This window comes from Perna viridis, chromosome 2 (assembly GCF_037379345.1).
Source record: "Perna viridis isolate PV_CMFRI_1.1 ecotype Kerala chromosome 2, ASM3737934v1, whole genome shotgun sequence".
NCBI classification, from domain to species: domain Eukaryota; kingdom Metazoa; phylum Mollusca; class Bivalvia; order Mytilida; family Mytilidae; genus Perna; species Perna viridis.
The window spans coordinates 8479737-8605848 of record NC_142446.1 but is presented as its reverse complement, the minus strand read 5'-3'; the positions used below and the strand labels follow the sequence as shown (position 1 = coordinate 8605848).

General features: G+C 32.8%; 3 protein-coding genes across 4 annotated transcripts; 1 reads left to right on the top strand and 2 right to left on the bottom strand.

The window, feature by feature from the left end:
• Positions 1-17933: 17933 nt before the first annotated feature.
• On the bottom strand, positions 17934-26426 carry LOC148623535 (uncharacterized). Of its 2 annotated transcripts, XM_088565405.1 has the most exons (4): positions 26192-26425; positions 22005-22265; positions 21549-21574; positions 17934-19228 (listed from the first exon to the last, which is right to left on the bottom strand). In XM_088565405.1, exons 1-4 carry the CDS (start codon positions 26310-26312, stop codon positions 19226-19228), a joined length of 411 nt encoding a protein of 136 aa, XP_088421531.1. In that variant the 5' UTR covers positions 26313-26425; the 3' UTR covers positions 17934-19225. The 2 variants fall into 2 exon arrangements, with proteins under 2 accessions (XP_088421531.1, XP_088421530.1); XM_088565404.1 differs by lacking the exon at positions 21549-21574 and having other exon boundaries at positions 26192-26426.
• Positions 26427-31924: 5498 nt separating this feature from the next.
• LOC148623534 (uncharacterized) lies at positions 31925-88218 on the bottom strand. Its single transcript, XM_088565402.1, has 20 exons — positions 88094-88218; positions 78285-80490; positions 77338-77507; positions 70577-70718; positions 68169-68230; positions 65375-65867; positions 60126-60222; positions 54792-54933; positions 54548-54635; positions 52249-52310; positions 51424-51503; positions 48029-48158; positions 47363-47435; positions 45277-45350; positions 44495-44678; positions 42144-42236; positions 40950-41001; positions 39299-39448; positions 37392-37482; positions 31925-35022 (listed from the first exon to the last, which is right to left on the bottom strand). The coding sequence occupies exons 2-20, from the start codon at positions 80425-80427 to the stop codon at positions 34990-34992; spliced, it is 4359 nt and encodes a 1452-aa protein (XP_088421528.1). The 5' UTR covers positions 80428-80490; positions 88094-88218; the 3' UTR covers positions 31925-34989.
• Positions 88219-99890: 11672 nt separating this feature from the next.
• On the top strand, positions 99891-122308 carry LOC148623533 (uncharacterized). The gene is made up of 7 exons (XM_088565401.1): positions 99891-101480; positions 101864-101986; positions 105212-105644; positions 109824-110066; positions 111347-111489; positions 114406-114485; positions 121281-122308. Exons 1-6 carry the CDS (start codon positions 100079-100081, stop codon positions 114459-114461), a joined length of 2400 nt encoding a protein of 799 aa, XP_088421527.1. The 5' UTR covers positions 99891-100078; the 3' UTR covers positions 114462-114485; positions 121281-122308.
• The last annotated feature ends 3804 nt before the right edge of the window (positions 122309-126112 follow it).

The window sequence follows — 126112 nt, the reverse complement described above, 5'->3', positions numbered from 1 at the left end:
TTTTTAGTGGAGTCCGAGTTGCTCATTTGCTTTTGTTACTTTGTGTATATGGTTTTAGTTACTTTGTGTTTTTTGTTGTGCATGTCTGTTTCCGTATCTGGTCTTTGTCCCTGGATTGCATTCTTTTGATTACCGCTATAACCTTGGTTCCATTGATTACTCTTTGCCCATCTCCTCGGTCAGATCAAATCAGTATTAATATCTACTTAGAGTAAACAATACAACGCTCGGTTTTATTAACCAGCTGTGTTAAATAGTATATTATTCAAGAAGACTAGGTTAAAACTACAAATTACAAATTCAATAATTGAATATCTAAATAAATGTTTAGCATTTTCAATTAAATAGAATATTAGTTTAAGGCACCTCCGCTTTAGTTTTTCTATATGGTTATTATTAGAAATGTCATTTCTTGCAGGGGCGTAGCTGCCTATACGCAAATACGCAGTTGCGTACTTTCGGAAAAAGTAACAAAAATAAAAACACACATTTTAAAGATGAAAAAAAGGTTATTTATCACATATGCATACCATGAACGTTGTATAGGCTCTGAAAAACTGGCTCCAAAATCGTTAAAATTCAGGAGTTTCCCTCAGGGCTTTGCCTTGCCGGACTCACTGGGGGCCTTGAGCGACCCCCCCCCCCCAAGACCCCTCGCCGTAATTTTGCGAATAACTAAAACAGGCCTAGCTGCGTCCCTGTCTTGTATGTTTGGATGTGTGTATTGTGTCATAATCATTTATTGTAAATATGTTGGAACGAATAAATATTTATTTGAAAGTATTATTTATTGGTATATTTAAGTCCTTGCACAAATGCACACTATAGACTATACCCTTCATTTCCAAATTCAATTTGTACATTTCATTGTCACAATTTTATGATACAGAATAACAGTGACGATAATGAAAGAGTAATCAAGGGAGCCAAGGTTATAACGGTAATCAAAAGAATGTAATCCAGGGGCAAAGACCAGACAAGAAAACAGACATGCACAACAAAGAACATAAAGTAACTAAAATCATACATACAAAGTAACAAAAGCAAATGAGCAACTCGGACTCCACTGAAAACTGGGAGCATGGGCCAGGTGCACCGGTAGGGTAAGCGTCCTCTGCTTTTCTAGAAACAAAATGTTATTTTTGAAAATGTTAATTCAAATAATAGAATCACAACAGACGAGATTGTCAAGGCAATACGAGATGCCAAAAATAACAAATCACCAGGTGGTGACAAAATTATTAACGAATATATCTTTTCCTCATTTGGCACTCGGGACATTTTCAAAATACTGTTTATTATGATTTTCGATACTGATTTTGTTCCTAAATCCTGGCTCACAGGTATTACTATACCCATATACATAAATTAAGAAAGGTGATAAACTAGAGCCTAAAAATTATTGACCAGTTTCATTGTTTTCGTGTCTTGGTATTTTTTTTTTACATCGACACTGAATTTAATTTATAGGTTTAACTCGTATCTCAGAGAGAATGATATTATGCACGAACTCTAAGCTGGTTTTAGAAGTGGATACTCAACAAACGATCACATATATTCTTTGTATGCTTTGTTTGAATTATTACGTTTGAAGAAGAAAAAAATATTTATTTATTTTGAAAAAGTGTTCAACTTCGTCCAATAGAAATTCGCAATTTTTTTAAGCTCGTTGAAAATAATATAAAAGGAAAATTTTTACGTATCATTCAAAATATGTACGACGATATAAAGTCATATATACGATGTAATAATGAATTCTGGAATAATTTGGTGTGAATTGGTATAAGACAGGGCGAAAATCTATCGCCTCCACTTTTCTCATTATACTTGAATGAACTGCAGTCCTTTTTAGAACAGCAAAATATTACGGGTATTCATTCAGTAAGTTCTGATGCTGAAAGCGAATTTTCAATGTATATAAAAATATTCTTTTGTTATATGCTGACGATGCTATGTTGTTAGCAAAATTTGATTGTGACTTAGAACTTATGCTTGATTGTTTGAAAGTTATTGTGACCAATGGAAGGTTAGAAGAAATGTAAACAAGACCAAGATATTATTATTTTCAAGAGGTAGAATAAGAATAGAATAATAATATAAATTTTACTTGAAAGAATTAGAAGTAGTAAAAGATATTGTCTATTGAATGTCAGTTAGATATGTTTGATAAAGCTGTTTTGCCTACATTATTATATGGTCCTGAAATTTGGGGCTTTGAGGATTTGGAACTTTTAGAGAAGGTCCATCAGGGTTTTTATCAAATTATCTTAAACTGAAGTTGTCAACACAAAGCAATATTGTTTATGTTGAATTAGGAAGATATCCAATTATTCTGACAGTTCAAATAAGAATGATTAAGTTTTGGTGTCGTATAGTAAATGGTGACTAGAATAAAATTTCTATCATATTTACGAGTATCTCTTTGTATATTCAAATGACTATGGCTTTGAGAATAAGTAGATTTCATTTATAAAGAACATTTTTTATCATTGTGGCCTATCAAATGTTTGAAGATCACAAAATTTTTGTCATCCTCTTTGGAGAGAAAAGTGCATTTTTCAACGTTTGAAAGATCAGTTTATTCAAACTTGAATGGCAACAGGCATATTTATTTTGCCAAAACTATTTGTTATGTCGTTTGTATAAATCTAAGTTTTGTTTAAAAAATATTTGGTAGAATTACCTACATGCAGTTATGTGATGCAATATCTTTGGAAATTTAGATGTGGGTGCTACCAACTGAGACAGGGAGATGGCAAGATATTCCCAGATAAGATCGTTTTTGTACACTATGTATCTCACATGATATTGGTGATGAGTACCATTATGTTATGATTAGTTAATTTTTCGAAAAAGATAGAAAACAATTCTTACCATGTTATTGCCATTCAAACGCAAATACTTTGAAATTTTCAGTAATAAAAAAAAACCTGCATCGTACTTATTCTATATACATTAGGTAATGTAACATTTAAATATTCTGTGTCTTTTTACTGTACAAACTATTTTTAATAACGGCGGACATGTTTTTCCACGGATCAACTTCTATGCAGGATACTCTAAGGAACATTCGTACTAAGTTTGGTTCCAATTGGTCCTGTAGTATTAGAGAAGATTTTTGAAAGAAATAACATTAAAAATAGCACAAAAAACGTTGAAAAAGGGCAAATACTGTGTACATAATTGAAAGAATAGATAAGGGAATGGTCGGTTACAGTCCGTAACTTTGGCAGATCTTGTAAATGTACACATACAACACTGAATAGTCCTCGGGTGACAAGTCGTAGATTCCATCGGAATTGCACGAGAGATTAATGTTCAGAGCTATAGTGGTATCGTCCATGCTGTGCAAGAGAGTAATAAAGAGAACCAAGGATCCATCGGAAATCAAAAGAATGTTATCCAGGGACAAAGCAAGTACAGACATACATAACAAAGAGCATAAAATAACCAAAATAACACATACAAAGTAACAAAAGTAAATGAGCAACTCAGACTCCACTAAAACTTTATAGCATTACACTAGATTCAATGGGTCCGATGTTCACTATTTCGCATGTGTTATAACAGCAAATATTGCACTTATACTATCTATATAAAGTTTTCTGATATATGAGGATCGACTGCTTCGTTCTATATACCAGTCGACCCCATATATCAGAAAACCTCATATTGATAGTATAAGTGCATTATTTGTTGTTAAAACAGATGATTTCATATTTTTTTACAAAAAAAAACAAAACAAAACAAAACAAAAAAAAAAAAAAAAAAAAAAAGGAAAACAATTTTTAAAAATCTAGACTCAAAGTACCTGTGGTAAGTCCTTGAGAAAATGAGCCCTCCCGACATTTCATTAAAAATCAGTGTACAAGTCCCTGGGAATGTGAGCCTCCCGATATTTCTTTAAAAAAAGCAACACTCTCAAGCTTATATGCCTGTGTCAAGGCAGAGATCTAAACTCTTCCGCACTAATTGATCTTCCGCTTTGGAATTTTCTCCCGATTTTTTCCACAGGCGTTTGGGGCATGAGTCTATGGGCTGGGAGGGTCCACGGTGCACTCCTCCAATCACCAACTGCATAATAATTTTTAGCTACCTTTATATCTCCCATTTACGAATCAATTCAAAGAATATTCTCGGATTCTTTTTCAATATAAGCCTATCTTTGTACCCCACTGGTAAAAAAAGAGTCAAGATTTTTAGGACTCAATTATACACCTTGGGACAACAAATAGGAATAAACTAAAAAATATCGATAAATTCATGTAGCCCAATGTCCAAGCTTTCCAATGATATCACAAAAATTTGGGTAACACTTACGGTTTTTGAGTTATATGTATAGTAAATACCCCGACCCCACAGAAAAAAATCGCTTCACTTAGATATCGTTGGTAAAGGAAGAAAACTATCGACAAAGCTATACGACAGACGCGATGACTTCTTATTCCGTATTGTCAACTTTCCTTTTATCTGTGGCAACAACCCCTCCGCAGCACCTGCGTATGGAGCTCATACGTTATGCCAGACTTTGCCGTAGCTACGCGGACTTTTTGTACCGTGCTAGATTTCTTACAAATATGCTTCTAGAACAAGTTTGTGTTAATTATTACAAGATGGAAGCCATCACTACAGATGTTTTGCGGTTGTCATCATGAATAACTAATCATTATTTTGTCCACTTTACATATGCAAATTTATGTTTCAGGTATCAGTCATCCTCAAGATATTAAAGGTAGAAAGATGTTGATTCTCATTTATATCAGTCATTGATACTCACACTACTTAAAAACACTTGTAACTCATCAACATGCCAACTTTAGAGTGCTTATTAGAAGGATGCAATTGCAAATCCCAGGACCTAAATGAATCATTTGCTACATCCCTAACCGCTGCCCTTCACATCCATGACAGAACTGCCCATCAACCTCAGGCCCAATCGGCAACACCCAAATTTAAGCCGGTTGGACCCATCCAGTATAGCCGATGGATGTGAACTAGATCAGGCAGTGGGAAATGTATAAAGTAGGAATAGCAATCGCAGAAAATGTCCTGCCCACTACCCTATTTTATTGCTGCGATGCTGATTTTGTACAGACATCATGCGTGCCTTCAGGTTAATGTTGCCAGGATGAAACAGGCAGATATTCTAAATGCAATAGAAAGACTGGCTATCAAAGATAAGAGTACATTAGTGCAAAGCATCAAATTGAAATTTCATGGAAAGAGCCATTATTTGCAGGGATGCACTCACCTCTCTTGGGATTATCCATGCAGACTTTCCAAGTGTTACATTTGGAGTAACTTCAAACATTACTGATGCTACGGAGAATTCAGACGTTACATGCTCCTGCCCACGACGAGAACCCACACCACCTTCCCTTCCTATCACTTCACCTCCGGGTTTAAAGGCCAAAGAGGACAATGTGGATGCATTGAGAGAATGGCTTCTTGATAACCATGATGCTTTAACATTTAATGTCAGTGAACATCCACCTCTCCTACTCATGGAGTATGAGCCCATCCAACTCCATATTGATCCTAATGCCAAACCAGTGGCAGTAAACAAGCCAGCCGCGGTTCCAATCCACTGACAGGATTAGTCTATGCTAAACTGGAGAAGGATGTTCGAATTGGTGCCCGGAAAAAGTCAGTCAAAACATACATACAACTTGGTGTTCTAGGATGGTAGTAACAAGCAAGGTTGGTGGCACACCAAGGCGGACGATAGACTGGCGACCACTTAATTACACTCTGTACACCAGACCCATCATGTTCCAAGCATCTTTCACCTTGTTTACAGGATCCCCCAAGGTACGAAAAAACGGTAACAAATGCCTGGAATGGATATCACTCAGTAACTGTTAGGGAAGAGGATTGCCACTTTACGGCTTTCATTACCCCTGGAGCCGTTACAGGTACAAATTTGCTCCATATGGATTCATGACCAGTGTTGATGTCTACAACCAACGATTTGATGATGTAACGTCAGATTTCAAAGACAAGGTGAAATGTGTAGATGACAGATGTATGTGGGCAAAATCCACTGAAGAAGCATTATTTCAAACATGTGAATGGCTAGATGTGTGTGCTCGCAATGGAATTACTCTGAATCCAAAGTAGCTCCAATTTGCTCAACGAAGATATTACTGATTTTCCAGGGCTCACAATCACTTCAATCGACGTACGACCAAATACAAAATTTCTAGATGCCATTGGCAGCTTCCCAACACCAACTGATATCACTGACGCAAGAGCTTCGTTTGGGCTTATAAACCAGGGGGATATGCATTCGCCATGACAAAAACAGATGACAGAGCAATCAAATGAACCAGGATTCTAGCGGAAAGCAAAAGAATGTTATCCAGGGACCAAAGACCAGACATGAAAAACAGACAAACACAACAAAGAACATAAAGTAACTAAAATAATACATAAAAAGTAACAAAAGTAACTGAGCAATTCGGACTCCACTAAAAATACGGACTACATCAAAACAGGCTACTAAGACAACTCTAATGCCTAAACGATTAGTTGAGGACGAGCTGAATGATAACAGCAAAAACATGACTGAACCGGCAAAGACCCAGATACCACGAGCACTTGCCTGCTTTCCATACAATATAGCTGGGAAAATATGTGCTAAAGCCGCCATACAGACATAATCGGTACAACAGGACAGATTCAGATCATGTTGAAAATGAACAATAGTTTTGACAGAATTACCTATGGATGTACTTTAATTAATTGTGACTATTAGTGTGAATAGTGAAAAGTGATTTAGAACATTCCATAGAGATGGATTTTGTTTTTTTTTTTTCAACAGGCTTTTTATTAGTTCCCCCCAAAAAACTTGTTCCCATGGGAACTAATAATTATTTTGTCCGCTGTATCATATGCACATTTATGAATCAAGTATCGGTCATCCTTGAAGATATTAAAGATAAAAAGATGTTGATTCTCATTTAATAAACCCGTGGATCATTACGGTGTATCCATCTGTACCATAACAACCGATTTGTCCACCGTGTCGTAGATTTTTCTTTCGTCTATCATGGACTTGACTCGAATCTTGGTTCCCTTGATTACTCTTTCATTGTCAAAACCTCTAGAGTAATTATGCTTCAGTAAAAACTGATTGTTTGGTATTTCTGTTCAGTACTATCATAATTGATACTTCTGGGGTTTTTTGATGACACGTAGCGACTTTCGTAGTCCGAGTTTATCCAAAAGTTCTATAAATACAAGTTATTGCACTTCGTAGACGTCTCAAATTTGGTATCATTCGAAAGATAATTATTTTTCTACACCATGAAACCAAGAAAAGCCTAAATTTCTTGTAAGAATTTTCCTAGAAAATTAAAAATATTATCCCTACCCTAGAAAACTGATCTCAGTATGAGACAAAATGTTCTTTGAGAGCATACCTACAATGTAAATCTCATTTTTTTTGGCATTCATAATAAAGACATTGATGTATCCAATATATTAGCTGAATTAAAGCGCTTAGTTTTTCGTTTTAATTACAATTGTAAAAATGGGAATTTTCAGAATTTCAGATTTGTTTTCTGTTTCGTCCGTTTTGGTCATTTATTTTAAAATGCAGTTGTTCAAACAACCATTTATATGATACAGTCCATTAATAGTGTTTTAGCTTTCAAATGAGCCTAAGTAATAAATATTTGAACTGGTTCACCTCCGTTTAATGAAAAACATGAACCAAAATGCTATTTTTTTAGCATATCAACGATGTAAAAAAGACAAGTTTGGCACCTATTTTTTAAATATCGATGTAACAGACATATCTTTTCATTTTAGCTACTTAATTAATTATCAGTGTTAAGGTGACAATTACCTTATCTTAAAAGGAAGAATTTTCTTTCATTTCAACTGTAATTGTTTTTGTTTATTTGTTTTTTATTTCTTCAAAAACTGTACTTTCAACATAAGAAATATTTATATAGCTTCTTAGCTTTCTAATGAGCCAGGATAATAAACACTTGAACTACATCAAGGCCGTTTAGGTGAAAGAAAGGTACACATACCCCGCTAAAGTTCGTGCTGACGTTTTTAAATGTTCTGGTGGAATTCCACGCGTGCAACGACGCGATTATTTTTGCTCTTACTAGAGTGGACTTAAACCGTTAGGCCCTTGATTCAAATTTCCATCAATCAGATCGCTTAAAAATGTAGAACCCAATTGATTTTTTAACATCGGTAAGCACAACCAAGGATGGAGTTAAGCTTCCTGCAAATGTTAATACGGTCATGCGAAAAGAAATTTTACACATATTTTATTTGTGAGAAATGAAGACCACCTTTAAATTTGATATACAATTGACAAAAGAATTTGTTGAAGTCTAAGAACGCGTACCTAGTTACATGAATTTGTATCTAAGCTTTTTTGGTAATGGCTATTGGTATGAATTCTGTATTTATTGCTGATAGGTCCATTAGCAGGCCATTCACGTTGATACTTGTATCTATTTTATTTAATATATTACTTGACAAATGTAGATTTGTGCAATTCCTAAATATATCCAAGAACTAAGTTATCTATTTTAATTTGTGAATAGTCTGCCAATTGACCTTTAGTTTCATAATATGCAGATAATACTTTAAGTTAATTCATAAACGAAATTCAATATGATACCACCAAACACAAATTAGTGTGCAAGATTGTTGATTAGTTTCAATTAAGATTTTTGATACAAGTAACAATATAAAATGTGAAAAGGAGGTAAATTTGAATAAACAGTTCTTTTTTGAGGAACTAAAATAATCGAAATGGTTAACTTCATATAAGAATATCAAAACACAAAGAAAAACGATAAAAAAGACAAAAACAGTAGGAGCAATCAAAACTTTGTATCGTCGCAACCATAAACAACGAGTTCTAGAATATAACTAGAACACACACGCGAATTCTGACATCATCCTCCAATTTACAAAAAGAAGGGTGACCCAGGTGGTTTCCGCGGTATAACTCTTGTTTCTTCAGTCGATAAACTATTTACTGCAATTTTTAACCCTAGACTTTCACGCTTTGCGGATTATTTAGAATTTACACACGTGTGGACACAGACTGGTATTGTCCGAGGATCAAGTATGGACATAGAGTGGTAATGCCCAACGAGCAAATTTGAACATACATACGTTTTGTCTTGAAAGAGTAACCAATGGAACCAAGATTCTAGTGATAATCAAAGGAAAGTAATCCAGAGACAAAGAAGAGATATGGAAAACAGACAACAATGAACATAAAGTAACTAAAATAATACATACAAAGTAACAAAAGTAAATGAGAAACTCGGAGACCACTTAAAACTGCATGACCTAGGTGTACCGGTATGATGAACGTCTTTATATCGTCCAAAAACTCCATTTACTGAAATCAATAATTGAATTATGCACATGTTTATAAATATATTTCAGCATGTGTTACTAAATATCCACTGATATCAATAAATGTGGAACAAATTCCAATGCCAAATGACTTGCCACAACCACAAAACATGTCATATACATATTCTTCCTTGAAGGTGTACTTGCATGGATGTGTTGAACTTGCTATGTCATGTTAATAATTTTAAAATGGTAAGGGTCATAAACTAAAAAATTAAACAGGAGCAATCATTAGTAGTTGTTAGTAAAATCTTATCAAAACTTCATAACAATTGATCAACCATAACCATAAAGTAATCGCATGAAAATCAAGTAAATATGGACGACGACGACACGGACGCCTTTGACGATGACGTCGCTGTCAGCACTATTTTCAACCTTAGGACCAAAATTAGTAGTGTATGATTTGCTAAGAATTAACATCTATGACGTCTTTGTTTTTACATTAGTCCTAGTTAAACAGTTCTCGGGCAAAGGAGAATAAAACTGCATAATGGAAAAATTTCCCTCTTACAGTCATGTACTTGTTCGAAAAACATTCGAAATTCTTATGAAACAACAATACATTACCGGTATATAAAAGACTTAAAGGCTAAAACCATCGGCACTGGCTCACAATTAACACTTCAAAACCAATATTTCAACTAAATCTTTTATCAAACAATTTTATCTAATTCTAAATAGTCACAAACATTTGCAGCATGAAAAATGTTTCCTTAGACAAAAACTGTATACATGTACTTGTTTTGCAGCTGTATAAAATATATCAAGAGGCACTGCCACTATTATTTTGTTTCAGAACCAACATAACGTGTATCATAAACTTTTATTTAGAATCTTCATTTGTATATTTCTAGACAATTGATGTAAGATGTTGGAATTCCGTTCTTTCATACCCCAAGCCAAGTCAGGAAAAAGCTTGCCAGGCAATCTCTAGCACTACTGGAATAATAAATAGACCAAACGTTTAGGCCTACAAAAATGTCTCCGGTCACCCTACTGACCCCCCTTCAGACCCCGTACTCATAAGTTTTTACTTAAAATTTCGAAGAAAAAAATAACATAAAAATTCTGCCGATTGTCTTTCAGGAAAAAAAGAAGAAAATTGAAAACACACCTACCATGAGTGTGCTCTTGGTCGAGGGTAATCCTTTTTTGGAATTCGGTACTTGAGATATGTTTTTATTTTACCACCTCTGTCAAAACAAAAAATTACACGTGCGCCGAATCCCAAAAGGGATTAGGCTGTGGACTAAGTCTATTACATGTTTAGTCTTTGCATATTTGGTTTTGTATCTTTATGAATTATTTAATTTTAAAAATATCAAATGAAAATAAAAATTCCTACCTACCGACCCTACAAAATTTTAGAATAGTGCTCGGAATATAACATTATTCTTTCAGCTTTGGAAATTTCTCATCAATTGACTGGCATGCACCAATATCTGTCTTACATGCACTGGAAAGTGTTGCTTTTATCCCCAAAAAGTATTTTGCTGGGTCAAAGATTCAGCAAATGCTGCTGTACGCTGTACAACACTGTATTGACATTAAATCTCGTCATAATGCATTAATTTTAACCTTGATAACCTTGGTTCCCTTGATTACTCTTTTAATGAATTTAATGAATGTACGTGGTCACATGACTACTACACAATGACCCACATTCACGGGTTTGACTATGCCCAGGAACTGTGTAACTACTTTGATACTTTACACCGTCCCTGTGAGATTCCAAACGATAGCCAAGGACGGTAAGGAACTCCACAGTCCGTCATGTATTACACATACGAGTGCAAACCGGGTCCTCCAGTATTGAGTATATATGTTTGCACGAAAACGAAAATTAAACCAAGCATAGGAACAGTCAGCTGATTGTCAGCGTCACTCATATCGTGCAAATGATTGGCTAACTTTGTGTTACGAACGATTTTTTGGGGATTTTAGTGGTTTATATCCACAAAGACACTCGAATTATCTCCTAGAAGTAACGATGTTCTAGCTTTATAATGCACGAAATGAAGGGTGTAACGGATATTCGGAAAGTGCTATCATTTTCAACTTAATTGTTATAGTGTTATTTAACCAGGTGTAGAAGCGGGGTCCCGTAAAGGGTACTCGACATTAGATAATACATTTTATCTCCATATTCTTCTTGATATATATATATCTTACTCTTGGCAAAACAAATATATTGTACATTTATTTGTTTAAAAAAAAAAGCGTTTGATACTGTTCTGCGATTAGGTCTGTGGCAAAAAAATGTTAAAAAACAATATCACGGGGAAGTTACTCAACGTTACCTACAATATGTATGATAATGTAAATTAAATTTGGGGTGAATGTTTCAGGGTTTTTCTCATGTGATTTTGGTGTTCAACAAGGAATAAATTTACCACCTCTCTTATTTGCTATCTTCCTCTCTGATCTAGAGGTCTGTCTTTCAGCGAACAACATACCTGGTCTTCAAACAGTGTCACAAGAATACTGAGAGGTATACATTTTGTATTTATAATCCTGTATGCTGACGATACTACTAGACTAGCAGAGTCAAACACTGCATTACAGAATGCATTAAGTGTTTTCGAAAATTATTGTAATGTGTGGAAATTAAGGGTAAATGTTAAGAAAACAAACCCCCTCAATTTTCTCCAAACGTAAGTGTAACAATAGATATAATTTTAGTTTATTCGGTTCAGATATTGATATTGTCTCCCGTTATTCTTATCTAGAATTACTATTTAACTACAATGGCTGCTTCACGTTGGCAAAGAAAAAAATATTTGAACAAGCTCAAAAAGCATTGTACGCTCTTTACAAAAAGATAGAAAAAACTACAATCCCTATCGATTTGCAATTCAAGTTATTTGACATTTTTATTATATTCTTGTGAAATATGGGGATACAAAAATTTAGCTGAAGCTGTCATTGAGAAAATACATCTACAATTCTTAAAACGTATTTTTGGTGATCGAACCACTACTCCATCAGTAATGGTTTACGGAGAGACTGTTCGATTTTCTCTTGAAATAAAAGTTATATTGAGAATTTTAAATTTCTGGGTGAACACGTTAAAAAATGAAGACAAACTGTGTCATAAATTATCAAATTATTATATTCTTTGCACCAAACTGGACCAATTCGCTCAAAATGGATATATTTTGTCAAATCATTGCTACATGATATTGGTCTCAGTTTTGTATGGAATAGCCAATATGTTATAGCTAAAAATGATATAAAATCAAATGTCAAACAATTATTATGTGATCAATTTGTACAAAAAAATGACATAGTGATGCCGATCAAATCTCTAGAGGTCAATTATATCTATCATTCAAAGTGAATTTTGGAATTGAAAAATATCTGGTAAAACTAAAAAGGGATAGAAGATTATTCATTTGTAAATTACGCACATCGAAACTAAAATTTTCTATGGAGACAGGTCGCTTGATTAGAATTCCTCGCGATGAACATATGTTTCATCTCTGTGAATCTAGAGCTATTCTGGTGACGAATTTCATTATATATGTGTATGTCAGAATCCAAAAATTTCTAACAAAAATCAGGCGATTCAGACTTATGTACATTCCAAACTACTATTTACAAAACCCTATTGAAAACAAACTTAAGGATTTATTGACTTTTTTTTAATGTCAGAGTTCGGAATAATCGGGCAATTTTTCTTCAAAAGATATCTAAATTACTTTAAAACTATTTTTGTTAAGGATATCCACCAGATATGAACTATATCCCTTCATCGCTTTACCATGTGTTGATTGATCCATAATGAACATGTGACTATTAAAATACTCATTTGCCGTTTATATGTATTTTTTTGTATTTATTTACGAACGTTCGAATATTAGCCCAAAATGTGACCAAAACTGCCAATACAATACCAAATACAAAAGTGCGCCAATACTGGATTTAGTTGTCCAACACGACTTTGACGCGTCCTATACGTCATATTGGACTAGTTAGTCAATAAAGGTATAATTGTGTAAGATTTTCCATATTGGCTGAGTCATTGGTCCTCGGCTAGAAATATTGGATTTCGGCCACGCCTCAGTCCAATATGGCAAGCCTCGGACCAATAACTAAGCCAATATGGAAAAACTCACGCAATAATACTATAGTATTGAGTATCGTTCATCTAACCCAGTTCACTAACGCTTTGTATATGTTATCGTCTGCCTCCTGTGCAGCATGTACTGTTTGAGTGTAAGTAAAAACCTTGAAAATCTTGAATATCAGGCTAACATTTCCAGTCATTATAGGTAGGAATGGTGAATTTAGGCTAACAATTCCATATAAATTCATATATCAGGTAACCATGTTCTATATGTAGTGTAATACCCCAACATTGCAAAAATCAGAATTTCAAATGAAACTTCTGTGCATAATTGTCCTGTCTTTCCATCTTTGACTCATAAATACATGTAGTTAGGATAACAATTTTTCGGCCCGGTAAAAAATTGTTCGGCCCGACAGAAGCTGTCAGTGTGTCTGACCAAATGTCAGACATAGGTTCAAAGTATTTCGCACAGACTGCTATGACGTTGCGTACGTTGATGGTGTCACATTCGACTGAACCGGAGCTTGTTACGAAAACTTAAATGTTGCTATTAGAATGTGGAGTTATCAAAGGCAATATAGATATTAAAATGTTCGAAAATGGTTGTTGTTTTAGGATTATAATAATAAATCTTTAAAAGATCCCATTAATTGCGGAGGGAAAGCAATATTCGATCGCAAGAACGTCCATTTTCATATGTGGACGGGTAACATTAAGAAATGCTTGCTTACCATTTCACCAATATATCTAAGTTGTTTCTTGGCGTATTTTGATAAAATAAACTTTTTTGGGAAGAGCAGTTTGTGCTGCAGACGATGTCATATTTTTCATGACGTAATGATCAGATCAAAGCGTATTACAATATCACAAATATCTCCCCTTTGATGTGGACATTGTAAAAATGGAAAGAAATCGATTTGAAGACAAAATGTTAGACATTTTTTTAAAGTTATGCGAACAGCATTTTTAATCGGGACTTTTATTAACTATATTGACAATTTATTACATAACCCCAATGAAAATATATATAAAATATTCAATCAGTCTTTTTGTTAAAAGCCTTTTTGTCCGTATTTCAATTACGTCACAAATCTTAATTTTTTCGACGTTGGCCATTGGCTACTTTCTTGCTTACCGTTGTAAAATATAACAACGAATAGTATTTTTACCAAAATATATTCACGTTTAAAGGACTGTATAAATATTCATAATATCATATGAATTCTAAAAAATATTTGTTTTATTGTCTAATAGTAGATAAATACGCACGTATGTTGTGATGTCACGTTGTCTTTTTTCCGACGTTTTCTACACGTTGCGTGCTACCCGGTCTTTATCAAAAGCTCTTTTCGTTAGCTTTGAGTGAACTAATAACTATGAAATTTTAAGTTTAACATGTATATATGCTGCAGATAATATATCCTAAAAATAATGGTACTTGGTTGAACATGTATCTTAGCGCAGCATTTTGTCTGTGTGTAACCAAAATGTCACAACATCTAAAATTTGTATATTTTGTTTATTCACGCGTACACCATGCGAAATTCGAATTGTTCAAAAAGGGAAATGGTGTTGAGTCGATTTCTTCATATACTTAAAAATGTATCGATTCTCCTCTATGCTTTAATCATTTCATTTTTTCTTTGGCTTAACAAATGGGTTATACATATAATGTAAAACCGTATCGAACAAAAATGTCACAAAGCGTATTTGTGACGTTTCCAAAGTAACGTTCTGTCTTGCGACGTAAAAACTTTAAAGGTCAATTTTAAAAACAATGAAAAGTATTGAAAAGTTACGACATGCTAGATTGAATTAATACAACTATGTATGTAATGAATTAAAAAAAAAACGATTTTAGCGAATCTGATAAAATAATGAAAGAAAAGTTGAAAAGAAAACAGGAAAAAGAAAGCCCCATCCGCGCACCCCTGTCTGTTCATATGCAATGATGCCCTGGTGAAATCGGGGTCAGCGTGTCTGTATCGAAGTATTCTGAAACATGTAGACACGCGCTTGCACATTTGCTAGTGAAATATTGTAAAATCAATGTATTTCATGACCGTCTTAATTACCTCTTGACAATTATTTTAGCTATAAGATATAATAAGCTGCACAAATATTGAAAAATGTTTTTTTTAATTTTTTTTTCAAATCGGACCAAAAAAAAAAAAAAATTTGGTGTGGCCTTTTTGACCCCTCATAACTCGAAATCCGTAAGAGATATCCGAAATCTGATTGAAAAATGCAGACAGGATTATTAATGAGGAATCCAATGCAATAAAAAGTTTCGAAAAAAAGTTATGAAAATGTTGCCCAACTTTGACCCCCTATAACTTGAAAACGGTCCAAAAAACATAAAATCTGGGGTACATTTGTTTACCCGAATTAAATAAAGAACACATTAAAAATCGAATAATTAAAATCGAAAAAACAATCTACGCGGGTTTTAATAAAACATGTATTTTTACCCTTTGTTGGCCCCTTTTTCTAAAGTGGCAAGGGCAACAAAATCCAAATTAAATAGGAATCTTCTTAGCTGTTGGTAAAATCATATCAACATTTCAGAACAATTCGTCAACTACAACTTATTATAAGTTATCGCACGGAAACGAAGTGTCCCCAGACGACGACGACGACGACGACGACGTCGCCACCGACCACGACGACTGCGCCATGACGTTATACGACCGCAAGTTTTTTTCGTCGTATAATTAAAACGGGAGATTTCGCTCTCATATTCTCAAAGAATGATCTTTGCCAAGGTTTTGTTTTCTCGAAATGTTTAGCAATGTTTTATGTTCAGCAACAGACCTTAGAATTCCGAAACGAGTACATGTATTCGGAAATTTCAATATACAATGTACATCTACATTAGAGATATAAAACCAAATAGGAAAGAAATAAAATCAATGTATACGCTTCCACAATTTGATTTCCGGGGGGGGGGTTTATTGGGCTTTTTGTTTTAGTGAGGGTGTTTTACTTTTTTTAGTGCATCACGAAATATATTTTCATAATTCCTAACTTTTTTTCTCATAGGATAAAATTTCCTTTAAATCATTTACCATATCAGGATGTAATCTGATCATTTCAGTTGACCAAAACGTACGAAAAATAATATCGAATCGGATAATTAAATAATAAAACATGTCGTGTGTGTTATTTTATGTAAAAAAATTAAATAAGCACACTTCTTTTTACACGTAACAATGATAGAACGATGTACATCGCAATACAAAAAAAAAAAGACGTCGAAATTTTGCCGATTTCGACGTTACCAAATATGACACCAACACCGTACGCTACGTCTATATGCACAACAAGCGGCGGAATATGCTACATTCCCCGCATGATCTTTAATGAACATTACTGTATTTTTTTCCGGAAAATTTTGCATTTACCTCGTGGAAGCCCTTATTGTGCATGCTCAAAAATTAAGATGAAAATGCTTATTATTCTGTACTTATTCTGACTGACTGTTTTTTACTTTTAAAATTTGTAACATGCAAGGCAAGTATTCATTTCTGTAAATGTATTGCCTCCTGTGTCAAAAAAAAATCGTTTGTACCACTACTGCTTTTAAGGACCCGTTGAAATTGTACGCTACCATTTCCTGTATCAATTTTAATAAATCAGGAGGTAGTACCATCATAAATCTATGAATGTCTTGTTAACAGTCATTTTCCAAAGACAAGTCTGCATACCTGTTAACGGAATCAAAAGTTCGTACGTTACATAATGTACTACTCCAAGCGTCCAATTTTTTGTAATGAACATAACTGTAAATGTTTTGGGAAAAACTGCATTTAACTCGCTGAATTCCTTATTGTGCATGCTCCATAAATGAGATGAAAAAGCTTATTGTAATTTTGTACTTATTCTGACTTGGATATTGCTTTTAAAATGTGTACCATACAAGGCGAGTATTATTTTCTTGTAAATGTACGACTTCCAATAGAAAAACCAGTTCTTGGGACCAGTAGAAATCGTATGCTACAATTCCTGTATCAGTTTTGACAAATCAGTTGGTATAGTAGCGATTTTGAAGGTATTTTCTGTGATTTTCTGAAGTATTTTGGTTATTTCTTGTACAGAATATATCCTGACGCCTTTATTTTCTTTTTTTCTCCCAAAATAACCCAAACGGAATAATCATAAGCGCGGATAACAACTGCGACTATGCATGGTATCTATAGCACACAAAGGCATGATGATTGATTTATCACGGAAGGGAGAAAAGCGACACACAAATGGAGGTTTTTTTTTATTATTAAAATGTATAGATATGAGAACAATGTTGCATCTCACATCAATAGGAACAAACCTTTTCCTAAAGTTTTATGAGGTTTTGAAGTTCTAGTTCGAAGTACAAAAAACTCTCGTCATTGGGTAAATTTTAAAGCATAGTTGTAAATGGCGAGGCACAGATAAACTATTTGAAACTGAACTTGTATTGACTGTCAAATATATTTATTATACTAATAGTGCAAATACCGTTAGTACAAAAAGATAATGCCTGGTAAAATGATTAACACTTTTATATTTATGAATAACGATACAGCTACGTCTAAAAATGTAAATATTTACAAAATGACAGGTTGAAAGACCTTACTAAACAAACAATAATATAAATTTATGGCTCTAAAGAGCATGTATCCTCCTCTTTGATAAATCAGAAATCATATGGCTACATGATTTAATTATGTGGAACCACCAAATATTCCTTTGAAGTCGTCCTTGTTTGCATTACTTTGCCAAAATGTATGGATGCAGCAATATTCTCGTCCCTAAACTGTTTCAACGACAACCAAGAGTAGCTGTAGCCACCTGCTGAACCACCTGAGCCACACAAAATATAGATTGTTTATAGCAGGTATTGAGGCCAACAACCATAAAAGTATCTGTGGTTTCTGAGGAGAATGAACAATTAAACCCTTAAAAAACCTAAAGCAGCCATTTGTTTGAACCAAATGAACATAACCTATAGATTATCCCTGTCCCATTTTCTTAATTGTATAAACATAGATATACATATTATGTACGCAAAAATGGTGTTTCTCCAAAGGGTCTCAATGGCAACTTTTAAAGGCCACAGTCCCCCCTTTCCACTAAAACTTATGCTTGCTTGTAGAGGGCACTGATGACAATCTTATCAAATTAAAAAAAAAATTGGTTTCAAAGTGTTGATTTAAATATTTAGTTCTGAGAAACTTATTATTAAAAACTAATTGGTTAATCAGATGACCATCTTGTTCAATCAAGCAAATCTTGTTAATTCTAGTTTTTTCTATATAATCAACTAAACTTTTCCAGCATATGGGACAGGAGCTGGATCTGACTATCAACTTCAGCAATATTGAGCTACAAATCTTAAAAATCTCTGTTACACATACTTCCGAGTGTTTGAAGTACATAGGATTACAACAATAAATCATAAATCATAAAATGCAGAATGCTAATGGAGAAAACTGGTAAGTCATTTTAATTGACAGAGTATGTTGACATTTTAAAATATTTATTTATTCATGATAATTACTTTGTTAAAGTGTGTCACTATCATTTGCATGTGTAAAACAACCATCACATATTGGTAGAAGTTGTATTCACTTGAGAATTACTGAACACTTAATAGGATTACAAAAATAAGGTAAATATACAGAAAACAAAATGAAGATTGACCAAGTCCATCCAAAAGTTTTATGTGAAATGCTTCCTAACACAACCATTCTCTCCTGTAGATTGGTCTCACTGAAAAATATATACCAACATATTATAATACATATACAAGTTTTAAGAGAGCGGAATGTCTGTACACTCTGGTAAGAGAATGATTGATTATATAATTAAGATGATACATAAAACAAATATTTATAATTGCAATTGATAATAGATACATTTGGCATTAGCGAATTGGATTAATAATATTCTATACAGCAGAAATTAAAAAAGAAATAAACAAATTTTGAAAACTTCATTTCAAATTTCATGAAAATATGAAGAAGGCTGCTTGTTTATTAAACATGTTTATATGATTTAAGGCTTTGCCTATGAGGGACGAAATTATTTGTACCCTATTGACATATAATCATTCTGAATCATTCATGTTCCAAAGCATTTACATATAAGTATATAGGAAAAACAGGAGGCTCTTAAAGAACCTGAATGGCTCACAAGACAAACCATACTCTATTAAGTAAAGGTATCATGCTTTGTTACCATGTCTGACAAAAAATTGCTGTAAAAGAGCATATATTGATGGGTGTTGTAAATTCAAAAGAGTACTTAACGTACTGTAAAATGTTAGAAATGCCTTCAAAATCTTTTTAGAACCTCTGGAAAAAATTTGGGCAGAGGACCCCTATGCCCTGTTATTCCACCAGGTCTGACGGGGCATTAGCCCAGTATACATTTGCTGAAAAAGAACATAAACTGAAGTTAAACCATGGCTATCCAAAATTTTCATCATCACCATTGACATCAGGGAGACCATGTTTACTATATAAACCAATTATCATTGAAAACAAAGCAAGCCGGAAAATGGCCGCCAAGAACAATCTTTCATCATCACCATTAAACTTAAAAGACTTAGTTTCCTAAAGATGGAACCTGAGCAACTGGTAAGAATGGTTGCATAATGGCAGTCTAAAAAAATAACTTCAACACTGCCAGTCAACTCAAAATATCATGTTTGTCTTGTGGGTAGCTTTCATTTTCATTATTCTTCTATAGTTGAGCAAAAAAAAGCATTTTGACCCCTATGTTCTGCTTTAAATAATGACGGTCAAGTTTTTTGACTAATGAAAAATTTTTAATTATCAGTTTGTGGAGGAAACCCTAAAAAGATATGCAAACATTTATCAATTTTTTTTGCAATTGGTTTCAGAGAGTTGTACACGTTAAAACGACAAAAAAAATCTGTTTTAGGGGCCATAAATCAGGCAACAAATCATTTTGAAAATTACGGCAAAAGTCCGTCTTCTGATGGTAAACAATATTACTCCAATCAGAATTTTGCTATATTCAACAGTTTTGGAATTATTTGCAAAAAACTGTATTTCGACCCCTTTGTTCTATTCTTAGTAACAGCAGCCATATTTTTTTCATCAATCAAAAATCCAAACAGTCATTTTGTACAGGATACCCTAAAAACAGTAATACCAAATTTCATTTCATTAAATTGTGTACAGTAGATTCTGAGAATATTTTAGAAAGTAAAAACATCAAAAACAGCAAAAAACATCGAAAAAGGGCAATAACTCCAACATGGGTCTACAGATTTTCAGCAAAATTTGACCTTTGACCGCAGATAGATCTCATCATGCCGAACACTTTTATCCAATGTCCGAATTTGTTTAAACCTAATAGTTTTGGAGATATATGCAAAAGTTTGCTGTGTGACCCTTATGCTCTATTTTAAGAAATGATGGCCATGTTTTTTCGGCAATCAAAAATCAAACAGTCATTATTTTCAGAATACCCTAAAAACAGTAATATCAACTTTCACTGAATTCTATACAGCAGTTTCTAGAAGAGAAGACTTTTGAAAGTATTAACATCAAAAAGTGTCCAAAAAGAGCAATAACTCAAATATGGGTCTACAGATTGTCACCAAAATTACATCACACATAGATCTCATCATGGTGAACACTTTTACCCCAGTCAGAACTTGGTTAAACCTAACAGTTTTGGCGATACATGCAAAAAAAATGCTGTCTGACCACTATGTTCTATTTTTAGTTATGGCGGCCACATTTTTAAACAGATAAAAAATCCAAACGATCATTTTATGCAGGATACCCTAAAGAACAATCCTTATAAGTTTCATCCAAATCCATACAGTAGTTTCAGAGGAGAAGATGTTTGAAGAATTGATAACGACGACAGACGCCAAGTGATGGCAATGGCTAACATGGGCTATGGCCAGGTGAGCAAGAAATGACTTGAAGATATGAAGCATTGCCTCTTTGTCCTTTACAATTAGACAAATTACCATAATGGAATGATGAAAGAACATGCTAATACTATTATTTGTTTTTAACAAAAATATGTTAATAACTTCAACACTTACTGTTACTTTCTGAGGATTTTTTTGCACTGAAATGAACAAACAAAAATGAAAGATAAATATAAACTAGATAACCACAGGTTTCTAGATGCCAGGGTTGCTCACCTTCACTTCATATTAAGTAGACTCAAACAGAATACATGTATCTGAATAAGTAATGACAAAAAAAAATCAACAATTCAAGTTGCAAAATTGGGAAAACATTTTTTTTGCATGAAATATTGTTATTGCACAATTTAATTACCAGGGGTTTACCCTCAAAATTATTCTTGACTAGCTTCACCCTTACCCCCCCACCCCCCCCCAAAAAAAAAAAAAAAAAAAAAAAAAAACACCAAACCCTGAAATCCTGGATCTGTTCCTGATTTGTTGTATCTACCCACAAAACAAAAAAATATTTTCTTCAGGCTGTTAATGATTCCGAGTTGCTGTGTCTACTGGTATATAGATTTTACTCACATTTAACAGTAAAAAAATCTGAGATTTTTTTATTTGAAGTAGTGTCGGCTTGTATTGCATCAATGTCCATTTCATTAATAAAAACTGGCACTGAAGGTTCCTCGGGAGTAACCTTAGGCGTCACAAGATGTCCTGTTTTGTCCAAACACATTTGTCTATTCATATTCTGGTTAGGTACAAATGCACAGTTTTCATTGGCATCCATAACAACATCCTCAAGCTGCTTTCGCGCCCCAGTGAAGAGCAAATTTTTTGTCTTCTCTACAAAAACAAAAAACAAAAAAAACTAACAAACTTATGAAAATTATACATTTTTCAAATGTTTTGACAATCTATAACTTATAAAACTATGAGCAATGCTCACTAAATTGATGACCTTTTAAACATTTTGAAAGGATTTAAAAATTTTTGTTAACTCATTGAATTAAGGTTATCAGTTGGGTGAATTAGTAGTTACACAAAAAAAGGGTATTATTACATGTTTGCCAAAATGGAACAAGCCATGTCATTTTTTTAAGAACTGGTGCCCAATATCATTATTAAATACAGTGTATAAAATTGGGTCAGCTGCAATTGCTTATAAGTTTAAAACGGTGCTTGATAGTATCATTGATTAAGATCAGACTGGTTTCATTAGTGGGAGATATATTGGCAAAAATGTTACTCATTTATGATATTATGTAATACACTGAAGAACATAATATACCTGGATTATTACTTCTGATTGATTTTGAAAAAGCATTTGATTCTTTATCTTGGAATTTCTTAATAAATGTTCATCATCTTTTTAATTTTGGTGAATCCATCATAAACTGGGTTAAAGTTTTTTATCACAACATTATTAGTGCTGTTATTCAGGGTGGTAATTTGTCAGAATTCTTTATTATTAGCCATCGTTGTCGACAACTTGTCAAGAGGATCCTGTATCACCATATCTTTTCATTATTTGTGCAGAGATACTTGCACTAAAGATTCGAGAAAATGATGACATTCTTGGTATTAAGATTACTAGGGTAGAGCATAAGCTATCACAGTTTGCAGATAACACGTCTATGATTTTAGATCGCAATGAAAAGTCACTGCAAGAATCACTTTTACAACTGGATTGGTTTGCTAGTGTATCCGGGCTAAATATCAACTATTCTAAAACACAATTGATATGGATAGGTAGCAAGAAATATAGTAGTGATATCTTATGTTCCAATAGAGATCTTTCCTCAGGTGTGACAAGTTTTAAACTTCTTGGCATACATTTTGATGTAGACCTTGATAGAATAATTAAGGTTAATTATGATGAGAAACTTATTCAGGTTAAAAATATTATGAAACAATGGTATAGAAGAAATCTTACTGTAATTGGAAGAATAACTGTAGTAAAAACACTTGTTATACTTGTATTGAACCATCTGATTGTCTCTCTGCCAAATCCTTCAAAAACCATGATTTCTCAAATCTTAATGATATTATTGTATGAAATTGTGTAGAACTCACATACTCATAGAGTTAAGCAAGATGTTTTGGTCAAGGATCTTCATCAGGGGGGACTCAAGATGCTAGATATTAATTCCTTTATTCCAGCTCTGAAGTCAACATGAATTAGAAAAATTTTCCAGAGAGATAACAAATAGAGTAATATTATTTTATCAGATGTTCACAGAAGTAAATTCTTCAGTTGTGGAACTGGATATGTAAAACAAATATAAGATAAAACAATTTGTTTTGGAAAGATGTGTTCAAATCAAGGAAAATGATTGTCAAGAAAGAAAAAAGAAGTGACTGTGAACATTTTTTATCCAGTCCAATATGGTTAAATGATAGTATAAAGATTGGGAACAAATGAGTTTTTAATCAGCAATGGTTTGACCATGATATTAGAAATGATATATTTAATCAGCATTGGTTCGACCATGGTATTAGATATATTTAATCAGCATTGGCTTGGCCACGGTATTAGATATGATATATTTAATCAGCATTGGTTTGAACATGGTATTACATATGTAAATGATATTTTTGATGATGATGGTTCTTTTTTGTCTTTTGAACTACAACAATACTATAATATTGATATGAACTTTTTATACTATTTGAATGTTATTACAGCTGTCAGAGCTGCTGGAAAATGTTATGACAGCTTTTCAAACAGACTTAGTTGCCCTTTTATACCATCTCATGTTCAGATATTCATAAAGAAATATAAAGGTTCTAATGATATGTATAAAGTATTAGTAAACAATAACATTGTTCCTACTGGACAAAAAAAGTGGTGTGAACTCTTAAATTTACAAGATATTTCAAGGTATAATATCTTTCAACTACCCTTTTAAGTCACTAGAAATACTAAGTTGCAGTGCTTACAATAGACCCTCATATTTCAGCGACAAACAGATTTTTACATATCAAGATTGTTGATAGCCCTTTTTGTGTTTTTTTTTGTGCAGAAGAAGATGAAACAATAGAACATATATTATGGAGTTGTGAACATACTCAAAACTTGTTACAAGAAATTGACAACTAGTTTTTATCTGGTGATACAAGTTTGCCTCGAAATAAATGTACTTAAATTTTTGGAGATGTCTCTAAACTTCAAAAGGGAGATCCAGTTAATTTGATTTTTCTTTATATAAAACAATATATTTACAACAGCAGATGTTTTTCTAAAGATCTCTCTACACAAGCTTTCATTGAGAAACTGCAGTGTATGTATGAACTTGTAAGAATCACTGCTGTAAGAACAAAACAACAACAAAAATTTTATATTCTACGGAATCCATATAAAACATTACTGACATGATCATAGTTAATGTAAATATAATAAGGAATTGTGTATACAGCTAGATTTTTATTCACTAGAATATTTGTATTTTAACAGGATTCAAAATATAATTTAATATAATAAAGAAAAAAGGGAAGGATTGTAGGGTCAGAGGAAATTGGAGAGATGAAAGTAACTTTTGTTGAAAAAAAATCTGAAGATCTGGCCGGGGATTGCGGGCTGCATTAAGCCCCCAAGCAGGGTCCATGTACGCAGCCCTGGTGGAAGCCCAGGGGGCAAAGCCCCAGAAAATCCAGATTCAGGTTTTTTAATCCATTTTTGGCAAGACCTAAGTATGGTTTACAGTATTTTGCATTTATCTGAAAAAAATGCAAACTACTGACTTTATCTTATATTTACACAATTCATAATTGTCAAATCAAATCAAGGAACTTGGAGAAAGCAAGACAAAAATCTATCTCACATGAAGTTTGTCCTTTTTCTCTAATATTTTCATTTTAAATGTTTGTTCCTTGTAACTTTTCTTTCAGATAGGTTGTTGACCCACAAGGAACAATTTCAACTGGTTCCTTTATACGAATAACCCCATCGCCACCAAGATAACAACTTCCATTTTTAAACCAGTCCAGACAGGTTCACGATTCAGTCATTACCAGACTACAATAAGGGTATCCACTATGGAACCAGTTTACAATGTTTACAAAAGCCATATAGGAATGTTCAAATAAAATATGCCGAGAATCATCCAGAAAATGAGTCGATCTTACTGAAATAATCATCACATTCAGACCTGACCTCCACCCCACCCCCCCCCCCCCAAATTTTTCTCAAAGAATTTACACTGATCTCAAAATTGACCAAAATCACCCCAAAAAAGCGGAAATCCACGGATTCACAGAAAAATTTCATCACTGAAATTCGGACTAGATGAAACTGAAAGAGTAATCAAGGGAACCAAGGTTATAGTGTTAATCAATAGAATGCAATCCAGAGACAAAACCCAGACATGGAAAACAGACATGCACAACAAAGAACACAATGTGACTAAAATCCTACACACAAAGCAACAGATGCAACTGAGCCACTCAGACTCCACTAAAAACTGGGAGCATGGACCAAGTGCACCACTAAGGTAAGTGTCCTCTGCTTTTAAGAAACACCTGCAGAGTTGCTCATAAAAAGTCAAGTCCTGGGTAGACGAAAGAGGAAAGGAAAACTATGACACAAACAAATCAGTTTTCAATAGAATTCTAGTAGTAGTACTAGTAACCAGTAATAGTAAATGTGTTCCCTATTTTGGTTGGAGAATGAACTGTATACATGTAGACATAAAGAGTGACATTGATTCAAAGTACACTAGTATAAAAAGGGTGTTATTTAGAGGATTTATATATAGTATATGATCAAGTACCATAAACTGCCTTCATATTTTTGTCCCCGTCACCTCCTAACATATTTATTTCACGCACTCCAATGTGCGTTTTGAGTTGTAATGGAGATGCATCTCCGAATGGGTTCGGTCTCTTCGGCATTCGAAGCGCTTTTTACACTGAAAGCCCGACTAGTATATATAGTTCAAACTCTGCTAACTCCTTTGGCGTTGAATAACCTGGTATTTCTATTGTTGATTTTAACAAGGAACCAGTATTGAAAGTCAACTCGTACCAAATTTCTTACGTTCCATCTCCAAATAAGTTATTCCTGACCACATGTGTTCTCCCGGTTTTTAGTGGGTTTCCTGCATTTCCTTTTTCCTGCATGTACTCTTTATTTTTTGTATTGTATGATTCGTCCTTTGTGTTCCCGGTGTTGTTTTGTCCATGGATTTTCCGTCGTTTGTACCTTTGGTCTGATCTTCATTCACATTTCCTATTCATGTCCTATTCTGTTTTGAGAAAATAAGTTTATTTCATTTGCACTCTATTTTATATGAAAGTGTCTCATAAGCAAAATAATAATACTGTCAAATGTTTCTATAAATGTGTAACGCTATAAAATTATATTGAGGTATAATAATCAAAGTCAAAGTCAAATAGTTTATTAGGATAGCCCACAGGCACTTGGAACACGGATGGTTTCGCCACCCCCCTTTTTTCGAGAACCAATATTTCCGTCCGATTCGTAAATTTGATTAAAATTCGTATTGTTATTTTCAATGAATTGGCCCAGAAACTGGCAAAACTAGACATTGCCCGTAAAAGAACTCATACCCCAAAACCTGTTGAACCCCAGGCTGTGCATTTGTGGAATTTGACACGATTTTTGTGGGGGTGGGGTGAGTAGACTAAGCACTTATCTGCCATTGTACAGTAAAATAATAGAAAGACATGCATTCAATACTTTTTATGAATATTTATCAACTATTTAATAAATCACCAATTGTCAGTCTGGTTTCATACAGAAGCACTCACGTGAAACTGTTTTAAACAGTTTGATATTGGCTTAAAAATATAGATGAAAGGAAGTTAACAGGTGTTTTATTTATAGACCTGAGTAAAGCGTTTGATAAGGTTAATCATATTGTAATGTATTACTATAGATGTTCCTCAAGGATCTACCATTGGACCCTTGTTTTTTTTTATATTAAAACATCGTCAGTGAACCTGGGTGTTTTTTGTTGATTGAACGGCAATGATAAAAAAAATCAGTGTGATTTCAAAGTCTTGTTTTTACAAGATCAGAAATATCAGTCGAACCCGACCTTATATTACAGCATATGCCATAAAGACACTTGTTTGTTCTTAAGTGTCATCTCGTTTGGATTACGGGAATGCATTACTATATATGGACTTCATGGAAATGCAACCCAACGATTACAGATTTCCAAAAAACACCGCCACATAGTCAATCACAAGACGGAAGAAAAATGAACAGGTTAGTCCAATCTTAAAATCACATCATAGGCTGCCAATAACTTTTCGGTGCAAAGACAATGTATTACGTTATGTGTTTAAAACTCTAAAATAGGAAGCACCCGTGTATTTGCAAGAACTTGTCAACATCTACAAGCCAACCAGAACTTTTAGGTCAGAAAACAATATCCTTCTAGTCAAACCAACATTGCGAACAAAAACACACGGAGAGAGACGGTTTGATAGAGCGGCTATCGTTTTGTGAAATGACTTGCCGAAAGAACTACGAAACATCAAATCTCTGAATGCTTTCAAGAAAAAAAAAACATGAAAACTTATTTATTCATACAGGCTTTTCCCACATAGTTGACATACTAATGTATTTTTTTTTCTAACTTCTATGTATGATTTTTATATTATGATTCCTTGATTTTTAACATTTCTTAAGTTAATCACTATTTTTTTTTCATAAGTTGAACTTTTAATTTTTATACTTCATATATATCTATTTTAAAGAGTTAATTTTTTGTCGATTTTTTAATGTTTTTATGCTATTGATATTTAGACTTTGAGATTTTTTTTATATAATTGATATATATGTTTTTGCATCTTTTCTTTGTTCTTTTTTATACTTGCATTGTAAATCGCTTAGAATAATATTTTAGATGAGGGCTATAAAAGCACTGTAAAATAATAATAATAATAATAAAAATAATAATAATAACAATAACAATAATAATAATATTAACTATAAATAGAGCTCTTACACTCTGGAGTGACGGGCACTTTAAAATGAAATGTATTCAGTCCTCTGGTGCTGTTTTACAAATCGGACAAATCAGCGTTACATCGTACTGATTAAATCTCGGATCATTGTCCTGCAAGACGGACATTGGTTCTGAGCCTGCATGTTTCCAGATTGAGTGGACTGATCCTTTTTTTCAAATTTGAAACATTGACATATTTAAGAGAGGATTTGGTTCGGAAGTCCGTTTTTGACTTATTCCCCCATTACGTTTTAATTACATCATAAACAGATCTTTTCCATGTAATTTTGCCAATGGGGTTTTGTAAGAGTTCTGACGGAGAGAGTAGACCAAATAAAGTAAGGATCTCCTTTACTAGTACAAACCAACCATTCAGTTTATGCAACCATCGCCCGTGATGGAACATACGGAGTTTCGAGCTACAGACAGATCCTTTCTGCAGCTGCTTCCGAAGTTCAAAACTTTGATACATTGTCACTGGGAATTCCAAGATGGGTAGCAGAATTTATGGAGGGTGATACACTCTGTTAGTACGTGAAAGAACTATGAGCTTTAGGTTGTTGTTGTAGAATAGTTAATTTGGATGCACTTATGGTGCATTTCTCTGCATTGGTTTAATTGTCCTGTACATTAAGCATCGATTGGAACTGATGCAGACAATTTGAGACTAGAGTTATATCATCGGCTACCGTTGACGTGCCACATAATATAGAGCCAATGTATGAACCAAGTCCTTTGCTGACATATGTATCAAGAAGTGGATTAATGAAAATTGTGTACGCTGAGGGCAACCACACTCCGCCTTGGCGGACACCCCGGATTTCCCAGTCTTTGCCAGTAATTCCAGCGAGATATGCCTTTCTTAGAAGAGAACTGTGTTAAACTCCCCGTCGAGGAAACCAATATAAAGAGAACTATGATTGACATGTCTTTTGCTTCAGCTAAAAACTCAGGGACAAGAAGTGCAGCCATAGATTGAGAGACGCCAGATGTGAACCTTCGCTGTCTAACAGTTTTGAGCAGAGTGCATCGTTTCTTCATTCGCCGATAAGTGGAGTTTTTCGGTGACTTTCCCTAGAAGGCTTGTGTCAATTATTTTTCTATAGCTGTTTGGGTCTGCAAGAGGCATTCCTTTGTTCTTGTACACAGAAGGAACGATTCCAGTAGGTCTAGTAATTTACCAGAGTCCGACAATGTCTCTGTATTTCGACTTATCAACCTTTTTCCTCTGAATTTCGAAGTGACTAAAACTGGTTCTACATATATATATAACCTCGAGGTCTGCACTTTATTTACAAAGTACTGGATCATGCTAGGATGTGTTTCCGGTTCTAGACTACTTCATAGTATATAGTCAATTTGTGTACGATTCACTTCATTTGGATGATGATGCGAATTTTAAAACACCCAACTCCAAACAGAAATCAGTTCATTTTTTGTGGATACTAATAAAAATAACGTGGTTTGTAAAACATTCAGATAAAAAAAACCAAACAAAACAGGAACTGAATACATTGAACTGGAACTACAGGATCTATTTTAATAATCGAATCATTTGCTAATGAGAAAATCTTTATACGAGGGAATGGTATACAAAATGATTGTCTGAAAAACAGTCACCACATTTCATAAGAATTAATTTCACTACTGCCCGTTTCCATCTTCGCGAACTTGTATATCAACCGCATTAGCACTAAGCACCATTTTGTTGTTGACAATACAATAACAGAATATTATTGCAAATTAACTTTAAACATAAATTTCTGACAATATGCACACGTCCATATGTTAATCTAATACTCCATTGACTTTTATTACGATCCTGTAATTCGTTAAGGAGGAGTTAGGGACAACGCATCAAACCAGAATTTGCTGAAAAACGCCCATAACTGAAAGTCCTGACAGTATGCACATCTCCATGTGGTTATATAACACCTCGCAAAGTTTCATAACAATGCTGCAGGCTGCTTAGAAAATAGTTGCGGACAGGTAGGCAGACGGACGGACAGTATGAAACCTATATGCCCCAAACTTCGTTTGCGGACGGTACAAATACGAATTTTATTATTAAGAAATCAGACGGAAATATTGGTTCTCGAGACCATCTGTGCCCCAAGTGACTGGTTTTTAAGCATAACAACAATCAGTTTTCATTGTTTTTCATGCAGTAAAATAATGAAAATTAACTGCATTTGCAACATTTTTTGCTCTCAACCGTTTTAGACTAATTCATCAATCATATTAAAGGCAACACGTTTTTTTTTTTTTTAATAAAATCGTTATTAAAATCAAATTGATTTCAAACCAGGAAATGGTTATGTTTCTGTGAGTTGTTATAACTAAAAAGATAAAAATAACGATGTTTGTAAAACATTCAGACAAAAAAAAAAACAGTTACAAAACAGGAACTGAATACTTTAAACTGGAACTACAGGATTTATTTCAATAATCAAATCATTTGCTAATCAGAAAACCTTTGAAAGAGGGAATGGTATACAAAACGATTGTCTGAAAAACGGTCACATTTCATAAGAATTAATTTCACTACTGCCCGTGAACTTATTTATCAACCGTATTACCGATAAGATCGGGTTTACGCTGTCAGTTACCAGTTTAAGTTGCCCATCCTTAGTATAATTATCTCACAATTTATACTATAGTGATACGGTTCGAATCAAAGATGTTCTTACAGGCTAAAAACCACTAATTCCACTTTCCATAGGCTTCTATGCTAATTTCACAATATTCAATGGCTTCTCTGGACTTTACCTTAACTTTAACCTGCAGAGGACTATATATCAGCATGATTGTACATATGTCAGCTCACAATCCTCAGAATGGCATGTGGGGTTAGCAGACTTGCAGTGCAGTACTAGTCACTGGAAGTGAAGGGTCTATAAATAGCATGGGAAATCCCAGTGTTTTCACAAGATAGGGGTATATTTAAAAATCATTATGGAGATTAGGCTTCACATCACAAGAAGCAAAATGCACCTATAAAATGTACAGAAATGTTTTTCCTTTCAGAAACTGTTTAAATTTTTTAAATAAGATGAGAACTTTTTTCACAGCACTATGAGGAACAGGGGTAATTTCTGCGTAGGACTATTTTTGCCTACGTTCCAAATGCTCATTGGTTGAATCGGTGGTCTGTAACCTACAAGGAGATAATATCCGTATCCAGTGTGCATTGACCCGTGACTGAAATCGTGTAAATATGGTCGTGTGGGCTCCATATAAGGTAATTATATACCTTTCCTGAATCAATCACTATTAGGTATTCTTGGTTTGTAGCATAATCAAAAATTGCATTTTTCTGTACTTTTACTGTCTTTGCAAAAGTATGCTCTTGTCGAGCAAAGCATTTCTCTTTTATTTTATACATAGAACAGTTAAATTGTTACTTGTTGTTTAAGTATCATCTCTTTGAAGATTTACTTTAATGGTTTTCACTACTTCTGGCGTATACAGACGTATTTCCCATTTACACGGAACTTTTTTAATAATAAACCACTATAACAACAGTAAAAATGCAATAGTTTTATTGATGTAACTTCTCATAAAATTATTTCCTCTGTAAAAATATGTAAAATGTCAACAAAATATTGAATGAACAAAACACTGCTTAAATGTTAAGCATGGAATGGTAATAATTATAAAACTGTTCCATGTAAGCAATGGAATGAATAGAAACTCTCCTTTCAAAACATATACAAGCTACAAAAAGAAACCCAAATATCATGAAATTGCTATTAAAAATGACATTTGGCCAAACCCATGACAGAAAGGGTGAAATGTCACAGAAAGAAGTTGGACAGTCAATTAAATGAAGAAAACACAGTTTAAACTGTTCATTTTTGTGATTTTTTTTGTCTTATGAAGTCAAAATAAAATCTTTTTTTTTGTCTTTTGTCCATTTACTTATCAGAACATGCTCCTTATAAGTTGAACAAAAAAAGTGGCAACACACCTTTTCATGAGATTGGTGGCAAAAAGTACATTACGAACTGCATGTATGAAATATTCAAGTATAAGATTTTTGAAATCTGGGTATTTTTTTGACTAGTGTATAAATAAGTTATCATAGGAAAAAAATAAGCAGTGGAAATACACTTGGAAATGTCAAATGAAAAATACAGAATATGATTTAAAAAAAAAAGAAAAAAGAAACTTTGCTTGTAAAACTGACAGTACAAAATATTTGACGAACAAAATATCAATTTGAGATGCTTAATGTAATAAATGTAACAAGGGAACATGTTTAATTCAATTCAGTTTTAAGGTGCAGAATCTTTTTGCAAAATTTTATCAAGATCTGCAATTTTGTATTCTAGTCAGCTCATAAATCCAAGTATTGACAACAACTTGGACAACAGCCTCATACCATTAAACAACTTCAAAATTTTGCTGTAGTACAAAAAGTATTACTCCCCAAAATTGAGAAATAAAGTAAAATACCTCCAGTAACAGATTTGATAGTCACAGGGCCACCATAACATAAAGGATGAAAATATCTGATAGTATCAGATCTGCAACATAATTGCTAAATTTATTGTACCTGTTCATCCAAAACATAGGAATAGAAATGGCATTTCTCAAATTCTTACAAAAAGAAGAAACCACTCTGTATTTTAATTGGTCTATATATACCAAAAGAAGGAAGCACTCTGTATTTTAGTTGGTCTATATACATGTATACCAAAAGGGTCAACTACCCTAGATAAGCAGTTTTATCCAAATATAATCTAAATTTGTCATGACTTTTAGGTCTTAAAAATTTATGGCCTGTGACTTGTATTATTCATAAATATCACTTGTCTTAGACTAGATAATTAAAAGACAGTACCAATTTAACATGAAAATACTACTTATCCTGTAGAACAAAGTGATTAAATTAAATTACAGCACAAGTAAAATATCATGTCTCACACAAAAGTTTATTTAGAATTTCATTAGTTTTTATAAGTACATGTAGTTTGATGTGTAACCTACAATACTGAGAAAATAACTACAATCTATGTTGATAAAGAACTTTGTAAAAAAAGGTCTGCTACCACAGTATTAGTACATGACTAGATCTAATTCTACAATGGATTTCATTAGAACTAATATCATTAGTTGACAATAAAATTATCTCATTAGAACTGACATGCTACCTTGTCTTATATAACAACTGACAGAAAGTGTATTTCAAACAAATGATTTCATTAAAATGGACTTATTAAACCACTTATTTGATATTGCTAGAACTGACATTATGAATTGCCCAATCATAAAACTCCACTAGAAGTAACATTGCCCAGGCATACAAAAAAAATAACTTAACCAGAACTGACATCCTGTTATAACCAATCATAATTCCACTAAAACTGACATGATGTATTGCCTAATCATATAACTTAATTAGAACTGACATCGTGTTATGACCAATCATAACTCCACTAAAACTGACATGATGTATTGCCTGATCACATTACTGAACTAGAACTGATGTCCTATTATGACCAATGCTTCGTTTTAATGCAACACAATGTGTAGTTTACAAGTACATAGATTTAAAAAGTAATGGTGATATGTAGAACATTTTAAAGAAATATATGGCAGAACACATAAACATATTGCCTTTGGTTAAATGCTGGATTTGAACTTTGACTAAAGATCAAATTAACTCATAAAAAAATGTAAAAATAAAAATGACAAACCATTGCTGAATGTTCATTGGATAAATTCTATTTTATCTGCCATTTGGATAAAGTGCAGGCACATGTACACATATCTGTTGATTTAATTTCCATGTATCTGTCCTCCATTGGATACAAGCCATAATACAAAATCCTTTATCAAAAATATTTTTAAAGGTATTGTTAGAGTGTGAAAATGGAGAGAGAGACAGACAGAAAGACAGAAGGAGAGCAGTACTGTTTAGAAAGATGAGCGTATGAATATCATTCATTTGAATTTGGATCCTATGATTTTAAATAAATTATATTATGTCAAATATTTAAGACAAAAGTAACGTAAAGAAATCTTATTTCATTTTTACTTATATATTAAATATGTAACTGTAGCCTGAGATTCAGATGTAAAATGCTTTTGTGAAAATAAAAAAAAAAAAATATCCAAGCAAAAAAATATATCCCAATGAAGAGAAATTGTAGCACATATATCTGACTGACAACCTTTGTCTGTAAATCACAATTTCTTTGATATCAGCAAAAATACAGGGATAATATGTTAACTGGGGCACATAGTGATGGCATTGTATTAGCTGACTTTAATTTTCAGGTTAACAAGCCTACACTCACTTGCTATAAAAATGCAAAACAAAAAACTAATAAATATAACAAAATCAACATAACAATTAAATGCATGAAGTTTCACAGAAGACAATTAATCCCAACAATATCAAGCTGTCACCATTAGATATCCTACCATAACATTCATAGATGAAGGAATACATTATATGTAAATTTCCTATTAAACCACTTATGATATTGCAAATTCAGACCCTGTTTAATCAGACAAAAATGGCAAGCAACTTTGCTGGTAATCTTTAGTTGAGACAGAATAAGCTCCCTTTTATCATCACTTCACAACATTCCCTTGTTGGCTAATTTATCTTTCTGCAAAAAAATACAATTAAATGTTAAACATCATTACATATTATATTACTTATGTTTTCACTAAAGCAAGGCCCAACTCATGAATAGATAATTCTATTTTTAGATTGTTCAGGACTGCAGGCATATAAATATGTTCAATAAATGCATAGAAAAACTGTGAACATGCTCACCAAGAGAATACCTCCTAATTTAAATGGACTGAAATGTTAAACCATTTAGTTCAATTACCCCCTTTAGTATCTTTTAACAGCAATTATATTCCCTCATGCATATCAATCCCCTGGGTGGTTTAGGAGAAAATGCACTCACCAAGTTTTAACATGTAATACCATAAAATGGATTATCTTCCTTTTGAGTCCTCCAAAAGTAATTATATTCATTCATATACATCTACATATTATGCCAAACCTTCAAGCTGTCATTGAAATCCATCGAGCCATTTGTGTGGAGTTGTGTTTAAAAGAAACATGGACAGACCAAGGAATGGATGAACAGTCAGATAGGATAATCCCTAAACTTTGTTTGCACATGAATAAACAACAATTCACCAGATTATATGTTCTAACATTTTTACATATATAGTTGGTATTGTCCCATGCTTTATGGTGATTTTTTTTTCATCTTAATTTAATTTAGTTTACTTTGGATGATTTTCCAAAATTTCCACACTTTTTACTTTATGTACATCATGTTACTAAGTTGAATTGAATGATATTGTTCAAGTGTAAATTGTTTTTGATGGGACCCCTTTGTGACTTGTATTGGGGAGCTGCATTATTGTAACTATACTATTATTGGATTACACTCACTAGCAATATAATGGGTGCCGCTGACAGAGCAGGACATGCTTAACCTTACAGAGCACCTTAAGCTTTAGTTTTTTGTGTTACAATTTGTTCTCCTTACCTTCAGGTTTTATATGTTATCTTTTTTATTTGGTTAACTACATTTTGTATTAGATAGTCTATGTTCTTTGAAGTATTTGAATTATTCAATTGTGGGTGCTTTGATATTTTTTGCTGATGGAAATTGCTGAGAGGGTTTTTGAATTATTGCCTGAAATTGCAAATCATCCCATTGTCATACAAATAAAGTCTCATAACTCAAAAAAAGTAAAATCAGAAAGTTATACAAAAATTAAAAGGGAGCTCTAAACAAAAGAAAAAAATACATTTAATTAAAGTTTCATAAAAAATTGATGAAAGGCTTTTTGAGTTATTAAGTAAAAACAAGTAAATCCCTTCATTTTATGATTAATAGTCCCATAACTAAAGATAAATCAAATTCTTCCGGATGAATATAAATTCAGAGACTATCAAAACAAGATAATTAATCAAAGAGCTGTTAGCACTTATTTTTATTCTAGTGAAAAACTATAATCATATATTTGCATTTCTCATATTATTTAGAACTGTTTTTCCTATTATGTATAAACTGAATATCAATCAATACTACTGATTCTGAAATACAAACTGTAATCGAAAGTAAAACTATCCAACTTCACACAAATTTACAAATTTTATTCAGTTTCACCTTTTTCCCAATTTTTTAAACCTGTTCAAATGCTAATTTGCAATCACATTAAATACTATTTCAACAGAGTATTATCCTACACTGTATTTATACTAAAATGGAACCAATTTCAGCTAAAAAAAATAATTTCTTAGATCAATATAAGAAATTTCAAAACTATTCACTTTATATCAATTTTAATTTTCCCGCCAATTTTACTTGTTAAAATCATTGCTCTTCACTTCTGTTTATTCATCATAATATATTAATGATTAGATGGAGATTGTGACTAATAATTGTGTTAAATGGAGCATGCTTAGCACATTTAATGCTTCTTGACACATTACTGCAAGAACTTAATTCCCTACATGCAAATTTATTACTAAGCATCTTTCAAGGCCAAAAAGGAATTCCTCAAATCTTCATTTGAAGACTAATCTTAATTTTATTTGCAGAAAAAATAGAATAATATAGAGCTGAATAATTACCAGAAAAATATTTACAGGTTATAAAGAATGTGTTGAATGATATAAAAAAAAATTACACTTGGACTATATTTTTGTGTAGTTTTCAGAAACAGTAGGAAAGTTCCAGGCATGAGTTGGCAACATAAGGTATTTTGATCCAAAAGGATAAAAAAACCATAAAGTAATGAAACCAAATGAAACCAATTAGAATATTGATATCTGTACAAACTGCAAGATGCACAACAAGATGCCTCATGTAATAATTTACCGTAAGCATTTTATCTCAATATTCTACAGTATTCAGTGGAGTTTGTTCTATAATTGTTGTTACTAATATAATCATAGTTATTATTACATTATTGAATAATAAGCCAAGTAATTAACACTTACAAGACCACCTCGAGTCCGAGTACGTGTGTTTAATAAAGCTGCTTTCTTACTCTCCTGTAATTGTTTTAACCTCTTTTCAGCTTCCTGAAGCCTGATTAAAAAATAAAAGAATGTAAAGGAATCTTAAGTGTTACAGAACTACATTAACTAGAGGCTTTAAAGAGCCTGAATCGCTCATCTGACTCAATAAGCAACATTCTATTTTTGTAAAAGCGGTCATGTTTTTTCTTGGATAAAAATTACTAACATTCATACCTACGGAACAATCATATCAATGTTCATTAAATTCTGTCCAGTAGTTTCTGAGTTTTGGAGATATATGCAAACTTCTGTTTGACCCCTATGTTCTATTTTTAGTAATGTAGCCAGGTTTTCTGATAGATCAAAAATCCCTAAATCAGTTCTACGCAGAACACCCTAAGGAACATTAATACTAAGTTTTGTTCAATTTGGTTCAGTAGTGTCAGAAGAGAAAGATTATTAAAAGTAATTACATTAAAATGACGAAAAATTGTCAAAAAAGGGCAATAACTCCAACATGGTATAACAGATTTACATAAAAATTTGACCACAGATAGATTTCATCATGCTGAAACCTTTTACCCTCTATCAGAATTTGGCTAATTTGACATAACGGTTGTGGAGGTATATGTGAAAAACTTCTGTCTGACCCCTATGTTTTATTTTCAGTAATGGCAGCCATGTTTCTGACATATAAAAAATCCAAGTGTTCAAGGACTCCACATACCCGTCACCTGAAGGCGAGTGCAATTTCGTTGTGGGTAAGTTGATTTTTATGCAAAGGCGAATTTGCATTCATAAAGTCAAAAACAATGGCATGCTTTACCAGCAGTTTTTTTTTACAAGGTACAAAGGGGGATTGGTTTATTTGGTGATTTCTAAATACTCCTAAAATTTGTTTGCAAAAGAATATAAAATAGAAAAAAACTATGATCAATGCTCACTAAATAGGGTTTGTAAGTTTTGTTTTCCTTATCGGAATTTTCAGTGTAGAACATATTGAAATCCAAACACTGATCTGCATTTTACTGCTTACTTCCCAGATCTCGAAACCCTGCATTACAATGCAAAATCTTCCATTGACTGCTTTTCTTAATAATTTTATCATGTATAAATATATATTTGTCATTTTCATTAGTACATTTTTTTGTATTTTTACACAGAAAGAAGTTTTACTTTAAATACTGAACTCAACGCTTGGTATATGACAAAGTTTCCATGATAATGAATGGTAGATTAGGACCCATTCTCTTGAAACCACAAAGTAACGTATAAAGACCTCCATATCCTACTGATAACCCCCATTATCCCATTTTAAACATGCACCTTTTCACTTCCTTTGGACTAAATAAGAGGGTGTATTATGAAATTAGTATGTGATAAAGATTCTATGTAAGTAGCCTTAAATTACATTCAGTTGCGTAGAATGAGTTATGGATGAGAGATGGGCCCCACCCCTATATTCATAAACGACAAAGTCCATTTTTTTGCTATGTGAAACCCTCAAGTTGATTTGGATTTAAATCTAAAATAGGAGGTGCATAATGGAAATATGTAGTACAAATTTTATGAAAGTTTAATTCAATTCTATTCAGCAATGTCAGATGAGTAACAGAAAAGAGATTGGTCCCCCATGTCCCCATTTCAATAAATGACATAGTCAATGTTTTGCTATGTGAAACCCCCAAATTATTCAGATCAAAATCCAAAATAGAAGATTCATGTATATATCAATCAGAACTTCATTCATGATACCATGATATAAAAACAGCATGATACTATGATATGACTGATTTTTTTTTATTTTGAGATTGTATAAAAAAAAACATTTGTACAACAAATTAAGAAAACAAATAATATTTAAATAACAAGCAAATTACACTTACTTAATTTTGAGAACTTTTTGTTGTTCCTTTTTCCACATTTGTTTGAAGTCACCACAGAATGATGACCATAAAGAGAAGAAGTATTCAGGAGTCACCACTTTGTCACCAACTTTTGGTTTTACACAAAAGTAAATCACAATTTCCTCGAACCTACAAAACAAAGAGTACCGAGTAAAATTAACCAGTATCAAGTATTAACAGAAGTAAATTTGGTAAAATCTGAAATATGCACACTAAGAAATCCCCAGTATAATGGTTCACTTAGCATGACTGACCATCACTGGGTCAAAATTAGAAATTTTGTCAACAGAATATTAAAAAATATAGTATTCTAACAAAGTCATCTTCCCATGAAGTGTTTATTACCAGTGCATTTCAATGAAATTATAACCCATTTTACAAAATAAAATGCTTTATTGAGCGCATCATGATATAACCATAGTTAGGGCAAGTGTGGACACAATATTAGTTTTTGACACTTACCATTCATTATGGACACAACAACTAGTTTGTTCACAATATTAAACAAAATTTGAAATTCAAACAAAAATTTTTGAAAATCGGACAAAAAAGTACGAAAGTTGTTTTGTAGGGGTGTGGCCCTTTTGACCCCTTATACCTCGAAAAAAGCCATAAGAGATATCCGAAATCTGATTGTGAAAAACATGTATAGATTTTCATGAGGAATCCAATAATTTTTTTGTTTTAAATTGGACAACTAAAATAAGAAAGTATATTTTTTTTTTTTTAGGGGGGGGGGGGTGGCGGGGGGTGATGGGGGGTTGGTGGGGGTGGACTCTTTGTCCCCTTACACTGGTAACTTGAAAATGGTCCAAAAAAAAAAAAAGCATCAAATCTGCAAATAAACTTGTTTACCAGACCTATTTTTACCCTTTTTGGGCCCTTATTCTAAAACAGTAGTGGCCACAATCTTCAAATTAAAAAGATACCTTCATTTAATAGTAAGTAAATTCATATCAAATTTTCAATACAACCACAACCAAAGTTATTGCACAAAAATAAAGTGTCTACGGATAACAAAGATGACATGCCAAAATACAATCACAAATGTTTTGTGCTCGTATACTAATTATTTCTTAAATCTGATGGTATAAACAGTGGAATAACAATGGGTTATCACTGACCATGTTTAATCTATTTCCTAGTTCTTATACAGAGCTAAAAGTACCAAATATGATAATCATGTGTAAATTGAAACATATAAGTTAATCATATCACACTCAATTCAAATGCTAATCATATGCTGTAATCCATATGATTCTCATGCATGGAAACATTTGGCTGTGGAGAGACTTAATTAGAATATAATGGTTATAATGAACAGAAGTTGAAATCGCATGATAATATCTAAACATTTGATCTCAATTATGAATTTACAATTTTCACAGTAAAACAAAGTTTGAATTATTCCATAATAAGCTGAAATTTGGTGTAGGTTAAAAAAGTCTTCTTTTATTGCCTTTCACTTTATCTGATACCAATTATATAGATTCTCCTAAGGACTGTTTTTTTTTGTCAATATCCATATAATATATATAATATATAATGATGGTGTAAGAATTGGTAACTGTATCCCATCCTAAATTGGTTAAAGAGGAGAAAACACTGTATAATTAATATCCAAACTTACATTTCTTTGGATTCTTTAATAGAATCTTCTTGTTCTTGTAAATCATGTTTGCCTGTTGACACAAAACCAAATCATAAGTAAACAAGGTCTTTTTTAAGTAACAATCTTCAAGATGTAAAAAAAAACAACCTTTCTTAATGTATTCAGGTAAATAACTTTCACATGCATTAAAAATCTTTATAACCTATATCTACCTATATAAATCAACTACAACATACAATCTGATTACAGACAAGTACTCAGGCTTTACGTGAAGTATGGCTGCATCTAGATAATTAAAATTTTATATGCATTTTTTGTTTTAGAATATTAAAATCTTAATTTTGTTTTTTCAATGCATTTTTACCAATAGTGCAAAGGGTGTAAAAAGAAATGTTTTTAGATGATCCCAATGTATTAAAGATGAGCTATTTTCATGTTGACATACATGACAGGCGAATGAGTGGACATGGACATTAAAATTCAGGTCAGATTTTTATTTAAGTCTACCTTACAATTAATGTTCTAATATCAAGGTGTGCCATGGCTTAATACAGTTTTTCTATATGCAAAGGTTTATCTGTAGTAAGATGGAATGTTTTGGTGAAATTGAGTCCATATTTGTCAAAATGTAATCATGAACCTGAAACTGCACAATGTACCCTGATGAATCTTTATATGAAGGTTAGGCGTCATATGTAAGTGACTAAAGAAAGACAGTTGCCGTTGGATGCCTGCAAGGGGGGAATTAGTTGAACTTCTCATACACACCACTCCTACTACACCATTCAATGGTTTTAAGAAAAAAAAAAATCTGTGAGCAAATGGCTTACCCCTTTTTCAATCATGACATAAGGAAAATAAACAATTCTTCAGTAAATAGGAAGTTGTCAAATTTTTCCAAAAACAGATCCAATCATATGACATACCAACAGAAAGAATGTGATAAAAATGTCAAGCTCTGTGATGAGTAGTCATTGAGAAAAGTATTATGGAAAAACATGTTATGAACCGACAAGGGTAAACAGTATACTCCTTCAGAGTGGGGGTATAATTAAATAAAAGTAATATGGCATCATATCAGATTTACATTATAGCACATAAAGGAGAGTAACTATTGTCAAATACCTTCAAGGAAACATATAGTGGAACTGGAGTGGGGTGTCCTTTTTCTGAGCTTGAACTAACCACAGCATTTAAGCAGTTTATACAAACCTTTATCAAAAAAATCCTCCATGACAGCTTTGAAGGGTTGAAGGTCATCTTCATGGGCATGTTTTATCACCTTTTGTGATCTCTTGTGGGCAGCTAGAAAACAAATAATAAAAGATTTAATGAAAGCATCTACTAGTAAGTAATATAAAGTACTGTAAATAAACTATTATACACATATTGTCTAAGGGTGATATGCCTAAGTAATACAAGAGGTCGATACACACCTAAGATGCAGTAAATATCAAGCATTTTTTAGGGGGTAGAGCTAGAAAGGAATCGACCAATATAACACATAATGCTTACCCAATAGAAATTTGTGATTTTTATGTGAAGTATAATATTGATATTTATTATTGAATACATAATGACAGAGTCATCTAAAAAAGAGAGGTGCCAAGGAATTGTTCACCTAGGTCTAAGATGCATACAACTACCATAGAAATGAAAGTTTGTTAGGCAAGTTCAATTTTGATCAAAATGAAACAGTGTTGTAGCTTGGATTATATTATTCACCAGGTGCAAATTTAGACTTGTTGGGAATCAGTCTTTTCAGTCAGCATGTTAATTTATCTGCCTAAGGTATAAACAATTTAAACACCAAATTCTACAATAATGAACATATTTTTTTATTCTTATATTTTGTCTTATTCCTTACAACTAATTCTTAATTGAGAAATGAATTAATATCATTTTAATGGGCATTTCACATTTCATATGTCCCATAGAGAATCACCATACAAGTAATTCCAAACACGCTTTGGTGTTTTCAGCGTGAAAATAAACTTTGAAATGATGATGGGCAATAGGCTATTGCAAAAAATATATCATGCTAATTGCCCAAGGGTGGTATAGAAGGTGGCGAGGGCACCACTGGATTTCATAGGACATCTTTAATCCAGATGAACTATTAATTCATAATATGGCTTTTTATCTAGTATTTATAGCGAAATTGTATATTTTGTGAAAAGCCACAATTACAATAAGCACTCATGTTGTTAAAATGTTTGAGTTGACAGTTGTTCCTATGAGAACATGATTATTTTTTTGTCCAGTTTGACAGACAGGTGTTCCTATGAGAACAGACGAGTGCTGGTCAGTTGTTTCTTTATTTACACAAAGGAAAGGTTTTTATGAGGGCTTCTAAATAAAAAAAAAGAGAAGCTACTAGCAAAGTTCTTTGTTTTCAGTTTCTGTTATAGATGATGTATTATCTCTGCTCCCTTATTTTTAAACTGTACAATTTACAACTACAAAAATCAAACCTAGTCTTCCTTTATAATATGGCACCTTGTGGTAAAATTTATTAGAGATCTATACACTTATATTCTGAAAATCAAATGTCTTCAGACAACGACAATAACACATGATACCATTATACGAATGCAATTTTTTTGCAGTCAGCTAAAAATGGAATACAAAAAATAAAGACACCTGAAGAAACTAGAAAAACTGTGAGAAGAACTCACAAAGGATATACCCCTCCACCCACATATTTTCATGCTGACTTGAGTCACTGAGGCATTAACATTTTAATGTCATGGTGAAAGCACATTCAAGGTCAGCATCATGTGATATGGTATGAAAAATAAAAACCTAATAATTTTAACTTAAGTTCAAAAGTAAAGGATATTTTTATATCATGAATAAAGGCTGACACATTGATTTATGGAGATTCATCCACACACCGAAAATGGAAAGCCTTCATCAAAAGACAAAAAAGTTGTGTCCCAGACATGAAATGTCCCAAATATGGTATGACTATGTTGAAGTAAGAAGAAGGTATGGCCCTGGTATGAATCAGCACAGACTGATTCCTATACACCCCAATGAACTTGAGTGTCTCCTGGTAATACACCCATGTGCCAAATATGGTATGAATAATGAAAATCCAAATATTTTAACTTGAGTTAAAGATCAAGACCATTTAAAGGTCAATAATGTACCTGACACATTGTCTAATGGTAATTCATCCACATACCCAAAATGGAAAGCCTATATCAAAAAGACAAAAAAGTTGTGTCTGGACACAAATCCATGTTAAAACACACCTTGAGATCGAGGGTCAAGGTTATATAGAGGTCATGAATGTACACAACATATTGTCTCATGGTGATACGCATGTGCTAAATATGGTATGCCTATTTTGAAGAACTAAGAAGTTATGGCCCGGACACAAATCTGCAAAAACAAACAGACAGACAGACAGAGTAATTCCTCCATAACCCCCTGAACTGTGTTCAAAGGGGTATAATTAGAAATAATTAATACATCTTTTTTTTGTACACAAAAGTAACTAATTGTAAAAGAATCTATTTTGTTATATCCATGCAGGGAGATATGATAAAACTTACCATCAAATTCTTTTCTAGTTTTTTTCAGTTCTTTATTTATATCATCAAAGTTAACGAGCATGGCTTGTGAGATATCGCTAGGATCTGGGAGAGGTAACATGGCTTTATCTGACCCTGCATTGTCATACTCAAACTTCATTATATATGTTGATACAACAAACTGCAGTAAACTCGATCTGTTGTCCTATAAAAAAAAACAACATGAGTGAAGTAAAATCCTTAATATAAGTGTTTAAACTAAAATTTTAACCTGTGAGTCTTGTGGGAATCTATTCAATATCAGTCACAAAATTATTTCTTTTTAATGTTTTAGTTACTAAAATCATTAAAATGCTTCATGAAGTGCAGCTGGATATGACAGTGTGTTACCCTGAACAGTTTATGCATATAAGAACACTTTATTAAACAATTACATGGAAAATAATTTAAAAGTTGGCACAAAATAAGTTTCTTACAATTTTGACACAATGATTATTTCAAGTATATGGAATGTTCATTTTAATTTGCATCTAATTTGTCAAGAAAATAACCTGTGGGCATTAATGTAATAAAAAATACATCATTTTGTTATCATAACAGATAAGTACAAACCCCAAAAAGTTGGAAATTCAGTGTTTTAATTGCAAACATTCTTCTAGTCATAATATCTTAAACTAACAAACCAGTCGATGCATATATTCATGTATTTTAATGAATGGTATGAGAGATGTTTTTACTAATGACTATATATTTAACACTCTGTCATATATTCAGATGATAATGTTAAAATTATTACAGCCTACCTTTGTTTTAACATCTTTTAACCTTGGAAGAATACTGATATCAAATCCATCAGCTTGTCCTCGACTTCTGTTGCCTGAAACAAGCTTATCTTTGTTCATTATGTTTCACAAGTATTCAAAATAAAAGAGACATTTTTTTATCATTAAGTTGGACCAGTACACCTTACATATCAATAAATGAACCAGAAAATGTTCCACATCATTGATTGGACCAGAACATGTTACACATCACTGATTGGACCAGAACAAAATCACACATAATTGATTGGACCAGAACATGTTACACATAATTGTTAGGACATGACCATGTTACACATTATTGATTGGACCAGAACATAATCACACATCACTGATTGGACCAGAACATGTTACACATCATTGATGGGACCAGAACATGTTACACATCACTGATTGGACATGTACATAATCACACATCATTGATTGGACCAGAAAATTTTACACATCACTGGTTGGACCTGTATATAATCACACATCATTAATTAGACCAGAACATGTTACACATCAAAGATTGAATGCCAGTGCTTCACGTCCAAAATGTGTGATTTGTCAACACTGTAAGATGACAATGAAACATCAACAAGAGGCTCCCTGAATTGCTCACCTGGTTGAATTTTGTCTTTCAAGGGCAGTTAATTTAAATAGTTTTCAAAATATTAGCTGAAAACGGTAAAAAAAACTGTCATTTTTCCCCTTTTCAAGGACAATAGCTCTTACAAGGAATCGTCTGACAACTTTTTCCTCTAAAGAATTTTGTAGTCAAAATAATAAGGATCATTTCAGCTATTGAAAGAATTTGGCTAACCCTAACGGTTTTGGGGATAAATGTGAAAAACTACTGTTTTATTTTTAGTAACAGTGGCCATGTTTTTTGATGGATCAAAAATCCCCACATCAGTTCCATGCAGGATACCCCAAGGAACATTCATACCAAGTTTGTTCCAATTGGTTAGGTAGTGTCAGAGAAGATTTCTGAAAGAAATAACAAAAAAATAGCAAAAAGTGTTTCTTGAATAAGGGCAATAACTCCAACATGGCTTAACGGATTAAAATGAAAATTTGAGCACAGATAGATCTCATCATGCTGAACATTTTTACCCCCAGCTAAATATAACGGTTTTGGAGATATACGCGAAAAACTACTGTCTGACTCCTATGTTTTATTTTTAGTAACGGCAGCCATGTTTTTTTCACAGATCAAAAATCACCACATCAGTTCTATGCAGGATATCCCAAGGAACATTCCTACCAATTTTGGTTCCAATTGGTCGTGTAGTGTCAGAGGAGAATGTTATTTGAAAGAAATAAAATAAAAAATAGCAAAAAATGTTGAAAAAGGGCAGTAACTACAACATGGCCTAATGGATTAAAATGAAAATTTGACCGCAGATCGATCTCATCATGCTGAACACTTTTACCCCCCCCCCCTCAATCAGAATTTAGTTAAACCTAACAGTTTTGGAGAAATATATGTGAAAAACTACTGTTTGACCCCTACATTCTATTTTTAGTGACAGTGGCCATGTTTTTCGGCAGATCAAAAATCCCCACATCAGTTCTACGCAGGATACCCCAAGAAACATTCATACCAAGTTTAATTCAAAAAGGTCAAGTAGTGTTAGAGGAGAAGAGTTTTGAAAAATTGTTAATGACAACGACGATGGACAACAATGATGACGGACGCCAATAGCTCACATGGCCTTTGGCCAGGTGAGCTAAAAATGAAACATTTCATTCAAAATGAATATGTCAAGCCTTACAATAAAAGTTAATTCTTATAATTACATTTCATATGTTTCTCTTATTTTATTTCTATTTTGTTTTAGCTATAAAAAGAAATTAGGCAATACACAGTGATCAATAAAAGTAGTCCACTTAAAATTGTGGGTGTGGCCTATATAAATAGCAAGAAGATGTGTTTCATCAACTTTCAAACGAAACATCATATGTAAAGCTGTTTATCCAATAAGATTATTGTATTAAAATGATATGCACAGCAAATGTAATTAGAAAACATTCAAACAATCCTGTCCTGGAAACATGAACTAAGTTCTACTGATTATTTTACCTCCATTCATATAGTTGCCAACAGCTAGCACTAACCCTAATACGTCCTTTACACCTTTACCATTCATCAATAGCTGCAAATAGAATGCTCAGATATAACGAAACAGTAAAATCCATAGCTTCTGCACCATATGCATTCATATCTTGTATGTAATTTTTTTGGTGGTCAAGTTCAATAATATTTCATTACCCAGGAAATGTTACTAGAGAGTATTGTTATTGGTTGAGTGTTTATATAATTAAAGTTTATTAGTAGAATGTATGGCTGTAGCCAGTCATCAGTTCAAATGAACATACAATAAATATCCATTCCATTTTAATTCTTACTTCATGTTCACAACAGACCACAGTAAACATTGTTTATAAAAGTATGAATTACATAATATAGCAACACCATAATCATCATCACATGGAATATAATGGAATACAATAACTTACATCAGAGTAAATGATTTATCATACAACTTTCCTTTCAATTTATAGATGTACTGTATCTTACAACAGTGGTTATTTGTATTATAACTTACATCAGTGGATATTTGTATTATAACTTACATCAGTAGTCATTTGTATTATAACTTACATCAGTGGATATTTGTATTATAACTTACATCAGTAGTCATTTGTATTATAACTTACATCAGTGGATATTTGTATTATAACTTACATCAGTAGTCATTTTTAGATTATTCAGTTTGTTCTCTATCACAGATATGCTTTCTTGAAAAGATTCTTGGAACAAAAAACAAAACATTCTCTCTGCAAAGTCAGGAATCACAGTCAAATCATATAAAAATCTGAAAATAACAAACCAATACATTACATCACCAAAGTCAAAATCAACACATTAACTTTACATTTGAAATAAATAAAAAGGCATTACTTTCAAGGGTCCTTGGTGATTATATTGAATGGATATCAAGTTATGAGCACTTTGGTACATCTTATTGTTTTACACTCATCATCCCACTAAAATAAAAAAAATTATTGTGCACTTTTTTACTTTCATCAATGGCAATAACTCTAACAAGGAGTCATCCTGAATACTTGTCTCACTTACTACTTCCAAGTCAAATGGCCATACCCTCTTTGTAGTACCAATAAAACACACTGAACCTAGATCTATGAATTGTAAATGCTTCTTCTGTGTGAATATTGATCAAAAGTAGATAAAATAAAGTTGAGAATGTGTACTTAATATTAACATTAGTATACTAATTACAATTGGATTTTACCACAAAAATGTATAAAAATTGTTTTCATGTGTGAAAAATTTGCCTTCATGCTGTCAGTTAAGGTATAACTATGGATTTTCAGTATTATCTATTCAAGTAAATTTTGTAAAAGACTTCTACGATCATTGTACCATTAGTATAAGGATTTTGAAAAGCATTTTTTTTCAAGTTTTACAATGGTACATCATTTGTCTTGGAAATTCACAGGAACATTTTAAAAATTACTGTCTTAACATGTAAAGTAATGGAACCGTTAGAAGTGGTTAGTGAGACTACTGTTGACTAAGTCAGGATGATGTGCCATACAATTAACTAAGTCAGGATGATGTGCCATACAGTTTACTAAGTCCTGATGATGTGTCATTCAGTTAACTAAGTCCTGATGATGTGCCATTCAGTTAACTAAGTCCTGATGTTGTACCATACAGTTTAATAAGTCCTGATGTTGTACCATACAGTTTAATAAGTCCTGATGATGTACCATACAGTTAACTAAGTCCTGATGATGTGTCATTCAGTTAACTAAGTCCTGATGATGTGTCATTCAGTTAACTAAGTCCTGATGATGTGTCATTCAGTTAACTAAGTCCTGATGATGTACCATACAGTTTAATAAGTCCTGATGTTGTACCATACAGTTAACTAAGTCCTGATGTTGTACCATACAGTTAACTAAGTCCTGATGATGTGTCATACAGTTAACTAAGTCCTGATGATGTGTCATTCAGTTAACTAAGTCCTGATGTTGTACCATACAGTTTAATAAGTCCTGATGTTGTACCATACAGTTTAATAAGTCCTGATGTTGTACCATACAGTTTAATAAGTCCTGATGTTGTACCATACAGTTTAATAAGTCCTGATGTTGTGCCATACAGTTAACTAAGTCCTGATGATGTGTCATTCAGTTAACTAAGTCCTGATGATGTGTCATTCAGTTAACTAAGTCCTGATGTTGTACCATACAGTTTAATAAGTCCTGATGTTGTACCATACAGTTTAATAAGTCCTGATGATGTACCATACAGTTTAATAAGTCCTGATGTTGTACCATACAGTTAACTAAGTCCTGATGTTGTACCATACAGTTTAATAAGTCCTGATGTTGTACCATACAGTTTAATAAGTCCTGATGTTGTGCCATACAGTTAACTAAGTCCTGATGATGTACCATACAGTTTAATAAGTCCTGATGTTGTACCATACAGTTTAATAAGTCCTGATGTTGTACCATACAGTTTAATAAGTCCTGATGTTGTACCATACAGTTAACTAAGTCTGATGTTGTACCATACAGTTTAATAAGTCCTGATGTTGTACCATACAGTTTAATAAGTCCTGATGTTGTGCCATACAGTTTAATAAGTCCTGATGTTGTACAATACAGTTTAATAAGTCCTGATGTTGTACCATACAGTTTAATAAGTCCTGATGTTGTACCATACAGTTTAATAAGTCCTGATGTTGTACCATACAGTTAACTAAGTCTGATGTTGTACCATACAGTTTAATAAGTCCTGATGTTGTACCATATAGTTTAATAAGTCCTGATGTTGTACCATACAGTTAACTAAGTCTGATGTTGTACCATACAGTTTAATAAGTCCTGATGTTGTACCATACAGTTTAATAAGTCCTGATGTTGTACCATACAGTTTAATAAGTCCTGATGTTGTACCATACAGTTTAATAAGTCCTGATGTTGTACCATACAGTTAACTAAGTCCTGATGTTGTACCATACAGTTTAATAAGTCCTGATGTTGTACCATACAGTTTAATAAGTCCTGATGTTGTACCATACAGTTTAATAAGTCCTGATGTTGTGCCATACAGTTTAATAAGTCCTGATGTTGTACCATACAGTTTAATAAGTCCTGATGTTGTGTCATTCAGTTAACTAAGTCCTGATGTTGTACCATACAGTTTAATAAGTCCTGATGTTGTACCATACAGTTAACTAAGTCCTGATGATGTGTCATTCAGTTAACTAAGTCCTGATGTTGTGTCATTCAGTTAACTAAGTCCTGATGATGTGTCATTCAGTTAACTAAGTCCTGATGTTGTGCCATACAGTTAACTAAGTCCTGATGATGTACCATACAGTTTACTAAGTCCTGATGTTGTGCCATACAGTTTACTAAGTCCTGATGTTGTGTCATTCAGTTAACTAAGTCCTGATGATGTGTCATTCAGTTAACTAAGTCCTGATGTTGTGTCATTCAGTTAACTAAGTCCTGATGTTGTGTCATTCAGTTAACTAAGTCCTGATGTTGTGTCATTCAGTTAACTAAGTCCTGATGTTGTACCATACAGTTAACTAAGTCCTGATGTTGTGTCATTCAGTTAACTAAGTCCTGATGTTGTGTCATTCAGTTAACTAAGTCCTGATGTTGTACCATACAGTTTACTAAGTCCTGATGTTGTGTCATTCAGTTAACTAAGTCCTGATGATGTACCATACAGTTAACTAAGTCCTGATGTTGTACCATACAGTTTAATAAGTCCTGATGTTGTGTCATTCAGTTAACTAAGTCCTGATGATGTACCATACAGTTTACTAAGTCCTGATGATGTGTCATTCAGTTAACTAAGTCCTGATGATGTGTCATTCAGTTAACTAAGTCCTGATGTTGTGTCATTCAGTTAACTAAGTCCTGATGATGTACCATACAGTTTACTAAGTCCTGATGATGTGTCATTCAGTTAACTAAGTCCTGATGATGTACCATACAGTTAACTAAGTCCTGATGTTGTACCATACAGTAAACTAAGTTTTGATGAGTTATAAAACTAATTTTACTTGATTTTACTTTTTTTTAACTTACTGATCAGGTTTATCTAATGGAACACCAGGGTTCTGATCTAAATGTTTCTTTATCTTTTTCATTTCATCTTCATCAGCTCTCTAGCAAAATAATACAAAGAAATGACACATAACACAATCATAAACATGTCCTTTAAGCCCAGTTGCTGCAGCATTTGTAAAGCATCAGAGCATTACCATGTCTATTCCAGAGCTGCTCTGGTGGTGTAATATCTGTTTTGCCAGATTTGTTTTATACTTGTCTTTATTATGGATCAGATTAGTGTTTGGTCATTTTGCTGTTACCCTTTTTTACAAGTAATAAAATTTTTCAAAACCAAAATTTTGGACAATGTTCATATCTCAACAAGAAAAGGTTTCATGGAAATCCATTGAGTAATACCAAAGGTATAGCTTGCAATACTATTGCAAGCAGACATAAAGGCCAAAACAAGCATTATCTTTAACGAACAAGATAGCTGACACAGTTAAATTTGTTCTTTTTTAAGTTTCTACATTTCTTTCAAAATAACACGACACACAATTTCAAAATTTCGATACAGTTTTTTTGAACGCCACTAAGTTAGCAGTATTTGGCCAATCAGGAAACATAATTGTGATCAGGTGATTTCAGATTTCCATAGAAGAGCATCCTTAAGGTCAAAGGGTAAAAAGCGACACTATACCGACTGTGTCAGAAAAAGGAATTTTTTAATATGTATTAAACAAGGAGTTGTGGTCAGTGTCATGTCATACCATGAGACAGACTGAAACATACTTAGTCCCAAAACTTTGTTTGTGGAGACAAGGTTAGATTACTAAGACACTAATGAAAAATCATACTTACATTATCATAAATAGCTTTCAGCTTTTCCATCTCAACTTGTGAGGTGTCTAAATTCATGATTGCTAAATAATAATAAAAAAAAATCATCTAGAATTAATCAACAAATAAAACAAGTTGAATTTTAAAAGAGATCACTGAACTTGATAATTGATACAAAAAAACAAAAAACAAAAAACAAAAAAACAAAACAAAACAAAAAACAAAAAACAAAAACAAAAACAAAAATTTAAAATAAAATGCTTCACAAGTTGCAGCTTGATACTACTGCAGAGATTGAACACTCACAGTGTGGATTGATACATCTTTGAATTTTGATTTTGATTAGACACTTGATTTAACAGAAACAAAGCTCCATTCTTGTCCCTAAATCCTAAATGCAGGCCTTCTACGAATAATTTGTCAAAAAGGGCTATTCAAAGGGAAACCTTTCTTAAAAAATATGGCAATATATGGCAGTTTATGCCCAAAATACCATGAAATTGATTATCATGGTTATAGTATGGCGTATTTGCTATGAGAAATAGTGCTGTGCAGGTAAGTCATCAAAGAGTAATCAAGGGAATCAAGATTCTAGTGGAAATGAAAACAATGTAATCCAAGGACCAAGACCAGACATGAAAAACAGACAAACACAGCAAAAAACATAAAGCAACTAAAAATAATACATAAAAAGTAACAAAAGTAAATGAGCAACTTGGACTCCACTAAAAACTGGGATCATGGACCAGGTGCACTGGTAGGGTAAGCCTCCTCTGCTTTTCTAGAAACACCTGCCAAGTTGCTCATAAAAAGTCCAGGGTAGACGAAAGAGGAACGAAGAACTTCATTTCTTGGTGGTTTCAGCAAAAACAGTTTGATTACTGTGTGACCAATGAATTTTTAATTATAGGGATAATATAGGGAAAAGAGCTGTTTTGAGCAAAAATATAGAGGATACTGGGCTGTACCAAAAAGATTGAGATTTCATAGGAAGTACATGGTTGTTTGAAGGCCAGATACCGGTATGTATTCATAGAACATGGATTCTTCCATCATCCTTAAAATACAAAGGAATATCAACTAGAGGCATCAAGGGGCCTGATATGCTCATCTTGTTCATTGTTTGCCTTTCAAGGGCAATAACTCTAACAAGGAATCGTCCAACAACTTTGACCAGGACTTTTGAATACCTTATTGGAAAAAAATCATTACATCAATTAAAAGTCTTTTTTTTTATCGAGATAAAGGCTAAAAGCTACAAGAATTATCATTGTTTGCCTTTCAAGAGCAATTACTCTACCAGGATGCCTTCCTACAACTTCCACCCAATGGAAACTTTTGTATGCCTTATCATAAGGATCATTTCATCAATTGAAAGTTTTTTTTTTATCAAATACGATTTTCAAGACATTGTATAAAAATATAGCATTAATAGAACATTGATACCTGCCATGTAATAGGGAAAAAAAGAAGGATGGCAAAATGTTAAAAATGGCCTAACTCAAAAACTACATTTTTTGACAAGTTTAAAGACACTGCCCAGCCAACAACATCAGATGCAAAGCAATGGCAATAGCTCATCTGGTTTTGGGCCAGGTGAGCTAAAAATGAGGTGGATGGAGCACTGAATTCACCCAAAATACAATAAATAAAGCTACCTATGAATTTTCAATTAAAACTTCATATCATTCCCATGAAGGGTTAACATAATGGAATGTAAATTTATTAAACCCTTAATAGTTAAAAAAAATATGCTTCAGTTGGGAAGCAGATAAGCCACCAAGCCAAAAAGTTTACACACTTTGTACAACCTAAACAAGCTTAAGCTGTATTAAAAAAACCATTCCCCTGTAGGCTTGTAGAGATTTACGAAGTAAGTTTATATACTCTAAATAAGCAATTAAAATATTATGACAAACAAGAAGTGGATGCCTGACCAAGTAAGAACACATTGTACAACATAAAAAGCTTAAGTTACATTCCTACATTTCAAATTGATCCAATGAAGGATTGTCATGTAAATTCATGAAATCTGAACAAAGCAACAAGAATCATTACTGCAAAAAGCAAGTTAATGGGTGACAAAAATGAAAGAAAAAAACAGCTTAAACATGATACAACCAAATCACTTCCATGAAGAGTTGCCTAAATCTACGCAAGAAACACATAGGACAGACATACAAGCAACAATATAAATGAACAGCAACATAATCCTCCTAAAAGTATGGCATAATAAAAATATACTATTTTTTTGCTTTTTATACTGCAGTTCTATGTACAATTCCTAATCTAATCCTCAGCTGTACCACAAGTAACTTACCCTGTTCAATGACATAGAAATCCAGTCTCAAACTGGACAATAATATACCAATGGCCTGAGATCTCTTTGGTTCTATTACTTTGGCAAACTGCAAAATAAAATATCAACCTCATATTCCCTTGATGACAATTAAAGGGGTTTGTACTATATATACTGTACATTATGTAGTTGTAATATCTTAGTATATATCACTGAAACTAGTGAAGTACTAGCCAAAAAAAAGACCAAGGAATTTAAAGTCTACCTGCTTTGGGGGAGATTTATTCTTGGAAAGCCTGGATTTTCTTGTGTTCTCTATTGGGACTTTTGAGAATAATTCATCGACATCATCAAAGTTAATTCTGGCCTCATCAATTTCTTCCCAAACCAGTCTGGCATTCAAGTACCTGTGAAGTACACAAAGGACAACATCAGTATAAAACATGTCAAAGGTTTGTGTCCGTATCAGCGATCAACAGATACTGTATGTATAACTGTGTACAATAAATCATATGTACTAGTATGGCCATGGTTGTTTAGTGTTCCTTTTGTCCCCACTTCCTGTTGTCTCAAAACTCTTAAAGTCTTAAAACACTTTTTCAAATGCCTATTCTTCCTTACATTCATTTAATGTTCAATCAATTCTAGGAGCAAATTTTGTTGTTGAAATGTCTACAAATGAAGTAATAGCCACAAAGAAAAATGAAAGTGTACATATTTGGACAAAGTCATACTTTAACAACTACAAAACAGGTACACTTTCATTTTTGCCATGCAGCCATTACAAACACCAAAGAAATTAATGAAATTAAAATCTTAGTTTGATGAAAATTAACTGTGTAGTTGGTATGTACAAATAGTTTCAGAAATTAAAAAAATTAGCAAAAACATAACTGATTGTACACTGAGTCCTTGTACAATCCTGTAGGTTGGAGATGCATACCGAAATTCATATTATTCCTATAAAACAGTTTCAAAATTCCCATGGCATGTAAAACAGGTCGATTCACTAACTGGTTACAGGCCTAATATTTTGTGGAAAATCAACTCTCTGTAGTGTCATATTGGGAAATTTTATAGTTAAAACTTGAAATACTGTGAGCCAGCTAACTAGAGAATACCCTCTGCTTCAAATAAAGTTATATATATAACTCATAAGTTCAATTATCTTCCTTTGAATTCCTCCAAAAGTAATTATATTACTTCAATCACATCTGCATTTGATGTCCAACCTTCCTATAAAATGTCATAAAATTCCCTTGAGTGGACAGAAAGATGGCCGTACAGACAGACAGAGCCAATGATTCCCATATACCTACCAAATCTGTTTGTTGGGGGGGGGGTTATAATAATACTTGAATCCTAACAAACAGAAATTAGCTGTTGCCCTATCTTTGAAATAAAATAATTTGTTTGGCAACTATTTGGCTAAATTTCCTAACTTTCTTTAATTTTTGTCATCAGTTTTTGTGCAACCATCCATTAAACCCTTGTTTCCAATCAACCAACAATACTCAAATTACAGCACGAAAACCAACACAAGACAACAACACAGATGACAATGACAGCGCCATACCAATATATGACCGCAAATTTTTTGTGGATGTATAAAAATTATAATATTCTGAAGCACGGGTAGACACTGTTAGAACCAGCAGATGAAAAAACCCATAATTTGAATTTTTCATTCATTTCAAAGTTAAACTTTGCCATCTCTTACACCTCAAATGGACTATTTTGAGTTCAAAATTTCTGCTTTCAGGATGCTTTCATGGCTCACTTTTTACCCCATAATCTCAAGAATGGTTAATGACAGATCTAGAGTAAATATGCTAGCATACTTCTTAGAGCCCTTGAAAAGAGGAACAATTCATAAAAAAAAATTCTTGAAAAAGATGAGGAATTTTAAGAATACAGTCTTTCAAAAAATGATGGTTTTGGTTCCTTTGACCCTACGTTACTAAAAATAGTGAGGAATATTCCAATACTGTTTGAAAAATACATGTGAAGATTTCAACTAGGAGTCAAATATAGAAAAAAAATTAAAATCAGACCAGAATTAAAACAAGAGGCTTCCAGGAGCTTGAATCGCTCACCTGATTAAATTTTGTCTTTCAAGGGCAATAAATTAAACAAGGAGTTGTCGGACAATTTTGACTCAAGAAGACTTTAGTAGAACTTATCATAAGGATAACTTTTTTGTTTGAATGTTTCCTTCTATCTATTATAGTTTTCAAAATATTGGCTGAATACTGTAAAAAAAAAAAAAAACCCAGTCATTTTTTATCTTTCAATGGCAATAACTCTTACAAGGAGTCGTCTGACAACTTTGATCCATTGGAGACTTTTGTAGGCCTTATACTAAAAATCATTTCAGCAATTGAAAGAATTTTGCTAAACCTAACAGTTTTGGAGATATAATATGCAAAAAACTACTGTCTGTCTGTTGTGTTTTAGTAAAGGCAGCCTCGTTTTTTGACAGATCAAACATTCCTACAACAGTTCTACGCCGGACACCCCAAGGAACATTCATACCAAGTTTGGTTCAAATTGGTCACGTTGTGTCAGAGGAGAAGACTTTTGAAAGAAATAACATTAAAAATAGCAAAAAAAAGAAGAAAAAGGCAACAACTCCAACATGGCTTAAGAATATTTGACCACAGATAGATCTCATCACGCTAAACACTTTTACTTCACCTCAGAATTTGGCTTAACCTAATGGTTAAGGAAATATATGCAAAAAACTACTGTATGACCCCTATCTTCTATTTTTAGTAATGAAGGCCCATTTTTTTTAATGGATGAAAAATCCCCACGACAATTCTATGCTGGATACCCCAAAGAACATTCATAACAAGCTTGGTTCCAATTGGTCAAGTAGTGTCAGAGAGAGGATTTTTGAAAGAAATAACATTAAAAACAGCAAAAAAACATCACAGAGCCCAACTGATTAGGGGTATTACTTCTACTTGCGTCTAGCAAGGCAATAGCTCACTCAGGTGAACTAATTAATATCAGTATTTCATAGAGATCCATACATTTCATCTCAAGTCCAGAAACCATTTAAATTTAAATTTTGGTCTTTTCTGACACTTAGGGCTACAATACCAAAAAAATAATCTCATTCTGATGAGCGATATTGTATATCACTGTCCCAAAATCAGAATATTTTTGTTTAAACCTCTGTTAAGATCTTTCTTGGGCCTCCGTAATTCCCAGATGATTTCAGGCCCACATGGCCCAATACCTCTAATGAACTTTGACCTGAGTCAGATGAAAAAGTCGTAATAGACAGACACTAAATTCCAACAGGTACTTGGATGTTGTGCAAGAATATCAGTCACATTTATTACTCCGAGTGAAGTGTATTAAAGACTTTAAAATCTTTGGAATGCTAGACAAAAAGATGGATTAAATAAAATAAATATTCAAAAGAATTATTTAAGATATAAAACAAATGCAAGTTTCAAAGAATATTTTGATGCTTTGGAGGACATTTAGGTATTACCTCAGGGTTTAGAGATAATCAGAAAAATGAATTCCAACATTCTGTATGTGGTAGGGAATCTTGAAGCCATAACACCAGAATCAATCCCAACATTTCCTATGTGGTAGGGAACCCTGAGGCCATAACCCCAAGTATCAAAGTCAACATTCCCCATGTGATAGGGAACATTGAGGCCATAACCCAAAGAACCAATCCCAACATTCCCTATGTGGTAGGGAACCTTGAGGCCATAACCCCAAGTATCAATGCCAACATTCCCCATGTGATAGGGAACCTTTAGGCCATAACCCAAAGAACCATTCCCAACATTCCCTTTGTGGTAGGGAACCTTGAGGCCATAACCCCAAGAATCAATCCCAACATTCCCAATGAGGTAGGGAACTTTAAGGCCTTAACCCCAAGAATCAATCCCAACATTCCCCATGTTGTGCTGAACCTTAAGGCCATAACCCAAAGAATCAATCCCAACACTACCCATGTTGTGCTGAACCTTGAGGCCATAACCCCAAGATTCAATCCAAACATTTCCAATGTAGTAGTGAACTTGAAGCCATAACCCAAGAATCAATCCTAACATTCACTGTGCATGGTGCAGAACCTTGAGACCAAAACCCCAATAACCAATCCAAACATTCTGTATGTGGTAGGGAACCTTGAGACCATAACCCCAAGAACCAATCTAAACATTCCCCATGTGGTGTGACCCCTTGAGACCAAAGCCATAAGAATCAATCTGAACATTCTGTATGTGGTAGGGAACTTGAGGCCATTACCCTAAGAATCAATCCCAGTATTCCCTATGTGGTGCGGAACCTTGCAGCCATTACCCTAAGAATCAATCCCAAAATTCCCCATGTGGTGCGGAACCTTGAGGGCATAGCCCCAAGAATCAATCCCAACATTCGCTGTGCATGGTAGGTAATCTGAAGACCATAACCAAAAAGAACCAATCCCAACATTCCCCATGTGGTAGGGAACTTGAGGCCATAACCAAAAGAATCAATTCCAACATTCTCTATGTGGTAGGGAACTTTTGAGGCCATAACCCCAAAAATCAATCCCAACATTCCCTATGCATGAAGTAATGATCAGACAGAAGCAAACTCTATATTTGTTACAATGTTGCTACACATAGCCATATGCCCCTAATTCAAGTGCAAAAGTCCAATAACTCCTGTGGAATTTATCTAATCAAAATGGCAGTATGACATGATCAATCACAAATGGTGAATGATGACTTAAAATCCTACAAAATTTGAACAAAATCCATTAAGCAGTTCCCTAGGAGTTGCATTCACAAATGTTCCTATAGTGTAACATACACAAATTCAACAAAGTCCTATATCTCCTTTAAAATTTGTCAAATCATAATGTCGGTGCAATATGATCAACTACATATGGTGACTAATAACCCAATGAAATTTGAACAAAATCTGCTGAGTGTTTTTGAGGAGTAGCCCACCAGAAGTGTATGGACAAATACACGGACACCGGTATTTCCATGTTCCGATGTCAATTTGAGGTTTCAAACTAAAAGATTTACCTGTAAATATATCATATATATAATGTATATTATCATACAATATCATCAAGACATCAAATTTAACTGAATTCAGGATGTTTGTCCTGTCCATTCTACTCCACACTGTAAAGACAATATGGAATAAAACTGGATCAGTCAAAGGAAAATCTGTTATCAGATCTTAACAAGGCAGTAACTGGTATATGAAAGAAATTCTGAATAAAGAAATTCTGGGATAAATAAAAATTGTGTCAAGCTAATCTGACTATTTTGAAGCAGGTAGAAATAAATATATTGATATTTTGAGCAATGTTCATGAACTGTTCTTCTCCTGCTATCATATTTTCTAAATAAATATGCGAAACTTGTTCAAGACAGGTTTTTTTCAGCAATCTTTTGAGCAAGGGCATCATTAAACTTGTTACCTGTTTCCCATTTTTGACATTGCTCATAACTGAAAAGGTAACCAGGAGATGATATTATGCAGTGGAGGAATAAAGCTTCATGTTATTCGACACCCTTTATTTGTAGAAAGCTTAGTTGCAGGATAAATATGTAAGGCTACTTACTCTTTGTGTTTCGGAGATTTGATATCATTGACAACTATTCTGTTCCAAAACAGTGGTTTCATTGGAGACTTCGTGTTGATTACTGGTTTTAATGAACCTATAATAAAGTAAGTGGTAGTATTAATAATTTGAAAAATAGGACATTGTATGGAAATTAATGTAGAGGGAAAAAAACAGAAATGCACATCAAAATCATATAATTGGGGGATGGTAACAAATTTGATGAGCATTGTCTTTTCAGCTTACTCTGAAACTTGATCTGTATTTTATAGTTTTTAACAACAGAGTCAAGTTGACGAAAAATTCCTTGATCAAGTTATCAACTGGAGAAAAGACATACTGATGGGCACATATCTGTCAGTTAAAACAGAACATTTCACCATGCCACCAAATGTGGCAGAGTTTAAAATACAAATCTATGACTTTCGAAAACACTCGTTATTTCATAAGATTAATGGGATATCACCAATCCCTGCTAATATTTTTTTAACCATCACTTAATAAAAAATTTAAAGAACTTATGATTGAAAAACCAATGGTCCCTTCAGTTTTATCTTAAAATCATTATCTTTACATGGTTGTTTTTGCAATGATGATACATTCAGAGATATGACACACAGATCAACAATTATCATAACAATGAGTTAAAGCTCTTACTCCAGTAAACAGGAGGTTGATATGTAACAAATAAACACATACAGTATAGTAGACCATGACAAAACTGCATACTAAATTTCAACACATTTATATTCAGTGCAACCCTCAAGTTGGATTGTGATCCCCTGCATGTATTAAACAGCCCGTTATATTCCTTTCTGCACATCCACATATGGTGCCAAAAATTCCTTAATTTTTCATCAAAATCTCTTAAGTGGTTTAGAAAGGTCTTGTTTACAGGTTTTCAAAAAATCTTCCTTTGGAATCATGTGACAATAACTTTATCATGTACATGATATAAAGCCTTATTTTCCTATAAAATTTGTTCAAAATCCATTCAGTGATGAGGGAAGAGATGTGTTACTGTTAAAGTACATTAATTCCTGGATATCAATTTTTGTGGTCTAGGGAAGAAACACTAGTTCTTGTATTCTTGAATTTGTGGTTTTGTGGTTTCAGTACAAACATAAGTGGGATTCTCCATTTCAATGGGAACCAAATTTAAAAAAAAAAACAAGAAAATTGGTACCCCATGAACAAGAGTACTTTCACAGTAAGTGTTACAAGAAATGAGGACATGTACAGATGGTTAGACAGACAAGGTGATTCCTACGTACCCCCTCCACAAAAATTAAAAAATAAATAAATCTCAAGACACTATTAGATTCAGCTTATTCACAAACCCCAAGCATTTAAGAAATCAATTTTAGATACACAAAGTTTACTTTTTGGCTTTTATTTAGACCAACTAATAAACAAAGCCTAAAATCAAAATTAATTGTATGGTTTCACATATCAAGGAACCCAAACAGTTCAATTTTAAACATTTTTTAAGAAAATGTTTGTTTTTGGTCCCTACGTCTCTGAATTGCTCACCTGGTTTAAGTTTGTCTTTCAAGGGCAATAAATTTAATAAGTTGCCCAACAATTTTGAATCAAGAAGACTTTGGTAGGACTTGTCATAAGGATCATTTCAGTAAATTGAAAGTTTTTTTCTCTGTGCTAGTTTTCAAGATATTGGCTGAAAACTGTAAAAAAAATAATGTTATTTTTTTATCTTTCAAGGGCAATAACTCTTACAAGGAGTTGTCTGACAACTTTGATCCCTGAAGATTTTTGAATGCCTTATAATAAGGATCATTTCAGTAATTGAAATAATTTGGCAAAATGGTTTTGGAGATATATGCAAAAAACTACTGTACGATCCCTATGTTCTATTTTTAGTAATGGTGGCCATGTTTTTTGACAGATCAAAAATACCCATACCAGTTTTATGCAAGATATCACAAGAAACATTCATACCAAGTTTGGTTCCAATTGGTCAAGTAGTGTCACAGGAGAAGATTTTTGAAAGAAATAGCAATGAAAATAGCAAAAAAACGTTGAAAAAGGCAACAACTCCAACATGGCTTAACAAATTAAAATGAAAATTTTATCACAGCTGAACACTTTTACCCGATGTCAAAATTTGGCTAAGCCTAACAGTTTTGAGATATATGTGAAAAACTACTGTCTGACCCTTATCTTCTATTTTTACAAACAGCGCCCATGTTTTTTGACAGATAAAAAAATTGGTTCCAATTGGTCAAATAGTGTCAGAGGAGAAGTGTTTAGAAAAATTGATAATGACGACAAAGGACACCGAGTGAAAGCAATAGCTCACATGGCCTTCGGCCAGGTCAGCTAAAAAAGGTGAAAATTATTCCTAACTTTCCTGTTAAGGCATTGTACCCTGTGATTCATTTTCACAGACATCCATTCACTTAAACTTAAATCATTGCTTGGACACCAAAGTCTACAGATGACTGCAATAGTGACAAGGATGACGAAATGATAAAAAAATACCAAAATAACAATATAAGACAGTCAACGAAAATTCTTGACGTATAAAATAGTAAAATATTATTTGTGAACATAATCATATAGGTGAGTTGTGCATAATTAATCAATAACTTATGAAAATTTAAAGCACTTCAAACTATGTGCAACAAGAAACACTGGTGACGTTATGTATTTACTGCATGCTGTAGTAAATGTCCACAAGACATTAGGGACTGCAGGCAGTAGTAATGGCCCGCGCAAAATCCCCAGTATTCCACCATCAAGTTCTCCATCTATAAAAACAATTTATGTTCCTGAACATAAATTTTGCACTCTTTAAAAAAAACTGAAGGAATTCCTTATTAAGATTTTGTCACAAGGCAAAAATGTGATTAATATTTGTTTGCAATAGCAAGATAGTTTCTGATATCTAAAATATTGTAATACAACTTTTTAATATAACAAGAGGCTCCCAGGAGCCTGAATCACTCACCTGGTCAAAGTTTGTCTTTCAAGAGCAATAAGTTTAACAAGTTGTCCAACAATTTTGACTCAACAAGACTTTAGTAGGACTATCTAAAGGATCATTTCAGCGATTGAAAGTTTCTTTCTATCTATTGTAGTTTTCAAGATATTGGCTGAAAACTGTAAAAAAAAGTCATTTTTTCATCTTTCAAGAGCAATAACTCTTAAAAGGAGTCACCTGACAACTTTAATCCCTGAAGACTTTTGAAGGCCTTTTAATAAGGGTCATTTCAGCAACTGAAATAATTATGCTAAACCTAATGGTTTTGGAGATATATGCGAAAAACACACAGTCTGACCCCCTATGTTCTATTTTTAGAAATGGTGGCCATGTTCTTCAATGGATCAAAAATCTCCACATCATTTCTATGTAGGATACCCCAAGGAACATTTATACCAAGTTTGGTTCCAAGTGGTGTCAGAGGAGAAGATTTTTGAAAGAAATAACATTCAAAATAGCAAAAGACATCGAAAAAGGGCAATAACTCCAACATGGCTTAACAGAATAAAATGAAAATTTGACCACAGATAGATCTCATCATACTAAACACTTTCGCCCTGTCAAATGGGTAAACCTAATTGTTTTTGAGATATATGAGAAAAGCTACTGTCTGACCCCTATGTTCTATTTTTAGTAATGGCAGCCATGTTTTTTGACGTATCAAAAATCCCCATACTAGTTCTATGCAGGATACCTCAAGAAACATTCATACCAAGTTTGGTTCCAATTGGTCAAGTGGTGTCAGAGGAGAAGAGTTTTGAAAAATTGTTAACCATGATGAAGAAGATGAATGATGATGACAGGCACCAAGTGATGGCAATAGCTCATAAGGCCTTCGGCCAGGTGAGCTAAAAGTGAGAATAGATATGGTGAAAATGTCAGAGACAACAACATATAGGGATGAAAAATGTCAGCTCAAGGCCACCCTTGGGTCTTATGAAGACGAGAAAACCCTCACAACACAGGGCAGGCTGTAGCTGGCCCAAAAGGCACATTATAATGCATTTTCCACAATTATAATTAAAACTTCACAATAATTTCTTACTTGACAACACTGAATCCTGGACAGGAGACTGATAAGAGTTCTACCAGTCATTCAACAGAAAATCTTTAGATTTTATGTACCAAACACTATTACTACAATTAGTGTTATAAGAATTTTTATGACCTAAGCTCAGACATGTGTAATCATTAATTGTATTTGTAATCAGCTGTAATCGATGACATTTTTGCATGTAATATTAACCAGTAATTTATAGAAATATGATTACTTGTAATTACAATATCAAAATGGACAATGATCATGATTACTCTCTGATTACTTTAGATTACTTTTATTTTTTTGCATTCTGAATACTTTTTGGGGGAAAGGGATTCTTTTGGCACCTAATCTAGTATTTCTCTGCTTATTTTATCAACAAATGGGTGCCATAGTGACCTTTTCCCTTTTTTTTTTAAATATGATTTAGTAATGTTACACCCTAAAGTTAATTCTAAATATGTAAAAAATCCTATAATGCAACCTTTATTTGATAATGTATGCTGACTGCATATAAAGTTATAATGAAAATTGTTATTTCTGAACCTTTTTGTAACTTCATACGTACACTGCCAATCAGGTATTGAAAATATATTTAAACATTTAATTACCAGACACTGCTCATGGTAAAGTGATTCATGCTGTAGAAAAACCCATGGAACAAACAATGCTTTTTCGGTATACATATGCCATATCTTTATGTGACAAAAGTCCTTTCTGTAGTAAGATCTGTACTTCAGATAAAACTGCACTTCGATCTCCCACTAAAACTAACCAATTCAAACCAAATCAAGAACAATAACCCTTGCAAAGTGCTAATTTCATGTACAATCTATATAAATTTTATCTAAAAAGTGCAGCACCCAAATGAAAAACTAAGACTGGTTATGTGGTCTATAGCTATTTCTGGACAAAAAATAAAAGTAAATTTGGTGGGTTTTTGACATGCATGAATTACCTCCTGTCTGATTTTAGGAGGATTTTTGAGATGCACGAATCACCTCCTGTCTGATTTTAGGTGGGTTTTTGATATGCATGAATCACCTCCTGTCTGACTTTAGGTGGGTTTTTGACATGCATGAATCACCTCCTGTCTGATTTTTATATAGACTGCTACTTACAAACCAATTCACCTGAACTTTAATACTTATACCACAAAGCAATGTAATATAATTTGTATGAACTCAGATATATGAACATGCAGACCTCTTCTGGAAAGTTGTGTGAACCCTGGCAGTGGTGGAGCCCCTGGTGGTCCAGGAGGTGGTGGAGGTGCCCCAGGTGGTGGTGGCGGTGGTGGGATATCTGGCACAGGTGGTGGAGGGGGTGGTGGTATAGTTCCTTTTCCACCCACATTTTCTGGAGAGAACTTCAGCTTTTCAACAGGCATATCCCCAGTGTAACCATTGTCCACTTCTACACCAGGAACTCTGCCCTGAACACACTCTGGGGTTACTGCAGGCAGGATTTGATTTACATAAGGTGTGCCTGTTACAGCTACACTCAATTGTACATTTTCATCACAAAAACCACTCTGTTCAGTAGCTACAGATGAAGCTGTTTGTGAAACTGTCTTAATTCCAGCTAATTCTTTGTATCGAGCTACTTCTCTTTCAAGAAAGGCAATTTTTTCAACACAGTTCTGAAGTCTATTTTGGTATTCCTCTCTACACTTTAAAAGTACAGTCTGGTGGTCTGTCTGTAAAACAAATCAAATATGCCTTAGTTTTTTTTTTTTTTTAGATTAAACAGTAGTCTAATATTACACAAACATTTCAATTGTATTTTCTTTCTTTTCAAATTCATACGGGTACTGTGTGTATTCTGAACAACAGAAAACCGAAGAGGTAAAGTCAGAAAGGCCTATTTCAGGCCCAGTAATATAAAACACTTCAGAAATGATGATACAAAGGACTAGGTTCAGTAAGGTGCTATTCTGGCCCCAGTATTCAATGTTTTTGAAAGATTTGTTTTGGTCTATACTAGTTAGTTTATTTGAAAGGGTAATGGTTGTAGTAAATACATCTCAGCCAATTTTGGCAATATCATGAATGTTTTTGACATAATAGCGGTCAAAATAAACACAATAATAGTGAAATCTTCAATTTTGTTGCCATTTTGCACATATTTTTTGATGGTTTTTGCCTAAAACAGAAGTGGCCGCATCCGTGTTTATCCAAAATATTGACATACATGTTGTATCTTACAATACTACACAATATATATAAAGATCAAGAATGAACATGCATGCAGCCGCAATTGTTTTTCACAAAAGCCATAAAAAAAACAAAAACATACTAAATATTGAGATTTTATGGATTTTTCATCATTCAGGCAATTTTATTGGTGCTACAGTGATGAGATGCTTTTCTGTTTTGGCCTAAATTTATCGAACCAGCTGGTGTAAACATTTATGTATACAGAAATGACAAAAAACTTTATTTTGAACAATTTCAAATTCAGGGGCCAAAATTGGCCATAACCGAACCTTCTCCTTTCATTCCACACTAAAGTATTTTAAAATATAATATTTTAATGGAAAACTAGAAAAACAGTGAGCAATGTCACTAACTCCCTCACTTGATAATATGCATCCTTTGACCACAAAATTGATTGGGATCAAACTCTAAAATAAGAGGTGTTCAATGGGAATATGTAATAAAGATTCTATGAAAGTTTAATTCCATTCAGTGGTATAGGAGTGACATATAAAAGATGTGTAATGAAAGGAAGGACACCCCTAGCACTATATACCCTCCAATATATTCTATAATTTGATGAAGAATATCTTCTTGTAGAGCACCCTAAAGTAAGGAAAAATATATTACTTTGCAAATTATAGATGTATTTTACAAAGTTTTAGGCTATTCAATGATAGTTTTAACTATGTCCGCATTGAAATTGCAAATTCAAATTTTACTCAGAAGATAATTTTTTGTAATGTGGACACTTTCATTTCATGCAAAATATGGTTGGAGAATAAAAAGTTAAATAGATGTCTTAAAGCATCTAAATTGACTGGTAAAATCACCAGTTTAAGAAAATAAAATACTTTAAGTTATTACATTTTATTTTTAAGGTTATTATTGACTTCATTCAAACTAATCAACATTAAAGATTTAGATGAAAGTTTCAGGTCCATAAAATTTGAAGCAGATAAAAAGCTTCAGCCTGGGCAGCATGACAAGACTGCAGCCCTTTGAACACTGTACACTAGGGATCAATGTGGACACACAATTAATGTCTGACACAGGCTTAGAATGGTGGATTGACTTGGCATTTTTGACCCATTTTCTTAATAGATTTAAATTACCAATTAGTAAAGCATTGTTTTGTTTTAATCGTTTAGAAAGTATTTTAATCATTAAGCAGTGTGCAAGGGTATGGACCACTTTGGACCACTTTATCTCTGAAACATTTAAACGGGGAGCGAATTTGTTTGCATACTTTAATAAAAAGTCCATGTACAGAGGAAAAATCTGAGAAAAAAAAAAAAAACCATTAACATAAAATAAAATGTAGAAAAAAAGTCTTTTAAATAATGACTTTTGCACCTTTGATCCCACTGAATTAAAAAAGTAAGAGGTTTTCAAAATCTTGTTGAAAAACGCAGGCATTAATTTTCATGAAGAATCCAATGAAAATTTCTTTAAAAACCATACCAGAAAAAAACAAAGTTGATTATAATATATCTAACTTTCATGACATTTTGATAACTACATGCACAACAGTTATTGCACAGAAGTGAAAAATTAACAATGTCAACAACGACAGCATCATAACATAATATGGCTACAAATATTGTTTTATATAAAAAAAAGTACCATTCAAACATTTTCTTAGTAAATTATTACTGCCATAAAAATATCAGGGAGCAGTAATTTGTCATTATTTTGATCCTTTCATGTTCTACAGGGTAGATGGTGTTTATGATATCACATAGAAGTGACATTGCATAATCTTGCCTAGATATTACTGAGCAGTGATAGTAGTGTTTTACCTGTACTTTCTCCAACTCTGTTTTGTATTCATTCCTCACTGTAACAAGCATTGCCTGTTGATCTACCAAAACACAAAAAGAACCAAATAATAGCAGTCAGTGCAAATTATATTGTGTATTTTTATTTATTTTATTTCTGTTCTATTTTTACTGAGATTTCTTCCCCTCACCACATTTTACTGATGAAAAATGCATGTGTTTGTTTAAATTTTTTTTTAACTATATACAGTTATTATTTTTATTTTTGTTTCTATTTTGTATTGAATTGTATTCTCTCACTTCTTTGGCTTTCAAGATGTTCTGACTTTATATATATTTAATCATCACAGCTGATTTTAACTTTTACTATACTGGGCGTCACATAATGCCTGGACCATTCAAGTTTGAAATAAAAATAGAACTGCAAGTTTATTGCCACCTACAGGTGTTAAACTATTTAGAACAACTGGCTTGATCTTATCATAAAACAATGTCTCTCTGAAATTAGAATTGTTTCACAATGTTTACCGAGACAATTTTTGGTTGCATGTAGTTTTAGAGACCAATAATTCACTTACTAATTTTGTGTCTAAAACTTTTTTGAGGTGTATTATTCCTACAAAAATGTTTATTTTCAAATTTGTGATAAAGTACATTTTTGTCAACACAGAATTTTAAAAACACAGTATGATCAGTATTTGTCAACAATTGGAGCTAAGCAATAACAAGAGGTTCCCAGGAGCCTGAATCGCTCACATGGTTGAATTTTGCTTTTCAAGGGTAATGAATTTAACAAGAAGTTGTCCAACAATTTTAACTCAAGAAGACTTTGGTAGGATTTATCATAATGATCATTTCACTAATTGAAAGTTTCTTTTATCTATCAAAGTTTTCAAGATATTGGCTGCAAACTGATAAAAAAAGAAGTCATCTTTCCCCTTTCAAGGACAATAACTCTTACAAGGAGTCATCTAACAACTTTTATCCCGGAAGACGTTTATAGGCCTTATAATAAGGATCATTTCAGCAAGGTAAAGAATTTGGCTAAACCTAACCGTCTTGGAGATATATGTGAAAAACTACTGTCTGACCCCTATTTCTATTTTTAGTAACAGCGACCATGTTTTTCGACGGATCAAAAAATCTCTACATCAGTTCTATGTAGGATACCCTAAGGAATCTTCAAACCAAGTTTGGTTTTAATTGTTCAAGTTGTGCCAGAGGAGAAGATTTTTGAAAGAAATAACATTAAAAATAGCAAAAAAAAAAACATTGAAAAGGGGCAATAACTCCAACATGGCTTAACAAATTAAAATGCAAATTTGACAACAGATAGATTTCATCATGCTAAACACTTTCACCATGACAGACTTTTGGCTTAACCTAACTCTTTTGGAGATATATGCAAAAAAAATACTGCCTGACCCCTATATTCTATTTTTAGTAATGGCAGCCATGTTTTTTGACAGATCAAAAATCCCCACACCAGTTCTATGCAGGATACCCCAAGGAACATTCAAACCAAGTTTGGTTCCAATTGGTCAAGTAGTGTCAGAGGAAAAGAGTTTTGAAAAATTGTTAACCATGACGACGGAGATGACGGATGCCAAGTGATGGCAATAGCTCATCTGGCCTTTGGCCAGGTGAGCTAAAAATACTGTCTGACCCCTACATTCTAGTTTTAGTAACAATGGCCATGTTTTTTGGGTGATCAAAAATCCCCACACCAGTTCTATGCAGCATTTCCAAAGGAACATTTATACCAAATTTGGTGCCAATTGATCAAGCAGTGTCAGAGGAGATTTTTGAAAGAAATAACATTAAAAATAGTAAGAAAATGTTGAAAAAAGCCAACAACTCCAACATGGCTTAATGGATTAAAATGAAAATTTGACAACAGATAGACCTCATCATGCTGAACACCTTTACCCCCATGTTAGAATTCAGCTAAACCTAACGGTTTTGGAGATATAAGTGAAAAACTATTGTCTGACCCTTATGATCTATTTTTAGTAACAGCAGCCATGTTTTTCCACAGATAAAAAATCCCCACATCAGTTCTATGCAGGATACCCTAAAGAACATTCACACCATATTCCAATTGGTCAAGTATTCGCAGAGAAGAAGATTTTGAAGGACAACGACGATGACGATGATGGACAACGATGATGGACGCCAAGTGATGGCAACAGCTCACATGGCCATTGGTGAGCTAAAACTGGCAGAATTACAATGTGATTTCTTGTAAGGAGTCATCTGGAAACATTCTATATCATTTGTTTTTTTCTTCTTTAGATTTATTGTGATTTGTTATCATTAATTTGTGTTATATGAAATGTTAAACAGTATTTGTTTTTTATTCTCCATGACATTTTGCCATTTTGTTTACAATACTGATATTAATTTCATCTACGGTAGACTTGACTTACCTGCTTCAGTAAATTTGCGACCTGCTTGAAGATCCTCTTCACTTATTTGAAGAGGAGGAGGCCAAGAAGGAGTCAGTTTTCCGATGTCATTTGGTTTGGTTTTTGGGACTTCAGTGTGAGCCCAGTAGTACATGCAATCTGTCTGAAATTGAAAAAAATACTGCAAATTGGTTGGTAATAAATACATACATACAATAAATACAGAAAACAATTAAATCTGACTGCAGAGGTCAAACCCTAAACAGTTGGGGCAAGTTGGGACACACCATTCAAGGCTGATACAGTTTCAAATTTTGATTGAGATTGAGCCGAAAATCAATCCTAAATCAATCCTAACCCTCCTTTGGAGGTATGCCACAATGAGGTGTAATTTCAAAGAGATCCTTTCCCTTTTTTCTAATGTTATCATTCAGACATCAAGAATATGTTTATTTCTAGCCCCATCCCTGTTTGGCTCCTTACTCCTAATTGGTTCAAGTCACAACCCAAAAAACTAATCTCAACCTACATTTGCATTTGGTGGTATATGGCTTTAAAGAAATCTATAACTTGTACTCAAGATATTGTCTGCACACCAGGAAAATCCTTGTTTCTGGCCCCATTTTGGCCCTAATTCCTAAAAAAGTCACAACCACCAAAAATAACCCCCAGACTACTATTTGTAGTATGGAACTTTTAAAAATGGTACACATCAAGTGCCTACAGACAAGATATGCATGATATTTTGGTAGTATAAAAATTGTAACAGTTTTATGCAATATTTCTAACTACTACATAATATTTTTAGTAGGTATAAAGATGTAATCAATAAAAATGATAAAATCTTGTACACTAAGGACTGCAACATCCATCCATACACTCTGATATGTTCTCATGCATTGGTTTTGATAGCTTCTAACCTTACATTAACATTGTGTAGTTATTTCAAACAATTAACCATGAAGTCAGTCATGATAACTATTTATGTCATATTAGATGAATCATAAAACAAAAAGTATGAGAATCAACTGACATGACTTATCCATCCTGCTATTTAACCTTCAAGTTATCTTCTTTAATATCTATAATTCATTAGGTCTTTAAAAAATTACCTGTGTTTCTTCTAAACCTACCAACCATAATTTTAAAGAATTTTTTTTGCCATTTTTTGACAAGCAGTATTAAAGTCTGAATGTGTCTCCAAAACAAACCAGTCAAAAACTTTAGAATAAATTAAATTTGCATACCTACCAACTTAGTTTTTTTTACAGCACAGGTATTTTTTTTTCTTTGCCTTATAAATACATCAGAAGTAAAATACCTTAGGTATGCTATAGAAAAAATGCTCCAGTGATTTCATCTTTATCACTTAAAATAATATTTTTTCATATTTTATTCAAAACTTTAAACAATTAAATAAATGTGTCATCTATACCTGTGTACCATGTAGGACTTAAATTAATTTATGAGGTATTTCCTCATAATTGTAACATTTTCAGAATTTATAGATGCTATTACGCATGTAGAGAATATTTGGCTTGTATCAAAATCAAGAGTCTAGGGAGTTCAATCAGCATTAGTATAGTAATACAAAAATAAGGCATACTGTGCAACTGTATATTAGTTTATTTAAATGGCAGCATATTACTGATTATCATTTTCATTGTAACAATTTGATGAAGATGACACAAACCTACTAACCCATATAACAAAAAAAGTTTTACAATTAAAAGTGAAAGTGGAGGTAGTTAAGATAACTTTTACAGAAAAATAACATTATTGTATAGGGTGTATTAAGATATGTATGGAATAATTGGAATAGTCCTGTGTTTTCCTTATGAGTTAAACCATACAAAGAGGCTAACTAATAGAGAGTCCATCACATTATGATCAGAAATAGTTTTGTTATACATTGTATCAATAATAAAATACCTGTTCATTGATCTTCATTAGTATCCACCAAAATAAATATAAAGTCACATGACAAATCAGGACTAAACAATTACACCCATCCCTTTGGACAGTGATGAGGAATGACATCAGATTAACTCCCCTTAATGGAGTACTTATTTAAATGTCAGTGACAATACACATCTCCTATTAGAGAATAATGAGATTTAATTTGATATCATTATAAATAGACAGATTGGTCATATTACAGAATGTAAATAGCTCCAGGTTATGTGGTCATTATTCACATGTTCAATGTAGAGGTAACAATAGGTTGTTTATCAAACTAATTAATGCAATGCTGAATAAAAGGTGGGATGTTTCTATGTCAGATGCTGATGCACAAGATATGAGGAGAACTATACCAGTCAAAATAAAGCTAGGCCTGAAACTAATTGCAACACACAATATTCTGAATATACTTTACCTGACTATATAAAAGAAAATCCACAACAACTTGAAAGTAGATTATCAAAGGAAGAGGTACATTTATTGATGAAATTGCGCCTCCATCTTTGTGAAAAGAGTGGACTCTTACTTGCTGAACTAGAGTGTTAAACCTTAAATTGCCAACATTTACAAATTAAATGTTCTGCACATTTAGATCGTTACCATTGGCCAGTTTTCTTAAGTTTCACAAAACCAGTCAGTAGATTACTCATTTATAATGAAATACAAGTGTCAGCACCAAAGAAAACCCATGAGACATTTTGATATCCTTTAGGCCAAGAAAAAAAAATGTCTGTTCAAGGTTACAATGAATGACAAAATTGAGTACATACATATTTCAATTAATTTTTTAAAATCATTTTATAGACACTTATATGATTTCTCGACTTTAAAAGTGCTCAACTTAAAAAAATGACAGTTAAGGGGAATTTCATAAAAAATACAAATAAAATGTGCCTGGGTAGGAAGGATAGTCGTAACAGACAAGGTTTTTTTCTCTGGCCTAAGTATTTTTATTTATTTCATAATTATTCATGAAGATTTGGAGGTGGTACAGGCATCACAAATGAGAAAAAAATGATCAATTTTTATTGGAAATAAGCTATTTTTTGGAAACGCTTGACTATTTAGTACAGCCATCTGGTTATTACTTGAAAAGAACTTGCTGTCAAATTTAGAAATGTTGTACTACATCAACTCCTTAGCAGATTGTTGACACTCTATAATATAACAAGAGGCTCTCAGGAGCCTGAATCACTCACCTGGTTGAATTTTGCATTTCAAGGGCAATAAATTAAACTAGAAGTTGTCCAACAATTTTGACTCAAGAAAACTTTGATAGGACTTATCATAAGAATCATTTCAGTAAATGAAAGTCTAAATCTATCATAGTTTTCAAGACATTGGCTGAAAACTGTAAAAAAACTGTTATTTTCCCCTGTCAAGGACAATAACTCTTATAAGAAGGCGTCTGACAAATTTTATGCCTGAAGACTTTTGTTGTCTTAAAAATAAGGATCATATCAGCTATAGATAGATTTGGCTAAACCTAATGGTTTTGGAGATATAAGCGAAAAACTACTGTCTGACCCCTACGTTCTATTTTTAGTAATAGTGGCCATGTTTTTCGATACCCCAAGAAACATTCATACCAATTTTGGTTCCAATTGGTCATGCAGTTTCAGATAAGAAGAGTTTTGAAAAATTGTGCCAATTGATGGCAATAGCTCACATGGCCTTCGGCCAGGTGAGCTAACAAGAAATTTTTTGTAATAAATCATAAAAACAACCATGATTCATCTGTATTATATCTATAAACACAAACAAAAGTTAACCTTTGCTCACAAGATAAATCCAGAACTATGTACTGCTCATTAGGGTCAGTTTTTTAATCATGATTATTAAAATCTAAACCTTGTTTGAACATAACACAAACAACAGCACATCTACTATTACAGTGCCTAAAAAAGCATTTGCTACCCAATTCATCTTCCCAAAAATTTTGAACATCTTCACTACTGCGAGTTTCTTGAAAACAGACAATAGATTCTCCCTTTTCTTTAACCCAAATAAAACATCAAATCTCTTTTAACTCTCACATGGCTTAATGGATTAAAACAAAAATTTGACCACAGATAGATTTCATCCTGCTGAACACTTTTACCCCTACCTTAAAATTTGGCTAAACCTAATGATAGCATATACTGCTGAAAAGAAAAAGACAAATTACAGAACCTTAGTGAGTGCACTCACATACCCTACACATCCCCATGTGGGATAGTCAAGTAAATTAGTGTGTAAGAGAAATACATGTAGAGCGATCCCGATAAAAAAAGGAATGTGTGTTTTTTAGGCTTTAGACCTTTATCTTCTAACTAAATTCTGTTACTCAGAATGGTAGTTTCAAACTCCAGACTGTGATTTCTTTGAGTTTTAGTTAATCCACTCAATGTTGATGTTAGTTAATGTCATAATCTGCAAGCGTTTAGAAAAAAGTCTGGAAAACTGTTATTTCTGTGAATTTTGCTAAGTTCAAGGCCCGTAATTTTGGTAAAAATCATCAGAGCTGAACAAAACGTAAACATGACCTGTAACTTATCATGGTGAATTTATATACCAAAAATCATGTCAATATCTGAAAGCATTTAGAAAAAAAGTCTGGGAAACTGTTATTTTTGTAAATTTTGCTAAGTTCAAGGCCCATAATTTCGGTAAAAATGAAAGAAGCGGAACAAAGTTAAACTTGGTCTGTAACTTATCATGGTGAACTTATAAACAAAAAATAATTTAAATATCTGCGAGCGTTTAGAAAAAAGTCTAGAAAACTGATGATGGACTGACAGACGGACGGGTCAAAAACCCTTTGCAACTTTGTTGCGTGGGGTATAAAAATGCTATTCTCAGTCTATTATTGATAAATTTTGCATATACTTACATGTATTATATACAACATGTAAAAATAATTTAATGGTGGAAGAATGTGGAGGTTAAAAAAAACAACAAAAATTGTCATACTTTCTAAGAATTTCCTTGCTTCTCAACAAAAACTAATTATCATGATGTCATAATTACATTAAAGCATCAAGAAAACTAAATTTTAAAGAAATGATGCTACAATATCACTTGTTCATAATAAGCCAAAATTTTGGTAAACAACAAATCATATACTTTATGGCACTTTGAAACAAACTCTATACAGTTCCAGACACAAAAACACAATTTTTTTCTAATGCTGCAAGGGTTAAATTTTTCGTAGATTGTACTTGTAGATTGACTGGTCTACCTCATCCCAAATATTTTCAAAAATTATTTGAATTTTTGCACAGGGATATTAACAGTTTATTTCTTTATAACACACCCAACATTTAAGAAGGGTGGTACAATGTATTTAGTGATAAGTCCATTCATCCATTAACTGCTAGATGAATTTTTATGATACTCTCGGGGAAAAACAGGTAATGCCAATGTGCACAGCTATTTGAACTTGGGATTCAATTTAGCATAACATGGACATAACTCAGTTAGATGGTAGGGCTACCCATTATGCAATCCTCCTTGACTACATGATAGAATAGAATTATCTTTTGAAGAATGGTTATTTGATTATTAGAGAAGAAAGTTGAAAAGGGAAATGTGTCAGAGAGATAATAATCCAACCAAGCTATTTAAAAAAAAAAAAAACAGCCTAAGGCAGAAGACCATCCAATGATCTTTAATGAATAGTGTGACAATTCCCACACGTAGTCCACCTTCAACTTGCCACTGAAACAACATATATAGGTACAAAGCCATCATACATGTACTACACCATACATACATGTATAATAACTTGACTTCAAAATCACACAAAATTAACAAAGACTTTATGTTTCTGACTTGGTGGGTTGATTTAGTTTGATGGGGCACCAACCCCCTTTCCATAACTTTAGCAAATGAAGACAACAAACACACATTAACACAAGAAAACTTAACTCAAGAGGTCCATACAAATTAAAGTCCTTGATAGAATCACCTTAGAATGAAGAAGGAAAGCAAATGATGAATATCTAGTAGGTATTTAAGTAAATGTCTCATGTGGCAGATCATGCACAGACAAAATTGCTAATCTGAACAGTCCATATTAATATGCTTACACAGGGACAGCAAATTTGTCTGTTTTTTTTTCAGTAATGGAAAAACCTTAATAACATTACCTAGAGATATTCAATGAAAATTACATCCTTGACTTTGCAGATGATGTGAGCATTCAATGTAATCAACAGAAAACTATGTATGATGCAGCAAAATTATCTGGCATTAAAATGAATACTTAATTTGAAATTGAACAAAACAATCTCTAAAGACTACATTGTAAATGCTCAGAATATATCTCATTTTGGTTTTGCTGAAATATCTATAAAATTGTCAAGGCATTGTCAGTATGAGCCATAAAATTGATGAACAAAGTTTAATTAATGGGGCAATAAACTAAGACTGTTTTGGTGGAGTAACAATATTAGCCTTTAAATAAAACTACCAGTGTTCTAGGATTCCTGTTTCCTGTCACCAAAATCTTGGATCAGAGACCTGGAAACAAACCAAAACAAAAAAACTAAAAATGATCTTCAGGCTTAAACAAACTTTTTAAACTAATGATTATCAAAGTTTAAAAAGAAAGCATTAGCCTTTCATTGTGAAAAAAATCTATTTCTAAATTCCAGTAAGATCACATTAAGACCATGGACTGGAATCTGCAAGAAAAAGAAACAGCCATCAACCACTAGGAAAATGACTCTAAAGGCTGAGCTACATTTGTAAATACATGCCAACTTAAATGGGGTGAAGCTGAAAAGAAGAGAAAGGTGGAGAAATGCTGCATAACCCCCTATTCCAGGTTCACTTACCTTAAATAACCACTGAGAATCTTTTCTGTTGACCTCTTTAATAACCCCAGCTGCTATAAGACAGGTACAGTATTGTGAACCAATAACACTAAGGTCATGTCGGGTCAACATCATCCTTAAGTAGTGATTATCATCAATTGAAGATGTCAGCCATTGTAGCAACATTCTTCCTTTAAAGAATATTTATCAGTCAATAAAATAAACTTAGCATGTATTTTTTTTATATAACAATCTATGCAACCTAATAGAATCAGAAGTACAAGTAATTTTTGTTCTTATGTTACTAATTAAACAGTCTCTGCCTTTAGCTACTAGCCCTTTGCCAAAGTAAAGTCTAGTAAAAATTGATTCAAGCTAGTGGATAGTCACTGAAAATTTGCTTACTTAAATAACGGAATGTTATTGAAATTTATGATTCATGCTTGTAGCTCAAAAAGTTTTTATCACAGACTTATTACAAATAAAGGACTAAATTTTATCACAATCCACTGAGAAATGTTGGCATTAGAGCACTCAAAATAAAACAAGTTTTGAAGAAATTTCAATTTCCAAGGGAGATAACTCTAACAGTTATTATTAAAACTCATTTCATAGATTTGGGGTAGGAATCTTCAGTAATTTTTTTTCCAAATGGAAAATGTAAGCATGAGACTGCAACAAAAGAAATTTGGAGGAAATTTTCAATTTCCTCAGGTGATACATGTACATTTATCAATAAAAGCTGGACATAGCTGAGTTTTAACTTGTCTAAAAGATTCATATTAGGAATGTTTGGTATAAATTTTATTTGAATCTGCTGAGAAAAGTAGGTGTGATAGCCCTTGCATGGTGTGATTACAGTTACACAGACATACAGTCTCCTATCTCTTTTACGTCTCTGTGTTATAATATATTGAGGAAAGGAACAAAACAAAAAGTCAAATTATACAGCTGAACATAGAACTAACCTTCAAATACTTCCATGTGACTGAAGTCAAGTTTTCCAGGAACTGATGTAGGCCATTTGACAGAATCTTCCAAGTTCATATATGGACTGTATTCCTGACTTGACACATCCTCATTAGACTGTGTGTCATGTCTTTTACCTTCTACTTTAAGATTTGCTACAGCACTACCAACCAACTTAGTTTCTGAAAATGTTTTACACGGTTTAGAATTGTTTGACGTTCTAATCTGTGTTGCTGTTTCTTGAAGATTATCAGCTTCAATGAAAGCATTTTCGCTGCTTCTTGATTTGCCTGTTTCTGGGTAGACTTTAGGAGTTGACGGAGAGGGCCTTGTTACCACCTTGGTACAAGGTACAACTATATTGTCTAAATCAGTCTCCATATCAGCACCAGATGGGTTTCTTATTCTTTTATGATGGTCATCTTGCTTTGGAGGATAGTTCTCACTATTTATCTCACCTTCAGTATTTTTGAAAAGTTTCCTAAGTTTCTCTTCATCTCTTTGTTTCATTGCTTGATCAAGATCAGTGACCACAGGGGTTCTCTTTAATGCTGAATCACTGAGATCTAATGACCTACTAAATTTAGGTGTAGTATCAGTGTCTTGTTTTTCATAAGAAGCTTCAACTAGGGATTTAGAAGCTGGAGTACGCATAAGCTTAGGTAAATTTGATATGTTTTGTGTAGATTCTATTTCCTTACCATTAGATGGTACATCAACTGGAGAATGGTTTCGTGTAGCTACATTTGATATGTTTTGATCTTTTGATATGTGAGGGTATAATGTTGGGTCAAGTTTGGATGCTCTATTGTCAGGGTTATGAATATTAGGATCTATAGGTTGATTCATTGTCTCATCAGATTTAAATATCAGAGTAATATCCCTGGTTTCAACATTAGTGTCTGGCTGACTGACTATTGATGAATCACAGTTTCTGCTGGTTCTTTGATTGTCCTGATTTGATACAAAATTCTCATCAGATCCTGTCACAGTCAGATTCTTGTCCCTCATATTTTGAGTATTTCCATCATTTGCATTTTGTATAACATTATTATTTGATTCTTCACTTTTGGACGATGTATCTGAGGCCAGCCTAACACTCCTAGACCTTAGCAGTTTATATGTAGACTCAAGTTTAGCAATCAGAGGACTTCCAATCACAGGTGTCTCTGTCGCTTCCGTAGTAAGAAGACTTAGTTGTTTGTCATCACAACTTTTATTATTGTAAGCTAAATTACGGGATATTTTAGGTCTTTGCCCACGTTCTAAACTCTGAACACGTCTCAGCCTGATACACTCTGCAGCACTGCGACTGGAAGACAATCTCTGAGATGGTAATTGTGAATTATCAGTTACAGAATCAGCAACACTAGGTTTGTTTAATGATTTTGACAAATCAATTTCCCCACTTGCTGATGTTTTTCCTCTGATAGTTCTCTCAACAGATTTCGCTCTGACTCCAGTAAATGGACTTTGATTAAGCCTAGTAGAAGTTCCAGTTTCTGATGTCTGTGTATTAGAATCACCTTGATTAAGTAAACTTCGTCTACTTTGAGCCTTCAAAGTATCTGTACCACTCGCCATTATTTCAGATGGCAAATTTTCAGGATCTTTTTCTCTGGTAATAAAACGTCTTCTCCTACGCTCAGGTTTTAGCTCACCTGCTTGTAGAGAATTTTTGTTTTGCGATTGATCTGATGGTCTAGTTCTTGATGTCTCAATCAATCTTTCATGTTTTGACTCATCAGTGGGTTGTCCTTCAATTTCCATAGAACGACCATTTGGATTTGTCCGCACACCAATTAGTGGTGGATTTGTTCTACAGGGGTCTGACCTGAGAACAACATCAGGAACTCTTTCATTTTTCTTTTTATCCTTTTCAAGTGAAGTATGTGGTGTTTGATTGAGTTTTCTTTGTATTCTTTGTTTGAAACTTTTCTTTTCATTAGATGAGACACTGTCATCAGAGGAATATTCAGAAGATACTACCCCTGCAGATTCTTGTGGTTGTAAACGCCTGTGAGTCATTTGGAATACATTCTCACGATTGCTTCTTACTATATTTCCTTGATTTTCCCCAATATGGAAAGACTGTAAAGTGGATGTTACATCTTCTACATCATTTGAGCCTACTTCTTCCATTTTTGTTTTTGTTTTTTTTATTAAATCATTTTAGTGTTCTTCCAAGATGCTCTTTTGTTGACTCTATAATAATAATGGAATAAGAAAAAAAAATTAATATGACACTTGTATATTTTTTAAAAGTAAAACAAAAAACCATGAGTCGTTACATTATCAATGTTAGCACTTCAAGCCAATAGCGCTTTAAGCCAATCTTTTCCTTGAAACTTGAAAAAAGTCTGGGACTTTACTCCCTTTAAAGTAAAATTATACTCATACATCACTGGACAGCCTAAAACTCCTAATAGCTCTTAAAGTTTTGTCAAATTATAAAGAAAAATAAACCCTGGTTGATCTAAAACTGTAAAAGGCATAATTATATTTAGAAATATCTATATAATTAACATCGTCCTTTTACATGTTACACCTGCCTCATTTTACAAAAGTCTGCATGTCCATTAACCTGCATTTGTAGCTATTTTTAAAGTTCCAGATTGGCTATTGTGTAGTTTCCACAAAATGTGGATACCTCATATCTCAGAGTTTACTTTCATAGTAGACTATTCAACATATCCATCAGGCGCGTAGCTGAGGCCAAATTGAAGTGTAGGCAAAATTATGGCAGGGGGCCTCTCTTGGATGTATTTTATCTCAAAAAAAAAAAAAAAAAAAAAATTGGCAAAATTAAGTGCAGGCAAAAGCTTCTTTGCCTAACGGCAGCTATGCGCCTGTCCATTCTTGTCATACTACTAAAATTCTTGTGTAACAGTACACAATAAATTTCAAATTACTGGTCAACTTCTCCTAAAATATCAAACTATCCGATTTTTTTTTTATAACATTGGATCATGATTTATTATTACTGATGGACACAATTAAAAATTTATCCATTAAAAAAATGCACTCATAGCCAATAAAATTAATTATTTTGGAAAACGGATATCACTGTCTTACACTAAATAAGGATCGCATATTCAGCTTCATGGTTTAAATGTTAGGCAACATAAACTTTGCCATTAAAAGGATGGACACAGAACTATTCGACAGTTCTATAACTGTGCATTTTATCAAAAATTAGATGGTCAATTGTACTGTTACTGTAATCTCCACATATAATTTTTCGCAGTGGCAATGTGGTAATATTGGCTGTTCCTATTTTAATCTGATTTGTTGGACATCCATGGAAGTAAAATACATGTTTTCTTTTATCTCCTATTTTTCAGGACCGATAGCCACATGTCTGGTCCTGTTTTATATACATGTGTGACGATTCCCTCCCTTCAACAAAAAATTAGACCTACAATGTACATTTGAATTAATTGTTCATTCAGTACTGCATGTAGGACTAATTTTAATTACTGGTGTCATATGATATTTTTGACCCCCTCGAAATACTGACCCTGGGGCAGTGAAAGAAATTAGCAGTAGATCTACGGACCGAATCTATATAAAATCAAGCAAGTCTATGATGAAATTGGCTCAATTTCCTTTGATATCTACAGTGTGGTCTACATAGAATTATGATGGGTCTATCTTAATTTCAACATAAACCCCTACAGGGGGATTATTTTATCACAGAAAGGGGGTAAATATATCACAGCAAGGGGTTAAATTATCATAACAAGGGGGTTAATTTATCGCATCAGGGGGTTAAAATATTGCAGCAGTAGGGTTAATTTATTGCACCAGGGGGGTTAAGATATCTAAGTATTGGTATATCCATTGGGCAATTTTTATTTGCACTTTCATTTTTTTAATACAGTTTCTATGAGGCTTACTGAAGGACTTCCATTAAAAAATATTTGTGATCTGCTATATATCTTGAAATATTTTGGTTATAGTGTAAAAATTCTGGCGGGAAATTTTCCCTTATGTAGTAGAACATTACCAAATCTTAAGTTTTAATATCTCAAGTGAACTACTTGTATTTGCACTTATATTTCCTAAGACAATTTCTATGGGCTAACGGATTTCCAATAAAAAATATTTGGGATCAAGGAATCACTAATTATAAGCCTCTGCCTGGTTTTTAGGCAGACCTGTACTTAAATATTGCTTTTATGAAGTTCTTAACTAGCTTTTTAGAACATAATTGACAAGGATAAGAGAAATAACCCTGCAATATTAAGGTAGTTATTTGGAAACTTGTAGTTTAATATCATAGAAATCTATCAATTTTTATACAAGACATTAGGAACACCAGGAAAATGCTCATTGCAGGCCCATTTTTGTTTTCTATTTCAAATGGTTCAAGTCGTGACTCTAGCATCAACCATAGCCGTCTTTTTGTGGTATGAATCCTTTTGTACAATTTCATAGGCATCCACACATTTTTACAGAACTTTGAACTTGGTCTGAAGTCATCGTTAGGACACCAGAAAAAAAAACTGTTCTAGACCCTTTCTGGCCCCTAACTACTAAATTGGTCAAATCACAATCCTCAGAATCAATCCCAGCTTTACTGTTGTGGTATGACATATTTTGGTACTGATTCATTGCGAACTATTCACTTATACCCAAGTTAACTGTCTCAATACAAAATGCAAACAGATATTAGAAATAAAACATGTATAGAAAGCTGAAAAAAAAATCTTCGACCCCTTACTGAGAAGTTGACATTTTTAGCTTACCTGGCCTAAAAGGCCATGATAGCTATTGCCATCACTTGGCATCCATTGTCCTTGTCTGTTGTTATGTCATAAACAAATTTTTATTTTTTAACTTAATACACTACACTTCCACAAAATCTCATAAAACAAAAAAATTCACATATCTTATGAAATGGTCATTTAATAAATCGGGATGTGAATATATTTGTTCCAATACTTTTAGATCATTTTTTAGTAACAAAAAACATGAACACTACCGCTTTTGATATACTTACAGTACTCGAATTCCTTTTAGACAATATTTTAGTATGCTATGGCGAAACTGTTTATTTTCAAGTTTTTGGAATTCCCATGGGGACCAATTGTGCACCACTTATTCGACATAGGTCCATCCCATCATGCAGAACTACTCCCAACTAGACTTGAGCTAAACCCAGCTGTTTTTTAGTTATTTTACCATTTAGTACCTTGGCCATGTTTTTCGCAAGATCAAAACCTACACACACACAGATTGTTAAAGATGTTGTACAGAAAATTCATGCTAAGTATTACTTCAATCCATCCAGTAGTTTCATAAGATTTTCAAAAGTTGGAAATGTAAAATTTGGGGAAAAAATTCTTTTCAGGACCCATGACTCAAACATCAATCGATAGATCTTTCTGATAATATTGCTCCATCCCATCATACTGAACAATTTTATTCACTGCCAGATTTTAGCTAAACCCAACTGTTTTTGAGTTATTTGCAAAAATCCTTTGAGGTGAGCTGAACAGTTGATTGATTTTTTGGGGCATGGTCCCTTTGGCCCCTCAAAATTCATAAAAATTTAAGAGATATCTGATATCTGAATTTTCAAGAGAAATATATTAAATTTTCTTTGAAATCTGACCAAAATTTTTTTAAATGGTTGTTTTTTGGGTGTATCATAATACCACTGTTAATTCAGTTATATCAACAAAAAATACAGGCAAATAATTTTGGCAGAGTCTATTAAAGCTGCATTAGCTGCCAAATTTGTTGTTTTGATTCTACTGAATTTTGCTGATAAAATGAAATAAGTTTGTAGTAATGCAATTGAAGCAATAAATGTCAATAATACCTACAGAATATTGTAAAAACAACATTTTTTCAATCAAAGAAGATTGGTAGCTCAGATCTAATTATTTTTCGCCTTTACTTCCGAAGATTGCCGACAGGACATTAACCCCGGTTAAAAATATTTTAACCTTGGTGAAAAAACAAAAACAATAACAGATACACAGGTAAGCACGTGTCTTGTTTACATTACATTTCATCATTTCTTGATTAGTTTTCAAATAAATAATGGCAGTTACTGACCATATTAGTGCCACATTATATCACAATATGTAAATTTCAAAAAGATACTGCTTTTGATACGGCTTGAGTCTGACGGTCTTCCTTGTCATTGAGTAACCATGCTCGCTTTGCAATCAGATTTATTTTTTTTTAAAAGTGACCCTTACAGCACATGCATGGATTAAGGTCACCAGAAGTCACATGCAACCCAATTTATCTAGGTCGATTTTTTGTCTTGCAAGACAATAAATATATAGACACCTTTTTCATGCATTTAACACACTTTATTTTTGGATATCGAATGAAATTATATAAAAGAAGTGTAATTTAGTAAAATTAAGGCATATTTCAACAGAATTTTTTTTACGAAAATGACAGCTAATGCAGCTTTAAGGTCAATTTTAGACTACAGGTGTCAAGCATTTAATTCTGCCCTTCCTTGTCAATTTTAGACTACGGGTGTCAAGCATTTAATTCTGCCCTTCCTTGTCAATTTTAGACTACGGGTGTCAAGCATTTAATTCTGCCCTTCCTTCCAAATGTTAAAGAAAAACTAGACAGCATTCAATCTAGGGGACTTAAAATTGTTCTAGGGGCGATCAAATCAACGCCTTTAGAAAAAGTTCTAGCAGAAGCAGGTGAATTCCCTATACAGCTCAGACGAGATCAATTGAGTCTTAAATATTATGCTAGATGTAAACAAAATTCTTCAAATCCTGCCAATAAGTTAACCAAACAATGCTCAGAATATACTAAAAGACATTCACATAAGTGGAAAAAAAATGACTGCTCATATGGTTTCAGAGTACGTCAATTTCTCTCAGAGAATGATTTAGACTCAATAGATATCGTCCAAAACAAACAACCAAAACATGCCCCCTGGATAATTGGTATGGCTAACACATCCGAATGTACATGTATTAAAAAACAGATGGACAAAAAAGACAATCCGCATTTGATTAAATCAGCTGTTATGCAAATTATAGATGAAAAATATACATGTAAAAACTTTTTTAAAAATATATACAGATGGCTCAAAGGCTCCTGCTTCTGGTAAAACATAAAAAAAAATAAATAAATCTAGCAGACCAGACTTGTTAAATTATATTCAACTATACGCAAAATTTCTAAAACAGAAAAATATAAGTATAATTATAGAATGGATTCTGGCACATGTCGGTATTCTGGGTAACGAAATAAGCGACAGATTGGCAAAACAAGCTCTATCAAACCCTAGAATTGGTGTCACAATTGGGTTAAGTTCAAAAAAATTTATTTCTATTATTTCCAAAATCTTTAAACAAAAATGGTAGACAAGCTGGGAAAATTCGAATCACATTTGGCATAAACAGCTAAAACCTAATGTTAATGTAAAACCAGCATTTTACAGTGGTAAAAGACATCACACAAAAACAATTACTAGACTCAGACTGGGCACAACCATGCTACCAGGTCAAACATGAAAATATGTTAAAGACATATCACCTTTATGCCAAAAATGTGGAGTTTCAGAGGACATTAAGCATGTCCTTATAGATTGTTTAGAACACCATCAAGAATGTTTGGAACTTAAAGAAAATATCCACAAATTGGGCCTCCACACTCTTTTGGAACTAAACCTTATTAACCCACACCCTATATATCAAGTGTAGTTGCACTGATTTCAGCCGAGCAGTTTCAGGTGGTCATGCGACACACTTATATGTAGGGTCAATATCTAACATAATAAAACCATAACCAACATATTCATACAGTACCATTTATCTTAAATAATACCATCTTTCATTTTTCAATAAGAAAACATAATAATATATAATTGAATTAAAATAAAATAAATCACCTGTAATGGGGTTCCACAATGCAATATACATGTATTTATACACATAGTCTCTCATTTTATTTATTTATTTTTTACTATTTTTCTTTACTTTTGTTAATCATGTACACATATGCTTATAAAACATATCTACTGCGCTGATAGCTCCAGCCATGTGTAGTATAATGTCGTGTGCATTCCTAAAAAACTCTGGTTTATACCTAGTCATAAAGCTAAACTCCCAAATAATAAAAAAAAATTTTTTTTTTTATTTTCCTTATTTTACTATCTTTTATTTTACTACTTTGGCTTATACATTATAATTGCTTTTTTGGCTATACTTAAGTCCATGTGTAAATTTTGGACTTACATTTACACTTGTTAAATTCTAAAAGTTGACCAATCTAACCAATGATAAAAAAAAAAAAAAAAAAAAAAAAATTGGTAAACCCATTCACCAGAAGCATGAGCTGGAACGGTCTCATGTGGCGTTAGTAAAACTAAGTGCTAACCTTGTGTGCTAGCATAGTAAAATCTGGGAACTACGCCCTGCTAGACAAGGCAGTCTAAATTTACATACACTTTTTGGCTCGGCATAAATTTTTCGGCATTCTGAAAAAGCATACACCTTTGGTATCTAAAACTCTAACATTATCAATTATTAAATTTGCACTTCACCTTTGGATATTCACCAAACCACACCTATTTGACTCTAAAATGCATACACTATTTGGAAAACTAAATCACACAGTTCTTCCGCCTTCTTGGCCCGACTGTTTATCCTTGGCTCTTCTCCATCCAACTTGGCATTTTCCTCCTTTACATGGTCCATTTTCAAATTTCATTTTTACTATTTACTATTTAATATCTAACATTTCAGCTATTCATAATTTATATTACCTTTTTACCATTTTTTATTTATTTATTATTTTTTTTTTTTGTAACTTATTATTTTTTCTTTTGTTAAAAATACATATTAAATAAATAGCAAAATTATTTAAAGCCCACCAAATTGGGCCGTCCGTGCGAGACCCGACAGGGTAGTCAAGGATGTTAAAAACCCCCTTAGTTGGTTAGATAAACAGATGTTGCTGACTGTAGTGTAGGTGAATCTCCACCTTAACCTTTTGATAAGTTGAAAGGCAATTTGATGATGACTTAAACAAAATATCATACAACTATCAAGAGAATAGCATGTCCATGAAAATATTTTTGTCCAAAACTACTAAATGTCCTTTTTAGTTTTTTTTTTTTAAATATTATATGCAGTACTTTAAGTGTTAGAAGTCTGCTACAGGTGTAGCAACATGCAGTATCATTTTCTTCATTAATTTAATTTTTTTCAAAAGGTCCTTTCCTGTCATTTACCTTTTGTTTATTCAATTTTTAATGTTTTAAATTGATTTTTAATGTTTAATATTTAACTCAGCTGTGCTGTCAATATTTATTAACAAAGTAATTAAAAAAAGTACATGTAAGTGCGTGGTATTCATTCCACCTTCTGGATGCCTCTCATCAAAGGCAGCATTGTAATGTCATACAATCTGTGCAAGTCAAAATGTCATACAGCAAGGCTCGGCAAAACATTTTTGAATAAAAATGTTTGACACTTTCTTAGAGAAAACTTAAGCAGTTGAAGCCAAAGGGTTAAGGGAACTTGACAAATATGTGGTTTCAAAGTATTCATTTGGCCCGTAATCCAAGCACAATTAATGAAAATGCACATCATTCCATGTTCTTGATCCAGCAATACTGTGGTGCAGTGGAACCCACGATACAGTCAGAACAGAGTATACAATACACAAATTCAATAGTGTACTGTTCACTACCACTTTTACTACAGTAGTCAGAAGCTGCCTACTTGCCACTTGGTTAACTATATTTAATATAAATAATTTATCACAAACAGTACATGAGATTGAATTCCAGACAACAAGCAATTACCTAAGTTTATACAATATGAAGAACATCACACTCTTTCTCTGTGTAATGTATTCCCTGGAAACCCCTTAGTTGCTTGAAATATTTCATTGTCGGAAGTGGATTAGTCTTCGAAATGGAAGGATAAGATAAAACCCGAAGTTCATATCGGACGTACATTTACTTTTAAAACATTATTAACCATGTTAACAGGTTTTATTCACATTCTCTCAAACAAACAAAAAGAGACTAATTGCGTCTGTAAGTCTGATAATAAAATGAAAAGATTTATTCTGATTTGATTTCACAACTGTAATTACAGTAAAATATTATGATTTCTGATTTTAGGCATGTCCTCGAAAATAAACAATGACATTGCCGGTTGGTAGAAATAAAGACTGAAGGAGATTCAAAAAATCAAAAGAAGTCGAAAGATATACCTGATAATTTTTATACCTAGAATATCTTTGTATTGATGTATTTAAGTGCAAATCCATATAAAATTCAGACACTGCCAATGGTAAAGTGGTTCACGGGGTAGACGTACTCCAGCAGTGCTAGAGACACTAGGGGAGGGGGTAACTTAAGTTCAATAGGTAGGTACAGATGTACGGCCTTTATCGGTCTACATTTTATAGTTTAGTTTAACATATTTTATTTGCAAATAAACAAATTTGGATTAGACAAGAGTTATTCCAACTCACATGTTCTTCTCCATACATGGAATATAACACACAATAACTTGTTGAACATATAACGACAAGTGTAGTATAGAGAAATTGATAATTAATTTTACTTTTTACAACAGTAGGTCCAAATCACAAAAGGGAAAAAATCATAATTGGTGTAAAACGTTAATAAATAATAAAAAAATAAGAAAAATGCCAAAGGTAGTTAGATCAGTCTAAACAGAATCGACCTGAGTGCTGAATAAAATGTTGTATTGTTTTAAAGTTATCAAGTATTGTGCTACCAAATAAAATCATAGTTATTCGATCTTCGCCAGTATCCGGAAGATTGTCTATGTATAAACTGCGTTGTACTACATACAAAGGACATTCTAGAAAGAAATGGATATTATCCCCAATAGTGTCGCATATAGCAAATGGTTGAAAGATTCTTTAAGTACAGATTTTAACAAAAATGGTGATTTTTGATAAAAATTGCACTATTATTCTTTTATTTTATTTCAGAAATTTAGACTAAAGTTTTAGACATTTATTTTCTTAAATTATATTTTAGAATTATTAACATTTTATTCAATGAAATAAATCAAGTAAAAATTAGTTTCAAGGCTTTAAGATTCAATTCTTCCGCTTATTTTACTAAGCAAGGAGAAATATTTTATATTTTGATTGGTTAAAACAAGAAAGTATGATTTTAGTAAATACAGCAAAAAAGTAGTTCCAAACGTCACTTTGCATTGCACTTTGCATTGCGCTTCAGAACAATAAAGAACAAAAAAAAAATCATTTTTGTGACTTTAACATATATTTCAGGTATGCTGTATTATATTTTATATTTAAGATTATTTAGTTGTAAATATTTTAATTAAATATTAATTTGAGTATTTTTATCTGTAATGGAATGAAAATATTATTTATAATAATGTAAGTAAATAGTTTTCAAGAAAAATATGCCATATCATTCAAGCAAGTTCATTTTAGTATTCTGGCAACTTGTAAATACATGAAACTTTGTAAATAGTTTTAAAAAAGATTCTTTATTGAGCTGTCTGTTAACTTTGTTTCAATGCGAGTAAGATTGTTTTGGTACTATTATATTGTCAAAGCCACTGTCAATTTAAGTGGTACATTTAGCCTGATATGATGGTATTAGAATTATTTTGTGCAAGGGAAGTAACTGTGATCACAAATGTTGAAAAAGAACAAGTTCTCTAGTTTTTGATAGTTTATATAGAAACAGCTGGTTAGCAAGCATGAGGTTTGTTTATTTAGAAGCCAATATGGCAAGATTTCTCTTTGTGAAGTTTGTTTTGGAGTTTTTACTCTTAATTTTCATAAACGCAGGACGGTTTTCCCGCACTACGAGTTACGGCTATTAATTGTCACACTATTAATAGAATAGCGCACATAACATGCTTAAGGCATGAAAAAGTATCCGGTAATACAGACTTAGATATTCCCCTTTTCACATTTTGAAGTTATGCATTTATCAACCAAGTTCAGTGAGCTAATTTAAGAGTTATTCCCCTTTATCATTTTTCATTGTGCAAGTTGGACTTGCACCAATGACTTTTGGGTCAGTTAGCTTTTCGGGTTCATTCATATATTATAGTTCATTTGCAAGAGTTACTTAGTGACAATGTATAACATATATGCTACATGTTTGTTTAGGTATTATTCAATATTTTACATTATTGTTATATTATTCATAATTTACAATTATTATATGGTAACTGCATTGCGCTTCGGTACAATAAAGAACCAAAAAAAATGATTTTTGTGTCTTTAACATATATTTCAGCCCTTTGCCCAAAGTCTACCCAGACGTAAAGGAGGCCATGTTGGCAAGAGTCCAACCCAAGAAACCCGGAAACGAAATTCCAATATACATACAAAAATACCCCCAAAAGCAACTCTGACAATAGGCCAGCCACAGGTGCATTTCTGGTCAGCCACCAAACCCACCCCGAACAGATCAGCTTTGAGTGTACTACTCATTTGACGTAGTCTTGTATGCAAAATATTAAGCTTTCGAATTCCATCATAATAATACGAGGGTGCTTTGAACACGGGATTCTGATTTCTCAGTAATTATTTGAAATTATCTAAGGTCGGTACATGTCTCAATCGTAGGTCTAAGCTATTCCACAATCGTATAGAAGATGGAAAGAATGACTTCGAAAAAGTTCAGTCAGTACGGGTTTGAGGATAAACTTAGTTGGCCTCATTTCTCATATTATATCGATTGGTTGTGCCTATAATAGGTGTTAAACATTGTTTTAGGTATGCTGGCACCTTACTATTGTGTACTCTATGGAACAGACAGAGTTTACGTCTTCGTCGCCGATCTGCTAATGTCTCCCAACCAGTTTCAAAATATAAGATTCAATGCTGGCATATCTTGGAAGACCGGTTACAATTCTGGCAACTTCATTTTGTATTTCATCTAATTTATTTGCACATTCTGCACAAAAACATCCATCCCACAGTTCACAAGAATATTCCAGTCATGGTAAAATATAAGTATGATATATCGTATTCAAATTTGATCTGTTCAGAGTGAACTTGAGCTTTCGCAGGACACCTAACTGACTTGTTGCACGCATATGTAATCAATATGGGTTGACCACTTACAATCCGAAGACAACACTACTTCTAGATGATTGTGAGTATTAACCATCTCTACTGGTTGATCATTAAATTTAATATTGACTGGTTGTTCTGTTTTTTGGTTTGTAAATTATACAGCCTTGGTTTTGGCAGGGTTGATTTTTACTTTTTATGATTGGTAATATATGAAAAGGGTAGGTATTTTAGTTGCAATATATGCGATTGGGGATACCATTTACAAATAGGCTGTATTTTTACGCATGGTTATTGATTTGACATCAATTAAATCATCCTTTAAATTATCAAAGTAAATAAAGATTAACACCTGACTGATACGCAGGGAGAGACCCAATTAGCTCTGACATGGTAATGATGTCTTTAGATACAATGTCATTTGTTCTGATCAGCATCCTGCTGTGATATGAATGGGTTTCATAAATGCATTACATATATATGAATGGGTGTCAGTTTTCATTGTCAGAATATATGAATGGGATGGGTAACAATTTCCGGGGCCACATACCCGTACAATTTCTTAAGTTACCCCCCCTCCCCTTATGACTAGAGGTTGTCTGGCAAGCTATTTTCTGACTTGGTGCCATACTGACTTCTAGCGTCTGACATGTTAAAAGCCACCGCAAATGTGAATAAACTAAACGTGTTTTAAAATATTTTAAGCCTTTTATTTACATAAAAGAAGTTTAACCCACCGAAAATCAAGCGAAAAAAATCTACATTTTTGATAAATACCTAGTAAACATTTGTAATGACGATAGTTATCAAAGTGACAAGCCATGTTGAATTAGTTGACTAATTATACGGAATTCAATATATATTTTTTGACAAAACGAACTTAAATTGATAATGACAATTCGTTGGTTAATTTAATATATTCGTTTCGCAAATTAAAATCCTTAATTTTATTAACCAGATGTATCTATTCAAAATGCTTAAAACCTAATGTGAAGTTATTTAAACTGCTTTTCGATTTCCAGGATTGCTGGATTTTCTCATCTGGTAGGTCATTTGTTTTTCTTCAGTTCAGTCACTTTCTTCCGTGTTAGGGTAAAGAAACTGTATAAAATGTTTTAAATGGTAAATAGTGACTGAAAATGTCGAGAGTGTACACATAGAGGCCATGAGAATAATCACGGGTGGGACATGAGTAATCAAGGGAACCAATGTTATAGCGGTAATAAAAAAATGTAATCCACGGACAAAGACCAGACATGGAAAACAGACACACACAACAAAGAACATAAAGTAACTAAAATCATACATACAAAGTAACAAAAGCGAATGAGCAATTCGGACTCCACTAAAAACTGGGAGCATATACCAAGTGCACCGGTAGGGTAAGTATCCTCTGCTTTTCTAGAAACACCCGTCAAAAAAAAACTATACGCCGAGACTGGGTGGAAAAACTTGTGGATCGTAGAAAGAATCGTGAACTTACTATGATTCACAAAATGGTGCACAGACCGTCCCCGATTATCTTTGCAATTTGTTGCCAGATACGGTTCCGGACTTTCATCACAACTTTCCTCGACGACCCAATAACATGGCTGAAATTCGTACGAGAACTAATCTTCATTCGGGGCACTTCTTACCGTTCAGTCTTAAAATATGGAATAATTTGCCTCTTGACATCCGTAATACTTCGTCATTACAAACGTTCAAGAAATCTATTAAAGTTCAGAATGTAAAATGTCCGGCATTTTTTTTTACATCTGCAGTAGAATCGGTCATGTCCTCCATGCAAGGTTGCGCATGGACAGCATTGAATGCGCATTTTTTACGCGAAATCTTATAGATAACCCATACTGTACATGCGGTCAATCAGAAACGACAGCACATTATCTACTTCACTGTAATAAGTGTGCAGCCAATTGAGAAACTAATCTATTTTCCCCCTGATCTTCCTATTCCATTAACATCCAAAATCTTGCTTCATGGGTCAGATGCTCTAATTTTAGACCAAAACATACAACTTTTTACAAATGTGCAAAAGTATATAATCGACAATACAGTAAAAGATTTGTGAACACCTAAAAACAAACATTGTACCTATAATGCTTTTTAATTTTCTGTTTGTTTTTTTTTCATATATTATACTCTATATAAAAGCATATTTTTGAAAAAAAACTTGTGAGCGTGCCTAAGTACTACGTTAATTCAGTACGTCCTTGTTTTAAGGAGACGGACTTTGTATAAGCTCTGCTTGTTTCCGAATCCTTGTCATATAATTATTGTATTGATTGTATAATTATTGTAATTGTATTATTCCAAATAAAATATGTTTTAACTAAATGATAAATATTTTACTATAATTCTGCCGATTTCAAAGAATGTCGGAACGAGCGGTTTGCAACATGGCACCTAAAAGCAAGAGGTTGGTGTATGGAGGAACGGAATTCCAACCGCTTACATTGTAGGAGCAGGAGTAGACTGGTTCCTGATCGCAAAATTCAGTATGTTACATGAGAGTAAATGGCTAGTAGTTCACACTCTACACGTTGACGTACTCCCAAATATTTACAGTGTGGAATCGCTTTCCGACCCACGTGGGGCCTAGGAGTAGGCCAAAGCGTCAACACAACAGTCCAACCAGTAGTAGGACATACTCTGAGTTCTTCGGTCAAATATCCCGAAGGCTTGGCTCCGATACCTCCAACTACTAACAGATATCTACTAACAGAATCCCCGTAAGGAGTGGTCGTGCGAAGTCCGTAAGGATACTAAAGCCCGTAAAACCCCCAATCATCATCATCATCATCATCATCATCATCATCATCATCAGCAGCTCTTAGCTAATTCCTGGAACGTCACCCCAGGAAACAGGATATTCATGGTGTAGATAAACCCATCGAACAAACGTTAGTTTTTCAGTCTACATATGCTATATATATTCTTACATAACAATAATCATTTCCGTATGCAGATCTGCACTTTTGAGAGAGTTATCGAGGGAACCAGGATTCTAGCGCAAATCAAAGGACAAAGACCAGACATGGAAAACAAAAAATAATACATACAAAGTAACAAAAGTTAATGAGCAGCTGAAACTCATGCTAAAATCAACCAAATGGAGCCAAATCAAGAACAATAACTCTTGCAAAGCGCCACTTTCATGTACAATCTATATAATTTTAATCTCAAAAGCGCAACAACCACATGAACTGGTACACACTGAGATGTGTAACCTGGGTAGCATGTCCATCCGTGCCCGGTCTATCAGTTCCTGCTAATAACTATATTGTATACATTTATGTGGGCATACAATTTAGTGTCATACACCGAAACTTGTTCCGTAAAAGCCAATTTTATTCTACTCCTACAACGTAAGAGGTTGGAATTCCGTTCCTCCATACCCTTGAAATCGGCAGAATTATAGGAAACTATTTTCAATTTGAAACGTTTTATACAGTTTCTTTACCCTAACACGGGAGAAGGTGACTAAACTAAAGAAAGGCAATGACCCACCTGATCAGAAAATCCAGCAATCCCGGAAATCCTTTGTAAAATCTGTTAAAATGAACTTCATATTTGGTTTTTAGCTTTTTTAGTGTGTAGTTCGGTTGATAAAACTAAGGATTTTAAAATTTGCGAAACGAACATATCAAATTAACCAACGAATTGCCTTTACCAACTTTAAGTTCGTTTGGTCAAAAATATATTGTATTCCGTAAAATTAGTGACCTAATTCAAAATTGCTGGTAATTTTGACAAATGTCTTCATTACAAATGTTTTCTATGTATTTGACAAATATAAAGGATTTTTATCGTTCGATTTCCGGTAGGTTAAACTTCTTTTATGTAAATAAATACATAAAGTATTTTAAAACACGCCTAGCTTATTAACATTTGCGGTGGCTTTCAACATGTCAGATGCTAGAGGTTAGGATGGCACCGTCAGAAAATAGCTTGCCAGACTACCTCTAGCATTGCTGGAGTAATTTTATTCATGACTACGGTCACCACACTTTCAAGGTAGGTATCTAAATTGGAGAAACTGAAGTTTTGTATATTTATTCAGAGGTAAAGACATGGTTTACAGGCTGTTTCATTTACACAAGTATATGTGGTCACAAAACAAGTACATGTAGAGGAAAACAATAACCCTTTAATGATGAAAAAAAACTTAAATTGAATTATTACTTTTCATTTTGTAATGTAATAATCGTATGTAAAATTAAAAATTCAACTTCTAATATTAAAAATTCAATTTCTAATATTAAAAATTCAATTTCTAATATTAAAAATCAGTTTTTATTATTGAAAATCAATTTTTATTATTAAAAATTCAATATCTTATATTAAAAATTATCCAATTTTTTAATATTAAAAATGTTTTCAAGCCTCAGACTAATAACGAAATTTTAATTTTTAATATTAAAAATTCAATTTCTCTTATTGAAAAAGTATTTTCTGATATTAAAATGATTTTTTAATATTAGAAAATGAATTTTTAATATTAAAATATCGTTTTTCTAATATTAAAAACGTTAGTAGAATTTTTTATTTTAAAAAATAATTTTCTTATATTAGAAATTGATTTTTTAATATTTGAAATTGATTTTTTAATATTGAAAATTCATTTCTTTTATTAAAAATCAATTTCTAATTTTAAAAAAAATTGTTCTTAATTTTTTTTTATTTTAAAAATTAAATTTCTAATATTAAAAATGATTTTTTGATATTAGAAATTTATGTTTTTATATTAGAAAATCATTTTTAATATAAAAAATATGGCTTTTTGTCCACTTTGGCTTGCTATAACACCGCATAATGTAGTACAGCAAGGGCGGATCCAGGATTTGAGTTTAGTGGGGGGCATTAATTGAATTAAATGCCATGCACAGCCAGGCAAAAAAATAGTATGTGGTGAAACTTGTAAAAAAATTTTTTTTTACAGATTTAGTGGGGGCGTACGCCCGGCACGCCAGTCCTAGGATCCGCGCCTGGGCAGATTTCTACATAGAGAGCTATTTAAATTACTCACTATACTACATAAATTAGTATTGAAATTGGAACTGTTTTTTTCTTCGATTAGCTGTAAAGTCATTATACTCGGCGTCACATAAATAACATACTGTTAAAATTTGAATAAAAATATTTTCTACGACTTTATTGACACCAACCGTCGTTTAAATTGTCTTAAATGACTTGCTCATTCGTTTAGCCAAACAGCTTCTCAAAAACAAGTCGCTGATTAGCTTAAATCATGCGTAACAAATCCTTACGGGAAAATCCCATACTAATATCCGCCATGTTGGTTTTTACGGGACGATTTGTTTACAAACGAAGTGCGTAAGTTCCCGTCGAACTCCGGTGACAATCGTCTGCTTGATCAACTTCTCGGTATTATACGTTGTTCGCGTAAAATAAATCCGAGATATCCGAAATAACGCCGAATTGCATTCTGGGTTCTTCGGTTTTTGGACAAACCATTTAAACGTAAACAACATCTCCTAGCAACCCGATCACTGTAAACATGGCCGACTTTTTACAATGTAAATATTGCCACCTAGAATTAAAATCTGACCGGAATTTAACGATTCAATGTTTAGGGAGAAGCCGTTTGGCTAAACGAATGAGCAAGTCATTTAAGACAATTTAAACGACGGTAGGTGTCAATAAAGTCGTAGAAAATATTTTTATTCAAATTTTAACAGTATGTTATTTATGTGACGCCGACTATACATACGATCAACTTTAAACTTACGACTTTTCGTTAAATTCCTCGCCTAAGTCATACACTGTGAAGTCATATGGTAATGAAATGTACACGACCGAGAATTTCACCTTTTTTGCACTTGAAGCTTAATATTTTGACCGCCGGAGTTGAGTTAACCTAAGAAATAACATATGAAATAAGGAAAATGATCTGCAACGACTTATAAACCCCCAGTCTTCATTTTTCGCCTACGGTCGTCCCTAGTCTTCTCGGTTCTACAATCAGTGCTACTAAACTAATCTAACATGTTCCTTCATACTCGGTTTATATACATATATATGTAAGCTTTACTGTTTACTTAAATGACAGGACGCCCTACCTTTCTTTGTAGTAGGTAGTGAAATTTAGTATAGCTAATTAATTGACTTGGCTTAAGTATACCTGTTAACCTTTTCTATGCTCGAAGAGGGCGATATCCCTCTTGTCAACTTGTGTAAGGAGGAGATTTAGCTTGACGACTTTTTTTCACAGAAAAAAAAGATTTTTTTTGCTAGAAAGTACACATGTTCATGTACAAAGACAGAGATATAAAATCTATATAATTTAATCTTGTTAATCAACTAAGGGTTCTACTCAAAAGTATTTTATCTTTTGTTGATTGTATTTATATCAATTCAGTGAGCTATTTAGAACATAATTTGTGCAATATTTCTGCTGAGGGAGGTTTTGGGGGAGAAATTTGTGAAAGAGGGAGATTTGTGTCTCCCATATGGTAGACTTTTTCAAAGAGGGAGATTGACCCAAAAAGAAGGAGACTTAATAGGTATGCTTAAGAATTAATACGCAAGTGGCACATCTGATTTTGCTCCAAATGACCCTAGATTTGTCTCTGAATAACCTTTTGACGTCAGAGAAACAATGTAACTTTACTTTGTGATGTCAGTTAAAGTGATTTCAGTATCAAAACAATGGGAAAATATTTTATTTTCATCAATGGCGTCCACAAGTGTAAATATGTCTATTCTTTAGCTGCTGGTTAGTCACTAAGTGATCCAGGGTTCAATCCGCAGTGGTGGAGGTATAATTGTGCGAGTTACATATAAATCATGCTCTCATGTTACACTAGTATAGGTCTATCACATCAATAAGGCATAGCTGTTAACCTTTGGAACAGTTCATGTTAAGGATTCTCCCCCATCGATTTTTATGTAAAAGCAAATTTTTGATATAAAAATTCAATTTTTTAGTATTTTTCACTGAAAATACAGTAATTTTAACCACAAACCTCCACATCTTATATTTTTATGTGGGAGACTTTGTGGGGGTCATACTCCTAATGTGTGAGGGTTAACAGGTATGGTTAAAGGGGAGCAATTTGATTCTGAGGGGGGAGGGGCCTGGTAGTTTTGGTCAAGGCATAATATTTGTTTTTATAAAATTAGTGAGTCAGAAAATTTATTTTCAAATGCTATACAGACAGATTATCTTTTTTCTATCATCTTGAGGCAGAATTTTTTTTTTTATTTTGAAGAGGCGAGAATATTTATTTCAAAATTTTTCCAGGCCAGGATATTTATTTACCTAACTGCCAGGCCCCTTCAGAATCAAATTGTTGTCCTTAAAATTTTGCTTTTTGACATATACAATGTACTTCAGGTTGACAACTTTATATTTTACTCTATATATGATAGATATGGTTAATGAGGTGGGGGATGGGTTGGTATCCTTTATGAACTTTGCCTTTATATGACCACCAAAAATGTTTTTGGTTGTATATTGGTATCACCTTGTCTCCATCTTTTGCATCATTGGTGTCTTTAAACTTTCATATATTTGGGATAACATGTAAAACTTGTCTGATCTTTTTGAAATTTTAGCACATCTATCCTAGGGACCTGGAGGAGGGGCCTGGGCCCTATAGTTTTTGGAGGTTTTTGCCCAAATCTTCTGAAAATAAGGTGCCAAAAGTGGGAAAATTGGTATTATATTTAGCATTGATAGAATAAAGTTGCTTTTGATCGAAATTTGATGATTTAGATGTCAATGTGTTCTTTTTGAAATTCTGATTTAAAAGTTATTATACCATTGCAAAAAAGTTGTCTGTAGACACTTCCAAGTCCACTCAGTAACTTGGGTATAACTGTATAGATCTTTATACATGTAACATTATACCACTTGGAATTCTGGGATTGATTTTTGGGGTTGTTACTTCAGCCTTCATTGTATAAGGAATTAGGAGACAAAGGGGCCAGATATAGGCATTTTCATGATGTGCATTCTGTAACTTTAGTATTAGGGTATAGATCTGTATAAAATTATACCACAAGGTGCCAAACCACAAAAGGAAGCCTGGGATTGAATTTTAGGTGTTGTGACTTGAACCATTTAGGAATTGGGGACAAAAGGGGCCAAAAACACTTTTCTATGATATACAGACAATAACTAGAGTAAATGTAAATAGAACTTGTTGAAATTGTACCACAAGATGTCATACCACAAAAGGAATGCTGTTATTGATTTTGGGGTGGGGACTAGAACCATTTAGGAATTATGGGCCAAAAAAGGGTCCAGAATCACTCATGGTTATTTTCTTTTTCAGTTTGCTATCAGTGTTTCTAGCATTATTATAAGAAGTATAAGTAACCCTGTTTACCAGAAAACTGAAGTAAAACATTATTAAGGGCATGAATCGAACATTTTAAACAAAATATGAAATAAAAGACATTTTATTAATATTAATCTCTCTTTATTGTGAACAAAAACAACAAATAACAAATTTTATTGTTCCAGTCATTGTAATATTCGATTATGTATCAATTTGACAATTTTTTTTCTTGAATAACATATCCCATTTGCCAATATATTCTATTTTTTGATATTCATTTATATGGTAAAATTTGTTCTAAGTATATAAGAAATGGTTTTGTGTTTTGAGATAATAATACAATGGCTGATATATTCAGTTGGCTGATATCCAATTACTGGTATGTGGAGTCTACTGTATACTAAGGTAAAATTTGATTTTGACAAGTGACAATGAATAGATCTGATGATGGTGTGTCTTTAACCAAACAAAGAAAGCAATCAGATGATGCATTAGTTAATGGTTTGGATGCTAGTGAAGAAAGTGATATATTCAGTCAGGAAACAGAAGCATATTCCCCCGTATTAGCTGCTCTGGATGATGTTGATGACACAGAATATGTAGACTGTAACAAGAAACCGTCACTTGACAAGTTTGAGTCTGTTCAAAAAGACGCTGAGTTAATTGGTGACATCTTGGGCCAAGTAGATGTTAGCGATATTTATGATAGATTGAAGACAATAAGATCAAATCAAAATAGAATTGAAGTTGTCACAAATGAACTGTTAGAAAAACAGTCTACCCAAAGACATGTAAAAAGCCAACAGAAACTATCATCAACAGTATTGATGAAAGACTTTGTAAAAATTATTGACATGGCAACATCTAACATGCCAGCTCTGCCTGTTTCAGCAGAGGATATACAAGAAATGTTAGAAGCAGTACAACTTAGAAACAACAGAGTGGATTTTGTATTCAGTCAAATTCTTGGTTTGTATTGTCTGCAGCAACAAGGCCATGGTGACCTTGTCAAGGACACTAAATCTACACTAGTACAATGCCCAGGTGTACTATTTGAAGAAGTGACTAAGTTATTGATTAAAGAAAAGGACAATCCAAATAGATTACAATGCACATTAGATAAGGTCAAACCAAATGTAAGCAAGTTGAGCAAAGCAGAATCAAATGCTAGCAATGTCTCTTTGAATGATGACTTGGTCTATAAAGATACTAGAATAATTTCTAAAGTTCTCCCAGAAATTGATCAGAATGAAATTTATGCTTATTTGGAGGCACATCATCATGAACAAAACCGTATCAGAATAGTTATTGATGAATTAATGAAATTCCATTCAGCTAGTGACAATTTGGAATTGAGTTCTGCAGCATACTCTGGTAAACAATTTAAGGGAATTTCGAGTATTCAAGATGAGGTGGATGAAATTCGTCAAATATTTCCCGATTGTGACCCAAATTATTTGTTTGATCAACTAGAGCAAAGGGCAAATGATAAAGAGAGAATGAAATCTGTTGTTATGGACATGTTTGAGAAAAAATCCTACCCCAAGTTGAAAGAAAGAGAGGAACAAGAAAAGAAGATTTCAACATGTAGCAGAATTAAAAACATGACTTTTGACTTGAAAGAATTTCTCCTTAAGTTTCCAAATCCCATTGAACTCTTTGAAAATAATGACAGAAAAACGAATGAGAATTATAAAAGACATGTAGAAATTCAGATAAGAAATGAATTTCCACAGCTTAAAGGACACTACTTGAAGAAGGTATTGGAGAAGTATGGCTACCATTTGACTTGCTGTATGAAGGAGATACAAGCTGATATTGCATATGATCAATGTAAGTGAGTTGGTTGATTGATGAATGGTAGTCAAGCTTCAGTGGTCAAGTTAAAACAGATATCTGCTAAAAAAAAATATCTAAACCTATTACTCCCTGTTGAAATTAATTTTTTTGTTGTTTTTTCTTTAAAACTTCAATGTAAGTCCTTTTTAAAACAGGTTTTTATCAAATTTTAATTATTACTGAATGACATTTACTGGTAAAAGCTAGTAAACTTCAGTGGTATTTACTTCTTGTGGTTCTTTGATGTGCTGAATTTTACCGTGTGTTAAGATTTTTTATTTTAAAAAATTCCATATAGTTGCATGCTTGAAGTAAAAGATTAAGATAGGGTTAATAATTTTGTATGTTCTTTTTCATAATTGAAACTTCATGTGCAGTAAGAGGACATGGGAAGAAAATGAAAGCCAAAGCCAGAACTGTTCAAGTCCCACTTCCTGGTGAACCTGATGAATTCTTCTATTATGAAAAACTTTTCATTGACAATGAACAACAAATCAAAAGTGAGTGATATGTCAGGAATGAACTTTAGATATGACTATGGTTACATGTAGATATAGGTTTGTATATTGGAGTTTTAAACTCCTTTGCAGGGAGCTGAGCACGTGGAGCTGAGTCTCTTGGTGTTGGCTTATGTTTTTGTGTTTATTAAATGTTTGGTTTTAAAGAGACAAGAAATTGACATGAAAATGTGTCTTGTATCCATCACAGCAACTTAATAAAAAAACTTGTTATGTTGTATTGACATGAAAATAGCAACTTTGCTTAGTGAAAAGTAATAGGTGGTCTGATTTTTCTATCATATTTTTTATACATTAAAGTGTTAATTACTGTATGATGAGTGTATGCTAGTTAACAAAAGAGTTTATGATTGGCTGACAAATGGTACTTTTTCATACTACCGACTTTAGCTTCGTTTTTTTTTAAGATTTTAAGCAAAGGGGAGTAACTTTCTACAAATTTGTCATCCGACAGACTGGTTTACTGTCAAATTTGAGCAATGGACTGCAGTAGACTTTAAATTCATATATTCCATATTTATTAGAGCCGCTGTAAGTGCTTGGATACTTTTAAATAAATTATTTCAAGCCATTGAGGTACTTACTGAAGTGAAAATAGTTTCCAAGAAAAATGTTTTCTGTTTTCCTTTCCCCATTGAAACCACCAACCCTGTTGTCAGATGTTGGTGGGTTATGTCCTTTTGAAAAACTTGCTGTAATGGCTTGCATTCCATAAATGTGAAAAAGGACTATTGTAAGACAAATAATCTTCTTTTGGACTTTAGACTCATTGAAAGTTTAAGAAAGAAAAATCCTTGCTATGTTTACAAAAAAGATTTAGAAGTTCATATCACTGTGAATGCCTTGGTAAATTAGTATGACACTGTGGATTTCCATCATTGTCCATAGACACTTTGTTTTTGTGGGATAATTTGATTATGGTTGAATTTAAAAAAAAAATTGTGGTTAGGTTTAAAACCACAAAAGGAAGATTAGTAATGATTTTGAGGATTATGGCCCCAGCCTTTTTTAAATTAGGGTAAAAAAGGGTTCTAAAGCAAGGATTTCATAGAATTGAACTATGTACATGTAACACCAGTAAAAGCATAGGAATGTCTATGATATTGTTTTATGATATTCTATACGATGGTCAGACTTGGATTGATTTTGGGGATAAAGACTTGAACTTTTTTCAGAAATTAGGGGCAAAAAGAAGACAGATTGAATTTGAGGGGTTAACCTTGTAGGAGTTAGTTGCTAAATAGGGGCATTAGTCAAGTCTTCCTACATGTATCTGTAACTTGAGTTAAAGTGAATGGATCTCATAAATTTTATTATAAGGTACCATACTGAGATTGATTTTTGGGGTTTTGATACAAACAGGCCAAAGACATTTTTTTCTGATTCAGTGTTTTTTTTTTTCATTAAGAGCCTGAACCCGGCAAAAATCACCAGCTATTGGTTTAATTATCTGGCTATTCTGATTCTGATTGGCCTTTTGTTATTTTTTATGAAAATTTTCCTTTTATATACAAAAATAATGACAATCATTTAAATGCTGTGACTTCTGCATAATTACTTGAGTGAAAGGGAATGAATCACTTTAAAAAGATGCCACAAGGTGCCATGTCCCTGCAGGAAGTAAGGGATTGATTTTGCATGTTTTGACTAAAATGATTTAAGAATAAGGGCAGAAAAGTCACCACTTTGGCTTGGGTTAAATTTTTATCCTGGGTCAAATTTCAGATGTCTAATTGTAATCAAAATTAAAAGCTGTGTCAAGTTTGAATGGTGTATCCATAGTGGAGTCTGAGTTGCTCATTTGGTTTTGTTACTTTGTATATATGATTTTAGTTACTTCGTTTTTTGTTATTTATGTCTGTTTTCCATGTCTGGTTTTTGTCCCTGGATTACATTCTTTTGATTACCGCTATAACCTTGGTTCCCTTGATTACTCTTCCATACTTTCCTGAACAGTTCAGGGTTTGACCTGTGCAGTTTATAAAGCTGCATCCAGTGTAGCATTTTATTTCACTTTTATTTAACATAATAACTTCAAATATGTTGAATTGTTACAATGTAAGTATGTGAATTTTTAGTAGTTGTATATCATGTATTTGTATATTTAAATGAACATATTGATATGTATGTTTATGCACATGTAGAAAAAAATCTATATACAGTAGGTAGAAAGATGATTTCAGTTACCAGACCTTGAAATTTTTTTTATTATAACCCCAACACACGAAGTTTGGGGGTAAATAGGTTTCACTTTATCTGTCTGTCCATCTGTTTGTCCGTCTGTCTAGCTGTCTGTCTGTCTGTACTATTTTCTAAGTAGCCTGGAATATTGTTATGAAACTTTGTGGGATGTACTATAACCACATGGATATGTGCATACTGTCAGGAATTTATGTTTAGAGAAAAATTGTGGAAATGATGACTTTTGAACTTAGACATTTTTCAGCAAAACTTGGTCCTATGTGTTGTACACAACTCCTCCTTAAGACTTGCAGGGTTGTTATGAAAGTTTTTGGGATGTAACATAATCACATGGATATATGCATATTGCCAGGAATTTATGTTTGGACAATTGTTGTAGAAATTACTGCTGTTGGAACTTAGGTATTTTTCAGCAAAACTTGGTCTGATGCACTGTCCACATTGTTTTCCTTAAGGACTTGCAGGATTGTTATGAAACTCAATGGAGTGCTTGATTATCATATGGAGATGTGCATATTGTCAGGAATTATTCAAATTCTGTTATTTTGTTGTCACCAAAAAATAGTACTGATTGCTGTTTGTAGTTGGGTGTTTTTGAAATGGTAGCAAATTGTGTGTCAAAAGTGTGTAGTCTATCCACAATAAAAAACTATATCCAATATGAATTGTATGTCCACATTGGTCCCCAAATGTACAGGGTTCAACAAGCTATGGGGGTATTAGTCCCTTTAGGGGCAATGTCTAGTTTTTTCAGACTTATTTTTGAGTCCTTGTATGACTGTATAATCTCACTTCTATTTAACCAAAGTTTATTAAAGTCTTATTCAATAAACTTTTGCCTTAGATCAGCAAATTAAAGTTTCGTTTTTCTTTCCTTAAGTTACAGCATTGCTGACACAACAAATTTTGTCCATTAAACTTCATTTCATCATTTTAGGGCAGTTTGCTTATTCTTAAATGTATCATTTTGTGATTAAATGACATTTTTACCATTTTAATGTTTAGATGAATTAGAAGAGAAGGATAGACTTATACAGTTAAAAAGAAATGAAGCTAGAGAAAAGGGAGAACTTTTTGAGTGTGGCTGTTGTTTTGATGATGAGTGTATATTTGAGGAAATGTCAACATGTGCTGATGGCCATTTGTTTTGTAAGGAGTGTATAAGACGGTCTTGTGAGGTTGTTATAGGAGATAGTAAAACCAAGTTTCCATGTTTATTGGACACATGTAAGGAGGAGTTTCCAGTATCGGTACTACAGAACATATTACCCACCAATATATTTTCTATATTGCTGAGGCGGTTGCAGGAAGAAGAAATAAAGCAGGCTGGTATCCCCGACCTTGTTTTCTGTCCATTCTGTAGTTTTGCAACCATTATGCCTGAAGAAGATAGGATATTTAAATGTTTAAATCCTGAATGTTTAAAGGAGTCGTGTAGGTAAGACATGTTAGACAATATTTGTTCAGGGAGTGAATTTCAGAATATTTTCCACTAGCTTATTTTGCAAGCACTCAAAACTTACACTCACTAAATGTAAGTGTTGGGGGTTATTTCTGGACTTAACCTATATGACATAGAATTCCACTAGCAAATTTTAATAAGTGGAAATAATTTCTACTAGCAAAATTGAATTTCAACTTGCATTTAGCAAGTATTTCCCCTTAAATTCGAGCACTGGTGTTAAAAGGATTTTTAGTGAATTATTCCTTATCTGTTTTGATTTTAAAATCCTTCTTTACTTGACCAACTGGAACAAGAAGTTCTCATGTGTAATATTAATTGATTAACTTTGAACTACTGTTAATTTAATTCGTGGATACCAATTTCAATGGATAAGGGAAGAAACACAATTTCGTGGATTCTTGAATTTGTGGTTTTGAGGTTTTCAGTATACAAATTAATGGAAATTTCGTTTTCGTTGGGAACCAAATTTTGTGGTTTGGCGTACCAACGAAAACCAAAATAACTGGTATCCCACGAACAGTAGTACTTTTACAGTTAGTCAGTCGTACAAAGTTACATGATTTATATTTTTATACCCCCTGCAAAAGAGATTTGGAGGTTATATAGGTTTCACCCTGTCTGTCCGTCCATCTGTCTGACTGTCCACCACTGTTTATTGGCAATATTTGGTCTGATGCGTTTTCTGCAAGTCCTCCTCATAGACTTGAAACTTGGTTGCATGTTTAATTACCTTATTAGGATGTGCATATTGTCAGGAATGTAAGTTAGGGCAAAAATTGTAAAAATGACAGCTATTGGACTTGGGCATTTTTCAGCAAAACTTTGTCTGATGCTTGTCTGCAATTCCTCCTCATTGACTTGTAGGATTGTTTCGAAACTAGGTAGCATGTATGATTACTATATTGGAATGTACATATTGTTAAATATTTATGTTGGGGCAAATATTATAGAAATGATGGCTGTTGGACTTGGGTGTTTTTCTCTAAATCTTGGTTCTGGTGCATTGTCTGCAATTCCTTCTTAATGACTTGCATGATTGTAATGAAACTCAATGGAGTGTTAGATTACCATAGGGATGTGTGCATATTGTCATAAATTTATGTTCAAAGTAAACTTGCAGTCATATTATTCTGTTATTGTAGAATTCGGTGTTTTAGAATGGCAACAAAATTGTGTGTCAAAACTGTTTATTCAATCCCTCATAAAAATTGTGTCCAATATGAATCATGTGTCCACACTAGTCCTCGAATGTACAGAGTTTAACAGGATGCGGGGGTATTAGTCCCGTTCAGGGCAATGTCTAGTTAATTCATGACTTTTACTTAAGTATTGCTACATTGTATATACATAGTAGATGAAAATTGCAAAAATACAATTGAGTTCAAGTTTATTAAGTGCAAATAATTACAAGTTATGTAATATTGTATATGCCTGTCTTGGGGACTTATTATGGTGTATCAGTGTCTGTTGATTTGTCAGTCCATCCATCATTACTCATAAAATGCTGCTACCAATTTTTGTGAAACTTAATTGAATTGTTTTTTTATTTTGATGTGAGCTTTTTTTGGACCTTAAGTCATACAAAGATGGGGGGATTTTTCTGTTTTTTTACTATTACTCAAAAGCACTTGCAGCAATGTCTATAAAACTTAAGTGAATTGTTTACAGATTTTGATGCATGCTTCTTCTTGATTTTTATGAATTTTACTTCTTTCAATATAGAGTTATGTGACTAACATAAAAGGGGGGGGGAGGGGTTTCAGTTGTTGTTTTAGGACTTCAACTCAATAATACTTGCACCCATTTTCATGGAAATTAGATGATATCCATTGATATACATTGCTCTTCAATTGTTATAAATTTATTTTCAATTTTGTTTTCAAGTTATGGAAATTATATTATGAAAATTTGCGCAGTAACTTGAAAAAGCTTCCTGCAATTATGATGAAGCTTGCTTTAATTGTTTATTAATTTTTATGTAAGTTCCCTTTTGATTTTTTTTTTATATACTGGTATTTTGCATTATATATTTTTGAGTTATAGGACTTTGTATATTTATGAACCATTTTCCTGTCTTGGGACTATAACTTGGTATAAATAAAATCCTGTGTTAATGTTGTGTCCATATTTGCCCCATCTGTTCAGGGTACCACTGTCTTCATATCTAGCCTTGTCTTGTAAAGTATTTTATTTATAGTAGTTTTGACATTAGTACATTTTGTCTTCACTTAGCATCCATAGTTGTACACTAAGTACACCTTGTTTATGTGAGCTTCTATCATCATGTGGCATCCATGGTTGTACACTGAGTACAACTTGTTTATGTGAGCTTCTATCATCATGTGGCATCCATGTTTATGCACTTAGTACACCTTGTTTATGTGAGCTTCTATCATCACGTGGCATCCATGGTTGTATACTGAGTACAACTTGTTTATGTGAGCTTCTATCATCACATGGCATCCATGGTTGTACACTAAGTACACCTTGTTTATGTGAGCTTCTATCATCATGTTGCGTCCATGGTTGTACACTGAGTACACCTTGTTTTTGTGAGCTTCTATCATCACATGGCATCCATGGTTGTACACTAAGTACACCTTGTCATTGCAAGCTTATGTCATCACTTGACATCCATGGTTGTACATTAATAACATCTTGTTCATGTGAGCTTAGGTCTTCATTTGGCATCAATGGTTGTATACTTAGTACATCTTGATTTTGTGAGCTGACTGCTTTTAATTTAGCATCAGTGATTATTACACCTTTTTCATGTGAGCTTTTGTCATCACTTGACATCCATGGTTGTACACTAAGTACTCCTTGGTCATGAGAGTTTATGTCATCACTTGACATCCGTGGTTGTTCACTAAGTACTCCTTGGTCATGAGAGTTTATGTCATCACTTGACATCCGTGGTTGTTCACTAAGTACTCCTTGGTCATGAAAGTTTATGTCATCACTTGACATCCGTGGTTGTTCACTAAGTACTCCTTGGTCATGAGAGTTTATGTCATCACTTGACATCCGTGGTTGTACTCTAAGTACTCCTTGGTCATGAGAGTTTATGTCATCACTTGACATCCGTGGTTGTTCACTAAGTACTCCTTGTTCATGAGAGTTTATGTCATCACTTGACATCCGTGGTTGTTCACTAAGTACTCCTTGGTCATGAGAGTTTATGTCATCACTTGACATCCGTGGTTGTACACTAAGTACTCCTTGTTCATGAGAGTTTATGTCATCACTTAGTATCCAAGGTGTACATTTAGTACACCTTGTCTTTGTGAGCTTAGGTCTTCATTTTGCATCAATGGTTGTACATTTAGTATTATTTGTTTATGTGAGCTTTATGTCATCACTTGACATCTGTACATGAATTAACTGGCTATCACTTCATGTAGTTGTTACTGTTTTGAAATATTGTGGGATGTTTCATACAAAACAATGAAGACATACAGAGTTGAAGGAATTTGATTTTGGTGGAATATTGCCAAAATTAGAGATAGTTGAATTGACTGTTTCAGTATTCCATTGGTGTAATATGGAGCACATGGTTTGTCTTCCTACCTCCTCTGAATTTAAATGTTTATAATATAATGGAGATATGCAGGGCCAAAGATGATAAAAATTTTATAATTATTTTCCATAATTAAGGATAGTTGGTTTCAATATTCCATAGGGTTATGTGGCTTGTTTTTGAAGTATCACTTAATTTCTATATATATGCCATATTAGTGATTAAGAATTGTTTTTATACATTAATGTGCTGGAGCATCTGACACAAAGAAGTTCTATAGAGGCAATATTAATTCAAATTTGGTTTTATGTGAATCAGATGCTTTAATGGAGAGTGTGGGAGTAACACATTTTTCCAGTAATAATTTCATTATAAACATTTGAACTCTTAGATATCTGACCTTCTACCTTAGATTTTTTAAATTTTGAATGATAAAAATTAAATGCCTGTGTTTAACTTTACAGCTATTTCTATGACCACATTCATTTTGTGTTACAAAACTGTGCTGATTTACTGTGGTAATACTTGTTTAAACTGATCAGGGTTTGATGTCTGTGTCAACTGATCATTAATTTAAACTTGGAAGTATTATTCAGCATCACCCTTAAAAAATATTCATTTGATGTTTTCAGACTCTGCAAGGAGCCTAACCATGTACCATATCGATGTGAAGAAGTAGAAAAACAAGGAGAGACAAGCATGAGAACGTTTATTGAAAATAAACTTTCTGAGGCAATGTTGCGTACATGTCATAATTGTTCAAAGCGTTTCATGAAAGAGATAGGTTGTAATAAGATGACATGTGTGTGTGGTGCATCAATGTGTTATGTCTGCAGGGAACCTGACATTGATTATGATCACTTTACAGGAAACAAGTAAGTTGTAACTCTTAAAGTTTCCAGTGGCTCTTCCAAGGCAAAAAGTTATGTCTTTTTGAAAGGAAAAATTTTACCAGGTGAGCAATTCAGGCTCCTGGGAGCCTCTTGTTTTTCAGTGTAATTGTTATATAAAAATAAAAGACAATGTAAAAAACAGGCGTTTTTTTTTTTTTTATTTTAATGAAATCTGCCTGCATACTGAATTTTCTGTCCCAGAATTCTTCCTGTACTATGTAGGTTTTTATTTTTTATGTTGACTTACATTTATCAACTTGTTTACACCAAAGCATTGCTATATAATAAATTAAACCATACATGTTTTTGACCAACCCGGTTTTAAAACTTGAATTTCCACTTTAATTTTAACTTTTTTAAGTCACTTTTTACCATTTTTTTTAACCTTACTTTATCATATTGTAAAAATGCTATAGATACAAAAAATAGATGAAATGACCATTTTTAAAGTATTGCACATTGAATTTATTTGACACTTAAAAATTTGGAATGAGAATTTATGTGCTTATAAATGATGTGTAGGTACATGCAGTAGATTAGAATCCAACTTCTAAACTATTTCAGGTTAGATAATGGAATCTTTGAAAATAAAAACAATGTTTGACCTGTTCTTAGTTTTAGACAGAAGGGTTTTGTTGAGAGTAAAAAGCTTTCTCCTAAATGATCAGTTAGTGATAGTTAAGCAATCATACCCAACTATTTGTTCCATCAAAATATATGTTCACTTTTGGTAATTAAATGATTGTGCAATATATTCAAGGAGAACAACAATGTATTACCAGACTTGTAGTGATTACATACAGTGTATTGTCTGACATGTAGTGATTACATACAATGTATTACCAGACTTGAAGTGATTACATACAATGTATTTTCTGACATTACATACAATGTATTACCAGACTTGTAGTGATTACGTACAATGTATTACCAGACTTGAAGTGATTACATACAATGTATTGTCTGACATGTAGTGATTACATACAATGTATTGCCAGACTTGTAGTGATTACATACAATGTATTGTCTGACATGTAGTGATTACATACAATGTATTGCCAAACTTGAAGTGATTACATATAATGTATTGCCAAACTTGTGTTTTGGACAATCCTCATACTTAGAAAAAAATCTCAATGAACAAAAAATATTTCAAAAAAACTCAATAAGATGTCTAATACAGTAACAAAGAACTGACACAGTTATAATAGATATAATTGTTTCTTAATCATTGCCATTTAATTTGTGTACTTTTCTTGCAGTTGCCAAGACGGCAATATGAAAGAACTGCATTTAAAAGAAATGAGAGAGGCTGCTATTGCTGCCAAGGAGCAGTACCTACAAGAACATCCTGAATGTGCTGAAATAGACCTTAAGTTTGATCCCATTGAATTAGTAAAGGAATGTAAGTGAGGAATAATATTTCCAAGGTACAGATCAGATCTTAACCTTTTATCTGATATAGTAAAATAATGTCTTGTCTGAAATGATATCCATGTTTTTAAGAGGAATCTCAATAGCATTTATATTGTTGACTTTTTACAAAACTGCCCCATCATATTTCTTTGGGATGATATGTACCAGAAAATGAAGAATAAGTCATTAAATAGAATAAATTGAATATACGATGTACATGTAAGTGTGTGGCTCTCTATGAATATTGAAATTGTACCACAAGGTGCCATACAGCAAAAGAAATATTTGCGAATCCAAAATTTGGTTGTTCCTCCCATGGGACTCGAACTCGTACTGCTGTGACATATGTGGCAATACCACCTGCACTAAATCCACACTCTAGACCACTCGGCCAGCTAGACTATTGTTCGTTCCCTAGCTTATCTGGCCGAGTGGTCTAGGTCGCTGGACTTAGTTCAGGCAGTGTTGCCACAGATGTTACAGTGGTACAAATTTGAGTCCTATGGAGGGAACCACAAAAATTTGTTTCCCAAATTTGACAGTTCTAACATCGTTTGGAATTTTTCAGACCTTTCTATGCTTACGTTATCTTCCCTGTATCTGGTGTATTATAGCAATTTACAGGAAAACATATTCTGCAAAATATTTACTTCGGGCCCTTAGCATCCACTAGAATTAGAAATACCAAAATTTTACATTTACCTTTTGTCTCAATACCGGTATTGCAAAATTTTACACCCACCAAAAAAAAAAAAAAATGCTGCCATACACTACCTATGGGCAGGTTGGTATTTAACAACACCAATAAACTACTACTTTTATCTATTGTTCTATTATTTAAATGATACTTGAAGGAGGTGAGTATACTGTTTCACCCTTGTCCATGTTGCAGTCTGCCTTTGTTTCTCTGCTACTGTGTTTCATGTGTCCGTAACAATTACTCATCACAGTGGCTTGAAATTTTAACACATTCTTCCTGTAGGTATACCATATGGTGGGATCCATTTTAAAAAAAAATGACAACAACTTCCTGTTTACTGAGGACGTTGTTTATTTTCCTTGTATTGTGTTTAAAAGTGAGGGTATCACTCTCAGATTTTTTGTTAGATCTTACTAAATATAGTCACATTACTGTTTAAAGGTTTTAAACATGACTGTCTGTTGAAACATATTCTATTTTATGAAGAAGGAAGTGATAATTAGACTTGTAGTATAATACATTTGATTCTAGTTTGTTTAAATACATGTACAATTATTGTATATTGTATGCTGAGAATTGTAATGATCAAAGTTTATATCTTTTCAGAGTTCAAATTCTACAATTGTATCAATTTTGCCTTTTGAAGCATTTTATTAACTATGTGGGAACCTATTGTTAGTGGAGACAGCTTTGCTTTGGAATAGTACCTTTTTTAGCTCACCTGGCTGCAGGCTATAGCCATCACTTGGCATCTGTTGTCGTCATCATCTGTCATTGTCCGTCTTCGTCGTTTACAGTTTTTCAAAACTCTTCTCCTCTGACATTACTTGACCAATTGAAACCAAACTTAGTATGAATGTTCCTTGGAGTATCCTGCATAGAACTGATCTGGGGATTTTTGATTCGTGGAAATGTGGCCACTGTTACTAAAAATAGAAGATAGGGGTCAGACAGTAGTTTTTCGCATATATCTCCAAAACTGTTAGGTTAAGTCAAATTCTGGTGATGGGTAAAAGTGTTCAGCATGATTAGATTTATCTATGGTCAAATTTTCTTTCTAATCCATTGGGCCATGTTGGAGTTATTGCCCTTTTTTGAGATATTTTTGCTATTCTTAATGTTATTTCTGTCAAAAATCTTCTTCTCTGACACTATTTGACCAAATTGGTACCAAACTTTTTATGAATGTTCCTTGGGGTATCTGCAGATAACGTGTTTGTTTCCATAATCCCTAAGGATTTTCTTTTATTTGGATAAATCTTAAATCTTGTACTATATGTGGCCCTTTGCACTTTGATAAGCCTCATGAAGAAGTGAAAACTTGTACAAAGTCATGATGTGAATCGTATTCATCTCTTCTTATATAGAACCTTTTGCATTGCCTGTTCTTTCACAGTGGTTTTATCTACATGCAGATTATTTTGAAGAGAATTTTGCTTTGTTTTGACAATGCAACACCACAGCCTCATGTCTGTCTCTCTATCGGTAGTTTATCAATAAGACCTTTGCTCTAATTAGAGGGCTGTTTTATTTGCTCCTAAACTTTGTCAGCCATCAACTCTGTCATATCATGACAGATTCAGAAGATATCTAGGCACCAACCATTTTATTAGCAAACAAAAAAGAAGAATTGGTTTTCAAATGATCAGATTGTGAATCAATTGCTAACATTTGTTAGCTTGTACTTCCATTTTTATAAGTTTAAAATGCTTCATTGAGTTTTGTAAAGAAATAAATTACCACATTAAATATATCATGAACCAAACATGATAAAAAAAATTGATAACTTGTACATATTATTTGGTCATTCAAAGAAAAACTGCAAAACACACAAATATAAATCAATTTATTTCATTTCAATTTTAACTAGACTTACTGAAAGTCTTAATAGTAAAACTGTTATACAATAAAGGGGTGTACCCTGTCTCCAGTATTTTTTCTGGTCTCCTAATATTTGCAAACTTTTGAAGACTTTTTCATAAGAAAATTATGTATTAAACACACATCTCTCTTGATTTGCTAAGATTTATAGATAGACAAGATAAAAACTTGCACTATGTTTGAAAAAAAAAAAACCATAAAAATATTAAGTGTTACTTATCAGAATACTTAACTTTTGACAGACTGTCTGATTTACTTTTGTTATGTACATGTATTATAAATATATCATATTATTTGTTAATAATGGTTACTGATGTTTTACAGTTGAAACCACCATACAAGGAGATGAATATGAAGATGATGATGACCATGATGATTAAACAACTTTAGAGTTAGGATATACTGTAAGTAAAGTGATATAGATACAGACAGCTTGGAAAATGAAAGCAAGTCAACTTCAAAAATCTTACAACGTTTACAAATTCTGAAACTTATATGTCAAGACAATTTGACTGGAAGTGGTTTTCTGTATTCAAAATAATCTTTATTTTCTATCTAACATACTTCCAGTTGCAATTCAGAAAGTTTTAGTTTTCAGAAAACATTTAAGTAATCTACACAATCTATCAAAATAATGGAATGTATACCAGTACCTGTAATATAACCAATCTTTTTATCACTCTACATCTATTGTTTGGATATATACAGGGATACTAGTAATCAAGTGTATGAGTTATATGTCTTCCTCGTATTTTATTATTCATAGAACTTGTTATCAAGTTGATTTCAGACAGCTCATTCACTGATAATCTCTTTGTCAGTTACATTGATGATGAAATATCAACTCTCATTAAGCTCTAGTCTTTAAAAAAAATAAAAATTTGAGGGACTACTTTTTGGCCTGGAAAGATGTTTAGTAATAAATTTGCTTTAAGGAAATTGTTTTTGCAAAAGTGTGAAGAAGCATTTAGTATGTTTAGCATGTTCTATTTAACACATTTATCAGTCAAAATCTCCATCCTCTTATCAATATTTTATGATTAATAAACTGAAGATGAAGAGCAGTAATTTTAGACAAGTACCATTGGCAGGAAAATTCAAGTTGATAAAAAATGTTCAATTTTTATTTTAAACCTTATATCATCAATAAAATTGTTTCTTAAGCAGAGTTTTTGAATGTAATTGCAAATTGATTTTTTTGACAGGTTTAAACAAAATGTGAAAAATGTGAAATGAAACATGATTTGTAAATGTGTGTAAAGGCAGATACAGATCCATACCTGTTAACCCTTCACATTAAGGGGGACTCCCATACCTGTTAACCCTCCATATTGAGGGGGGACTCCCATAAGATCAATTTATTATTATTATTATTATTACAAAGTTTTTATATAGCGCTTATCTAACACAATTAAATATTACACTAAGCGCTTTACACATGCAAGTGTTTACCCATTAACCGCTATCACACAACATGCGTGCATGCACACACTCACACATACACCACACATGCACCAAAAACACACACCAACACATACACACACAAATAAAAAATATGCACACACATACACAAACCATCACACATACACACTGTGTATAATATTAACATAGGCTTATGTATAAACAACAATAATAATCAATTACGAGTACAAGATATATAAATAGAAAATATGTAAATTAATATGTAAGGTTTCATTAAAATAAATTGAGTAGAAAGTTAAAGATTTCAATTAACCAATTTTAAAATAATAAAAATCATAATAAAAATAAAAATTTTAGAAAATATACTAGTTGTACTACACCTCCTGAAACATGTAATGTTCCCAATCCCACACATACAAAACACAAAACACGATCCCACGAAACACGATCCCATGAAACATGCACATGAAGCACGATAAACGAATGATCGTGTCCGCTGGAAGTATTCTTCTCAGTAGTTGGTATATTTCGAAATCTAACTTGCAAAATGAAACTAATAATAATTCATGATATACAGTGTACATGTTCGTCATATTTAGTTGATTGCTAACATCTTACATGTAATTTTACATTAGTGTATATTATGCTTTAATATACACAATTTCTAAATGTATATATTTGTTTTGATATAAACTCTAGTTAATTTTCGTTGTACATCGTATATTGCGAAAACATTGTCATTGGTCTGGAAATATGAAAATGTTGGAAGTTTTTTTTTTTAAATTGAAGGAATATTCTAAAAAAAATTTAGTTGATAAAGTGTTTTTACCATACAATCTTGTTGCTTTGAATATGAAATAAATAGAACTATTTTTATGTGTAAAAAATGTCCATATTTGTTGTATATGGATCATTGGGAACACATTTTCCTTGTTCCAGGAGAATAAAAATACCAAAATTTCATAAAGTATTGGTAAAAATTACTCTTCTTTAAATAATTCAGCTTTTTTAACTAATGCGATACTATTTTATTTATCTAAAGAAGAAAAATATTGCATTGTTGATATGGAAAATGTCCATTTTATTGTACGTGGTACATTGCAAAAACATTTTTATTAGTCTGATTATGAAAATATTGAAATTTCATAATATTAGGGTAAGTTATACTCAATTTTTAGATGAATATAGTGTTTTTGACTGATGCGATACCATCTAATTGCTCTAAATATGAAAAGAAAGTAATTTTTATGTGAAAAAAGTCCATATTTGTTGTATATGGATCATTGGGAACAGATTTTCCTTGTTCCAGGAGAATAGAAATACCCAAATTTCATAAAGTATTTGTAAAAAGTACTATTTTTTAAATAATTTAGCTATTTTAGCTAATGCAATACCATCTTATTTATCTAAAAAAGAAAACATTGCATTGTTGATATGAGAAGTGTTCATTTTTATTATAACATGGTACATTGCGAAAACATTTCAACTGGACTGGGAGTGTGAAAAAATTGAAATTTCATAAAATTGGGATAAAATGTACTCAATTTTTAGATTAAAGAGTATTTTTTGCATATGCAATACCATCTTATTGCTCTAAATATGAAAAGAAAGTATTTTTTATGTAAAAAATGTCCATATTTGTTGTATATGGGTGATTGGGAACACATTTTCCTTGTTCCAGGAGAAAAAAATACCAAAGTTTCATAAAGTATTTGTAAAAATTACTCTTTTTTTTTTTAAACAATTTGGCTATTTTAACTAATGTGATACCATTTTATTTATCTAAAGAAGAAAATATTGCATTGTTAATATAAAAAATGTCCATTTTATTGTACATGTACATTGCAAAAACATTTTCATTAGTCTCTGAGTATGAGAATATTGAAATATCATAAAATTAAGATAAGATATACTAAATTTTAAGATAAAAGAGTATTTTTGCTCATGTGATACCATCGTATTGCTGTAAATATGGAAAGAAAGTAATTTTTATGTGAAAAATGTCCATAATTGTTGTATATGGATCATTGGGAACACATTTTCCTTGTTCCAGGAGAACAAAATAAAATGTTGGTAAAAAGTACTCTTTTTTTTTTTTTTTATATAATTAAGCAATTTCAACTAATGCAATACCATCTTATTAGTCTAAAAAAATAACATTACATTGTTGATATGAAATTTGTCCATTTTAATATAGTTGGTACAGTGCAAAAACATTTCCACTGGTCTGGGAGTATATAAATATTAAAATTTCATGAAATTGGGGTAATATATACTCAATTTTTATTCTCATAAGACAAACTATTAGCACGAGGGAATGATCGCCATGAAATCATAAACAGTTATAGGTCGGGAAATTTTTCCCCGATCATTCCGGAAGACCATTCAGATATTTACTGTATTTATTGTATGTACAAATAATGTTCGAATGTTTGAAAACAATTAATTCCTACAAGTATTGATTCCTTAAAAAATATTGTCTTCTCAATGTAAAAGGAATATTGATTTTGGCATAGAAAACGAAATTACAACGATATTCTGTAAAATTGATCTACCATAGGAGCTATTTTTATCATCCAATCAGAATACAGAACTGTTGCACGAAGAACGAAGCACAAAGTGTGCACACGAAAGGCCCATGCACACGAAGCCCACACACGATACACAATCCCACGAAACACGCACACGAAGCACGCTATACTGGAAATGTTACACATTTCAGGAGGTGTAAGATATTTTATATGAAATTAAAAACAAAAAAAAATAATTGGCATTACATAAAATTGCTGTCTAAAAATGCATGGAACATGTATTAAAAAACTAGGAAATGTACACAAAAAAGTATATCTATATAAAAGAATCAATATCACTTACAAATATAGAGTATCTATTGAATATCAGATTAAAATATAAGAATCAAATTGTCAATAAATAGTCAGTAAAACCTAAAACAGTTAACAGTCATATGCAAGTCTACAAAGATGAGCTTGGACATTCCGCTTAAAACATAAAAGTGATGGCGAATTTCTCAGGTTATTTGGTAGACTATTCCATAATGTTGTGGCAATGAAAAATGTTGAATCTTCCACATGAAAATATAAGATTGATTAAAATTTTTTTTTTCTGGTGAAAAAGACATAAAAAATCACTTTTAAGTAAAAATCTTCCACATGAGACAGTGTCTCCCACACAAACTATTCCAAAGGTAAACAGATACATTGTTTGCATATGTCTGAAATCAATATGAAAGATTAACATTCAGTTTCAACATTTTAGAAAAAAAATAGTTCTAAATTATATGGGAAATGCATATTTATGATTACATCATATAATATTTGAAATGAACTGTGTATACATTTACTACTATTTTCACAATAACCATCTCAATTATGTGTATAAACATCTGGCAAAATTTCAAAGCTGTACCCAAATCAAAGTGCTGTTAGCACTGGAGGATTTTGGTGTGCAGGGCCAAAGGGGTATTATTTTCATTTAATATTGTTGAAACTCTTGATCTTATTAATTTCAATATTCCACTGGGGTTATGAGGTACATGGCTTATCTAGCTATATCATCCTACAATTTTTTGATACAGCTTTGAAATTTTCCATTGTATTTATACATATAGAAAGAAATTTGAATTTTTGTGAAACATTGCTAAAATTAGAGATAGATGAACATAAGTAGGGATAGTTAGCCTTATCAATTTTAGTATTTCATAGGATTACACGGCATATTTTTACCTCTGTTACGAAACAATGATAGCAGGTCTTGTAGCCACTCAACTCTGTATGTGTGTCACCATTTGGGGGTACCTACATAATGTGATCTGAACCTCAAAAAGTGTTCAGCCAATATTATTTAAATGTTGTGTGCAGTGTTAACATACATATTGCATATGCATCTCTTAATAGCTCACTTGGCCCAAAGGGCCATGTGAGCTATAGCTATCACCTGACATCTGTCGTTGTGAACAATTTTTTAAAAGTCTTCTCCTCTGAAACTACTTGACCAATTAGAACTAAACTTGGTATGAATGTTTGTTTGGGTAATCTGCACAGAAAAGATTTGGGGATTTTTATCAGTCAACAAACATGGCTATCATTACTAAAAGTAGAAATAGGGGTCAGACAGAAGTTTATCTCATATAAATCCAAAATTATTAGATTTAGTAAAAATCTGATGGGGTAAAAGTGTTCAACGTTGTGGTTAAATTTCTTATTTAAATGTCAGACTATGTTGGAGTTATTGTCCTTTTTGACCTTGTTATGCTAATTTTAATGTTATTACTTTCAAAAGTCTTCTTCTCTTAAACTACTTGACCAATTAGAATCAAAGTTTGTATGAATGTTTTTTAGGGCATGCTGCATAGAACTGATGTAGGGATTTTTGAATTGTCAAAAACATGGCCACCATTACTAAAAATAGACCATAGGAGTCAAACAGAAGTTTTTTTTACATGTCTCTGCAAAACCATTAGGTTGTGCAAAAATCTGACATGGGTTAAAAGTGTTTTGCATGGTGATAGCTATTGTGGTCAAATTTTTGTGTAAATCTGTCTGGCCATGTTGGAGTTATTGCCCTTTTCATGTTTTTTTTGGCTATATCTAGCTCATAGTGAATGGTTTAATGTAATGAGTTCCTTTGATCAGACACACAACCAGTAATAGTTAATAATAGTTTAATACTATGTACAAATTAATTAACAAATATCCATATGTACAAGTCCAGAAATATGGAAAAACTGTAACTACATGTTTATGTTGCAATCCTTATATGACACTCATTTGCAAAATGCATGCTGCCTGTTCGAAGGCTAGACTGAACTCTCCCTTTTTATGTCCCTGACAACTAGGATTAACTAAATACCCATAAATTTTAATAAGATAAATGTGTTACCATTTAGAAAATAGCAGCTTTATGTAATTATAATTTTGACACCTTAGTAAAAATCTATTAAAACCAGTTAATTGGCATGAAACACAAAGGAGATTATCACTTCCCTGGACGAACATGTATAAAGTATATCTAGCAATTAATAAGTCTAAATCCTAATTCTTATTTTCTAGAAAATACTAAATATTTTGAAACTGTGGGAAAGTAAATTACATAAAATAACAAAGCAATATGCAGTCAATAAAATCAGAAAACCAAGGGAGACAATTTCCATCATTTTTCTAAAATGCAAACTATAAGATATGTTGCATGGGTGATAGTATGACGCTGCATCATCTTTGTCACATTTGTCGTCGTCATCCATAGACTCATGATTGTCGTGTGATAACAAGTATTAGGTGGTTGATCTTTATAAAAAAAAATTAATGTGGATCCAAACAACAAAAGAAAGGTTGATGTTAATTTTGGGGATTATGACCCCAACCATTTTATAATTAAAGGCCATAAAGGGGCATTAAACAAGCTTTTTATAATGCCAATAAAAGCCGTGATATTGTTCCACAATATTCTATACCACAATGTTCAGACTTGGATTGATTTTCGAGGTAAAGACTTGAACTTTAGAAGCAGATCTTTATACTTAAATTTTTTTTTGCTTATTCAGATCATAAATCCTAAACATTACAAGCATATTATGTTCACTATCTATGCACAGGGAAACACAATAAATCAATATATGCATGTATAACCATATATATGTAATTAAATTACAGGTCTTTGCCATAGCAATATTCCAGTCAAGGGATATTCATTGGATGTCAGGTGCAGGGAGTGTTGTCCCTGAACAATGTTAGTAATGTTTAATGTTTAAATTTTTTCAGGGAATATAAAAAGCAGCTGATAAAGATCAGAGAATTCCATGGGACACTTATATGCCAACTCTATGTCAAGAAACGCTAGTCATCAGAGCAGAATGGTTACAGCCCTTTTTTTAATTAAGTGCCAAAAAGGAGGAAAAAAACAAGCATTTCATAAAATTTAATTATAAATCTCAGCATATGATTTCACACTATCCTATACCACATTAGGAATAGAATTGATTTTAGAGGTCAAGACCTGAACTGTTATAGAATGAGGAGCTGAAAAGCAGCCAGAAAGACATTTTCCTGATGTTTGTACTATACCTTGGGTGAATAGATCATTTAGATATATATCATGACTCAGGTGGCAAGAATCATGTAAACTGAAAGCTAGCTCAAAACTACCAGCATTAGAAATAATTGGTCAAGGTACGGGGCTCGGAATGGAACTTGATCTTTTTGTATTCAAAATCAATTTGTATACACAAAATTGAATTCCGTCACAACAAAATCATTTTTGTCGTACAAAACTATGTTAATACAGACTTGTTTTATGATCACTTCAATTTTGTAATGACAAAATTCAATTTTGTCAAATAGATATGCAAATATTAACTTATTTGCATAGAAAATTGACATTTGTTACCTAATATGGAAATTAAATAACAAAGATAATTTTTGCGAGACAAAATTCAAGTTTTTGAGACAAGTTATTTTGTGTCACAGAAGTCAATTTTGTATGCAAATTAGTTTACAGAATCTTTTGGATATGCAAAAAAATTCCCTCTCATTACGATTTTGGAAGAAGGCCTCTCATTGGATATACATATAGTAACTGCAGGTCTCGCAGGTTTTTGATTACTTCAAGCAAGGGAATATCATATGGTTGATGCACTATTCTGCAAAAGTAAGTAGTACTTTATTACTTTTTACTTTTGCAGAATAAGCTCATCTCCCATATGATATGTTCTTTCTTGATGTAATCGGAAAGCTGCATCTGCAAGTCCTGCTAAACTGCATTAAATAGAGGAGGGGTCAAAGACCAATCGGCCCCAATACACTTTGATAAGTAATGTAAGTGAAATCATTATTAAAGGTATTAGGAAACATGTAACATGTAAAGGACACATGTGTAGCATTTCAAAAATGTAAAAAAGAACTTTTTCCATCAAGAGTTGAATATTTAATCACAAAATAAAATTGTCCCTAAAAAAGGTTCTTTTTTACATTTTTGAAATTCTATTCATATAATCTTAACATGTTACTTGTTTTCCGATACCTGCAATGAATGATTTCACTTAAATCACTTATCAAAGTGTATTGGGGTCGATTGATCTTTGATCCCTCCTCTAATTAATTCAAAACAGCAGAAAACTTTACCACTTTTCACTTAGAAGTGAATGATATTCAAAAACAACATTGATTTATCTTTCCATTGACATATGATATAGCTGTATACCCTCTAGGCCCATTCAAGTTCGAAAAATCCTTAGCTGTCATGCAGCATGATCTGGTGGATATATTGACCATATTCATTTACCAAAAGAAGGGTTGTTGATGGACAATACATCATCAATATATCTATATGTAAAGTTAAAGGATTTTTAGTACCATTTAATTTTTATTCTTTATGAGTTTTTAAGAAATTCAGTCTCCTATAAATATAAAAACAAATTGGCTAAGAGAGGAGCACAGTAAGTATCCATTGGAATGCCAGCTTTTTGAAAAAATAGGTACTCCAGATGTGATAATTATGTTACTAATGAGGAAATCAAGCATGTGGCAAACCTGCTTTTCTGTGTAGCACACTTTACCCTTCTGCGTTATTTTAGAAAAATAATTGTGGATTTGTAACCAAGAACAACATAATTTTTCGAATCAAAATACCCACCCTTAAATACCGGAAAAATACCCCCAGAAATCAAATGACTGTTCCCTTATTATACCCCGACTTTCAAAGTGGATGATATATATTGATAAGGTGTCCGCCCGTCCTTCCTTCGGTTACACAGGGGAGCCATCTCTTACAGGTTACTTCACGCACATCACTGAATGGAAACGAATGAAACTTTCATACTGGTATCTTTATTACATGTTCCCAGTGTGCACCTCTTGTTCTAGAATTTTATCCGAATCAATTTGGGGATTCCACATAGCAAAACATGAACTCAGTCGTTTTTAATATGGGTAAATGGAGCAGGGGCGTCACCTATCCGTTACTCTACTGAATGGAATTGAATGAAACTTTTCAGAATCTTGTTACATGTTCTTACTGTCCAAGAGCAACATAATTTTTGAAACGGCAAAAGATTTACGAGTAAGTCCTTTAAAACAAGGATTTATATATAGCATATATTTAACTCATTGTTTCGAACGAGATTTCAATTTATCGTATGGTAAAGAAGATCAAAAGTTTCGAGAGAACTAATATTGCATCTTTCTTGACATTTAGAAGTCCGTATAAGAAGTTTGCACTATTTGATGACTTGTTTCATCGCGCTTTTTTAGCACGTGGTGACAGTCGAACAATCGAAGTATTGATTTCCCATGTGACCTTAGGAGAAAAGTTTCTGAAGGTGAAAGGGACGTCATTTGGGAAATTTTTTTTACTATTTTTTAAAAAGGTTGGGTAACTTCACAAACATGTGAAGGCAATGTAGACATCCTTTCTTCATAGATCATGAGTTGCGAAAAAGGTTTGATTGTCTGAAGTTTTTTTTCTGCATCTGTGGCCCCGTTAATTAGTCACCTTCGCGTTACCCTTCGCCAGATGAGGATCATGTCAAATTTTGATATATTCTTTGGTTTGCCTGATTATTTCAAGATGTAGATGTTAAACAGCCTTAGATAATATTAAAGAGACAAAGGTTCTTGTGCAGAAAAGTAACTTTATTTCTGCGAAATTGCGGAAATATGATGCAGCATATATAAACATAACAGGTTATGTTTTATAATATACCATTTAGATAATTGTCTATTTCTGTAAAAAAATGTCTCCTTCACTATATAATTTTTTTTATTTATTATGTAATCTGTTATTTGATACTTTTGAAAAAAAATTGCATTTTTTTCAAATACCTTTTGAAGAGCACCAACTTAAACCATAAGCTATAATCTGAGGTATTATGTATCATTCCTAGAATGCATTCTTTTGATTACCGCTATAACCTTGGTTCCCTTGATTACTCTTTCAATCATTTCATATTTTGAATCAGATTTTATTTATAAAATACTGAAAACTTCTTAAATTATTAATGTACAATAATTGTAGTCTTCTTTGTACCGTGTTAGCTGATAATAAATAGATAAGAAATTAAAAATTAGCGCTTTGTCCTGATGCTTTGCCCTTTTTTGCTGCTTTACAACATGCTTATAGTCATGTTACTTACTTAAGAAGGTTTAAACAACAACAAACGCATAGATATTGCATGACATGCATATATACAGTGTACCAACAAATACTTGGAACGTGCTGCGCAAAGCTCTTTTTTACACAATGTTACTTGTAAACATAAAACAAAATTATTGTAACAAACTTAGTTTCCATAATTTTAATTGTATTCCTGTTATTATTTGTTATCTTAATGATGAAAAAAAAAGGTTTTCAAAAATGTGCTTTAAATCCGACGAAGCGTGCTTTTATCACCGAGATTCACTACTAGAAGGATTAAAACACAAAATTTAGCCTCTGTACGGCCTAAAACCGGAAGTAGTCAATTTAAGGGGTCGACATAGAAATGGTAGTGTATTTAGATTCTAGGCGAAATGGAGCACTATTGATTAATCCTGATCTGACGAGGAGCCGAGAAATGAACCCTACTCCTTAAAAATCTCACTTTGTTGGGGCAGCGGAAACACGTGACCTCTTCTTTTTGCTCACATGTCATTATTTTTTAAACAGCTTCATTAGAGATAAAATGTACATCTTATATATAATACTAATAGGTTAATTAATTGGAAGGAGTGAATAACCAAAATATGATCACGAGTGCCGAAGAACGCCTAGATTTTACGTGTGTGCGGAACTTGTTCCGCGCACGAGTTAAATCTTATTGTGTACTTGGCATGAGTGATCACAATTTGGTTATTCACGGTAACCAGTTGATTACCCTATTTATTATATAGACTTCCCCGATTATTCGTTGCCATTTTCAACATAAAGTTCAAATTTTGTGAACGGCGGATTGATTTTTAAGTTGTGATGTTTTGGTGGGAGAAAGTCCGAGAGTGAAATTACCGAATTTATTTCAGTGTAAATTATCGAAATTTATTTCACTGGGAACATTCGATAAAACAACTGCTATCTATATAATAAACGTGTGTTCTACGTGTTTTTTTTGCTTGTATGAGAACGGGAGGTTTACATGAAATGATCGGTTAGCATTGAACATTTAATTATCCAGTTTCCAATTCAGACACAGGGGCTCATTACAAGGCTATATAGGTTCTATACATTAGCACGGTCTCGATGTCTATGAATATTGATTGCCAGTTGTTTAATCTGATTCCTAATCTGGTTCCCTGGTCAATATCATAAGCGACCCAAAGATTGCTACAACGTACCTCTTTTAAAACATGTCCTACACGTGTCTCTGTGTTTTTTGCTTGTATGAGAACGGGAAGTTTACATGAAAAGATGAAATGATCGGTTAGCATTGACTTTATGTACAATTACCCAGTTTCCGATTCAAACACAGGGACTTGTTACAATTGACTATATATGGGTCATATTTATTATCAGGACCCCGATATCTATCCATAGTCATTGCCAGTTCCGGGTAATTGAAAGCATTCGGGTCATCACGTTCACGAAAGAGCACGCAATCATATCAAGGTAATCAAGATTTTAGCGG

Coding starts and splice junctions, on each gene's coding strand:
- LOC148623533 (XM_088565401.1), top strand. CDS start 100,079: ATGAATAGATCTGATGATGGTGTGTCTTTAACCAAACAAAGAAAGCAA. Junction 101,481..101,863: donor TGATATTGCATATGATCAAT/GTAAGTGAGTTG, acceptor CTTCATGTGCAG/TAAGAGGACATGGGAAGAAA. Junction 110,067..111,346: donor GATCACTTTACAGGAAACAA/GTAAGTTGTAAC, acceptor CTTTTCTTGCAG/TTGCCAAGACGGCAATATGA.
- LOC148623534 (XM_088565402.1), bottom strand. CDS start 80,427: ATGGAAGAAGTAGGCTCAAATGATGTAGAAGATGTAACATCCACTTTA. Junction 51,504..52,248: donor TGAAAGCTATTTATGATAAT/GTAAGTATGATT, acceptor TTATTTTGCTAG/AGAGCTGATGAAGATGAAAT. Junction 45,351..47,362: donor TGGCAACTATATGAATGGAG/GTAAAATAATCA, acceptor AGCTTGTTTCAG/GCAACAGAAGTCGAGGACAA.
- LOC148623535 (XM_088565404.1), bottom strand. CDS start 26,312: ATGCCGAAGAGACCGAACCCATTCGGAGATGCATCTCCATTACAACTC. Junction 22,266..26,191: donor AAATATGAAGGCAGTTTATG/GTACTTGATCAT, acceptor TTGTTTTTGTAG/AGAAGACAAAAAATTTGCTC. Junction 19,229..22,004: donor AGATTTTTTTACTGTTAAAT/GTGAGTAAAATC, acceptor TATATTTTTCAG/TGAGACCAATCTACAGGAGA.